At 42.9% G+C, this 144179-nt stretch overlaps 4 protein-coding genes and 1 pseudogene across 4 annotated transcripts in view; 3 read left to right on the top strand and 2 right to left on the bottom strand.

Moving 5' to 3' along the window:
* The first annotated feature begins 2530 nt into the window (after nt 1-2530).
* ITGAM (integrin subunit alpha M) lies at nt 2531-68988 on the top strand. Its single transcript, XM_028514240.2, has 30 exons — nt 2531-2638; nt 3742-3847; nt 26720-26823; nt 27136-27206; nt 27352-27469; nt 32908-33038; nt 33481-33626; nt 34380-34533; nt 35553-35703; nt 38195-38268; nt 40610-40739; nt 41015-41157; nt 56969-57109; nt 57205-57414; nt 59841-59971; nt 60065-60228; nt 62028-62182; nt 62278-62409; nt 62541-62614; nt 62847-62988; nt 63084-63206; nt 63998-64077; nt 64974-65057; nt 65350-65425; nt 66269-66376; nt 66556-66639; nt 66799-66912; nt 66999-67100; nt 67343-67453; nt 67912-68988. Exons 1-30 carry the CDS (start codon nt 2554-2556, stop codon nt 67981-67983), a joined length of 3516 nt encoding a protein of 1171 aa, XP_028370041.2. The 5' UTR covers nt 2531-2553; the 3' UTR covers nt 67984-68988.
* A 25828-nt stretch (nt 68989-94816) lies between these two features.
* On the top strand, nt 94817-124107 carry ITGAX (integrin subunit alpha X). Its single transcript, XM_036020097.1, is given in 31 exon segments — nt 94817-94878; nt 106285-106352; nt 106355-106388; nt 107166-107269; nt 107575-107645; nt 107800-107914; nt 109537-109667; nt 109784-109929; nt 110162-110315; nt 110616-110766; nt 110973-111046; nt 111205-111334; nt 111444-111586; nt 111746-111886; nt 111992-112201; nt 115190-115320; nt 115453-115610; nt 115742-115896; nt 116626-116757; nt 116845-116918; nt 117135-117276; nt 119449-119565; nt 119657-119736; nt 119838-119921; nt 121806-121884; nt 122017-122124; nt 122237-122320; nt 122522-122635; nt 122782-122883; nt 123144-123254; nt 123731-124107. Coding segments are annotated over 31 exon segments (3504 nt in total). The 3' UTR covers nt 123830-124107.
* LOC114513662 lies at nt 108809-108939 on the top strand (annotated as a pseudogene).
* Nucleotides 124108-124800: 693 nt separating the features above from the next.
* On the bottom strand, nt 124801-125382 carry LOC114507340 (cytochrome c oxidase subunit 6A2, mitochondrial). The gene is made up of 3 exons (XM_028525215.2): nt 125279-125382; nt 125022-125158; nt 124801-124930 (listed from the first exon to the last, which is right to left on the bottom strand). Exons 1-3 carry the CDS (start codon nt 125349-125351, stop codon nt 124847-124849), a joined length of 294 nt encoding a protein of 97 aa, XP_028381016.1. The 5' UTR covers nt 125352-125382; the 3' UTR covers nt 124801-124846.
* An 18750-nt stretch (nt 125383-144132) lies between these two features.
* Nucleotides 144133-144179, bottom strand: part of LOC114511559 (tripartite motif-containing protein 72-like) — a 4162-nt gene continuing 4115 nt past the window's right edge. Inside the window, exon 4 of the mRNA XM_028530286.2 lies at nt 144133-144179. This exon is cut by the window's right edge and continues 112 nt beyond it. Within this exon, the coding sequence (XP_028386087.2) occupies nt 144133-144179 (47 nt within the window).

Below are 144179 nucleotides of genomic sequence, written 5' to 3' on the forward strand. Positions count from 1 at the left end.
CAGCTCATTTCTCAAAAGAGGCCTTGCAGGCAAGAAGGGGCTGGAAAGAAGTATTTCAAGTCATGAAAGGCAGGGACCTACATCCAAGATTGCTCTGTATCCAGCAAAGCTTTCATTTAGAATGGAAGGGCAGATAAAGGGCTTCTCAAATAAGGTCAAGGTAAAGGAATCACTAAGCCCTTATTGTATGAAATGTTAAAGGGACTTATCTAAGAAGAAGAAGATAAAAAATATGAACAGTAAAATTACAACAAGCTCACAGTTATTAACAACCACACCTAAAACAAAAACAAAAACAAGCTAAGCAAACAACTAGAACAAGAACAGAATCACAGAAACGGAGATCACATGGAGGGTTATCAGTGGGGGAGTGGGAGGGGGAGAGAGGGGAAAAGGTACAGAGAATAAGTGGCATTAATAGTAGGTAGAAAATAGACAGGGAGGGGTCAAGAATAGTATAGGAAATGTAGGAGCCAAAGGAATTATATACAAGTTCATGACCCATGGACATGAACTGAAGGCAGGGGAATGTGGGTGGGAGGGGGTGTGTAGGGCAGAGGGGAATAAAGGGGAGGAAATGGGACAACTGTGATAGCATAACCAATAAAATATATTAAAAAACCAAATAGACTGAAATTAATTTTGAATACACCCCAGAGCTCCTAAATAATTACATCAGACAAAGTCTGCTCATACAATTACTGTCTAGGTGGGAAGAAGGATTTCTGGTGCTTCCCAATATTCCTGGAATGCTCTCTCTAAATCAGTTATTCATTTTTTTTTTTTTTGTGGGGAGGTCTTTATTATGAATCAGTCTCTGTCCTGTGCACTGGAAATAGGGTGATGAGCAAGAGACAAAACTCTGCTTTCATAGAGATTATATATTCTTAGGGGAATCTGACAATAGAAAAACTATATAAATACATAATATCACTTTTTCAGAGAGCAAACATTTATTTGCTTTTGTTATAAGAAAGTAGACCTAGCTCTGACCTGTGTGGCTCAGGTGGTTGGTTGTCATCCTGCAAAGAGAAAGGTTGCTGGTTTGATTCCCAGTCAGGGAACATGCTTGGGTTTTGGATTTGGTCCTGGTCAGGGCATGTGTATGAAGCAGCTGATTGATATTTCTCTCTCACATTGATGTTTCTCTCCCTTTATTTCTCCATCTTTTCCCCTCTTTCTATAAATAAATAAAATATTAAAAAAAGAAAGTAGAACTAGGGGCAGGAGAAAATGTGTCAGAATGAAAAAATCATTGGCTTGGGTAATTACATTAACAGTCAGATACAAGGTACAGTTTGGTATTCTATATATTTCATGAAAGTATACTTCTGTGTGTTTTTAAAAAAATTATTATTTTTAATTCTCACCTGAGGGGCTATGTTCACTGATTTCAGAGAGAGAGGAAGAGAAGAGTGTGTGTGTGTGTGTGTGTGTGTGTGTGAGAGAGAGAGAGAGAGAGAGAGAGAGAGAGAGAGAGAGAGAGAGATACCGGCTGCCTTCTATATGTGCCCTGACAAGAGATCAAACCCATAATCTAGTTATGTGCCCTGACCTGGAATCGAATCCACAACCTTTTGTTGCACAGTGTGATGCTCCAACCAACTAAACTACCCGGCCAGAACCCTCCTGTGTCTTTAAAACAGATGTAGAAGAGTCTAGATGGAATGTAAGGATGTATCACAGACTGAGACATCATTCAACCATTGCTCTGTTGAATGGTTGGACATTGGTATCTTCTGTTGGATATTTAGGCTGTTATAGTGTTTCACTATTAAGAACAATGCTGAAATGCACAAGCTTATACATCCATCGTTGACTGTACTTTTCAGCTATTTATTTAGGATAAGTTCTTGGAAGTGAAAATTTTTGGGCAAAGGGTTTGATGCTTTTTTTTTTTTTTTAAGATTTTATTTATTTATTTTTAGAGAGGGAAGGGAGAGAAATAGAGAGAGAGAGAGAGAGAAACATCAATGTGCGGTTGCTGGGGGTTCTGGCCTGCAACCCAGGAATGTACCCTGGCTGGGAATTGAACCTGGGACACTTTGGTTCCCAGCCTGCGCTCAATCCACTGAGCTACGCCAGCCAGGGCCTTTGATGCTTTTTTTAAAAAAATAAAATAAAATTCTAAATGCACTAGGTCTCTCTGTATCTGTATTGTCCTTACTGGTGGCTACAAAGGAGCACAAGTCTGGCTGATGGGTATTCCGGTTTCCTTCTACAGAAGGGAAGGACATTTTGCAAAGCATGCTTTCAGAGCGATATAGAGGGCAATCTCCCACACTTTCATGGCCTGCATTAATGTTTAGAACACACATTCCAGGAGACAGGTCCTAAGCCTATTCAGCTTGCTTTTCATAGTGCTTTAGCCAACCCTAGAAAACAACACCTTCGAAATAGTGATCTTTCTGGTTGGGCTAGGAAGCTGTGTAGGGTGGGAGCAGAGGCTCTGTGCAGCCCCAGGAGGAAGGTCAAGCAAGCATGTGTGCTTACTGAGCCCCACCCTCTTCCTCCAATTCTCTAAGAGATTTCTTCCCTACTACTTCTCTTTTCATGCCTTTCCTGGCTTTGGTGGTCCGTGCAGCCACAGGATTCTTGCTGCCTTCAGCCATGGCTCACAGAGTTCTTCTGTTAACAGGTGCGCTAGAACCTGGGGTGGGCAGTGGAGCGGGGAGCTTGTGATGAGGAGGAGGGGAACTTTTGAGTCTGTGAGTAGAGAGGGGTGCAGAATATCTAGGAGTTAGATTGGAGAGAGACAAAGGGCATTTGGAAAAGTGTGAGATTCATGAAGAAGTAGAGTAGAGCTAGGCCCCGATGGGGTAACCATAGAAGCTTGTATGAATGACTAAATTTATAGACTTTGAAAGGGGGTTAGCTGGCCCCTTCATTCACAGATGAGGAAGCTGAGACCTAGAGAGGTGAAATGACATACTAAAGGGTGTACCACTCCCACTTTACCTCCAGTTCTATTTTCCAAGGACCTAGGTATAAATGTTTATTGATTGGCAGATGATCAAATGACTTAACTTTATTTCCTTTTATGCCCATGTTTTGTAGCAAATAAGCCAAAAAAGGGAAAGAAATGCTTGAGTCTCATAGGAAGGAAGTTGCCAACTGAGAGGCTTTAGGAACTTGGTTATTGGGTCAATCAGCAGGGTGAGAACATAGGGTGGGTCTCAAAGAGGAGCTGAAACCACCCCACATTGATGGTCTTAGGGCAGGGGTCAACAAACTATGGCCTATGGGCATAAGGCAAGGGTTCCACCACTGACTTTTGTATAGCGTGTGAACCTTAGGCCACAGATGAACATTTGAAATAGATTCATGATTGGGAACACTAATTTTGAATCCCAATGAAGTGAAATGTTATCTCCTCCAAAGAATTCCATTTGTGTCATTAGCAAATTTGTATTTAAAAAGTATACTCAATTATTATATTTTGAATTTCCAAAAGGAAAAATTTGTGGAAATGCATCTGCTCTCTTGTTATGTTAAGTACCTACGTAATGTACTCTATTTGCTGGTTGGCCCGCAAAACCTCAAATATTTACTATCTGGACCTTTATAGAAAAAGAGTGCTGACCTCTGCCCCAGGTTATCAGAGCTGAATCTTGGAGGCAGACATCTCCATGCTGGTTTAGGGCGAATCTTAGCGGGAAGATGCATGGTGCAGGAGGACAAATTGCTTTTTTAGCTATGTTCTATCTTCTCCTGACACTCACCCCTTTGTTTTCCCTCCAGCCTTAGCCTTATGTCATGGGTTCAACCTGGACACTGAAAATACAGTGATCTTTCGAGAGAATGAAAAGAGCTTCGGGCAGACTGTGGTCCAGCTTGAGGGATCCCGGTAAGGGTCACAAGTGGAGCTCCTTGTCACACATGCTTTCCCTCTAAGACCTTATACTTGAAAAAAAAGTTGCAATTTCCTTTTTTTTTGGTTTTTTAATTTAATTTATTTATTTATATTTAGAGAGGGGAAGAGAAAGGGGAAGAGAAGGAGAGAACCATCAATGTGTAGGTTGCCTCTGGTGAGCTCCCCACTGGGGACCTGGCCTGCAACCCAGGCACGTGCCCTGACTGGGAATCAAGCTGGTGACCCTTTGGTTCTCAGACTGGCACTCAATCCACTGAGCCACATTAGCCAGGGTCTTTTTTCCCCCTTTAAAAATTTTTTTTGTTTTTCTTAATTTATTTTTGAATAGTTAATACAATTACAAGGTTCTAAATTCAAAAGACACCAGAGTGTGATAGTGAAAAATCCTCCACATTTCGTTCCTCAGTGCCCATCCCAGGAGGGTTTTTAAATTAAAATTTTTTGTTATTATCTTTTTTAAAGTATATTTTATGGATTATGCTACTGCAGTTGTCCACTTTTTTCCTCCCCTCAACCCCCTCCACCCTGTACCCCTATCCCTCTAGCATTCCACTCATTAGTTCATGTCCATGTGAACTCCCTTGTAGGTAAATACTACTTTTCTCTTGCTGCTTCAGGAACCTCTTTTTATCTTTAACCTTTAGCATTTTAATTATGATGTGTATTGGAGTGGGCCTCTTTGCATCCACCTTGTTTGAGACTCTCTGTTCTTCCTGGACTTGTATGTCTATTTCCTTCACCAAATTGAGGATGGTTTCTTTCGTTATTTTTTTTCAAATAGATTTTCAATTTCTTGCTCTTTCTCTTCTCCTTCTGGCACCCTTATGATGTGACTGTTGGAAAACTTGAAGTTGTCCCAGAGGCTGCCTACACCTGTTTTTTTTTTTCCCCCTGAAAGATTTTATTTATTTATTTTTAAAGAGGGGAAGGGAGGGAGAAAGAAAGGGAGAGAAACATCAATGTGTGGTTGCCTCTTGCATGCCCTCTACTGGGAACCTGGCCCACAACCCAGGTATGTGCCCTAGAATGGGAATCAAACCAGCAATCTTTTGGTTCACAAGCCAGTGCTCAATCCACTGAGCGACACTGGCCAGGGCATATCCTCAGTTTTGAGTCTTTATCCTTCTTGTTGTTTTGATTGATTGTTTTTTGCTTCCTTATGTTCCAAATCATTGATTTGATTCTCAGCTTCATCTATTCTCCTGCTGTTTGCCTGTAAATTGTTATTTCAATTAATGTATCCTTTTTGTCTGATTGGATCTTTTTTATGCTATTGAAGTCCTCAATATGTTCCTTGAGCATCCTTATAAACAGTGTTTTGAACTCTGCATCTGACAGATTGCTTAGATTCCATTTTTTTAGCTCTTTTTCTGGAGTTTTGATCTGTTCTTTCATTTGGGCCATGCTTCTTTGTTTCCTCATTTTGACAGCCTCCCTGTGTTTTTTTCTATGTATTTGGTAGGGTTGTTATGACTCCCTGTCTTTGTAGCATGGCCTAATATAGTAGGTGTCTTGTGGACTCCAGTGGCACAGCCTCCCCTATCACCAAGCTGGGTAGGAAAGGTGTGCCCTCCATGTGGGCTGAGTACACTCTCCTCTTGTAGTTGAGTGTTGGTTGCTGTTGGCAGGTCAATGGGAGGGATTTACACAGGTCAGTCAGCTGCAAGGATTGGCTGTGGCCACTGACCACCAACCTCTGCCCTCCATGGAGGATGAGCTGTGCAAGGGCTGGGTGGTGGTGCTCTGCTGTGGTCTGTAGCTGCCCACTGGTTGCACAGGCTCTGGGGTTTTCCAGGTGGTGCAGGCCAAGGTCAGCCCCCACCTGTGTTTTGCCAGGGTCACCCTGCCTGAGCTATAAAGCAATCGGAGATGGCTGATATTTGTGCTAAGCTTGGAGATTCTCAGGTAAAATCAAACTGTGAGTCTAGGCTGGGTATTGCTAGTGCTCTGCCTAGGGCCACTTAGGAAGAGGTACTGGGGCTGGGGACTCAATGAGGTTGGCTATTCCTTGTTTGAGAGAATTTAGGAAGTTGTGAAGCATGAGACAAGACCAGCCATTCATATGGAAAAGTCTCCATTAACAACTTGAGTAGGGCCATAATTTGGATGGGATGGAATCTGAGGGGATTTCCAGGGCAGGGCAAACTGTGTCAAGTAGCCAGGTTGATGGAGTCTCAGATATGGCACCCATCTGCCAGCTATGTGGCTCATGTGGGGAGGGTTCAGAAAAGGGATAATGGTATTTCTGCCTGGAGAAAGCTGTCCCCCAGCTCTTACCTTGATACCAGATGTTCACTTCTGCCCTGTATAATAGGTGCCTTTCAAGCTGCTACTGCAGTGCTTGATCTCAGAGGGAGTGGGTTTGAGTAGGTGAGTTTGTGTGCAGGTTCTTTAAGAGGAACTGCTTGGAACTCAAGAAGTTTTTTTCACTATCTGTGTCCCTACTGGTTTTTGCAGCCAAAAGTTTTTGGGGACTTATCTTCTTGTCCCTGGAACCCTGGGCTGGGGGGCCTGGTGTGGGGCTGGGACTCTTGCTCCTAAGATATCCCTCCCTAATTTTTATCCACCACACGTGGGTGTGACCAATCTATTCCACATGTCCGCCACTCCTACCAGTTTGGATGATGTGGTTTCTTTAATTCCACAATTATCAGACTTCATTCAACTTGATTTCTGATGGTTCTGAGTATTTGTTGATTTATAATTTAGTTGTAATTTGATGTGGTTTTGCAAGGAGGGAAGCTGTGGTTTACCTATGCTGCCATCTTGACTGGAAATCTGGCTGGTTTGTCCTGAACCTTGTAAACTTTAAAGGTGATGTATTCATTATCAATGCCCCATCTAAATGCTGGAGTTTCTCATATCTGGGGCATTTGCCCAATAAAAGGCATGTTTACCATCCTTACAGTTTCTGGTATCTCCGGGTCAGCATGAGTGTGCTTCCTATAGGCCTGATAGATCCTCTGTAAAAATTCAGAAGTGTGCTCATGTGGTCTTTGTTGAACAGCCAGTATCATATTCAGACTCTTTTGCTTGGGGACCCTCTTCTTAAGCCCTTCCAGTATACAATTTCTGTAATGTTCCAGGTGGGTTAGGCCCCTACCATTTGAGTTCCAGTCAGGCTGTATCAAGGGAATTGCCAGAGCTGGGTTGGAGATCACATTGAGATTCTCTTGGTGGATATGTTGAGCCTCATCATTAGCCCTATTTATAACCAGCCATCTCTCATCTGCAGTTAACAAGATATTTAGGAGAGCCTGTACACCTGCCCAGTTTGGAAGATGAATGGCAAAAATTTAGGCAATAAGATCTGCCATTTTTTGTGGCTCTTCCCTATGAGGGGGTGGAATTCTCCCAATTTAGTAAATCTGAGGTGGAGAACAGATTATGGGCCCAACTGTAGCTAGTGGGCTGGTCTTCCTGATTTACTACACCTATAGGATATTGCCTCAAGGCAAACTGCCTTGCTTTGGACATGGATGCTTTCTGTCCGAAATGGGTGCCCTGATGGGTCTTTGAGGGGGAGACCAATCCCTTGTCATACAGGGTGGAGCTGTTGGCTCTGTGGTCTTTACTTTAGGGACAGCTCTCAAAGTTGGTGGTGGTGAGGAAGCTCCTCCTGCCACCAACCCTGGGTCCCCTGGGTTCGGAACATTGATGAGGTTTATCTCCTCATTCTCCTTTTCTTCCTGTGTCTTACTCTCAAGAAGAGGTTTTCAGGCCTCCTCCGTTCTCTGTACCATCAAGCGATTCTCTGTCTCTGGCAAAATCGTATCATACAATGACATACATGCATTGACATAATGGATTTCATCCCATCTATCTAACTGTTGGCAATACTGTTTCAATTGAATGATGGCATGGTAACTTAGGGAGCCATACACGAGCCACATTTCCTCATAATATAAAACATACATAGGCCACATAGTACTACAATAATAAATCAGTACCTCCTTGGATATTGTATAATGGCAGTACATGCTCCAGTCTGTCTGCCAAAATCCTACCCAGTGGGTTTCCTCTAGGAGCCACTTATTGGCCTGGGTATACAGGCCAAAAGGTATAACCAGAGAAATCCAAGAAACCTGAGAGCATATAAAGAAAACCAGTATCCATGATGCCATTATTTCAAAGAGTACCTACAAGCAAATCTGCCAACCAGTCTCACAAACCGTGGTCCCCACACAATGGCTTTCCCAAAGGAGTCCTCACCCCAACCTCATTTCATCGCCTTTTCACAGGCCTGTTTTCTTTTTCATCAGCCAGGTGTGTTTGGGTGGCCAATACTTTGAGTGGACATGCAGAAAAATTCCTGGAGACTGGGAAACCCCACAATCCCACTCTCTGGGTTAACCAGCCACAGGCAGCTAGGATCCCAACAGAGTTACCATTGCTGTTACTGAGCAGCAGTGGGGCCCTGCTGCCCATCGCCTCCCTGTGGGCAAAATTCTGGAGGCAAGGTTTCGATAATAAAGGAAAGGAGTCTTTATTCAAAAGCTGCACAATTTTGGAATAACAACTTTCCAAAGTTGTTAGTCACGTAAGCCTTTGACTTGAGGTTAAACTCTGTAACTCTTTAGTTACAGCTTTAATCACTTAAAACTATCAATTAAGACTAAACTATTTAGCAACTGAGTTCTATAATTCCCCCTGTAAGTTTTTAATTATCTTATTTCTATAGGATTAGTTTACAAACTAAAACAACATAAGATACAAAAGCTACCCAGTTTTGGGAGAACTGCAGGCTTCTGTCGCAGAGCCCGTCCCCTCTAGAAGATCCAGAGAAGAATAGCCCTGCCACCCTCTGCCAGGCAAGCCCAATCCTAGGCTGCACCTGGGATTTCTTCTCCCACCCAAAATCCATCCAAAATACCATCATTTGGGAAACACAGGGAACTGTAGCATGATCATCTAAGCATCCTTGAGGAAGAGAGCCTGAGAGCCAGTCTCTGCTCTCTTTTTACTTTAAGCCTTCTGGCCCATAATTTCATGTGCTCTGGAGGCATTCATCTTCTCAGTCTCCTCCTAGACTGTTTACAGTTGACTCCTCTTATAACCCCTCTCTACTCCTCCCCAGAGGTCTGATCAGATCTTTCCTCCGTATCCTCACCCTCCTGCCTGCTCTGTGGCTGTGTCAGGGGAGGGCTCAGAAAAGGGACAATGAATGGTCTCTTCCTGCCTTTCTGTCTGGGAGAAAGCTATCGCCCATCTCTTGCCTTAATGCCAGACTCTTCAGTTCCTCCCTGTATGCCACTGGTGCCTTTCAAACTGCTATCCCTGTGCTAGAACTCAGAGTGAGTGAGTCAAAGTCTGTGTGCGGGTTCTTTAAGAGGAGCTGCTTGAGACTCCAGAATTTTCTTCCATGGACTCAATCTCTGCTGAGTTTTGCAGGCAGAAGTTTTGGGGACTTATCTTGGCACTGGAACCCTGGGCTGGGGGGCCTGGTGTGAAGCTGGGACTCCTCAGTTCCAAGACATCCCTCCCAAATTTTTATCCACCACATGTGGATGTGGGACCAGCCTGTTCTGCATCTTCTCCCCTTCTATCAGTATGAATGTATGTGGTTTCTTTAATTCTGTGGTTGTCAGGCTTCCATTCAACTCGATTTCTGACAGTTCTGAATGATGGTTTGATATTTTAGTTGTAATTTTGATGTGGTTGTTCTGTGTTTACCTATGCTGCTATCTTGACCTGAAGAGACAGATCAAAAGTTTTTATCTTTAAATTACAGTTTACATGTAATATTGTTTTGTATTAGTTTCAGGTGTATAGCAAGTGGGTAGACAATCATATACTTTACGGAATATTCCCCCTGGTATTTCCAGTGCCCACCTAGCACCATACATAGTTATTACCATATTATTGACTATGTCCCTATGCACTTTACATTTCTGTGACTATTCTGTAACTACCAATTTGTAGTTCTTAATCCTTTCGCCTTTTTCTCCCATCCTCTCAGGCAACCGTCAGTTTATTCTCTGTATCTATTATGAGTCTGTTTTAGTTTTGTTTGTTCATTTATTTTGTTCTTTAGATTCCACATGTAAGTGAAATCATATAGTATTTGTCTTTCTTCTTTTTTTTTAATCTTTATTGTACTTTTCCATTACCATTTAGTCCCCTCATACCCCCTTGCCTCCCCCCAGTATTTGTCTTTCTTTGACTGACTTATTGCACTTAGCATAATACCCTCTAGGTCCATACATGCTGTTGCAAATGTTAAGATTTCATTCTTTTTTATGGACAAATAATATTCCATTGTATGGGCACTTGGGCTGCTTTCATATCTTGGCTGTGGTAAGTAAATAATGTTGCAATGAGCATAGAGGTGCATATATTCTCTTGAATTAGCATTTTGGGTTTATTCAAATATATATTCAGAAGTGGAATCCCTGGGTCATAAGCCAATTCCATTTTTAATTTTTTGAGGACCGTCCATACTGTTTTCCATAGCAGCTACACCAATTTACATTCTTACCAATAGTGCATGAGTGTTCCCTTTTCTCCACATCCTCACTAACACTTGTTTGTCAGTTTATTGCATTTCTCTGATGATTAGTGATATTGAGAATCTTTTTTTTAAAGTTTTTCTTTTTTTAAGAAATATTTTATTTATTTATTTTAGAGGGGAAGGGAGGGAGAAAGGGGGAGAGAAACATCAATGTGTGGTTGCCTCTTGCATGTCCCCCACTGGGGACACAGCCTGCAACCCAGGCATGTGCCTTGATTGGGAATTGAACCGGCGAGCCCCTGGTTTGCAGGCCAGCCCTCAATCCACTGAGCCACACCATTCAGGGTGAGAATCTTTTCATATGTCTATTGGTCATCTGTATGTCCTCTTTGGAGGAGTGACTGTTCAGGTCCTCTGCCCACTTTTAAATTGGAATTTTTTTTATTTGAGTTGTATGAGTTCTTTATACATTTTGGATATTAACCCTAGAGATGTACCATTGGAAAATATGTTCTCTCATTAGGTAGGTTGTCTTTTCATTTTGTTGACTTTTTTAAATCCTCACCTGAAGACATTTTTTCATTGTTTTTAGAGAGAGGAAGGGAGAGAGAGAAAAACATCGATGTTAGAGAGAAATGTCAATTGGCTGCCTCCTATATGCACCCAGACTGAGGATCAAACCTGCAACCTGTATGTGACCTGACTGGGAATTGAACCCACAATCTTTTGGTTATAAGGCGATGCTCCAACCAATTGAGCCACACCAGCCAGGGCTTATTGATGGTTTCCTTTGCTGTGCAAAAAAATTTTAATTTGATGTAGTCCCATTTGTTTATATTTTTCTTTTGTTTCTGTTCCCTGAGAACTATATCAGAAAAAATATTGCTAGAAGAAGTGTTCAAGATTTTACTGCTTCTGTTTTCTTCGAGGACTTATGGTCTCGAGTCTAACATTTAAATCTTTAATCCATTTTGAGTTTATTCTTGTGTATGGTGAGAGTTGGTGGTCCAGTTCCAATTTTGCATGTATCTGTCCAATTTTCCCAATGTCATTTATTGAAGAGATTGTCTTTACCCTTTTGTATGTTCTTGCCTCTTTGTCAAATATTAATTGACCATATAGACATGGGTCTCTATTCTGTTCTATTGATGTATATATCTGTTTGTTTTTAAATTTAAATTATTTTATTGTTGTTGAATTACAGTTGTCTGTATTTTCTTCCCACCCTCCCCCCTCCAAACCCACCTTATATATCTGTTTTTACACCAGTATCATACTAGTTTTCTTTTTTGTTCTTGTCAAATGATGTTTCATTGAAATATATATATATGTATTTTGTAGTTCTTAAATAGCTGGGTATTCTACTGCACCACTGTTGATTGCATGAGAGTGGCAGCCCACAGACTGGTCAGTCCCCAGTATCTCTGTAATGGTTCCAGAGAGTTCTCTAGCTAAAGATCAGTGCTGAATCTGTTGGGCAATGTTGGCAATCTCATCAAAAGTGAAATTTCACTATGCTTATTGGTTTTTTTTTTTCTCCTTTCTGTCTCATGGTGGTTCTTTGAGGGCTCTGATGAAGGTATCAGCAAAGAGACTGAAGGTATCACCTCAGCCTGAGCCTGTCTGTTCTGAATGGTCAGTTTCACTGGTAACCCTCAGGCCTATGTAATCATGGGTTGCTTTGGCAATGTCATCACCAATCTTTTTTGGAGACCAACTCAGGGGGCTGATCTTGGGATAGACATGGCACCAACTTCCCCTCCAGTGCATCTCAAGTACATGACTTTGATCTCATTGGAGTTCAACTCCAGTGGCAGAGTGGGGAGGCAGGTGGTGTTGGATGAACCTGGATTTGGGAAACCCAAAGAAAGTTGCACCTAAGTCCCCTCTGAGCCAAAAGTAGTACCATGCTGTTTTTACTATAGCCTTGTAGTATAGTTTGATAATGGGTACCATGATACCTCCAACTTTGTCCTTCTTAATTGGGGTCTTTTGTGCTTCTATATACATTTTTGGATTATTTATTCTAGTTCTGTGAAACATGCCAAGAGTATTTTTATAGGGTTTCTTGTGTGTTCTTCCAGAGACATTCTATGCTGGATATACCTCTACACTTCTGTAATCCACCTCTTGTAACACATAATTTGTGGCACACATTATACTCAAACTATGGTCTGCTGCCAGTTTTTGTAAATACATTTTATTGATCCCCCCTCCCCAACTCATCATTTATTGTTTATGGCTGTTTTGGAGCTACAATGACAGAATAAAGAGGCTATGACATAGATTGTATGGCTTGCAAAACCCAAAATATTTATGTTTACAAAAACCATATTTATGGATGTAGTATTACCTTACCAGTTAGTTTGCTGGCCTCTGCTCTATACCAACCATCTTTTGTATGTTTCTTTTTAAAATCATTTATTTAATCCTTATTGTATTTTTTCCATTACCATTCAATCCCCTTACACCTTCCTCCCCACAGCAATCACCACACTGTTGTCCATGTCCTTTTCAATTTGCTCAGTCTCTCTACCCCCTAACCTCCCCCAACTCCCCCTCTAGATATCATTTGCCCTCTGTCATGAGTCTGTCCCTGTTTTGCTTGTTAGTTCAGTTTATTAGATTCTACATGAGTGAAATCATATGGTATTTGTGTTTCTCTGACTGGCTTATTTCACTCAGCATAATGTTCTCCAGGTCCATCCATACTGTTACAAGGGGTAAATTTTCTTTTTTATGGTCAAGTAGAATTCCAATGTGTAAATGTCCTATAGTTGTTTTATCCACTCATCTGTTAATGGACACTTGGGCTGCTTCCATATCTTGGTGATTGTAAATAATGCTGCAGTGAACATAGGGGTGTTATGTTCTTTCAAATTAGTGTTTTGGGTTTCTTTGGATATATTCCCAGGAGTGGGATCACTGGGTCAAAAAGCAGATCCATTTTTAATTTTTTTGAGGTATCTCCATATTGCTTTCCACAGCGGCTGCACCAGTCTGCCCCCAACAGTGTAAAAGGGTTCTCCTTTCTCCACATCCTCGCCAGCACATGTTGTTTGTTGATTTACTGATGATAGCCATTCTGATAGGCATGAGATGGTATCTGATTGTGGTTTTAATTTGCTCTGATAATTAGTGACGTTGAGCATTTTCACATGTCTATTGGCCATTTGTATGTTCTCTTTGGAGAAGTGTCTATTCAGGTCCTTTGCCCATAGGCAGAGGACCTATTTTAATTGGGTTGTTTCTTTTTTGGTGTTATATTTTGTAAATACTTTATAAATTTTGACAGCCTCTTATCAGATGTATCAGTGAATAAGTTCTCTCATTCTGTGGGTTGTCTTTTTATTTTGTTGTTTTCCTTTGCTGTGAAAAAACCTTTTAGTTTGATGTATTCTCATTTGTTTATTTTTTCTTTTGTTTCCCTTGCCTGTGGAAATATATTTGACAAAAAATTTGTATGAGCAATGTCTGAGATTTTGCTGCCTGTTTTCTTCTAGGATTTTTACAGTTTTTGGTTTAACATTTAAATCTTTGATTCATTTTGAATTTATTCTTTGTGTGTAGTGTAAGAAGGTGGCCTCATTTCATTTTTCTGCACATATCTGTCCAATTTTCCCAACACCATTTATTGAATAAACTGTCTTTAGCTCATTGTATGTGTTTGCCTCCTCTGTTAAATATTAATTAACTATAAAAATGTGGGTTTATTTCTGGGTTCTCTATTCTGTACCATTAATCTATGTGTGTGTTTTTATGCCAATACCAAGCTGTTTTAAATAGTATGGTCTTGTAGTATAGTTTGATACTAGGTAGTGTGATGCCTCAACTTTTTTCTTCTTTCTCAGGATTGCTGTTGCTATGTGGGGCCTTTTGTGGTTCCATATAAATATTTGAAATATTTGTTCTAGTTCTGTGAAATATGTCATTGGAGTCTTGATAAGAAGTGCATTGAATCTATAGATTGCTTTGGGTAGTATGGACATTTTAATGATGTTAATTCTTCCTATCCATGAACATGGAGCTTCCACTTATTTCTATCTTCTTCAATTTCTTTCTTCAGTGTCTTATAATTTTCCAAGTAGAGGTCTTTTACATCCTTGGTTAGGTTTATTCCTCGGTATTTTATTCTTTTTGAAGCAATTTTGAATGGAATTGTTTTTTTTAAGCAAAAATGGATGCCTTTATTTATTTTTTTAAAGCACTTTATTGTTGTTCAATTACAGTTGTCTGAATTTTCTCCCCACCACTCCCCCTGACCCCAGCCAATCCCACCTCCCTCCTTTGCTTCCACCCTCCCTCTGGGTTTTGTCTATGTGTTCTTTATAATAGTTCCTAAAAACCCTTCCCCCCGCTGTCCCCTCCCCCCTCCCCTCTGGCTATTGTTAGATTGTTTTTCATTTCTTTTTTTTATTTTTTATTTATTTATTTTTTATTTTAATCATTGTTCAAGTACAGTTTTCTCCCCCCTACTCCCATTCCAGCCCACCCACCCAACCCTCCCTGCTTCCCCCCCATTACCCCCACCCCTAGTTTTTGTCCATGTGTCCTCCAAATTTGTTCCTGTAAACCCTACCCATTCCCCCCTGAAATTCCCTCTTCTCTCCCCTCTGGCCACTGTCAGACTATCCCCTATTGCAGTGTCTTTGGTTATATTTTGCTAGTTTTTTTTTGTTTTGTTGTTTAGATTCCTGTTAAAGGTGATATCATGTGGTATTTGACTTTCACTGCCTGGCTTGTTTCACTTAGCATAATGCTTTCCAGCTCCATCCATGCTGTTGCAAAGGGTAGGAGCTCCTTCTTTCTTTCTGCTGCACAGAATTCCATTGTGTAAATGTACCATAGTTTTTTGATCCATTCATTTACTGATGGACATCTAGGTTGCTTCCAGCACCTAGCTATTGTAAATTGTGCTGCTATGAACATCGGGGTGCAAAGGTTCTTTTGTATTGGTGTTTTAGTGTTCTTAGGATAGAGTCCCAGCAATGGAATTGCTGGGTCAAAAGGCAGATCCATTTTTAGTTTTCTGAGGAAGTTCCAAACTGCTTTCCATAGTGGTTGTACCAGTCTGCAGTCCCACCAACAGTGCACTAGGGACCCCCTTTCTCCACAGCCTCTCCAACACTTGTTGTTTGTTGCTTTGTTTATGATGGCCATTCTGACTGGTGTGAAGTGGTATCTCATTGTGGTTTTAATCTGCATCTCTCTGATGGCTAGCGATATTGAGCATCGCTTCATGTGTCTTTGCATCTTCTGTATGTCCTCCTTGGAGAAGTGTCTGTTCAAGTCCTTTGCCCATTTTTTAATTGGGTTACTTGTCTTCTTAGAGTGGAGTCGTGTAAGTTCTTTATATATTTTGGAGATTAAACCCTTGTCTGAGGTATCATTGGCAAATATGTTTTCTTATACAGTTGGTTCTCTTTTTATTTTGATACTGTTTTCTTTAGCTGTGCAAAAGCATTTAATTTTGATGAGGTCCCATTTGTTTATTCTTTCCTTTATGTCCCTTGCTCTAGGAGACAAGCCAGTAAAAAAGTTTCTGCGTGAAATATCTGACATTTTCCTACCTATGTTCTCTTCTAGGACTTTAATGGTGTCACACTTTATATTTAAGTCTTTTATCCACCTTGAATCTATTTTTGCGTAAGGTGTAAGTTGGTGCTCGAGTTTCATTTTTTTGCATGTAGCTGTCCAGTTCTCCCAACACCATTTGTTGAAGAGGCTATTTTTATTCCATTTTATGTTGCTGCTTCCTTTGTCAAATATTAATTGACCATAGAGGCTTCGGCTTATTTCTGGGCTCTCTGTTCTGTTCCATTGGTCCATGTGCCTGTTTTTATGCCAGTACCAGGCTGTTTTGATTACAGTGGCCTTGTAGTATAGTTTAGTGTCAGGTATTGTGATCCCTGCTACTTTACTCTTCTTTCTCAAAATTGCAGCAGCTATTTGGGGTCGTTTATGGTTCCATATAAATTGTTGAAGTGTTTGTTCTATGTCTGTGAAATATGCCATTGGTACTTTAATAGATATTGCATTGAATGTGTAAATTGCTTTTGGTAGTATGGACATTTTGATGATATTAATTCTTCCAATCCATGAACACGGTATATGTTTCCATTTGTTTGTGTCTTCCTTGATTTCTCTCCTCAGCGTTATGTAGTTTTCTGAATACAGGTCTTTTACCTCTTTGGTTAGGTTTATTCCTAGGTATTTTATTTTTCTTTTTGCTATTTCAAATGGGATTTTTTTCTTGATTTCTTCTTCTGCTGTTTCATTGTTGGTGTACAGAAATGCCTTTGATTTCTGGATATTGACTTTGTATCCCGCTGTTTTGCCAAATTCATTTATTAGGTCAAGCAGTTTTTTGGTGGAGTCTATAGGGTTTTCTATGTACACTATCATGTCATCTGCAAACAGTGACAGTTTTGTTTCCTCCTTTCCGATTTGGATTCCTTTTATTTCTTTTTCTTGTCTGATTGCTGTGGCTAGAACTTCCAGTACTATATTGAGTAGAAGTGGTGAAAGTGGACATCCTTGTCTTGTTCCTGTTCTTAGTGGAAAGGATTTTAATTTTTGCCCATTGAGTATAATGTTGGCTGTAGGTTTCTCATATATGGCCTTTATTATGTTGAGGAATGCTCCCTCTATTCCCACTTTACTGAGTGTTTTTATCATAAATGGGTGCTGTACCTTATCAAATGCTTTTTCTGCATCTATTGATATGATCATGTGGTTTTTGTCTTTGCTTTTGTTTATGTGATGTATTACATTTACTGATTTGTGAATATTGTACCATCCTTGCATACCTGGAATGAATCTCACTTGGTCATGGTGTATGATCTTCTTAATGTACTGTTGGATGCGGTTTGCCAGTATCTTGTTGAGGATTTTAGCGTCAATGTTCATCAGCAATATTGGCCTGTAGTTTTCTTTCTTTGTTGTGTCTTTATCTGGTTTTGGAATTAAGATGATGTTGGCCTCATAAAAAGAGTTTGGGAGTCATCCATCTTTTTGGATTTTTTGAAATAGTCTGTGAAGGATAGGTGTTAGTTCTTCCTTAAATGCTTTGTAGAATTCTCCTGAGAAACCATCTGGTCCAGGGCTTTCATGTGTTGGGAGTTTCGTGTGTTTTGATTACTGCTTCAATTTCTTTTGCTGTTATTGGTTTGTTCAGGCTTTCTGCTTCCATTTTATTGAGTTTTGGAAGATTATATTTTTCTAGAAATTTGTTCATTTCATCTAGGTTTTCAAATTTCTTGGCATACAGCTGTTTGTAGTAATTTGTTACAATCCTTTGTATTTCTGTGGTATCTGTTGTAATCTCTCCTCTTTCATTTCTGATTGTGTTTATTTGGGTTTTCTCTCCTTTTTTCTTGATGAGTCTGCTTAAAGGCTTGTCGATTTTGTTTATCTTTTCAAAGAACCAACTCTTGGATTCATTGATCTTTAGAATTGTGCTGTTAGTCTCTATGTCATTTAATTCTGCTCTGATCTTGGTTATTTCCTTCCTTCTGCTTGCTCTGGGCTGTCTTTGTTGTTGTTCCTCGAGTTCCTGTAGACATAGGGTTAGGTTGTTTGTTTGAAATGTTTCTAACTTTTTTAGGTGGGCCTGTATCGCTATGAACTTCCCTCTCAGGACTGCCTTGGCTGTGTCCCATAAGTTTTGGGTTGTTGTGAGTTCATTTTCATTTGTTTCCAAAAACCGTTTGATTTCTTCCCTAATATCATTCTTGACCCATTCATTGTTTAATAGCATGTTGTTTAATCTTCATGAATTTGAGTGTTTTGGGTTTTTTTCCTTGGGGTTGGTTTCTAGTTTCAGTCCCTTGTGATCCGAGAAATTGCTTGGTATGATTTCAATTTTTTTGAAATTGTTGAGGCTTGTTTTGTGTCCTATCATGTGGTCAATCTTTGAAGATGTTCCATGTACATTTGAAAAAAATGTGTATTTAGCTTCTTTGGGATGGAGGGTTCTGTAAATATCAGTAAAGCCCATTTCGTCTAGGGTATTGTTCAATGCCACAATATCTTTGTTGATATTTTGTTTGGAAGATCTGTCCATTTTTGATAGTGGGGTGTTAAAATCCCCCACAATAATTGTGTTGCTGTCCATATCTTTCTTGAAGTCCTCTAAGATTTTCTTTATGTATTTGGGTGCTCCTATGTTGGGTACATATATATTTACAATATTTATGTCTTCTTGGTGAATTCTTCCCTTGAGTATTATGAAATGACCTTCTGGGTCTCTCTTTATCGCCCTTCTTTGGAAGGCTATTTTGTCAGATATGAGTATTGCTACCCCGGCTTTTTTTTCCTGTCCATTTGCTTGGAAAATTTGTTTCCAGCCCTTCACTTTCAACCTGTGCAGATCTTTTATCCTGAGGTGGGTCTCTTGTAGACAGCATATGTGTGGGTCGTGTTTTCTTATCCAATCAACTATTCTATGTCTTTTGATTGGAGCGTTTAATCCATTTACGTTTAAGCTTATTATTGATAGGTACTTATTCATTGCCTTTTACGTACGTGTGATCCTCTCTCACTCTCTCTTTTCCTTTCTTTCCTTAAGGCAGTCCCTTTAGCATCTCTTGCAGAGCTGGTTTAGTGGAGGTGTATTCTTTTAGACTTCTTTTGTCTGAGAAGCTTCTTATTTGGCCTTCTATCTTAATTGAGAGCCTTGCTGGGTAAAGTAGTCATGGTTGCAGGCCTCTGGTTCTCATTACGTGGATTATTTCTTGCCATTCTCTTCTGGCTTGGAGTGTTTCCATTGAGAAGTCAGCTGTTAGCCTTATTGGGGCCCCCTTGTATGTTACTTCCTGTTTCTCCCTTGCTGCCTTTAAGATTCTCTCTTTGTCTTGAAATTTTGCCATTTTAATTATGATGTGTCTTGAGGTGGGCCTCTTTGGGTTCCTCTTGATTGGGACTCTCTGTGTTTCCTGGATTTGTGTGACTTTTTGTCTCATCAAATTAGGGAAGTTTTCCATCATCACTTGTTCAACTAGGTTTTCTATCCCTTGTTCTTCTTCTCCTTCTGGTATCCCTATTATACGGATATTATTACGTTTCATATTGTCTTGCATTTCTCTTAATCCCTCTTCATTTTTTCTGAGCCTCTTTTCCTTTTCTTGCTCTTTCTGGGTGTTTTCTTCTACTTTGTCCTCTAGCTCGCTGATCCGATCTTCTGCTTCATCGATCCTGCTTTTCATTCCTCCTACTGTGTTCTTCAGTTCAGAAATTGTATTCTTCATTTCCTCTTGGCCCTTGTTGAGAGTTTCTATTTCCTTTTTTATGCTGATGTAGTTTTCACTGAGTTCATTGTAGCTTCCCTGTAGTTTCTCATAGCTCATTGTGAGCTCATTGAGCTTCCTGACAATCACTGCTTTGAATTCAATATCTGATAGTTGAATTGCCTCTATTTCATTTAGCATTCTTTTTGAGGCTTCCTCCTTTCCTTTCATTTGGGGATTATTTCTTTGTCTTCCCATTGTTTGTGAGACTCTTCTTGTTCGCCTCAGCTTCTTATATTGATCTGTTTTGGCTCCCTGGGTTTATGTTGTGAACTTCTTTAGTAGAATAGCAGTGAGTTTCAGTGGTGCTGTTTCCTTGATCCCCCAAGCTCACTGGTCTTGGGCTGTTGTTTAAGTTGGCTTTGTGTTTGCCTTTGGGTTTAGATTGTTGTTGAGTCTTTCTTTGGTGGTTCCTTCCCACCAGCTGGTTAAATGTGGGTCACTCTGTCCACCACCTTCTGTATTTTGTTGTGCTGGTGAGGGCAGGTTGTGTTGAAGCTGGTTCTTCTGTGTGTACAAGGTTTAAAGAAATCTTGTTCAGTTGTTTGTATTGGGTACTGTCTCTACTGTTTAGTTGTATTTCCAGGTAAGTCCTGGATTGAGGTTTGTGTGGTTACTACTCCCTCCTTCACCTTCTTCTGCTGTTATCTGTTAGTGGTTCCTTTGTTGTTGGGTTTCCTCTTCCAGTGGGTATCCTGGTGTTCACCTCCTCTACCTATTCTTTTTTGTCATCAGTTGGAGGGGGAAGGCAAAATGGTTTAAGACAGCAACAGAGAATTCTATGCTATTTACAGTAGTAGCAAGTAGGGAAGATATAGGAGATCCTTTCACTATGTGTAGTGTTAACCGTGGTCTTTCACCCAGCTAGCTGATTTTTAGAAAGGATGGAAAGAAGATAAGACTCTTGTTGGGGGAGGAAGGATTGTGAGTTGGATCTATAAAGCAGGGAGGTTGTGGGTGGTCAGATTCTGGGGTAAGGTGAGAGTAAAGGATAGTAAATAGGTGTAGTGTGTGAGAGAATAGAGTTAACCACTACAGTAATAGAGTTCAGGAAACTTTGAAATGGGCTAAGATCTGGGGAGGGGGGGGGGTGTGAAGTAATTGCAATTGCATGGAACAGCAGTTATTTACAATAATATTATGGCAACATTCATATGGCAGAGTCTATGAGATCTAGGTAACAAGAATAGGGAGTACAGAACATCGAGTAGTGTGCTGATGGGACACAGGTGAGTTAAAGGACAGTAGATTAGTAATACAGTACAGAAAGAGATATCAGGGGAAAGCTGTCAGGTCATACAATATATCCAGCCTAGCAAAGCAGGCTATACAAAAAGAAGAGGGATATAAAAATACTGTTAAAAAAAGATGTAGGAACACTGGAAATATAATAATGATACAAATATGCAATAACTTGCAGGTTCTCTGTAATAGCAGAGTGACATTTATCTCACTGTCCCAGCTGTTGTGATGCCCCTTCTTTGGGTTCAACTTTGGTCTTTTCACAGATCCAGGATTTTGTCTCACTTGTAGGTATTTAGGAAAAAATTTAAAAAAGTAAAAAATAGAAAAGGCAGATGAAGGAAGGAAGAAGAGATAAAATTGGAGGACAGGAAGGAGGAAGGAATAAAACAAGAAATCAGGTAAGAGAGGAAGAAGAAATCAAAAGAGAATAAAAACAGTAAAAATTAAAAAATTAAAAATTGTTAAAAAATAGAATCAAATTAAAAAGTCTCTTGATTTCAAAGTGGCCGAACCAGTTTTTCTGCTGTTGCTGGTTGAGGCAGGCTGAAGGATGATTTGTTTGGCTTTTCTTCCTTGGCCAGTGGAGTTCGCACTGGCTCCTCAGCTTTGGGCCCTGGGTGTGGGAATCAGGTCTTTCCCCAGGGTTACTGCTGTGGGCTGGGGTGCGGGGATGCTCTCCTTGCAGGCGTGCCCCTGCACTGGTGCTCCCGTGCGCCGGTGTGCCCGTCCGCCGGTGGGCCGGTGGGCTGGTGTGCGGGTGGGCTGGGTGCCTGCGCGCTCACAGCTGGGGAGCAGACAGGCTGGAGCCACTGATCACTTTAGGAGAATTCCCCAAACAGTGTCTGTGTCTATTCACTCCTTCCTCTTGAGAAATTCCTCCCGTTCAAGCCCACTGCTCCCCACAGTGGCCTGGCTTCTCCCACCACCAAAGCTCCAGCCAGACCGGTGACCGTGGGAGTCCGGGTCCGCTGCGTGACTCGGCCCCTCAGGTGTCCACCGCCTCCAAAGCTGCTCACCACCCCCATGTGTTTGCCAGCACCTGGATTCCTCCCAGAGCCGCTCAGACCTTGCTCGGCTGGGGAGGGAGCAGTTGACCTGGCTCTCTCCCAAGAACCCTATGGTAAACCTAGCAGCGGCCCCGGGCCTGGGGCTGCAGCCCCGGGACCACACGCTTGTCCTGGGACCTTACCTTGTTGCAGCACTCCCCTTAGGATCCGTTCTTTGTTCTTTCGGTTCTGCCACAATCCTTGGTCCTCTGTTTTCAAAAATGCTGAAATATGTTGGTTGCTTGCCTTTCTACTCCATAGATCGGTCAGGATATTCTCCCGTGAGCAGAGGAAAGCCGAATCTGCTCCTTCCTACTCCGACGCCATCTTAGATCCCCAGATTGTTCTTCATTTCAATGTCTCTGGTTATATTTTGTTTGCTTTTTTCTTTTGTTGATTGTGTTCCAGTTAAAGGTGAGATCATATGGTATTTGTCCCTCACCGCCTGACTTATTTCACTTAGCATAATGCTCTCCAGTTCCATCCATGTTGTCACAAAGGGTAGAAGGGATTGTTTTCTTAATTTCCCTTTCTGTTAGTTCATTATTGGCATACAAAAATTCACCTGACTTCTGGATATTAATTTTGAATCCTGCTACTTTGCTGAATTCATTTATCAGATCTATTAGTTTCTTGGTGAAATCTTTGGGGTTCCCTATGTACAGTATCATGTCATCTGCAAATAAGGACAGTTTTACTTCTTCCTTTCCAATGTGGATTCCTTTTATTTCTTCTTCTTGTCTGTTTGCTGTGGCTAGGACTTCCAGTACTATGGTGAATAAGAGAAGTGAAAGTGGATATTGCTGTCTTCTTCCCAATACTAAGTGAAATGCCTCTGGTTTTTGCCCATTGAGTATGATGGTGGCAGTGGGTATGTCATATATTGCCTTTATTATGTTTAGGTATGTCCCCTCTGCCTGCTTGGCTGAGAGTTTTATCATAAATGGGTGCTGGATTTTATCAAAAGCTTTTTCTGCATCTATTGATATAATCATGTGGTTTTTTTCCTTCATTTTGTTTATGTGATGAATAACATCTATTGATTTGTGAATGTTGTACCATCCTTGCATTTCCAGAATAAATTGCACTTGATCATGGTGTATGATCTTTCTGATGCATTGCTGTGTTCAGTTTGCTAATATGTGTTGAGGATTTTAGTATCTATGTTCATCAGTGATATTGCCTATGATTTTCTTTCTTTGTAGTGTCTTTATCTGGTTTTGGAATTAGGACAATGCTGGCCTTGTAAAATGAGTTTGGGAGCCTTCCCTCCTCTTGAATTTTGTAACTAGTTTGAGAAGGAGAGGTGTTAGTTTTTCTAGAAATGTTTGGTAAAATTCACCTGTGAAGTGATCTGGTCCAGGGTTTTTGTTTGTTGGGAGTTTTTTGATTACTGCTTCAAATTCATTAGGTATAATCTATCAATTCAGATTCTCTGATTTTTCCTGATTTGTTGTTGGAAGATTATATGTTTCTAGGAATCTATCCATTTTGTCCAGGTTGTCCAGTTTGTGGGCATATAATTGTTTATAACGTTTCCTCTTTTAAAAAGTATACTTTATTAATTATGGTATTACAGTTGTCCCAGCCTGTACTTCCTCCCACCAGCATTCCCCCCACTTAGTTCATGTCCATGGGCCATATATATAAATTCTTTGGCTTCTCCATTCCTATACTATTCTTAACCTTGCCCTGTCTATTTTGTACCTACCAATTATACTTCTTATCCTTTGTACCCTCTCCCCCTGACACGTCCCTCCCTATCCCCACCAATAACCCTACATGTGATCTCCATATCTATGATCGTGTTCTGGTTGTTTGCTTAGTTTGTTCTTTTTTTTTTTTTTTTTTTTAAGGCTCAGTTGTTGATAGCTGTATGTTGCCATTTTACTGTTCATAGTTTTGGTCTTCTTCTTTTTCTTAGATAAGTTCCTTTAACATTTCATATAATAAGGGCTTGGTAATGATGAACTCCTTTAACTTGACCTTATCTGGGAAGCACTTTATCTGCCCTTCCATTCTAAATGATAGCTTTGCTGGATAGAGTAATTTTAGTGTAGGCCATTGCTTTTCATCACTTTGAATACTTCTTGCCAGCCCTTTCTTGCCTGCAAGGGTTTTTTGAGAAATCAGCTGATAGTCTTATAGGAACTCCTTTGTAGGTAACTCTCTCCTCCTTTGTAGGTAACTCTCCTCTTTTCTCCTGCTGCTTTTAAGATTCTCTCCTTATCTTTAATCTTGGATAATTTAATTATAATATGTCTTGGTGTGTTCTTTCTTGGATCCAATTTCTTTGGGACTCTCAGCTTCCTGGACTTGTATGTCTATTTCCTTTGCTAGAACGGGAAAATTTTTCTTCATTATTTTTTCAAATAACTTTTGAATTTCTTGCTCTTCCTCTTCTCTTTCTGGCACCTCTATGATTCCAATGTTGGAATGTTTAAAGTTGTTCCAGAGGTTCCTAAGCCTCTCCTCATCATTTTGACTTCTTGTTTCTTCATTCTGTTCTGATCAAATGTTTATTTCTTCCTATTGTTCTAAATCATTGATTTGAGTACCAGTTTCCTTCCTGTCACTGTTGGTTCCCTGTATATTTTGCTTTATTTCACTTTGTATAGCCTTCACTTCTTCCTTTATTTTGCATCTATACTTAATCATTTCTGTGAGCAATCTGATTATCACTGTTTTGAACTCTGTTTCTGATAGGTTGGCTATCTTCTCATCATTTAGTTCTTTTTCTGAAGTTTTGATCTGTTCTTTTTTAAAATATATTTTATTGATTATGCTATTACAGTTGTCCTATTTCCCCCCCTTCACTTCATGTCCATGTGTCATAAGTTCTTTAGCTTCTACATTTCCCATACTATTCTTGCCCTCCTCCTGTCTATTTTCTACCTACCATCTATGCTACTTAATCTCTGTACCTTTTCCCCCCTTCTCACTCCCCTGTTGCTAACACTCCATGTGATCTCCATTTCTGTGGATATGTTTCTGTTCTAGTTGTTTGCTTAGTTTGCTTTTGTTTTTGTTTTAGGTGTGGTTGTTAATAATTGTGAGTTTTCTGTCATTTTACTATACATGTTTTTTATCTTCTTTTTCTTAGATAAGTCCCTTTAACATTTCATACAATAAGGGCTTGGTGATGATGAACTCCTTTAACTTGACCTTATTTGAGAAGCACTTTGTCTGCCTTTCCATTCTAAATGAAAGCTTTGCTGGATAAAGCAATCTGGGATGTAGGTTCTTGCCTTTCATGACTTGGAATACTTCTTTCCAGCCCCTTCTTGCCTGCAAGGTTTCTTTTGAGAAATCAGCTGACAGTATGATGGGAACTCTTTTGTAGGTGACTAACTCCTTATCTCTTGCTGCTTCTAGGTTTCCCTCCTTCATTTTTACCTAGGCTAATGTAATTATGATGTGCCTTGGTGTGTTCCTCCTTGTGTCCAACTTCTTTGGGACTCTGTGAGCTTCCTGGACTTCTGGGAAGTCTATTTCCTTTGCCAGATTGGGGAAGTTCTCCTTTATATCTGTTCAAATAACTTTTCTACTTGTTGCTCTTCCTCTTCCCCTTCTGGTACCCCTATAATTTGAATGTTGGATTGTTTCAAGATGTCCTGGAGGTTCCTAAGCCTCTCCTCATTTTTCTGGATTCTTATTTCTTCATTCTTTTCTGATTGTTTGTTTTTTTCTTCCTTCTGGTCCACACCATTGATTTGAGTCCCAGTTTCCTTCCTATCACTATTGGTTTCCTGTGCATTTTCCTTCATTTCTCTTATCATAGCCTGCATTTGTTCATCTAATTTGTGACCCAAACCAACCAATTTTGTGAGCATCCTGATCACCAGTGCTTTGAACTGTGCATCTGATAGGTTGACTATCTCTCAGTCGCTTAAAAAAACTGGCTCTGGAGTTTTTAATTCTGTTTGAGCCATCTTCTTTATTTTATTTTTTTTCCTTTGGTCTTGTTGTGCCTGTTATATATGAGGGGCGGAGCCTTAGGTGTTTACCTGGGCTGGGCACCCCAGTCGCTAGATTGTGACACTGTATCTGGGGACGGGTACGGGGGCGGGAGGGAACAATGGTGGTAGTTCTGTTCTCCTGGGATCACAGTCCCTTCTCTGGGATCCTGGGTTGTGCGCTGTGTCCTGGTCCATAATCGCTGCTTCACTGGGTCCACCAGCCGCTGCTTGCGTACTCAGGGTCCACCGCTGCAATCTTGCGCTCCCCAGATGGCTTATGTGCCGAGTTCTCCCCAATTACCGTGTGCTGCTGCGATCCTCGCCCCCCCCTGGCTCCGCCCCTCCTACTGGTCTGGATGAACGGGTGTACTTCAACTTCTTGGCTGTCCGACTGCCATTCAGATAAATTCTCTATCAGTTCTGGGTGTTATTCTGGATCTAAATTGTTGTTGTTCTAATCTTGGTTGTGCGTGGAGGTACAGTGCGTCCACCTATGCCTCCATCTTGCCGGAAGTCATCTGTTATGCAGTGTTTCTTAAACACTGTACCTTCTGCTCTCCCTGCCTCTAATTCCTCCTGTAGGCAGGATTCTGAGGGTGTTCTCCTGTTATCAGGAGATCCATGTTCTGTACTCCATTACATTTTGTGTCCTTGGAGGGACCCTTCCCACTCTAAGATTTTAAAATTTCCCATTTTTGTTTGTTTGTTGAGCTTCCCTCCTGATTCTTAGAGTTGAGGACTCTGTGCGAGGTTCTCCCACTTTCCTTTGGGTAGCTGATATTCTGCAGTCTCCTTTTTTCTCCACATGCCAACTTCCTCTTATTCCTGTGCTAATCTGTTGCCATTTCTCCCCATAGGGTGGTGGTTGGAGCCCCCCAGGAGATAAAGGCTGCCAACCAAACAGGAGGCCTCTATGTCTGTGACTATAGCACAGATACCTGTGGGCCCATTCAACTGCAGGGTGAGTCACTGGCCCTCCCTAACCCAGGGCGAGGTTTCTACTTGTGCGTATACCTGGACTTGCCAGGCATTCCTTTTGTTCTGTGGAGTGAGTGGTGGTGGCTTCAGGGATCCAGCTCCCCAGCCTTTGTGTTGTTGGTAGACTCTACCCCAGACACCCTCAGGTACCCACTTCATATTCTTTTCCTATGATCTAGGTGCCCTCTTGACCTGTTAGACTGCTGTGTCTCCCAGGTTGAGGTGACCCCTGTTCAGCTTTTACATAGGCCTTTTATCTCCCTGAATGTAACTATGCACGTATCTGTCCTCTTAGTACCTCCGGAGGCTGTGAACATGTCCTTGGGTCTGTCTCTGGCATTTGCCGCCAACCCTTTCCGGTTGCTGGTGAGTTACTCCTGGCTCATGGGAGTGTCCTAAGGGGAGGCACGGACACCTGGGACTGTTGGGGCTAGGGTGGAGGATGGAGATGCTGGGGTAAAAAAAGACAAGAAACAGTGACAGTCCCCCCTACCTACATCCTGCCCTCCAGGCCTGCGGTCCCACCCTACACCAAACTTGCAAGGAGAACATTTATGCAAATGGCTTATGCTTCCTGTTTGGATCCAACCTACTGCAGCCACCCCAGAGGTTCCCAAAGGCCCTCAGAGGTAGGTTGTGTTTGGTACAGAGTACAGATGGGCAGCAGGATACCAGAAGGCAACGGCAGGTCTGGGCTGGGGATTGCTCTGGGGTATGATTTAGAGGTCTAGGTACAGAAGGTTCTGATACAGAGAGAGACTTGGGGGAGGTGCTAGGGTCTTGCACTTTAAGAAAAGTCCTCATGTAGCCAATCATCTTTGTGAGATGATGTTCCAACCATTGTCCTTAGAGTAAGTGCCTTAGTCTCCTGACCATAGCCTTTGAAGCTTAAATGATGAGGGCTCTGTCCACCTCTCCAATTTCTCTTCCATCCGTTCTATCTCAGTTGTTGTGCTGTAGCCACTCTGGCTGTCTTTCTCCTCCAAGAACTATATAAAAATGTTTCTGCCTCAGGGTCTTTGCACTTAGTGTCCCTTCAGCCTGGCATGCTTTTCCTCTAGATCTCAGCTGTCAATGCATTATTGTCATTTCAGCTCAAATGTCACATCTTCAAAGAGGCCTTCCCTGAGTGGCCCTTCTAATTATTCCCACCTTCACTCCCTACCACATTGTCCTACTTTACCATTCTTATATCTACATTTCCATATTTTACATGTTTATTGTCTGTCCTTTCTCCTGGAAAGATAGGCTCCATGATAGCAGGAATATTGCCTAGCTTGTTCACTGCTCTATGCTTTTCTACCTATTCCTGCATAACAAACTGCCCCTGAACTTAAGTGCTAAAAACAACAAGATTAATTATCTGGAGGAATCTGAGCATGCCTTAGCTGGGTACCTCTGTCTCAGGGTCTCTCATGAGATAGAAGTTGTCAGACTAGAGCTGTGGTCTCATCTGAAGGCTAGACTGGGGAAAAATCCACTTCCAAACTCACTTACAAGGTAGTTGGACTGAGAACTTTGGTCCTCACTGGCTGTTGGTTAGAGGCTTTTCTAAGTTGTTTGTCACCTGGGCCTCCCCAGAAAGCAGCTCACACCATAGCAACCAGCTTCCCTCAGGATGGGTGAACAAAGAGTGAGAGAGAGGAGAAAGCAGGCACCCAAGACAGAAGTCACAGCCTTTTTATAATCTAATTTCAGAAGTAATAGCTCATTACTTCTGCTTCCTTTAAAGTGAGTCAAAATTCCAGCTAAAACTCAAGAGGAGGGGACTATGCAAGGGTATTATCTTGATGGTTCCCCAAACATTGTTGATTGAAGGAGAATGAGTGAGTTAATGGATCTTTTTTAAAGGTGCTTTCTGCCAGTCATTTCTTTAACAGATTGGCCCTCTTTTTGTTTGTCTCCAAGTTGGAACTGAGGGCAGAAATGTCTTCCTTTTACAGTTTTTTCCCCCTTAAGCTCTTTTCCTTTTTCTTTCATTCTCAACAGATAACTCTACCTCCTTCTTCACAAAGAACACCAAAGTTGCCAGGCATAAATTGTCTCTACTCCCAATGATTCTCTCATCTGGACTTCAGAGGTTCTCTCACAGTTTCAACTCTGGGACTCATATCTTCAATCACTCATTCTCTTCAGGAGCTTAAACTTCTCATACTCCTTTAAAAAAATTATTGTTGTTCAAGTACAGTTGTCTCCATTTTCCCTCCACTGCTGTCGCCTACCCCACACACCCCCATCTCCAACCCTTAATCCGTATCCACTTTGGCTTTATCCATGGGTCCTTTATACATGTTCCCTGATGACCCTTCTCCTTCTTTCCCTCTTGATCCCCTTCCCTCCTCCCCTCTGGTTCCTGTCTATTCTCATACTCCTTTGAATGTAAACTTGATCATGCTACCCACATCAACCACTAAAATTGATACCAACTAAAATAAACTTCTCTTTTCCTGGTCTCTACTTCATCTTCTGCCATTGCTCCTTCCTTTCACCAAAATTCTTGAAAAAGTTCTCTCCTCTTGACTCCATCTCCCACATGTCATGATTCTTTACCCTCTGACATCTAGTTTCTACCGGCCCATTGTACAGACCTTGCTCTTGCAAATGTCATTGTGACCCTGAGTGACAAATACATTTTCTGTCTTCATGTTCACTCACCTTTCAGAGATGACCTACAGATCTTCCTCCTCAAACACCTCAGCCTTAGATATCTATTTCCTTCCCTTCTTCTTCTTTTTTTTAAATCCTCACCTGAAGATATGTGTATTGATTTTAGAGAAAGAGGGAGGGAGGGTACAAGGGGGAGGGGGAGAGAGAGAGAGAGAGAGAGAGAGAGAGAGAGATATTGGTTGCCTCTCATACATGTCTGGAACAGGGATCAAACCCACAACCCAGGTATTTGCCCTGACCAGGTATTGAACCTGCAACCTTTTGCTGTACAGGACAATGCTCCAATCAACTGAGGCACTTGGCCAGGGCCCTTAATTTTTTGTTGCTTCACCCCCTTGCTGAGGGCTTCTGCTAAATGTCACTACCAAGCCATCTTCCTCTGCCTTCCCTGCCTGCCTAGGGGCACCAGGTTATAGCTTCTCTTCCTTCCATGTGTTTTTCCTGCTTGACTGCATCCAGTTCTATAACTTCAACTCCCACCCTCACATTTCTCCCTTAAGTCCTCACTCTCAGGAGTTCAAGACTCTTCTTTTAAAAAAATATTTTCATCATACAGATCATATATTATAGAATTGTATACCTGAAACCTCTGTGATTTTATTAACCAATGTCACCTCAATAAATTCAATAAAAACATTTTTGTTTCTTTTAACCCTTTAAAAAAGTTTTTAATTTATTTTTAGAGAAAGGGGAAGGGAGGGAGAGAAACATCAATGTGTGGTTGCCTCTCTTGTACCCCCATATGGGGACTTGGCCAGCAACCAAGGCATGTGCCCTGAGTGGGAACTGAACTGACAACGCTTTGGTTCAGAGTCCAGCACTCAATCCACTGAGCCACACCAGCCAGGTCTCATTTTTGTTTCTTTTAAGATGCACTTGGTTCAAAATTCAATAGACACTAAGAACAGACTATAAAAATCTCTTCCTCTTGGGTCCCCCAGTCTTCCGTTTCCTTTCTGGGAGTCAGTCACTGTTACCAGTTTCTTATGCCTTCTTCTGGAGATTCTCCATGTGTTACAAACATATACAAATCTATATTCTTTGCTTTGTGCCACATGGTAGCATGCTATACACACTGTACTGTACCTTGATTATTTTATCATATCTTTGAGATTTAAAAACATTTTTTTTGCCTAATCTTTGTATATTTTCCATATAAATCTTAGAGTTTGATTGTTTATTGTTAAAAAGCCAATACTTTTCCGGGTAATTTTATTTTATTTTTTAATGTCATACAGTGAAATTGGCCATTTTTCTTCTTTTTAAATATTTTTTTTAAAAGATTTTATTTATTTATTTATTTTTTAGAGTGGGGAAGGGAGAGAGAGAAACATCAGTGTGTAGCTGTCTCTTGCTCACCTCATACTGGGGACCTGGCCCCTAACCCAGGCATGTGCCAAAGCGTTGCTGAGAATTGAACCAGTGACCCTTTGGTTGACAGTCTGGCACTCAGTCCACTGAACCACACCAGCCAGAGCCATTTTTCTTTCTTTTTTTAAGTTAATTTATTTTTCAGTTACTGTTGGTATAAAATATATTAGTTTCAGGTGTACAACATAGTAATTAGGCATTTATATACCTTATGAAGTGATCACCCCAATAAATCTGTTACCCATTGGACACTATACATATTTATTATAACTGTTCTCTTAGTCAAATTATTGACTATGTTCCTTATCCTGTACATTATACCCCCATAATTGTTTTTTAGTGTACAGTTTCATGAATTTTAAGATATGTATTGATTTGTGTAAGTAACAACATGAATAGGATGCAAAAAAGTTCTATTACCCCTCTGCCTTGGCCAGTTGGCTCAGTTGGTTGGAGCATTGTCCTGTTGCACAAAAAGGTTGCAAATTCAATCCCTAGTCAGGGCACATACCTGAGCTGCAGGTTGATCCCTGGTTGGGGCATGTATAAGAGGTAACCAATTGATGTTTCTTTCTCTCATTCATTCTCTCTCTCCAAATATTAACAAACATGTCCTTGGGTAAGGGTAAGAAAAAGGGGCTCTACTACCCTTCTAAAAAAACACCTTGTACTATGCCTTTATGGTCAGTTGCCTCCTTCCTTTCACCCCTAGCCCCCAGCACTTGCTGATCTGTTCTCCATCACTATATAATTTGTCTTTTCAAGAGTTCTACATAAATGGAATTGTAATCTTTTGAGTTTACATTTGGGATTCATCCATATTGTTATATGTGTCACTAGCTTTTTGTTTTTATTGCTGAGTACTATTCCATTGCATGGCTTTACCATAGTCTCATTCACCGATTCATCCATTCACCCACTGAAGGATGTTTGGGTTATTTGCAGTGTTTCACAATCATGAATAAAGCTTCTAAAAGTCTTCACTGCTATGGAAATCTTTCTAAAATCCAAACAGATCATCTTATTTCCTTTTCTAAGAACCTGCAGTGGCTCCTCACTGCCTAAGGGATTAAGTCAAACTACTTTTTGAGTTAGAGAGGCTCTTTCCAACTGTTCCCTGCTTAATGTCATAGCCTTGTCCCCATCACCATCATATGGATTTACCCTGGTCATTCCAGCATTCTACTAGAATTCTTTTAGGCATATCCCCTTTGTATCAGTCATGGTCTCTACTGGAACAGATAGCACACTCTGGTTAAGATCATTTGAAGAGGTTTTATTTACAAAGCGACTAATTATAAAGGTGTGGTAGGGCCTAAGGGAACTACAGGGGACAGTCCAGGAACCCAGGGGCAGCAACATCAGAGCTGTTACCACCCCTAAGCTGATAAGACAAGGAGAGGAAAAAGTCACCTTCAATCCAGAGTAGAGAAAGTTGTGTGGAGCAGGCCTCCCTGAGACGGGTGGTGATCTTCTGTTGAGGGACACAGCTGTCCTAGAATAACCTCTCAGGTAGGAAGCCAAGAGGAGAATACTCTGATCTCACTTTCTCCAGTTTCCTGTTGAGGCTCCTAATTGGGCAAATCCAACTAGAAGCCAGGGGTGAAAACGCCATGTTGGTGGGGATCATGTGGGCCAACCTCCCAGGCTGCAGAGCAGAGTGGGGAAAGGTAGAAAGTGGATTTTCTGAGGGCAGAAGGGAAAATATCCAGCATACCTTTATATGTGATATTCCTTGTTTTCCCTGTAATTTAGTTCTCTCTTTGTATTCCTGGCAAATTATTTCTCATTCTTTATGAGGTAGGTCTAATATCAATATCTAATATCTGAGTCATTCCCTGACTCTCTTGGACAGAATTAACCAATGTCTTTTTTTTATACCAATTTGTCCACCTTTGTATTTAACTTGAAGCATGGGTTAAATCTGTTTACTTTTTAATTTAATTGTTCAGCAGATAACTAACATGCAAAACATGAACCTGGAGGCTCTAGTACTTAATCAATTCATGCTCTTTTTCTTTTCCCCCAGGTTGCCCTCAGAAGGATAGTGACATTGCCTTTTTGATTGATGGCTCTGGTAGCATCAACTCACGTGACTTTCAGCAGATGAAGCAGTTTGTCTCAACTGTGATGAATCAATTCTCAAAATCCAAAACCTTGGTGAGGGCCAATGGATAGGTTAGGGAATAGCCCATATAAGGCTGTCAAGGACATAGCAACCAGGCTGCCATTTCTCCCTTCTACTTCAGTTACAGACTTTGACAAGTTGCAATGTTGATCATGGTTTTCTTTCATGATTCTCTTTCTTGCTCTGTCTGGATGCAGCCACAGTATTCTTCCAGCTCTCTGTAAATTGGGCAGGTCTGACTGACAGGGGTTGGCATGGGAAATGAAACCCAAATATCATCTCTGAGTTCTAGTACTGAGAGATGAGAGCTGATGACAGATCTTTTCCTGCTGAGGCAGAAGGAGGGAGGGCAGTGTATAATATGGAGGAATTTGAAGATTGGAGTGTTCTAAGACTTCTGTAGGTCTTCCTAGAAGATAGCTAAGGGGAAGGAGAGGCATCTTTCTCAGTATAATGCCAGGTGCCTGTTCCCAGTTCTCTTTGATGCAGTACTCTGAAGACTTCGAGACTCATTTCACATTTAAAGATTTCAAGGATAACCCTAACCCTCAACAACTGGTGACGCCAATAGCACAGCTATACGGGAAGACACACACTGCCACGGGAATCCTTAAAGTTGTGTAAGCTCCTCCCTCTCTGCTTAGGATATAAGAAGGAGGTAATATTTTTAGCTGGGTTTTTGAAGGATGGAGGGAGTTGTTCAGACAGGGATGGAGTAAAGGATATTTCTGGTTGAGGGAACAACATGAGTAAAGGTGTGGAGGAGGGACTATTCGTGACAAAAGATATTCTAAGTACAGGTGGGAATAAAGAGGGTAAGTGAGAAGAAGGCTGGAGGGAAGCTAGAAAGACCAGTTGAAGCCAGGTCACTATAAACACCTGAAAAGCCAGAGGGAATCCACTGAAGGTTTTAAGTAGTAGGGAGATGAAAGCACAACTTGTTTTGGAGTTTACTCCAATTTTTGTGAATGTTTGTGTAAAGGCAAGGGTCAGGGTTGGGATAAAAGTGTAGGAAGATGAACTAGAGAGCTGTTGTATCAAACCAGGAGAGGTCTGATGAGGGCCCAAGTTCAGCTTATTTAAACAATACACATATATACTTTTTAATTTAAAAGGAATAATACTCAGTTAAAAAAACAACCTATGCAAAAGTATATAAGGGCAAAGTGAAGGTGTTTTCCCCCTCCACTCTTCTCCCCTCTCCTGCTGCCTTTCCAAATTTGGGGAACCCAGTATTCATCTCTGGGGAGCCCAAGCCTGTCCCAGACAGTGCCCTGCTGCATCTGCATCTGTGACTGCTGACACTCCCTCCATAGCATTAGGAGTATCTCCATCTGCTCCCACTTGACTTTTCCCTTCTCTTCCCTGGACAGAAGAGAACTGTTTAGTAGCAGCAGTGGAGCCCGGGAGAATGCCCTTAAGATCCTAGTTGTCATCACAGATGGAGAAAAGTATGGTGATCGCTTGCAGTACGAGGATGTCATCCCTGAAGCAGACAGAGAGGGTGTCATTCGCTACGTCATTGGGGTAGGAAATGCGGCTTTCTGGCCTGATGTTTCTGTGAAGGGTTTCTGCTTAGATACACCCTCCCTTCCATTAGCAAATATCAACAAAATCATAGTGGGGTGACAGTGACTTCTAGTCCATTTGTGTGTGTATCAGCTAATTTTTCACAATGATGCAGTGTAACAAACTAACCCAAAATTCAGTGGTTTAAAACAATAAGTTTCTGTAGGTCAGCTGGGGAATTTTTCTGGTCTCAGCTGGGTCCACTTATGCATCTGCAACCAGTGGCAGGTTGGTCGGCAGCCCTGCTGATCCTGATTGGGCTCTCTCCAATTCTGAGGGTTGCCAGCTATATCTGTTGGACAGAAAAACTGGGAGCAGCAGGTATAAGTAACTTTGCTCTTCTGCTCTGTGTCTTCACCATGAGGACATGCCCAGTGGGCTAGCCTGGGCATGTCCTCATGGTGAAGGCAGAGGAAAAAACAAGTAAGTGGAAGCATTGCAAGCACTTTTTCAAGCCTCTGTTTGCATCACATTTAATAACATGAGAAACATGTGGCTGAACCCAGAGACAATGAATGGGGTAGGTTACTCTGCCAAGAATAGGAAGGCACAAAAAAGTTTTGGGGAAATGGCTTGGATACAAGAATGGGTAAAGGGTTGGAATCAGTAATGTAATCAAACTACCACAGTACCTTGTGTGACATATGAAAAGGTGCATTACTTGGCAAGTAGTAAACCCCTTCATATAAAGAAAAGGCTTCCTTTCCTCTGGAGGAAGGTCAGCCTACACCAGGATACATGGCACAGCAAATGGACCAACAGCTGGATTTCAGTCCCCAGTTGCTCTCTTGACAGAATTCCTTGCACAGCATACAACCTGCTCTACTATCATAGGCAGCCCCATCCCAAGGGCCTTCTGGTATACTCCCTTTTGTGACAAATATTGTTTCAGATACTTTTCCTGAAGAATTTTCTTTGCTGGATAAGATTGCTACCCCCAGACAGTGTCTGATTCAGCCTATGTTCTTTGACGACAGGTGGGAGATGCCTTCAACAGCTTAAGATCCCGAGAAGAGCTTAATACCATTGCATCCAAGCCACCTCGTGATCACGTGTTCCGGGTGAATAACTTTGAAGCTCTGAAGACCATTCAGAACCAGCTTCAGGAAAAGATCTTTGCAATTGAGGGTGAGCTAAGGTTCTGTACTTCTGGAACAGCCTCAGGGGCAGCCCCTACCCCCAAAACACATATTCCTCTCTAGAAACTAGAACCTCCTATTCCTTGGCATCCTGACCCTCAGCATCAGCTCTCTCGCTACTTCTGCCAGGTCCCAGCACCTCTGGCTTCACTTGGTCTGTTCCTTGGAATAGAAGGATTTAGGCTTTTCTCTCTAATTTTGCAGCTCTTGACCACAGGCTGAAAAATTGGAGGGTAGGGAAGCCAAATCCCACACAGTATTTTTCTAAAAATTTGGATATGTTGCCAGCATTGTTTTATTCACTGCTGTTTTTCCAGTGCCTAGAATAGTACCTGGTGCATAGAGTATCCTTGATAAAATTTTGTTGAATAAACTCATTTAATAATTGGGGGAAGGTTCATATACAAACTGGATTTATGGCTTCTCTTGAAATGTTGGAAGATTATACACCTTGAGGACCACATTCCTACTGGCAAAAAGTGGTTGGAGCCAAAGCCACTGTCCCTTTAAAAGGGGCATGTGCTTTCTAGTTCAGCGTAGCTCTCACCCCAGCCTTCTCTTGTCTGTCCACCATAACATGTGTGTATGGTTTCTTAAAAGGAATATAAAACTATTTATTGACCACTGCTTACCAGTATTTACAATAAAGTAAACAATATATAGTTGGGTAACATTTTGTTTATTACAAAGTTATTATTTTTCCTGGCTTCTGCTAAACTAGCACCCTAAATGCTGAGATTGAGCCAACAGGTAAAGAATGAGTTGGGAAAGAGAAAACACTCAGGTCAAGAGTTTAGATTACAAAAGTTTGTTCAGCCATTTATTCCAGCAGGTCTTAAATTGCCAATGTCTCTAACCGTCTGATTAGGTTTTCATGAACAAATTCTTACACATTCCATGAATCATGACTTTTTAGTCAACATAGCACAGGGATTTCAAATTCAGGGTCAAAGCCTCTTAGTTTATCAGCAGCATGTCATTTCTTCTTTGATATGCTGTCATCAGATTCACTGTGGATAAAGATTTTCTTTTTGTACCATCTTTTTCTTTACCAGCCTTTTGAGAATTAAGAAGCTGAAATGCTTCAGTTAACTCTGGACAATCTAAATTTTCTTCAGCTTCCTAAGTATTGTCAGCATCTGTGAATCCCTTCCATTACAGGAAATGTTCCATTCACTGTGTCAGTTCAATACTTTTTCCACTACTAATTCTTTAGGCTCTGCCTCTTCAACTTTTTTAACTTTTTCCATTTTTGTTTCTTTCCCATTTTTGCAATGTAGTTTTATTGAAGTCCATTTAAAAAAAATCCTCACCTGAAGACAAGCTTATTGATTTTAGAGAGAAAGGGAGGCAGGGAGAGAGAGAGAAATATCATGTGAGAGAGAAATATGGATTCGTTGCCTCCCATAAATGCCACCACTAGGGTCAAACCACAACCTAGGCATGCACCATGACCAGTGAACCAACAGCACAAACTTTCTGTGTATCAGAGGATGAGCCACGCTGGCCAGGGCTGTGTGGGAGGCCTCTCTGTATGGTGTGGGCCCAGCTCCCACTGGGAGATGCATAGGACCCACGCTCACGGTTAGGTTTTCCCATGGGGAATCAGGCCTGCAATGTACTTAGTTAGGCCCCTGTGAGTCTTGCTTTTTGCTAAAACCGCCTTACCCTGAATTGAGGACATTTACTGCAAAGCAACTTCCTAAAAACCATGCTAAACCTTCCAAGGATGAGTGCAACTGGTCCAACTACTTTTGCCTTTTCATTTGCAAATATCCTTCTTCTGTGATGTGATTACCAGTATCCTCTCCTTTATTTTCTGTATAAGGTAACCACCTAAAGTGAGCCTGTGCATTGTTAATGAGGACCTTCTTGTAACGTGCCCAGTAAGACAATAAAAGCTCATTGGAGCAAGGGCCAAGGCATTTGCTCCCCTTGAGAGAAAAGCCATGCCGTCCTTTTTGCTCCACCGGATTTAGTAATCCGTGTGAATGTCTCAGTTCATCCATAATGATGTGGACCTCACAAGTTGGGGTCCATATCAGGGCTCCAGTGTAGTTTTATTGGAGACCATATTTTTTTCTTTTTATTGATTCTAGGGAGAGGGGGAGGGAGGGGGAAAGAGAGGAAGAGAAACATGGTTGGTTGCTTCTTGCAACCACCTGACCAGGGACTAACTGCACCCATGCATGTGTCACGACTAGAATTGAAGTGGATACCTTTTGGTTTGCTGGATGTTGCCCCTCCAACTGATCCACACCTGTCAGGGCTGGAGGCCATTTATTATTGCACACCTGAAGAGCTACTATTCACCACCTCTAAGTTGCTTCTGTTCGCACCACATCTAGGGGTCTGCACACCTTCAGCTCCAGCCATGTCCAAGGGAGAGGGGGCTGGGGACTGGCCATGATAGCATTTGAATTTCCAGCACCTGTTCTAGGCTCTTCTGCCTTCTTTAATGTAGAATGTTCTCTTCACAGGTACTCAAACAGGAAGTACCAGCTCCTTTGAGTATGAGATGTCTCAGGAAGGCTTCAGCGCTTCCATAATGTCTGTAAGTGGTCCTTGTTAAATTGTGGGGGTGTTAAGAAGAAGGGGGAGAAGAGCCATAGGGTTGGAGGTTCTCTGTGATGAGTGTTTTTGGGAGGCACCTTTTTGGTGGGCATCAGTGGTCCTTTCTAACTTCTTTGTCATTCCTGTTCTTTTTTTTTTTTTTTACTTGAGATATAATGGATGTATGACATATTAACTTCAGGTGTACAACATAATGATCAAATATATATATATATTGATCACCACAGTAAGTCTAGTTAACATCTGTTACCACACATAGTTACAATTTTTTCTTGGGAGGAGAACTTTTAAGATTTATTCTCTTAGCAACTTTCAAGTACACAATAGAATATTATTAACTATATTCACCATGCTGTATATTACATTACCAAGATTTATTTATTTATAACTGGAAGTTTGTACTTTTTGACCACCTTTACCCATTTTGTCCACTTCCCATCCCTTGCCTTTGGCAACCATCAATTTGTTCTCTGTATCTATGAGTTTGTTTGTTTGTTTGTTTGTTTTTTGGTTTTCTGTATAAGTGAGATCATATAGTTTTTGTTTTTCTCTGCCTGATTTATTTCATGAAGTACAATGCCTTCCAAATTCATCCATGTTTTTTGCAAATGACAGGATTTCCTACCTTTTTTATGGCTGAATAATATTCCATCATGTATACCACATTTTCTTTATCTACTCATCCACTGATGGATACTTAGGTTGCTTATGCATCTTGGCTATTGTAAATAGTGCTGCAGTAAACACGGGGTACAGATACCTTTTTTGAGTTAGTATTTTAATTTCCTTCACATAAATACCTAGAAGTGGAATTGCTGGATCATATGGTAATTCTTTTAAAATTTTTTGAAAAACTTGATACGGCCCTGGCTGGCATAGCTCAGTGGATTGAGCACGGGCTGGGAACCAAAGTGTCCCAGGTTTGATTCCCAGCTAGGGTACATTCCTGGGTTGCAGGCCATAACCCCCAGCAACCACACATTGATGTTTCTCTTCTCTCTCTCTCTCTCTCTCTCTCCCCCTTCCCTCCCTAAAAATAAATAAATAAAATCTTTAAAAAAAACCCCAAAAACCTTGATATGGATTTTATAATGGTTACACCAATATATTCACACAACAGTGCACAAGGGTTTTATTTTCTCCACATCCTCACCAATGCTTGTTTTTTTTTTTTTTAAGATTTTATTTATTTATTTTTAGGCAGGGGAATGGAGGGAGACAGAGAAGGAGAGAAACATCAATATGTGGTCCCCACTTCTGGGGACCTGGCCTGCAATCCAGGCACGTGCCCTGACTGGGAATTGAACCAGTGACTCTTTGGTTCACAGGTCGGCGCTCAATCTACTGAGCCACACCAGCCAGGGCTTTTTCTTGGTCTTTTTGATGATAGCTATTCTAACAGGTATGAGGTGATAGCTCATTGTGGTTTTCATTTTGTTGAGTGATGTTGAGTACTTTTTTCATGTACCTCTTGGCCATCTGTATGTTTTTCTTTGGGAAAATGTCTATTCAGATCCTCTGCCTAATTTTTAATCAGGTTGTATTTGTTCTCTTGCTATTGAGTTGTATGAGTTCTTTATGCATTTTGAATATTAACCCATTGTCAGACCTATGATTGAAATATATATTCTCCTATTCTATTGGTTGCCTTTTCATTTTGTTGGTTGTTTCCTTTGTTGTGCACAAGCTTTTTAGTTTGATGTATTTCTAGTTGCTTATTTTTGCTTTTGTTGCCTTTGCTTTTGGTGTCAAATCCAAAAAAATCATTGCCAAGATTGATGTCAAGGTTACTGCTTATATTTTCTTCTTGGAGTTTTGTGATTTTAGGTATTATGTTCAAATATTTAACCCATTTTGAATTGATGTTTGTGTATGGTATAAGATAGTGTTCTAGTTTCTTTCTTTCTCTTTTTTTTGCATGTGGCTATGCAGTTTTCCCAGCACCATTTGTTGAGGAGAGAACCTGTCTTTTTCCCATTGAATATTCTTGGTGTCTTTGTTGTAAAATAGTTGATCCACCTATGCATGGGTTTATTTCTGGGCTCTCTATTCTGTTCTATTTGTCTACATGTCTGTTTTTATGCCAATACCATACTATTTTGATTACTATAGCTTTGCAATATAGTTTGAAATCAGGAGGTGTAATGCCTCTAGCTTTGTTCTTCTTTCTCAGAATTGTTTGTAGTTATTTGAGTTTTTCTGTAGTTCCATACAAATTTTAGGACTGTTTGTTCTATTTCTGTGAAAAATGCCATTGCACTTTTGATAGGGATTGCACTGAAACTGCAGATTGCTCAGTCCTGTTCTATTCTCTTTCCCAGAATGGTCTCTTGCTGGGTGCTGTGGGGAGCTTTGACTGGGCTGGTGGAGCTTTTCTGCAAATGTCAGGAGATAAAATCACCTTCATCAACACAACCAGGGTAGATGCAGACATGAACGATGCTTACTTGGGTAAGTGGTAAGGACAGGGTTACTCTAAAAAAGGGTCAAGATGTGGTATAACTTAACCAGCAAAGATGTCATTGGATCTGTCATTGGCCCTTGGGGTAGCTTTAAAGACAGAAATTTCAAAATTCCATTTTAATTATGTTAACAAACAGGAATATAGTATGAGGTCAAGTTATTCCAACCTACCAACATAGGGCTGTGCCTGCTCAAGGGACAGGTCTGCTAGAGGGGGCAGGATCTGCAAGGAAAAAACACTTCTCTTGTATCACCACCTTTAGGTTATGCTGTTGAAGTCATTTTGCGGAAACAGGTCCAAATCCTGGTTCTGGGAGCACCTCGATATCAGCACACTGGCCTGGTCATAATGTTCAGACAGAAGGCTGGCACCTGGGAGACCAATGCTGTTATCAAGGGCAGCCAGGTGAGTGTAGAGCATGTGGATTATAAATGTTCAAATAGAGGCAACCTGGGGGCTGAGAGACTCCAGGATGGGAATTTTTAGGTTTCAAAGTGGAAAAATTTTATAAAGGAGTCTTCAGAGGGCTTTAAGCTGGAGACTCACAGGTTCAACTTTGCATTTGAGAATATTCTAACAACAGTAAATAATAACACTTGGCCTGTACAAAGCTCTATGAATCATATAATTGGTATTTGACGGTATATAATCAATATGGACATGTTAGTTATTAAAATATTGAAATAATTCCATATCTGTCAATAAATAGCTATTTCCATGAGTTGGCCCCCACCTTGCACACTTGCCTCTTCTCCAGTACTCTGGACTTCCCCAGCAAGTATGAATTCAGGCAGGGCACTCCAGGGGACCTGTAAAACCTATTCCAGCTAAGTCCTTGGTCAGTGCCCAAGCAATCTTAACAGTTCAATGTTTTAAATATCACCCCTGCAAAAAGCAGTGTGGTTGCATCTTATGGGGGCATTTTATGTGGGGTGTGAGGCAAAAATATTTGGTCAAAATCATCCTTGTAAATTCCTGAAATAGGACTGTTCCCATGATATTGTGCCTGCAGTTCTCTGTGTGTTCACTTTATTTTCATCTGTGGTTCTCTCTGGTCTGTAATTAATGAAATGCATCATATATGGATGAAACCAGTTTGCTCTGATACCTGAACAATCTTGTCATAATTCTTTGTTAATAGTCAGATGTTTCATATGCTCTTTAAAGATTTTGCCAAGACATATTGACAATTGATGGTGTCAGTGCCTGGCACATATAAGGTGTGGGATGGGGGAGAATGTGTAGGGGAATTCCAGAAAGTCAAGTGTGGATGTATTGCTACTCCTTTGTTTCATGTGTGACCCAGAATCATATGGGGAAGGCTGGCTGGTAAGCTTCTCTACCACACATAAGTATTAAACATGTAAATTATAATCAAGGATGGTAAATACTTAAACTGGAACAGTCTGAGTGTAATGAGAGCAAATGGGAAGGGTACCTACATAAGAGCATTAGGGAGGGATTCCTGAAGGAAGTGATAGTTAAGGTGGAAGGACTAGAGAAATAGCAAGGAAAGAAAATGGTTAGAAAAAGGGCAAAATGTGGATTCAGGGTGTTTGTGTATGGGAGTGGGGGAGGGTATGGGAGAAAACACTGGGAAGGAGGATAGGAAATAGATTCATCTCAAATTATCCACTCCCTCTATTTCTATTGCCATTAGCCTGGTCCAGAGCATCATCATTGTCTTTTTTGTGGATCTAGCTGTAGCCTTCTTACTGGTCTCCCAAAGTCCCAGGTTGCTGGCGTATAATCCATAGAGGGAAGGTATACATTCTAAATGACAGTTTAAGGCCCTTCGTTAGCTAGCTACAGATCAATATCCAACAAAGATTTTAAAAATCTCAACAAAATACAGTTGATTCTTTAACAATATGGGTTTGAACTGCAAAGGTCCACTATTTTTCCTGCAATAAATACAGGGGTGGGCAAAAGCAGGTTTACAGTTGTGAGTAACTGAAACTAGAATTTATTCTTGTATTATTATTTATTAATTATTATATTATTTTCCATATGAGAAACTGTAAATACTTTTGCCCCATCTTGTATTCTGTAAAATTTTTTGGAGATTTGCAACAGTTTGAAAAAATTCACAGATAAACTGCACAGCCTAGAAACATTGAAAAAAATAAGAAAAAGATGTCATAAATACATATCATATAAAACATATAATGCATGAAATATGTATTGAACAACTGTTTATATTATTGGTAAGGCTCTGGTCATCAGTAGGCTATTAGTAGTTAAGTTTCAGGGGAGTCAAAAGTTATCTGGAGACTTCATTTACATGGGTAGGGGGTAGATTGAAATTCCTGCCTTGTTCAAGAGTCAACTGTATTAACAAATTGAGTCTGACATTCTATAGAAGGATAATAATACATCATGACCAAACATGGTTTATCCTTGGAATGTAGGGCTTGTTCACCAATGTTGCAGAAATGAACAAATTGACTGTAAAGTTCAAATGGAAATGCAAGGGATCCAGAATAGCCAAAATAATCTTGAAAGAGAAGAATGAAATTGGAGGACTTGTAATTGCCAGTTTCAAAACTTAACTACTGTTGACTTAAAAATAATGTCAGCTAGGTGTTTTGTCACCAAAAAGGATTTATTTGGGAAAAAGAAAGGGTTGCAACCCAGCACAGACATGCAGATGTGGCAAGTCCTGTGCTCACTCTGGCCTGTCTGACAAAACAGAGGGGTATTCATAGAAGGGAAAAGAAGTTAAGGGAAAGAGAGATCAAAACCTTTGATCTTTATTATAACCGGAGTTATTCTAGTTAGGTTCTTGTGATTACATAGAGTGGGAGAACTTTCACAAGCCTTAGCTCCTCCCATAGATCCTCCCAACTGATTATGTTTGCTTAAAGTTTCAATTAATCTTTTTTTTAAATTTTAATTGTTGTTCAAGTACAGTTTTCTGTCTTTTACTCCCATCCCAGCTCACATCCCCAGCACTATATCTCTCTCCCATTTCCACCACCCCCCTCCCAGTTTTTGTCCATGTGTCTTTTATACTTGTTTGTAAACCCTTCCCCTTTTCCCCTGAAATTCCCTCCGCTCTCCCCTCTGGTCACTGTCAGCCTGTTCTCTATTTCAGTGTCTTTGGTTATATTTTACTTGTTTGTTTGTTTTGTTGTTTAGGTTCCTGTTAAAGGTGAGATCATATGGTATTTGTCTTTCACTGCTTGGCTTATTTTGCTTGGGATAATGCTTTCCAGTTTCATCCATGCTGTTGTAAAGGGTAAGAGCTCCTTCTGTCTTTCTGCTGCATAGAATTCCATTGTGTAAACGTACCATAGTTTTTGATACATTCATTTACTGATGGCACCTAGGTTGCTTCCAACACTTGGCTATTGTAAATTGTGCTATTATGAACATTGGGGTGCATAGGTTCTTTTGGATTGGTGTTTCAAGGTTCTTAGGATATAATCCTAGCAGTGGAATTGCTGGGTCAAAAGGCAGATCCATTTTTAGTTTTCTTAGAAAATCCCATACTGTTTTCCATAGTTTCAATTCGTCTTAATCACTACAAAGTGACAATAATCAAGACCTGTGGTACTGGCATGAGGATAGACCTATAGATCAATGGAATGAACTGAGAGTACAGAAATATATGCATGTTTCTGACAAATACACCAAGTTAATTCAGTGGGGAGCATAATTTTTTCAACACATGATGCTGGGATAACTGGATATCTCATGGAAAAGAATAAATGTGGACTCCTACTTCACAATATACAAAAATTAACTCAAAATGGATGAGACCTAAATGTAAGAACTAAACTATAAACTCCTTAGAAGGAGTCATAGATTTATTGTATGATAGATCGTCCACTCCTAGGTTTATCATTCTCCCATAATGAAAATACATGTTCAAAGAAAAAGTTATACATGAATTTTTACAGCAGTATTATTCATAGTAATCAAAAGGTAGAAAGAGCTCTGGCTGCTGTGGCCCAGTGTATTGAATACCGGACTGCAAACCAAAGGGTCGCCAGTTCAATTCCCAGTGCCATGGCACATGCCTGGGTTGCGGGCCAGTTTCCCATTAGGGGGCACATGAGAGGCAACCGTACATTGATGTTTCTCTCCTCTTTTTCACTCCCTTCCCTTCTCTGAAAATAAATAAATGAAATCTTTTTTAAAAAAGGTCAAAAGAATTTAAGTGTAAATCAACTCATGAATAAACAAAATGTGGCATATACAATGGAATACTATTTTTAAGTATATTTTATTGATTATGCTATCACAGTTGTCTCATTTTTTCCCCTTTATTTTCCTTCATCCTGTACTCTCCTTCTTTCCAGCATTCCCAGCCCTGCCACTTAGTTCATGTCCATGGGTCATACATATAAGTTCTTTGGCTTCTCCTTTTCCTATGCTATTCCTAACTTCATCTATTTTGTATCTACCAATTATGCTTCTTATTCCTTGTACATTTCCCCCAATTCTTCTCTCCCCCTCTCTGCTGATAACCCTCCATGTAATCTCCATTTCCGTGATTCTGTCATTGTGTTCTAGTTGTTTGCTTAGTTGTTGTTGTTTTTTTTTGTGGCTCAGTTGTTGATAGTTATGAGTTTGTAGTCATTTTACTGTTCATAGGTTTTGATCTTCTTTTTCTTAGATAAGTCCCTTTAACATTTCATATAATAAGGGCTTGGTGATGATGAACTCCTTTAATTTGACTTTATCTGCCTTTCCATTCTAAATGATAGCTTTGCTGGGTAGAGTAATCTTGGATGTAGGTCCTGGCCTTTCATGACTGAATACTTCTTTCCAGCCCCTTCTTGCCTGCAAGGTTTTCTTTGAGAAATCAGCTGATAGCCTTATGGGCACTCCTTTGTAGATAACTCTCTCCTTTTCTCTTACTGCTTTTAAGATTCTCTCCTTATCTTTAATCTTGGGCAATTTAATTATGATGTATCTTGGTGTGTTCCTCCTTGGGTCCAACTTCTTTGGGACTCTCTGAGCTTCCTGGACTTCCTGGAAGTCTATTTCCTTTGCCAGATTGGGGAAGTTTTCTTTCATTATTTGTTCAAATGAGTTTTCAATATCTTGTTCTTCCTCTTCACCTTCTGGTACCCCTATGATTCAAGTGTTGGAACATTTTAAAATTGTCCCAGAGATTCCTAAGCCTGTCCTCATTTTTTAAATCATGTTTCTTCATTCTGTTCTGGTTGAATGTTTATTTCTTCCTATTGTTCCAAATCATTGATTTGAGTCCTGGTTTCCTTCCCTTCACTGTTGGTTCTTTGTATATTTTTCTATATTTCACTTTGTATAGCCTTCACTTCTTCCTTTATTTTGCATCCATGTTAAATCATTTCTGTGAGCATCCTGATTACCATTATTTTGAACTGTGCATCTGATAGGTGGGCTATCTCCTCGTTGCTTAGTTCTTTTTCTGGAGTTTTGATCTGCTCTTTCATTTGGGCCATATTTCTTGTCCCAGTGAACTTGTTGCATTCTAAGGGGAGGAACCTTAGGTATTTGCCAGAGTAGGGCAACCCACTTCTCTGTGTTGTGGCACTCTATGTGGGGGAGGGGTCAGAGAGGGAACAATGCTACTTGCTCAGCTCTTGCCCTGCTTTCAGTCACTTGCCCCGCTATCCACAGGTGAATTGCACCCTTCTGGTGCTGATTCCTGGGTGGGGTGGATTTGTGTACATTCTAGGACCCTGTGGACCCCTCCAAAGAATTCTCCTGTGAGGCTGGCAGTTTCTCCTGCTGCTGCAACCACCACAGGTTTTTACATCCAGAGGTTTTGAGGCTTTATTTTTCAGTGCTGGAACCATGGGTTGTATGGTCTGTCTCCCTTCCCAGTTGTTCCTTCCAGTCTATCCACACGCTAATGTGGGACCACCTGGTCTACTAGCCACAACCTTGCCGTGCATCCTCTCTGCCCTGGCTGCCTGTATCCATCCCTCCTACCAATCCAAATGAATGTTTCTCCTTTAACTCCTTGGTTGTCAAACTTCCATACATTTTGATTTTTCTGGCAGTTCTGGTTGTTTTTGTTTTTAAATTTGTCGTTGTCCTCCTTTTGGTTGTGTGAAGAGGCAAAGTGTATCTACCTATGCCTCCATCTTGGCCGGAAGTCTCTAATCCTTCTGTTTATTGATTTTAGAGAGGACAAGAGAGAAATGAAGAACGAGAGAGAGAGAGAGAGAGAGAGGGAGGAACATTGACATGAGAGAGAAACATCAATTGGTTGCCTCTTGCACACACCCTGACTGGGTTTGAGCCCACTACTTAGGTATATCTCCTGACTCGGAATCAAACCCACTACCTTTTTGTGTATGAGATGGTGCTCCAACCAACTAAGCCACCTGGCCAGGGCTGAAATTTTTCTTGTTTCTTGAAGTAGGCTTGTATTGCTATAAATTTCCCTCTTAGAATTGCTTTGGCTGTGTCTCATAAATATTTTGGTGGTTGTGTCTTCATCTTCATTTGTTTCAAAGTACTTTTTGTTCTTCCTTGATCTCATTATTAACTCATTCATTGTTTAGTAACATGTTATTTAGACTCCATGTGTTTGTGTGTTTTTTAGTTTTCTTTTTGTAATTGATTTCTAGTTTCATGCCATTGTGATTGAAGAAGATGCTTCACATAATTTCAATCTTAAATTTATTGAGAATTGTTTTGTGGCTTAACATGTGTTCTATCCTGAAAAATGTTCCATGTTCACTTGAAAAGAATTTATATTCTTCTGCTTCTGGGTTAAATGTTCTAACATATCTATTAAGCCCATCTAGCTTATTGTGTCATTTAAGGCCATGGTTTCCTTGCTGACTTTCTGCCTGGATGATCCATCCATTGATGTCAGTAGGGTGTTAAAGTCCCTTACAATTACTGTATTACTGTTGATATTTTCCTCTATGTTCATCAGTGTTTGCTTTATATATTTTGGTGCTCATACATTGGGTGCTTAGAGGTTTATGACAGTTATATCATCTCACTGGAATTATCCACTTATCATTATGAAATGTCCCACTTTGTCTATTGCTATAAGCTTTGTTTTCATGTATATTTTGTCTGATATAAGTATTTCTACCCCAGCTTTAAAAAATTTCCATTTTCATGAAGTATCTTTTTCTATACCTTTACTTTGTGTGTCTTTTGATCTGAAGTGGGTCTCTTGTAGGCAGCATATGTATGAGCCTTGTTTTGTTTTTTTTTTTCCTGTCTATTCAGCCATGCTGTGTATTTTGATTGGGACATTTAGTCCATTTACATTTAAAGTAATTACTGATAGGTACATAGTTATTGCCATTTTATTCATTGTTTTCTGATTGTCTTTGTAGTTCTCTGTTCCTTTCCTACTCTCTTGCTTACTTCTTTTGTATGTTGATGAATTTCTATAGTGTCATGTTTGGATTCCTTTCTCTTATTTTTTGTATATTTCTTGTAGATCTTTGGTTTGTGGTTATCATGTGTTTCATTTATACCAAGTTATACTTATAGCAGTCTATTTTAAGTTGATGGTCATTTAAGTTCAAACACATTCTCACATTACTATAATTTTTACTCAACCTTTATGTTTATGTCTTTGATATGATTTTTAATTTCTTGCATTTATCTCTTAATTTATTGTCGTAAATACACATGATCTTCCTACTTTTATCTTTTAACCTTTGTGCTAGTTTAATAGTTTGTAGATCAACTGCTTTTACTAAAAATTTGCCTTTGTCCATGAGAACTTTTTCATACTTTTGATTTTTTCTTAACAAAGTTCCTTTAATATTTCTGGTAATACTTGGTTAGTCATGGTGAACTTTTTAAGCTTTTACTTGTATGGGAAACTCTTTATTTCTCCTTTGATTCTAAATGATAGCTTTGTTGGGTAGAGTAACCTTGGTTGTAGGTCCTTGCTTTTCCTCACCTTAAATATTTTGTGCCACTCCCTTCTGGCCTGCAAAGTTTACTTTTGAGAAATCAGCTGACAGTCTTATGGGAGCTTCCTTGTATGTAACTAACTGCTTTTCTGTTGTTGCTTTTAAGATTCTCTTTTGATCTTTAACTTTTGGCATTTTAATTGTGATGGGTCTTGGTGTGGTCTCCTTTGGGTTTATCTAGTTTGGGATTCTCTGTGCTTCTTGGACTTGTATGTCTATTTCCTTTGTCAGGTTAAGGAAATTTTCAGTAATTATTTCTTCAAACAGGTTTTTAGTCCTTTGCTTTTCCTCTTTTTCTGGTACCCTTATATTGTGAATGTTGGTATGCTTGATGTTTTCCCAGAGGTCCCTTAAACTGTCCTTATTTTAAAATTCTTTTTTTTGCTTTCTGATGTTTAGATTGAGTGTTTTCGGCTACCTTTCTTCCAGACTGCTGATTTGATTCTCTGCTTATCTAATCTGCTCTCGATTCCCTCTAATGTGTTCTTCATTTCAGTTATTATATTCTTCATTTCTGACTGATTCTTTTTTGTTTTCTATCTCCTTATTGAAGTTCTCACTCTATTCATCTCCTAAGTTCATTGAACATACTTATAATCATTTTTAAAATTAATTAATTTATTTTTAGGCAGAGGGGAAAGGAGATAGAAAGAGAGGGAGAGAAACATCAGTGTGTGGTTGCCTCTCATGAGTCCCCTACTAGAGACCTGGCCTGCAACCCAGGCATGTGCTCTGACTGGGAATCAAACCAGCAACCATTTGGTTTACAGGGCGGTGATCAATCCACTGAGTCACAACTGCCAAGGTATATAATCATTATTTTGAACTCTGCATCTGGTAGATTGCTTGTCTCCATTTTGTTTAGTTCTTGTTGTGGAGTTGTGTTCCATTTTTTCATTTGGAACATGTTTTATTAACACCTCATTTTGGCTGACTCCCTATTTGTTGCTGTGTATTAGGTAGAGTTGCTATACTTCCCAGTCTTGAGAGATTGGCCTTGTGTAGGATGTGCCTGTGGGGCTCAGTGGTACAGTCTCCCTGATCACCTTAGGTAGGTGCTCCAGGTGAGTCCCTGTGTGGGTTGTATGTTTCCTCCTGCTATACTTGAACCTTGATTGCTGTTGGCATGTCAGGGGGTGGGGTTGACCCTTAGGTTGTCTGGCTGTCAGGGCTGGGTGTGACTACAATGGGTGAGCTGTTGTGCTGGGGCTTACCCCACAGAGCAGGTGTCTGGTACAAGCTTAGTCTGCCCTTTGGATGTGTTATTTGTGGAATTGGTTGTGTGGTGCTCTGGTGTGGTCTGAAGCTAGCCACTGGGTGTGTTGATTTTGGAGCCTCATGGGATGGAATCTAGTCTAAGCCAAAGTCAGCCATCACTTGTGTGGCCTTGGGGCTACCTGGTAGGAACTATAAAGTAATCTGCTGTTGCTGCCACTTGTGCTGGGCTTGGAAGTGATTGAGAGAGTCTATTCCGTGAACCCAGGCTGGCTGCCACTTGTGTCAGGCTGGGGTCCCTTTGGTGGGTACCAGTATGCAATCTGAGTTGCTCTACCACTTGTGCTGCACTTGTGGCTACTTAGTTGAAACTACATTTCAAGCCAAGACTGATTTTCACTTATGCCAGGCTTGGGCCAGTTATCAAGATGTACAAGGTATGCTGAACCTGCCAATGCTTTTTTTGGATTTGTGTGTCTTTGAGAGAGTTTAGGAAAGTCCATAGCATGATCTCAGATAGGCCACTTGTGTTGAGGAGCTGCTGGAGGGAGCTAGTGCCAAGTAGTTGGATTGGGTGCAGCTGGTTCTCTGGAGTCACCAGGGTTGGGAAGCAGTATTAAGGCAGGTTAATGGAGAGCTCAAATTTGGCACTTACCTGCACTGGGCCCACTGGGTCAGAGAAACCCTCAACAAGGAACAAGGGTGACTACCAGCACTTCTGCCCCTGGAGAGAGTTGCCTTGACACTTGCTCCTCCAGTTCTTACCCTGAAGTTAGTTAATTTAGTTCTTTTTTATGTGTCCTTGGCACTTTTGACCTGCTGCTCCTGTGCTGGAGCTTAGAGGGGGTGGGTTTGTGAGCAAGTGAGTTTATTTATGGGTTGTTTAAGGGTAGCACCTTGGTATCTAGCAGTCCTTTGTCTCTCTCCAACACAATTCTTGATGGTTTTCACAGCCAGATACTGTGGGGGCTTCCTTTCCTGGCACTAGTGCCACAGGCTGGGGAGCCAAGTGTGGGGCTAGAACCCCTTATTCTTCGAGGAGGACCTTCACAGACAAGAAATTCCTCCCAATTCTTAATCACCACACCATGGTTTTGGGACCTACCAATTCTGCATCTTTACCCCCAGTACCAGTTTGTACATGGATGCTTCTTTTTTTTTTAACTATTTTTAAAAAGATTTTATTTATTTATTTTTAGAGAGGGAAGGGAGTGAGATAGAGAGAGAGAGAGAGAGAGAAACATCAATGTGCAGTTGCTGGGGGTCATGGCCTGCAACCCAGGCATGTACCTTGACTGGAATTGAACCTGGGGCACTTTGGTTTGCAGCCCGTGCTCAATCCACTGAGCTATGCCAGCCAGGGCTGGATGCTTCTTTATATCCTTAGTTATAAGATATAACTGGTCTTCAGGTGGTTCTCAATGATGGTTGTTCTATAATTTAGTTGTAATTTTGATGTAATTACAGGAGAAGGTGGGCACAGTTTACCTACTCTGCTATCTTGACCGAAAGCTTTTAGCCAATTGATTTTCAATGAAGGCACAGAGACAATTTAATGGAGAGTTCAATGGTGTTGGAATAACAACATGCATAACAAAAAACAAAATAAAATAAAAGCCCCTACCTATATCTAATACCATATTAGGATTAATTTAAAGTAGATTATGGATCTAAATGTAGAATCTAAAACTACAATACTATAATCAGGATCAGAGTGAAAATAAATGACATAAATACAAAGAAAGGAAAAAACAAATTCTAAAGATCAATGAATCCAGGAGATGGTTCTTTGAAAAGATAAACAAAATTGATGAACCTTTAAAGACTCATCAAGAAAAAGAGAGAGAGGACCCAAATTAACAAAATCAGAAATGAAAGAGGGAAATAACAGCGGATGCCACAGAAAAACAAAGGATTGTAAGAAAATATTATGAACAATTGTATGTGAAGAAATTGGAAAACTTGGATGAAATGGATAAATTTCTAGAATCATCCAATATCCCAAAACTGAATCAGGAAGAAGCAGAACAACTGAATAAGTTTATAACAACTAATGAAACTGAAGCAGTAATAAAAAAATTCACAGCAAACCAAAGTCCTGGATCAGATGGCTTCACAGGTGAATTTTACCAATCACTCAAAGAACTGACACCTATACTTTTCAAACTATTCCAAAAAATTCAAAAAGAGGCGAGGCCTTCCAAGTTCTTTTTATGAAGCCTATGTCATCCTAATTCCAAAACCAGGTAAAGACAAAATAAAGAAATAAAACAATAGGTCAGTATCCCTGATGAACATTGATGATAAAATCCTCAACAAAATACTAGCAAAACAGATCCAGCAATACATTTTAAAAAATTGTAACACCATGATCAAGTGGGACTTACTGTGATGATGCAAGGTTGGTACCATATTCACAAATCAATAAGTGTGAATATATAAACAAAATGCAAGGTAAAAATCATGTGATCATATCAATAAATGTGGGAAAAGCATTAGATAAAACCCAGCACCTATTTATGATAAAAAAAAACTCTAAGCAAAGTGGGAATAGAGGAGTCAAACCTCAACATAATAAAGGACATATACAAAAAACCAACAGCCAACATCATACTCAGTGTGCAAACCTAAAAGCATTTCCTCTAAGATCAGGAATAAGACAGGGATGTCTGTTTTCACCACTCTTGTTCAGCATAGTACTGGAAGTCCTAATAGTGATTAGACCAGAAAAAGTGAAAGGCATTTAAATTGGAAAGGAGGAAGTAAAACTGACATTATTTGTAGATGACATGATATTGTACACTGAAAACCCTGTAGGTTCCACCAAAAAATTACTAGACCTAAGAAATGAACTTAACAAAGTAGCAAGATTCAAAATCAATACTCAGAAATTGATGACATATCTATATATCAATAATGAACTATCAGAAAAAGAAACTAAGAAAACAATCCTATTTACTATTGCAACACAAAAAAATGATGTACCTAGGAATATCTTTAACCAAGGAGGTAAAAGACTTGTATTCAGAAAACTATAGGACACTGAAGAAAGAAGTTGAGGAAGACACAAAAAAAGTTGAAACATATACTGTGTTCATGGACTGGAAGAATTAACATCATTAAAATGTCCATATGACCCAAAGCAATCTATAGATTCAATGCAACTCTTATCAAGGTACCAATGACATATTTCACCGATCTAGAACAAATATTGGCAAAGGACCTAAACAGGCACTTCTCCAAGGAGAACATACAGAGGGCCCATAGACATATGAAAGGATGCTAAGCATCACTAGCCATCAGATAGATGCAAATTAAAACCACAATGAGATACCACTTCACATCAGTCAGAATGGCCATCATAAATAAATCAACAAATAATAAGTGCTGGCAAGGATGTGGAGAACAGGGAACCCTAGTCCACTGTTGGTAGGAATGCATACTGGTGCAGCCACTCTGAAAAATAGTATGGAGTTTCCTCATGAAATTAAAAATGGAACTGCCTTTTGACCCAGCAATTCTACTTCTGGGAATATGCCTCAAAAATCCTGAAACACCAATTCAAAAGAACATATGCACCCCTGTGTTCATAGCAGCATTATTTACAATAGCAAAGATTTGGAAACAGCCTAAGTACCCATCAGTAGATGAGTGGATTAAAAAATTATGGTGCATTTACACAATAGAGTACTATGCAGCAGTAAAAAAGAAAGAATTCTGCCCTTTTTTTCTATTTTTTTATTTTAATCATTGTTCAAGTAAGAATTCTACCTTTTATAATAGCATGGATGGAACTGGAGACTAAATGCTAAGTGAAATAAGCCAGTTAATGAAAGACAAATGCCATATACCCTCACTTATAACTGGAATCTAATGAATGAAATAAATGAACAAGCAAAATAGATCAGAGGTACAGAAACATGGAACAGAATGATGGCTGTAGGAGGGGAGTGGGTTGCTGGGAACTGGTTGAAAGAAGGTGATGGGCCCTGGCTGGCGTAGCTCAGTGGATTGAGCACGGGGTGGGAACCAAAGCATCACAGGTTCAATTCCCAGTCAGGGCACATGCCTGGATTGCAGGCCATGGCCCCCAGCAACCGCACATTGATGTTTCTCTCTCTCTCTCTTTCTCCCTCCCTTCCCTCTCTAAAAATAAATAAATAAATTCTTTAAAAAATACATATTTAAAAATTAAAAAAAGAGCAGAAACTTGCGGTTACTGCAACAATTCTTAAAAAAAAAAGAAGGTGATAGGATTAGGCAAAGGACATATATGCATGTCCCATGAACATGAAAAACAGTGTGGGGATTGACTGTAGGAATGTAGGGGTGGGCTGGGGGAGGGGGACAAAGGGAAAAATTGGGACAACTGTAATAGCATAAACAATTAAAAAGACTAAAAAAAGAGAAATAAACCTTAACTCTCACTTGAAAAAAAATAAAACTACAATACTTGTGGAAGAAAACAGTAGGAAATATTCATGACCTTGTGTTATACAAAGCATTCTTACATATAACACTATAAACATGGTCTATAAAGAGAAAAATTGATAAATAAGACTTCATGAAAATGAAAAGATTTTGCTCTGTGAAAGGTACTATTAAGAGGATGAACAGATAAAGAATATATTTGTAAATTTCCTTCTTTTTATTACATATCTGATAAAGGACCTATCTCGAATATATAAAGGACTCTTAAAATTCAACAATAAGCAATCTAAAAAATAAGCAAAACGCTTGAACAGATACCTCACTGAAAAAGATATATGGATGGCAGAAAATCACATGAACACATGTTCCATGCTATTAATCATTAAGGAGATTCCATTAAAACTGCAGTAAGATACTACTGCACATTTATTAGAATAGTTAACATAAAAAAATAAACTGGCAATATCAAGTACTGCCAAGGACATGTAGGAACTGAAGCTCTCAAACATTGCTTAGAATGGAAAATGGCATGACTATTTTGGAAAACAGTCTGTCAACATCTTATAAAGTTCAATATAGTATGGTATACAGTTACCATACCAGGAATCCTTCTCTTAGGTATTTATTATTTACCTAGGAGAAATAAGAACAAATGTTTACATGAAAACCTGTGTGTGAGTGTTTCTAGTGGCTCTATTCATAATCACCTAAAACTAGAAGCAACTCCAGTGTCACTCAATTGGGGAATGGCTGAACAAACTGTGGTAAATAACAATGGAATACTAACCAGAAATAAAAAGGAATAGATTACTGATACATACCACACCATGGATGAATTATTTTGAAAATAATTTTAAAAATGATTTTATTTATTTATTTTTAGACAGAGGAGAAGGGAGGGAGAAAGAGAAGGAGAGAAACAACAATGTGAGAGAGAAACATTAATCGGCTCCCTCCTGCATACTCCCCGACCTGGGGCCAAATCTGCAACCCAGGGCTATGCCCTGACCAAGAATCAAACTGGCAGCCTTTTGCTGAATGAAGCCCAAACAACTGAACCACACTAGTCAGGGCACCATGTATGATTCTTAAATGCATTATTCTAGTGAAACAAGCCAGACCCAAAAGGCTACATATTCTATAATTCTGTTTATATAACATAATGGAAAAGACAAAACTCTAGGGATGGGAAATAGATCAGTGGTTTCCATGGGCTGGTGATTGAAGGAAGAGGTTGATTACAGTGAAGCATGAGAGAATATTTTTGGGTGATGAAATTATTCTATATCTTGGCCATGGTGGTGGTTACATGACTATGTGTTTTGTCAAAACTCATAAAACTACACTAAGAATACTAAATTTTAAAAAATATTTTATATATTTATTTATTTTTAGACAGAGGGGAAGAGAGGGAGAAAGAGAGGGAAAGAAGCATCAATGTGTGTTTGCCTCTCACATGCCCCTCACTGGGGACCTGGCCTGCAACCCAGGCCTGTGCCCTGACTGGGAATCGAACTGGCAACCCCTTGGTTCTCAGGGCAGCACTCAATCCATTGAGCCATACCAACCAGGGCAGAATACTGAATTTTATTGTTAAGTAAATTATACTCCAATAAACCTGACCTAAAAACAAAAATATCCTATTGACTTTGGGATGATGCTTAAACACTCTTGTTGGCCTGTCAGTGAGGCCTCTTTCAATGCTGTGTGGGGCAGAAGTCAGACTGCAGTGAGCCATGTCTTGACATCCCCTGCAGTTTTCATTCCTAGATCTTGCCCCAGTTTGAATTTGCTGTAAACATACATCCCCCTGTTTATCTGTAACTATTCCCTCTGCTCTACCCTGCTGCACCGAACACCTGGAAGGCTCTGTCTCCAAGTCCTTGTATGTTGAATGAATGAATGAATGAATGACTAAATTCATGAATCCTGTGGGCAAATTCTACATATTGACATTGAACATAGTTTTGTTTTTTGACACATATTTGAAGTTCTTTTAAAAGGTAGACATTATTTTTCAATATCACACAATAATATTTCTGTAGTAATAGTTATTTTTAATCCAAGTCAGTTGATTCCTTATTAGCCAGACTGCCAACTTTGATTTTTTACCCGCCCCCTCACCCAAAGGCTTCCAATGTATTGAAAAGATACCCTGTCTGCTCTTGCAAGGCTTTTCTGTCTGTAGTTTCCAATCCAACTTCTTCTTTGCTATCTTTTTTTAAGGTTTTATTTATTTATTTGTAAAGAGGGGAAGGGAGGGAGAAAGAGAGGGAGAGAAACATCAACTTGCGGTTGCCTCTCATGCGCCCCCTACTGGGGACCTGGTCTGCAACCCAGGCATGTGCGCTAACTGGGAATTGAATCAGTGACCCTTTGGTTCACAGCCCGCACTCAATCCACAGAGCTACACCAGCCAGGCTCTTCTTTGCTATCATAATAATCTTCCTGCAACACCATTTGGGGTAAAATCCTCACTCACTGCCCGTCAGATCTATAATATGCTCCTCTCTCTGTCAGCACATTCAAATGAGATTTTATCATGAATCATATAGAGGATCACATCTGCTACAAAGGGCCTTCCCCAGCAGGCATCATTTTCTTCACAGGGAGAAAACTCCCACACTCTGTTTTAGTTGGGAAGAGGTATGTGATCCTGGCCTCATCTCTTTCAGATTGGCTCCTACTTTGGGGCCTCCCTGTGCTCCGTGGATGTGGACAGAGATGGCAGCTCAGACCTGGTCCTCATTGGGGCTCCCCATTACTATGAGCCGACCCGGGGGGGCCAGGTGTCTGTGTGCCCCTTACCCCGGGGGGTGAGTGGCTGATGACCAGACCTGGGCTGGGTGGGGCTGGGTGTGGGGTGGAGGGGTTTCCCAGGTTGAGGGGTTGCCTTGGTTTTGTTCTGCAGAGAGCTAGGTGGCAGTGTGAGGGCATTCTCCGTGGGGAGCAGGGCCACCCCTGGGGTCGCTTCGGGACAGCCCTGACTGTGCTGGGGGACGTGAATGGGGACAAGCTGGCAGATGTGGCCATCGGGGCCCCGGGAGAACAGGAGAACCAGGGTGCAGTCTATCTGTTTCATGGGACTTCAGGACTGGGCATCAGCTCCTCCTACAGCCAGGTAAGACCCCGTTACTGTCCCTGTCATGACAGTAACCTCTTTACCCATCTGCCCCTTTCTAATTCAATGTTCCCATGGCTGCCAGATTCGTTCTCCCATTGCTCCTTTCAGAACCTTCAAAATAATAACACACTTCACATAAACCTTTCAGAACCTTCAAAATAATAATACACTTCACATAAACCTCAAAAACTCCTCAAATCTAGATTAATTCTTACCACAACTGCAGGAGATGCGTAGGGGCACCAATATCTGCAGTATACAGATGAGGAGATTAGGCGTAGGGGTGATAAATGGCAAGCTAGAAGTGTAGGGATTTGGCATTTCTTTTTTTCTGAATCTTAGTCTTGGTAAGGTAACCAATAGTCCTGGTTTGCCTACATCTGTCCTGGTTTTAGACTGAAAGTCCCCCATCTCAGGAAACCCTTATAGGTGGTCACCCTACAAGGACTGCATACTTCATGGGGTTGTGACTTGTGCAGTCACACAGGGCTCCTCTCTCAGGGAATTTAGAAAACTTTCAAATTTACAAGCAAAGTTGAAAGAATTGAACAGCAAACATCCATATATTTACAACCTAGAATCTACAGTGAACATTTTCCTAGATTTATTTGATCACATATCCATTCTTTTTATACAGTCCATCTTATTTTTAATGCATTTCAAAGTAAGTTGCAACATCAGTCCACTTCATCTGCAAATATTTCAGCATGTACACAGTTAACTGGAATTCAGTATTTGCTTAGTGTTATTTTTAAGATAAAATTTATGAACAGGAAATGCACAAATCTTTAGCCATTCAATGATTTTTGACAAATGCATACACCTGTAGCAACTCACTCTCCTATCAAGATACAGAACATCGTTATCACTTCAGAAAGTTCCCTCTTGCCCCTTCCCATATTTTGACCCACTTCATTCCAGAAGAAACTATTATCCTGATTATTTTCTACCACAGATTAGATTTGCCTGTGCTAGAACTAGGTAGGCCCCAGTAATTTTTACAGGCTTGTTAGTTGTAGTCAAGGCTAAGCAACTGCCTTACCTATGGAGCCTCTTTTCACAATTGTATATTATAATTATGCCTCTTTTCTTTGGTGTCTGTTGCTTTTCTGTGTAAATGGAGTTTGAAGGCTCTGGTTTTACTTTATTTTTATTACAAAAGCTTTACATGTGTAAATTTATAAATCTAGAGTGAACAGTGAAAGCCCCACTTCCCCTTATCTGTACCATAACTTACCCTACAAAGGAAAACAAGGTTAGGAGGAAGATAGTTTATGTGTCTGAATGCACACACACACATGCACACATCCCTTGCAGACTTTAGAATTAAAAACAAATGCAGAAAGGATTCACATTATCCTGTTGTTCTATTGTTTGCATTTTTCACTTTTTCCCCCCCTGTGATTGGTGCTGGAAGGGGGTGCTCAGTGTTTGGACAAGCAAATAGACTGTGGCTTTCCCAATTTCCACATTATACATAATTTCAAAACAAAACTTCATGCCAACAGAATACAATAATTTTTTTCTCAAAAAAATTTGAGTTATGATGTACCTGCTGTAAACACACAAATCTTAAGTGATGAGCTTTTACATATCTGTGACCCCAAATAAGCACCACTTAAAATTAAGATATAGTGAATTTCCAGTATCCCATGCTTCCTTTTAATTGACAAGATCACTTTAAAAATCATGGTAAAATATATATGATATACAATTCACCATCTTAACTATTTTAAAGTATGTAGTTCAGTGGCATTAAGTACATGACAAAAATACCAAATTTCTTTTTATTTTGCTGTTATTCTTTCAGTGTTACTCTTACACATAGACTAGAGAGTCAAAATTGTTCTTAAAGGCTGATTATGGAAAACAATGATTTCCATACCTACACTATGTTTTCGTCTTTATTTCCTCTTATCTTGAGGAAGCCACTTTCAATGATTCTCCATGCTTGACATGATTTTTTGTTGCTTTTTAATTTTTGTTTTAGCATTGACTTCTCTCCATGGGAGGTGAGGACTGAGTCCTTTCAGAGCCCTTTGACACATGTTCACATGCCTTCCCCCCTTCCCCCTATTCCTAATATTTAAGTGATAATTTTGGGTTAGATCAATATTCAGTGTTTGCACTATCCTGACCATATAAATGAGATTCAGCTGAGTCAAACTGCATGCTTATGCTATGCTACTTCTTTTCTGTAGACTATTTGTTTTCCCTCAAAAACCCAGGTAATTAATGGAAACTTTGGCTATCTCAAGACTGTGGCCTAATGCTGAACACTTGCCCTAATCCCTTGAGAAACTGTAGGAAATGAGACTTGACTGGAGCCCAGACAGTCTCTCCTTGAGTCACCCTGGGCAACTGAGTTATACATTTCCCTTTCTTTCCCATTCCCTTTCTCCCCTCCTCTTTTCTACTCCCAGAGAATTATAGGCTCCCAGCTGTCCCCCATGCTCCAGTATTTTGGTCAGTCACTGAGTGGGGGCCAGGACCTCACAATGGATGGATTGGTAGACCTGGCTGTAGGGGCCCAGGGACATGCACTGCTGCTCAGGTGAGAATCTCTCTGGGCATACTAGGTTATCTTCCCTTTAAGGAGCAGCTTCACTGTCTGAAGACCCCTGATGGCCCTTTGGTGTCTCTATAGGTCCCAACCTGTGCTGAAAGTTGATGTGGCCATGGTCTTCACACCCAGGGAACTGGTGAGGAATGTGTTTGAGTGTCAGGAACATGTGGTGAGAGGCCAGAATGCTGGGGAGGTCAGAGTCTGCCTCCATGTCCTCAAGAGCACACAGGACCGGTTGAGACAAGGTGAGCCTGGTGGGTAAATCTCAACAGGTTAAATGACTGGGGAAATTAATAGGTAGCCCAGCTTTCTCAGCATTTTTGGTAGCTCAGAACAAAGTGCTCACTGGCTCTAACAGCCTTCTCGAAGCTTGGCTGGAGTAAGCAGCTGATTCCCCTCCTAGGTGGGGAGGCCCAGCAAACCCCATTGAACAAGTAAGCATGTGACACTTCCTTATTCTCTTCAGTTCTCCAGATCACCAATGGCCCCATACCTATGAATTAATTGGGGCCTTTTTTTAAACTGAGAACTCATTTAAAGGGGAGTTGGCATTGATGAAGTTAACACAAATTCACAAAGCATTCAGACATGCATTTTATCACAATGAACTTGCCTTCTTCCTTTGTTTCTACTTTTAAGGAGTGACATTGTTCTTGGGGTAGAGGAATAGCACTGGTGCTACTAGAGAGAAATAGGAGAAGGTCATAAAAGTAGGTTTCTAGTAGTAATTTTACTGGGCTGAGGAGACAGTAGCCAGAATTTGGGGCAGCCAGCCTGAATAGAGATTGAGAGCAAAGTCTGCTGTGTAGAGGATTGCTGAGAAAGAACTCCCAGATTTACATAGAAATTCCTTTCAAGGCATTGGCTGACTCCTAAGCTATACATATGCAAGCCAATCTCTAAGGAACAGTTGAAGATGGCAACTGTAGAGCTAAAGAGTTGAGCAGAAATTCAGCAGCTGCCTATTGTTGGGGAAACAGAGATTTGGGAGGGGCCTTTGTCGGCAACTTAGCCTTTCTATTGGGACAATGTCCAATGAGTTCAGCAACCAGGAGAAACAATAGACAATAAAAAAAAAAGACTCACAGGTGCTTCATAAATTAGAGTTATCAAGTAGGAATTTTATAAATAACTCCAATTAATGTCTTTAAGAAAAAGGGGGTAGGGGTGAGCTGGGATGGGGGTAAAAGGCAGAAAATTGTACTCGAACAACAATTAAAATTAAAAAAAGGAAAAAAGGAAATGATGGAGAAATTCAGAAAAGACTTGAAATTCATAAAATAGAGTCAAATGGAGACTCTGGCACTGAAAAACACACTAAAAAATTAAGATTTCAATAAACTGATATAGTAGTAGATTAGAAGTGGAACAGAGAATGAGTGAACTGGAAGGTAAAGCAATTGAAAACATCCAGATTAATATACAGAGAGCAAAAGATGAAAGCAATAGAAAGGAACCATTAGAGGCGTATGGGACATGGTGAAAGATCTAATAAACTTGTTAGTGGAATTTCCAAAGGAAGAGAGAGAGAGGGAGAGAATAAGAAAGAAGCAACAGTTAAAAAAATAATGGTGAACAATTTTCTAAAACTGATGGAAGACATCAAGATTCTCTACCATATCAAAGCAGGATAAATATACAGGAAACCATACCATGGTATATTACACTGGTGTACACACATTCTACATTGTACTACACCAAAGTACAAACTGCTGAAGACCAAAGACAAAGAAAAAAAGTTAAAAGCAGCCAGAATAATTATTTATTTTTTCTGGGACTTAATTTTCCAATATGGAACAGAATAGCTACCATTTATTGAGCACTTACTATGTGGCAGTGTGCTAAGTGCTTCATAGATACCATTCTCATTTTGTTTTCACCACTGTGAAAGTACAGTTATTGCCCCCAATTCAAAAATTGAGACTCAGAGAGGTCTTAGCTGCCCAAAGTTCTGCAACTGTGGGCAGATGAGCTGGGCTTCAAACTCCTGCCTGCCTGACTCCAAAGCCAAGCTTCTCACCACTGTGATGCCCTGCCCCTTCAGGAGAGATCCAGAGCACTGTCACATATGACCTGGCTCTGGACCCAAGTCGCCAACATCCTCGGGCCATTTTTGATGAGACAAAGAACAGCACACGCAGAAAGACGTGGGACTTGAGGCTGGGTCAGAAATGTGAGACACTGAAGCTACAGTTACCGGTGAGCGGGGAGTAGCCACACTCCTGGGTTCTCCAAGTATGGGGTGTGTTTGGGAGCTGAGAAGGTAGACCCCGCAAAACACTACTATCTCTCAGGAATGTGTAGAGGACTCAGTGACCCCCATTATCCTGCGCCTCAACTTCTCTCTGGTGGGGCAGCCCTTGTCCTCTTTCGGGAACCTCCGGCCAGTTCTGGCTGTGGATGCCCAGAGACTCTTCACAGCCTTGGTGAGTCTTGCAGGGGCATGGATGGGACCAGAGGCCAAAACTGTTGAAACTCATTTTAATTTTATTGTTTCATTTCACATCATTTTATTATCTCTTTTCATTAACATTTTATCATATTCTATTTTTTGCAGTTTCCCTTTGAGAAGAATTGTGGCAATGACAGTGTCTGTCAGGATGACCTCAGCATCACCTTCAGTTTAAAGAAGTGAGTGTCTTTTCCTCATTGCTACCTCCACACCTACACCAAGACCCGGTGCCCTGGTATTCTCCTGGCCCCTGAAGGATCCCGGCATGGCACAGAGCAGCTGTTTTGGAGACATTTGTGTGTCTGCTCCATCCACTGTCTTCTCTCTCTAAGTGTCTATGCCTCCTTCCCGCCAGAGCAGACTTCTCACAAGGAAGTTCTCACCTCATATCCTGGCTTGTTCTCCCCACAGCCTGGACACCCTGATGGTGGGTGGTTCCCAGGACTTCACTGTGATGCTGACTGTGAGAAACCAAGGCGAGGACTCCTATAGGACTGAGGTCTCCTTCTTCTACCCACCTGGCTTGTCCTATCGGACAGTGTCAGGGATCCAGGTAGCTAAATTCTTCTCAGGCTCCATCTGACTTTGCTTTCTTGGTCTCCATGGCTGGTGGTCGACATCCTCACCTTTGGCTCCCTTGCCTTCCAGAACCAGCACTCATGGCGATCCTGGCGTGTGACCTGCGAGTCTTCCCACTCCACCAAAGGGCCTGAGACCTTGCATAGCAGCACCTGCAGCATAAACCACCCCCTCTTCCCAGGCAACTCAGAGGTCAGACTGAGGATTCCTCCTCACCTTTTCTCCTTTGTCTTCTGAGTTCTTCTCTTCTTTTAAGTAGAGTTTCCTTTCTTAAAAAATATTTTATTGATTCACTTTTAGACAGAGGGGAAGGGAGGGAGAAAGAGAGGGAGAGAAACATCAATGTGTGGTGGCCTCTCATGCGCTCCCTACTGGGGACCTAGCCAGCAACCCAGGCATGTGCCCTGACTGGGAATTGAACTGGTGACCCTTTGGTTTACAGGGCAGTGCTCAATCCACTGAGCCACACCAGCCAGGGCAGAGTTTCCTTTTTTTTTTTTTTTTTTGAGAAAGAGCTTTATTGAAATATAATTCACATACTACATAGCCCACCCATTTAAAGTATACAAATTCAGTGGTTCTTAGGTTGTTCACAGAGTTGTACATCCATTACCATGATCAATTTTAGAATATTTTCTTACCCCAAGAAGTGATCCTGCTCCCCTTTGCTATTAGCCACAGTCCTCCTATTTCTCCCAGCTCTAGGCAACCACAAACCTATTTTCTGTCTCTAGAGTCACCTATTCTGAATATTTCACATGAATAGAATCATATTTATGTGTGTGGTTCTTTGTGTTGGGCTTTTCATTCTGCATCCTGTTTTCAAGGTTCATCCATATTGTAGAACTTCATTCCTTTTTACTGCTGAGTAATATTCTGTTTTATGGATACACCACATTTTATTTATTCATTCTTCAGTCAATGAATATTTGGGTTGTTTCTTCTCTCCTATTCTTGTTAGTCTCTCTTTTCTCCAACCCCAGGTCACTTTTAATATCACATTGGATGTGGACTCTCATGCTTCTCTTGGACACAGACTACTTCTCAAGGCCAATGTTAGCAGGTACGCTGTGCTTGGCCTCCCACAGGTATCCTCCACTTTGCAGTCACAACCCTTTGCCCAGGGTGAACAACTGCACTCTCCCCACTGGTTCTTCCTTTGGCTCATTAATTCAATGAACACTGAATGAACACTCACATGTGCCAGGCATTGTGCCCAGTGCTTGTGGGACATGGATGGACAAGACAGCCATGGTTACTGCCCTCACAGAGGTTATAATTTTGTGGCAGAAAGACAGGAAAGCTGGCAATTACAATGCAGCATGAAACAAACTATGTACTGATTTTTGAGATCTTGGTGTTCAGAGAAGATTCCCAAAGAAGATATGTTTAGCCTGCAGGTTATCCAAATAAAGGCATACATTGAAGGTAGGCATGAAGACAGAGTGAAAGAAGAGTGAGTGGACCAATCAAAGCATGGAGACTGGAAAGATCAGACTGTGTTTAAGTGTGGCCTGAGCACATGATGTAGGATTTAAGGAGTTGGTGAGATATTGTCAGTGTCATAAACTGACTGATGGGTCCTATTAGGAAATTTGCAGTTTAAAAAAATTTTTAACTGTTGTTCAAGTACAGTTTTCTGTCTTTTACTCCCAGCCCAGCCCACCTCCCTGCCCCCCTGGGAGATTTGCAGTTTAACCGGGGAGTAACATGATCACATTTGCATGGTAGAAAGATCACTTTCCCGGAGTGCTGGGGTTTGGGGTGGGGGCAGTTTTCAGAGACCAGTGAGAAAAAGGCACCACAGACATCCAGGTGAGTGGGGATGGGCCTGGACTAGGTGGAGGCAGTGAGTAGAAAATAGTGGTAGTTAGGATTCATGAAGAACGAACCTGGTGGTTGATTTGAGGTGGAGGGAGGAGGAGAGGGAGAAGGAAAGAGCTCTCTGTTTCCCTTCAGTGAGAACAACATGCCAAGGACCAACAAAACTGAATTCCAGCTGGAGCTGCCTGTGAAATACACTGTCTACATGGTGGTCACCAGGTGCTGGCTTTTTGGGCTGGACACGGCCCATGGTGTATATGTGTGTGAGTCTGTGCACATGTGTGCCTGTATGTGCCTGAGGGTATATGTGCATGGGTATTTGTGTATGTGTGTTTGTGTGTGGCCTAAACTGGCACACATATTGCCCCCTGCACACCATCCTGCTCACACCCTCTCAGGGCTGCATTACTCATGTGTTTGTTTATTCCCTTATACACTTAGCCTGAGACCCCTCTTCCAGAACACTCCTGATGTTCTGTCATCTCCTGCCCCTTCTTCTTTCTACTTCCAGCCGTGAGGACTCCACCAAATATCTTAACTTCACAGCTTCAGAGAAGACCAGCCATATTATAAAGCATCAGTATCAGGTGGGGAGTTGAGGCCAGGAAGGGAAACTAATGTGCTAGAATGCAGAAATTAATGGGAAGCATGCATCAGATGCCTGTTGTGTGCAAGGTTCTGTTCCAGGCTTACTCTCTATACACACACAAAGCACACAAGCATGTACATACATATGTGCATATAGTCAAACCCTGGTATCCAGGGGGGATTAGTTCCAGGACTCTCCCCTTATTACCAAAATCTGTGAATGCTCAAGTCCCTGAGATACAATGGTGTTATACAATATTTATATATTACCCATGCACATCTGCCTATATACTTTAAACCATCTCCAGGTTACTTATAATACCCAATACAATGTAAATGCTATGTAAATAGCTGTTATACTGTCTTGCTTAGGAAATAATGACAAGAAAAAAGTCTGCACATGCTAGGCAACCATTATAGGCCAAACTACATAGTACATGTCAGCAACAATGTAACATTTTTTCCTGAACATCTTCCATCAACACTTGGTTGAATCTGAGGATGCAAAACATGTGTGTTCACTCATTTTATCTTCATAATGACTCTGTGGCAGAGGCACTGTCATGATCCCATTTACAGATAAAGAAATGGGCTCAGAGATGTTAAAACACATGCCAACAGTTACCAACAGTAAGTGGATGAGCCAACACTTAGGACCAGCCTATCTGGCTCTTGAATGTGTGTTTAATTGCTACATTTGACTGCCTCCCAGAAAGCATCAAGTGGCAGGGACCTGGGTCTGTGAGGCCTTATTCAGGTGTCCTGGGTTTTCAGGAGTGGGAGGCTGATTGTAGCTACAGAAAGGCCAGAGCCCTGATACCCAGCCCCCCAACACCTTGCAGTTCAACAACCTGGGGCGGAGGAGCCTCCCCATCAGTGTGGTCTTCTGGATCCCCATCCAGCTGAACAAGATGACCGTGTGGAATCAGCCGCAGTTCATCTTCTCCCAGGTAAGCCCAGGTGGGCCTGAGGATTAGGCTCAACTCTTCCCTCCACAGGTCTTTTCTAAAATCTGTTGGAATTTGGAGCCATTTCTGACCCTCTTCTAGACCCAGGACTCCTCATCTTCCTTTAGGGTGGGCCCAGGAGATTTCATTTCACTCTCTTCATAGTGTCTCTCTTTCCTCAGAACCTATCCAGTGCCTGCCACACTGAAGTGAGGGTTCCCCCTCACTCCGACTTCTTGGCTGAGCTTAAGAAGACCCCAGTGCTGGTAAGAATAAGTGTAACTGCAGCTTCAGGGCTACATGCAGACTCAGCATTGTGCCCTTGTTGGTGCCCAATACTGTCTCTCAACTGAGTGGGGGGAGTGCATAGAGTGTTTTCTCATTCAGCTTTCTTAGTCATCATTCCTCTCTCCTCCCTTCCCCAGAGCTGCTCCATTGCTGTCTGTCAGAGAATCCAGTGTGACATCCAGTCCTTTAGCAGCCAGGAAGAATTCAATGTCACCCTCAAAGGCAACCTCTCGTTTGACTGGTATATCAAAGTATGTGGGGCCCTGAAGCTCAGCCAGTCTAGACGCGATACTGCAGGGGGTACATGGCTCTAGCTCCCATCTTCTCTTCCCCACAGACTTCACATAACTACCTCCAGGTTGTGAGCACAGCAGAGATCTTGTTTAATGACTCCACATATGCCCTGCTTCCAGGACAGGAGGCATTTGTGAGAGCCCAGGTATCTGTCTTGGGCACAGAGGGACTACTGAAAGGAGGAGGGGAGGCTGGGATTGTGCAGATGTCTGTGTTAAGAGAGAAAGATTGAAAGAGGTGAGGGGGGGCGGGGATGAGGGCTAAGGTAGGGCATAAAGAGGGGTTAATTATTGGGTTCAGAGTGTGTACAAAGTCTGGCTGGGGAAGCCCCAGAAATCCAGAGTCTGTCTCTCCTGATGCACCTCTCTTCTCCTCTCCCTGCCCCAGACACAGACCAAAGTGGAGCCATATGAAGTACATAACCCTGTACCACTTATTGTGGGCAGCTCTGTGGGGGGGCTGGTGCTCCTTGCCCTCATCACCGTTGGACTGTACAAGGTATTCACTTGAGGCTCTCTTCCTGCTTGCTCCTGTCCCCCTTGCCACTTCTCACTCAGCAGCTTTATTGTTGGAGTTGACTCCCAGCAGTGCTGCCAGCTTTTTGACCTGTGGCAAGTTACAGAGGCTTAGTTTCTTCAGCTGTAAAATGAGAACATAAATAGCCATTTTATGAAGGCAATTGAGTTAATATATGCAGCGCACTTAAAGTGTTCCCTGGTACAGAATGACCACTATATGAGGATGAGTTCTCCTTCTTATATTTTATATTTCTTTCTTTCCTGGCCTCAAAATTGATGCCATCTCCCTCCCTGCTCCAGTTTCTCCAGGTCCCTTCTACACTCTGCAATATTATTCTTTGTATCTCTTGGTCTCTCTTTCTCCCCTCCTAGCTTGCATTGCCCTCATTTGCTCCCCTGGCTTCAGTGGTCTTTACCCGTCTGTCCCTGCTCCCACAGCTCGGCTTCTTCAAACGGCAGTACAAGGACATGATAAATGAAGCTGCTCCAGAAGCTGCTCCACCCCAATAACAGTTCTCCTCCACGAGTGGCCTCTCCTGAAGCAAGCAGGACCTTGGTTAGACCAACATGCAGGCTGCTAGACAGACACGTCTGTCCAGTAGGAGGCTGGGATGGTGATGTTTCACTCAGGAAAGACCTGCTTAGTTTTTCATTTCCATTCATGTGTGTATGCAAGTGTGCACGTGAGTGTGTGTGGGTTGTGTGTGTGACTCAGATGTCTCTTGCATGGGGGGCAGGTGGCTTCAGCAAATGCTCTCAGGCACAGGGAATTGCTTGGACTTGATTGTGTGTGGGTGAAGGTGCCATTCAGCCTTCCTCCAGGACAGAGGTTATGGCAGCTCTTGTGGTGAATTTAAAGGGAAAGCAACAGAACCCCTCCCTGCTGAAGGATGTGAGAACTGCCTTTGTGGGTGAGCACACAGACCTGCAGAAACCTGTAGAGCCTGGACCAAGACCATGTGGAGAAGCCATGCTGGAACCAGGATCTGGTCAGACAACAGGAGCCCATCCAAACCCATTTCACACTAGAGCTAAATATGTCCATTAAGCAATGATACACTTCCCTTTGCCTATTCATTTATTATCTTAATGTTACTTTCACTTTTTGAATTGATAAACCTATTCATAGTACAAAAATCAAAAGATGTGAAAGGCTCTGTGGTGAAAAGTCTCCCATCCTGGTCACCCCAGTCATTTGTCACTTCTAAAGGGCAGTCAAGTCTATGTGTTTTCAGGCCTCCTTCACAAAGACTCTAGGCATATGCAAACACATACACACCACATGCCTTTTACACAAATGATAGCACACATTTTTATACTGTTCTGCATCTTCCTTTTTTCATTACTATAGCTCAGACATTTTTTCATAAGGTGTACATTTTCATTCTTTTATGCAACTCAATAGCATTTCATTGTGTGGATGAATCATAATGCATTCAGTCAGTCTCCTTTTGAGATATTATTTCCAATCTCTTGTGATTAAAACAATGGTGAATTAATAAATTGAATATAAGTATTTTTTTTGCATATATGTAAAGATAATTTATAGGGTATATTCCCAGATATTTGGATTCTCCCTCAAGCAAACCCAAAATAAAAATTTAAGTGAAAGTTTTTTTTTTTCAGTTGCATCAGGAAATACCAATAAACAATAGAAATCTTATAACTAAGGATTTACAGAAACTACATCAAGGCTGGTAGGAAGGGCAGAGACACAGAAAGTGCTGGACCCACTCCAACAGGGGGCAGCTGAGATTCTGGAGGGATATCTCTGGTACAAAGGTTCTTCCTGAGGAGCATGAGTTCTCAACCTCACACTGAACTCCCCAGCCCAGAGCACCAGAGCACCAGAGCCAGAAAGAGGCACCTACATAACATGTGGCTGTGAAAATCAGTGTGGATTCTGTCTGCCAAGGAGAGAGATGAGTCTCCTAGAAACACAGGTACCCTCTTCAAGGGCCGAAGCACAAAATCTTTTTGACAGCCACTCACTCTGGGCTCTCGCAGAGGGAGAGTGAAGCAGACTGGAGTTGTCTAAGGAGAGAGTGGGGTTTGTGGCTCTGGGGAGGGAGTTGAGGGGACAGCTGCCAGAACTCCTGTGCTGAGTCCCTCTCCCACACTACAGATGCTACCTTTGTTGGGTGAAGCCCTCTCCTTCTTATAGCATCAACTTGGGGGAAAGCAATAGGCCATTATCTGGACTTCCTGTCACCCCACCCTACAGAGCTCATGCCCTGCTGAGGAGTCAGCTGCCTGGGCTGAGGTATAGAGGTCTGGGAAGACTCAAGGGGTGTCAGTGACTGAGTGTAACTTTGTGGTAAGAGCCATTCCCCCCACTTTCCAGTGAACCTGACTTGCACCTCCCCCTCACAAAAGATCCTCTAGTCCCACCTGCCAGGCTCCAGGTGGCCTCACCCTCTCAACTCCTGGTGGCCCTGCTCTGCTGTGGTGTAGGCAGAATCTTGGACAGACTGAGTTGTGTGGCTCTAGGACAGGGTTCATTTTTCCCTTGCACACCTGACCAGTGCAGAGCCCTCCCTTCACATGGCTAAGTCTTGGTCTGTTTGGACCTGATAAATTCTGCTGGCCTCACCCTGATGACTTCCTGAGGTCCTACCCCACCACAAAGGTCTGTAGGCACATGGCAGGGAGTATCTAGACTTGGTATACCCCGGGACATTTGCTGAGGGGCCTCAGACCAAGCATTGACACTGAGTTTGAACCTGTGTCAATCTGGTGAACACCACTTGCTCCTATCTGGTGACTCACTGAGAACCTACCTCATGCAACTTGAGTACCACCAGAGGCTCTTTCAATGACTGAATTTATCAGGCAGACAGCAGGTCTAGTGAGGTCTTGGTGCATTGGGACTTTTGCTGACCTGCTTCTGGGCCTGGTGCTGGTCTGTCACAGGCAGCAGCTGACATTGGCCTGCATCAGAGTCCCTCCCAAGAGGCCCCAGAATCAACACAAAGTGGCCAGCTTTGGCAACATCAGAGCAGGATCCAATTAGCTTCACAAACAGCATATCCAAAGGGAGATCTTGGCAGGCACTAGATCCTGCTGACATGAATTCCACTTCATTTCATCAGCACCTGCACAGCAACTTGTACACTGTGAATGGGGTCAATCCTCACCATCAGAAAGCCTGAGGGTTGACCCACCCCCCATACTAACAGGCCAATAGCAATCAAGATTCAATTACAGCCCTGGCTGGTGTAGCTCAGTGGATGAATGTGAACCAAAGTGTTGCCAGTTTGATTCCCAGTCAGGACACATGCCTGGGTTGTGGGCCAGGTCCCCAGTAGGGGGCATGTGAGAGACAATCCCACATTGATGTTTCACTCCCTCTCTTTCTCCTTTCCTGACCTCTCTCTAAAAATAAATAAATCTTAAAAAAAAGAGACTCAATTACAACAGGAGGGCCCACATAACCCATGCGAGGGATATTCCTGGAGTGCCCAGCTCTGGTAATCAAGGAGACTGTACCACTGGGCCCCATGGGAAACTTACTACATACGGCCACCCTACCAAGACTGGGAGACATAGCAGATCTATGTAATACATAGAAACAAAATACAAAGATGCAGTCAAAATTGCAGAGACAAAGAAACATGCCCCAAATGAAAGAACAGGAGAAATCTCCAGAAAAAGAGCTAAATGAAATGGAGGCAAGTAATTTACCAGATAGAGTTCAAAAGAATGGTTATAAGGATTCTCAAAGAACTTAGTGAGAACTTGAACAAACAGATAGGAAGCATAAAAGAGGACATAGAAACCATAAAAAAAAAACAGTCAGAATGAAGAATACAATATCTGAAATGAGGAATACACTAGAAAGAATAAACAGTAGGTTGGATGAAGCAGAGGATCAAACCAGCAATTTGGAAGATATCGTAGCAGAAAACACCCAAGCAGAGCAGCAAAAAGAAAAAAATTTTGGACAAAAAAATATGGCCCAAATGAAAGAACAGATCAAAGCTCCAGAAAAAAATACAACTAAGTAATGAAGAGATACCCAACCTGTCAGATGCACAGTTCAAAACACTGGTAATCAAGATACTCACAGAAATGGGTGAGTATGGTCACAAAATAGAGGAAAAAGTGAAGGCAATGAAAAATGAAATGAAGGAAAATGTACAGGGAACCAACAGTGATGGGAAGGAAAATGAGACTCAAATCAGTGGTTTAAAACAAAAGGAAGGAATAATCATTTGATTAGAACAGAATAAAGAAACAAGAATTCAAAAAAAAAAATGAGGAGAGGCTTAGGAAACTATGGGACAACTTTAAGCATTCCAACATCTGAATCATAGGAGTGGCAGAATGAGAAAAGAAAGAGCAAGAAATTGAAAACTCATTTGAACAAATAATGAGAACTTCCCCAATATGGCAAAGGAAATAGATTTCCAGGAAGTCCAGGAAGCTCAGAGAGTCCCAAAGAAGTTGGACCCAAGGAAGCACACACCAAGGCACATCATAATTATATTACCCAAGATTAATGATAAGGAGAGAATCCTAAAAGCAGCAGGAAGAAAGGAGAGAGTTACCTACAAAGGAGTTCCCATAAGGCTATCAGCTGATTTCTCAAAAGAAATCTTGCAGGCAAGAAGGGGCTGGAAAGAAGTATTTGAAGTCATGAAAGGCAAGTACCTATATCCAAGATTACTCTATCCAGCAAAGCTATCATTTAGAATGGAAAGACAGATAAAGTGTGTCCCAGATAAGGTCAAATTAAAGGAGTTCATCATCACCAAGCCCTTATTATATGAAATGTCAAAGGGACTTATCTAAGAAAAAGAAGATAAAAAATATGAACAGTAAAATGACAACAAATTCACAACTATTAACAACTAAAAAAACCCCAAACAAACCCAAAACCAAAGTGAAATAAGCAAACAACTAGAACAGGAACAGAATCACAGAAATGGAGATCACATAGAGGGTTATCAGTGGGGGAGTGGGAGGAGGCTAGAGGGGGGAAAGGCACAGGGAATAAGTAACATAGATGGTAGGTAGAAAATAGACAGGGGGAGGGTAAGAATAGTGTGGGAAATGCAGAAGCCAAGGGACTTGTATGTATGACCCAAGGACATCAACTAAAGGGGGGAGAATGTGGGTGGGAGAGGGTGTCCAGGGCAGAGGGGAATAAAGCAGGGAAAATGGGACAACTGCAATAGCATAATCAATAAAATATGTTAAAATTAATTAATTAATTAAAATATTAAAAAACAGATGGTAAGGAGGTTTTATAAGTGGACAGGGAAAATTCCTGGACATGGTGCCAGTAGCCATAGTGCCAGCAGCCACAGCACCTGCAGCCTCAGTGCCTATATGAAAGCCTGGTCAGAGATAGCAGCTTAGCAGCTCCCTACCCTCCCAGGGCTGGAATCCCCAGACCTGGGCTGAGAGTAACTTGGTTATACAAAGTCATCAGGGAGATTCAGGCTACACACACACACAGCTAGTGGTACCCCATAGCTGCTGCAGCAAGAGCCATCTGGCCGAGTACCAGAGAGTGGGAGAAGTATATCTGCACCTGGATCTGGTGGAGTAGCTAGCCGTGACTGTGACAGACTCTTGGCTTTTTGGAGAGGTGATATGTACGGAAAACTGGACAGTGACTCAGTGCTGCAGTGGGAGTACTAAGAGAGATTTTTTTTTTTAAAGGAGAGCTGAGGCATGCTAGGCAGGGACCCTGTGCATGCAGCTGCCCTGACAACAAGGAAAAAGGATTGAGGGCGTGATTTGCTCCTGTAATGGGGTATAGGCTGGGAGGCCCCAGGGCCCCCCAAAGGGGAGATTTAAAATGGGGTCCAGAACTTGGGGTGTCTGGGAATATAGGATATCCTCCCTACCCCCACACAAGTCTAGCTGGGGGAAAGGAGACATGGAGCAGGGCCATTGAGAGTTATTTTACATATTAATGACAGCAGGATAGCTTCATACCCATATGAAAAATGGTTCTTTTGCATATCAACAGCAGGCTAGCTAGGGAGATGGGCATTATGTAGCTGGGAGGCAGCTCCCCCTGGTTACAGTGCCTGTGTGAGAGCTTGGAGATGGTTTGCTTCATGCCACAGGGCCACACATGCCAGGACTAACTATGGCAGCTAAGAAAGGCTGAAAATGTGGGAGTGTTGGGAGGTGTAGCTGATTGTAGGAGGAGTTGGAAATGGGGTTACAGAGTTGGTTCCAGTCTGGGATTTAAACTAAAGGCAGCCGCAATGAGGGAGAGAGACAATGTAGGACTAGGGATGAGGAGAAGACAATGCAGGACTATTTGAAGGGACAACCCGAGACCATGAGGGAAGGAAAAGGGTGAAAAGATTCTTACCTGCTGGCCATGGGGAAATGACACATGGTTTTGGATTAAGAACTGGAGATCAAGATAATGCTACAGGGTGCAGCCAAGAGGGGCGTCCCCAAAAAGGGAGTTGGAATGGGGTCCAGAACTCAATGTGTCCAGGAAATATTAGGATGTCCTCACCCTTCCCCTGCACAGGTGTGGGTTGGGGGAAGGGACACATGGAGCAGGGCCATTGAGAGCTGTTTTGCATAGCAACAGCTTTGCAGCTAACCTGGCATGGTCATTTAACATATCTATAACCTTTAACTGGTTACATAGATATGTTAAATAGCTGTGGCCATGCTCTGAGTCAGGGGAATGGAAGTAACTTCCCCACCAAGACATAACTGGGGGGCAGGTCCCGCGAGTTACAGTGCCTGAGCGGGCGCTTGGAGAAGATTGGCTCCATGACATGGGGCCACACCTTCCCAGACTCACGATGGAAGCCCAGTAAAGCTGGAAGGATATGAAAGTGCTGGCAAGTGTAGCCAATGGTGGGAGGAGTTGGAAATGGGGCTGCAGAGGAAGATTGGTGCAGGGATTTAAACCCAGACGCAGCAGCCATTGGAGGGAGAACCACTCAGTCTTTGGCAGAGTGGAGACTCCCACAGCCATTGTGCAGAGAAGACCATGCAGCTGTGGCAGTGCAGAGAGAGGACCACTTGGCTGTGGCACTGCAGAGAACCATGTGGCTGTGGCAATAGAAAGGAGAACCATGCGGTTTTGCCAGAGTGGGGACCCCTGTGGCATTCATAGGGGGAACTACCACCCGACTTTAGCAGAGATCTCGGTGACACAGCTGATGGTGCTGGGAACCAAGGGAGGCCTACCAGCCGAGATGGATTACTGGGAAGAACTGGTGGCTGCCTGAGCCACCGACTTCTTTTTCCTGAGATACGGTACCCCAGACTGGGCAAAGGGGGAAGGAAGGACTGTGTGTGTTTTGGGGTGTTTTAAGGGACTTTGGGATTTTGATGAAGACATTATTAGGTCACTACTTTAAGTCTGTACAGCATAAATAAACATTTCCTTTCCTTTTCATGAATCTCTGGCATTGAGAGATGTCTTTCCTATAAGGCGGCAGACATAACGAACCTGGGGGGTTCCTTTTGGTAATAGTATATCGCCCTTGCCGTGTTCCCCTCCCCCGCCCTCCTGTGTTTTGTAACAACAACACAGCTGGTGGTGCTGGGGACTGTGGGAGACCTGTCCACCTGAACACAGATTACTGGGAGGAACTGGAAGTCTAGCCAAGCTAGGGACTTCCATTTCTTTTCCTGAGATACAGTATCCCTGACTGGCCTGGTTGGACAAAGGAGGGCAGGCAGGGCTGTGTGTGTGTGCTTGTGGGTGTTTTAAAGGGACTTTGGGATTTTTAATGGTGACATCCCACTATTACTCTAAGCATATATAACTTTTGAATAAATAGTTCCTTTCCTTTTTACCAAACTGTGGCATTGATAGCCAGTTCCTATCTGGTGGTGGGGAAAACAAACCTAGTATAGAAAGACCTCAGGAAAGGGGGCTTGTTTTGGTAACAGTGTCTGCACTCCCCGCCTCCCCTACCATGGGTTCCTTTTGGTAACATTCCTACTCAGTACAGCTGATCAAATAAATAAAAAATGTGCAAAGTGAGGTGACTCCTTGTTCCCAGCTCTGCACAGCTATGCAGAATGCAGGTCTCTGTATGTTGTGAGGGCAGTGGGCTGGGAATTGTGCACGTGAGATTATTTAAAGCCAGACTGAGCCCCCTTCCTTGGTAGAACTTCTGAGAAGGGAAGGTTGCACCCAACCCCTACCTTCTGCAGGGGAATGATGGGGGTGGGGGAGGTCTGTAAAACTGGCTGGGCAGGCTTAACCACTCTTCAGGGGGCATTTCCAAAAGAGAAAAACAGCAGGAAGAATATCTAGAAGGAGCCATTTTGTACTCCTCACTGGGAGACAAAGTACATTGGATCCTAGGGTCCTATTGTTGCGGAAAATCACTCACTCGCGGAGAGATGACGAAGCACAAACTTTATTACCCAGGGGCTCAGAGGGGAGTTAACCATCCAAATCCTCTGAGCAAAGAGTCCAAGCTGGAGTTTCCTTTAAATACTTGTTACAAGGCAAAAAGGAGGAGGGGGTGAGTCATCTGCTAAAGCAAGCATACAGAAGCAGAAGCGGAGTGAAGGTCAGTGTTTTGACCTTGAGATAACTGTTACCTTGGTGATGGCTGCTAGTCAGCTCCTCGTCATATTAAAAACAAAGGCACTGTGACATTTGCAAGTGTTACAGAGAGCACTGCTTATCAAAGAAGCTATAGAGCACAGAAACTTTTTCATGGGGTTTTCTTTTCCTGCCACACTATTTCACTAAGGCCTTCAAAGCAGGGAGTTCAGAAAGTGGTGTAGCAATGGGGATTCAGGCTCCACGCAGCTTTGACTCATACACAGAGCTGTCATCTACACCAAGTAGGAGAGAGCTGAAACTCTTACACAGATTGTCTGACCTTCCCCCACCCCATGAAATGAACAGCTATTCAATCAGAAACTATATATTATTACAGATAAGCTGGGACAGACTAAGACTGGAGGTATAGGGGCGGGGGAACATAGGAGTGAACAGTGCCTCCCAAGGGAGGCACAGAAACCCCACCCTCTCAATTGCAACAGAAGTTCCCTCTAGAGGCAGGTGAAAGGAGTTATAGGCAGTGTTGCCAGAAGTTGGACGACACCACCCTGGGGCCTTGAGCTGATAAAAAAACAGACAGATCGAGAAAGAGGTCAGAAGGCAAAAAGCCAACAGCTGAGATGAATTTCACCTCGCACTTCCTCAGAACTTACATGTTTTCTTTCTTTCTTTTCTTTTACATAGCCCTTTAATATTTTTCTTTTGCTTCAATCATATTCCAACTAACTCACTATTCTTGGTCTTCTATTTTTTATTCAGATTATATATATCTTTAATATTGTTGTTATTTCAGATGCCACATAGCACCCTTCCCTTGTCTTACTCCATTCTTCTTTCTTCCTGACCTTTCTTATTGTTGTAAACTGTATTTTCTCCCGTGCTACGCCATGCTCTTATTCCTTACTCTGTTTCTCCTCCATCTATCTTCACAAAAGCATTCTTCTTTTGTTAAGTCTGCTCACATTCTTTTTTGCCTTTTATAACTTTCTTATTTCCTTTCCACCCTTATAAATTGTGGCTAGTTGGGTGAGGATATCATGGTTATTGCTGTTCTTCTCCAATGGTATTCCTATTTATTCACTATTTGTTTGTACTTCAAATGCTATAGGATACTCACCCCACATCTTACTTCATTTTGCTTTCCCTGTGCTCTTGATGAGTTTAGTTAGGGATTTTATTTTAATTTATTTTCCATTTCTTAGCTTGGGTTCTATTCATTACTCTTATTAGTTTTCCTTCCCCATATTCTCAAAATAATTTTTCTTTATTATAGACATCTCATTCACTTTTCTCTTTTGTATAATATTCTCATTACACTTCCACATTTATTAATCTTTGCGCAGCTGTCGTTCCTAATGACTCTGCTGTGATTTTTCTGCTAGTTTGTTCCCATTGGTTCAATACCTTTTTAATTTTACTGCAAACTTCATAGTGTATCTTCCCTTTTCTTACTCCATTTTTGCCATCATCCTTCCCTGTTTTAAGTAAAAAATTATTCATTTAAAATTTTATTCTCTCCCTTTCTTCACCTCATTTCTATTCCCTACTCTTATTATCTTTCCTCCCTCTTCCCACACAAAATCATTTTCCCTCATTAGTCATCTCATATTCCCTTTTTCTTATCTTATAATGTTCTTAACCTCTCTCCCCCTTTACTAGTCTTTGCTCAATTGCTATTGCATTGCTGATGTAGTAGGGTTTTGTTTTTGTTTTTTTGCTGGAATGGGTCCAGTTTTCTGGTAATATTGCTTTGTTAACCAATACCTGCACAACAGTATACAAGACATGGCAAGAATTGTGACTACCAGTCAGTCATCTGGAGGAAAGAACTCACCAAAGAATGAGCCACCAACAAGCAAAGCCCAAGTACAACAAGAGAGTTCACACAAACTGGATAAAGGGCAAGCCTAGAGCACCCAGATCAGGAGATCAAAGGGATTGCACCACTGACTCTCACAGAACTCCTACCACAGAAGTCCACCCCACAAAGACAGTCAGGAAAAGCAGAGCATTCTAAGATGCAGAAATAAACAAAAAGAGTCACCCGAAATGGGGAGACAAAGAAAGAACCTCCAATCAAAAGGAATGTAGGAATCCCCAGAAAAAAAGCTAAATGAAATGGAGGCAAGCAATATATCAGAATAGAATTTTTAAAATTGTTATAAGGATGCTCAAGGAACTCAGTGACAGCTACAAGGAAATGAGTGGAAATGACAGCAGTATGAAAAAATAAATATAAATTATAAACAAGAACCAGGAAGAAATGAAGAATACAATATTTGAAGTGAAAAATACACTAGAAGGAATTAAAAACAGGCTGGGTGAAGCAGTGGACCAAATCAGTGAGATGAAAGACAAGCTAGAAATAAATACCCAGGCAGAGAAACAAAATGAAAAGACTCAGAAATAATGAGGATTGTTTAAGAGAACTTCAGGACAACATGAATGTAATGACATTTGCATTATAGGAATATCAGTAGGAGAAGAAAAGGAAAAAAGGATAGAAAACCTGCTTGAAAAAATAATGAAAGAAAATTTCTCTAACTCGGTGAGGTGAAAAGCCACACAAGTTCAGAAAGCACAAAGGGTCCAAATCAAGATGAACCCAAAGAGTCCTACTCCAAGACACATTATAATTAAAATGCCAAATGTTAAAGACAAAAAGAGAATCTTAAAGGCACCAAGGGAGAAACAGCAAATAACATATAAGAGAGCTCTAATAAGGCTATCAGTTTATTTCTCAATAGAAACATTACAAGCCAGAAGTGATTGACATAAAATATTCCAGATAATAAAAAAAACAAAGACCTACAACCAAGACTACTCTATCCAGCAAGGCTCTCAATTAAAATGGATAGTGAAATAAAGAGCTTCCTAGACAAAATAAGACTAAAAGAGTATGTCTCCACCAAGTCACCATTGCAAGAGATGTTAAAGGGACTGCTACAAAAAAAAAAAAAAGAAAAGAGGAAGAAGAAGAAGAAGAAGAAGAAGAAGAAGAAGAAGGAGAAGAAGGAGAAGAAGAAGAAGGAGAAGACAGGAGAGAGTGAGAGAGAGAGAGGAGAGAAAGAAACACAGGTATGGAAAAACTGGCAATGAATAAGTACCTATCAATAATAACCCTAAATGTAAGTGGATTAAATGCTCCAATCAAAAGACATAGGGTAGCTGAATGGATAAGAAAACAGGACCCACATATATGCTGTCTACAAGAGACCCACCACAGAACAACAGATCTACACAGACTGAAAGTGAAGGGATGGAAGAAAATGTTCCAAGAAAATGGACACACAAAAAGAGCTGAGGTAGCAATACTGATATTAGACAAAATAGATTTCAGAACAAAGGCCATAAAAAGAGACAAAGAAGGACACTTCATAATTATTAAGGGAAGCATCCATCAAGAAGGTATAACCCTTGTAAACATATATGCACCAAACAAAGGAGCACCCAAATATATAATGAAAATCTTGGGGGACTTCAAAAAAGATAAGAACAGCAACACACTTATAGTAGGGGATTTCAACATTCCACTGTCAACAATGGATAGCTCTTCCAAACAAAGAATGAACAAGGATATGAGGCACTGAACAACACTCTAGATCAAATGGACTTAGTTGACATATACAGAACTTTTCACTCCAAAGAAACAATATATGCATTTTTTTTCAAATGCACATGGGACATTTTCAAAGATAGATTATATGGTAGAACACAAAACAAGCCTCAACAAATTCAAGAAAATTGAAATCATATCAAGCATCTTTTTGGATGATAATGCCTTGAAACAAGAAACCAAAAAGGAAAAAAACTCAAAATATACAAATTGATTGAGATTGAATACCATACTATCATACAATGCATAGGTTAATAATGAAATCAATGGAAAAAAATAAAAAAGCTTATTGAAACAAATGAAAATGAACACACAATAGTCTAAAACCTATGGGACACAGCAAAGGCAGTCCTGAGAGGGAAGTTTCTAGCAATAGAGGCCTGCCTAAAAAAGATAGAGTGAAATAAGCCAGGCAGTGAAAGGCAAATACCATAGGATCTCACCTGTAAGTGGAACCTAATCAACAAAACAAACAAGCAAAATAAATATAACCAGAGACACTGAAGTAAAGAACATACTGACAGTAACCAGAGGGGAGGGGGAAGAAAGATAATGGGGGAAAATAGGGGAAGGGCCATCAAAACACATGTTTAAAGGACACATGGACAAAGCCAAAAGGGGTAGGTTAAAGGGTGGGAGGTAGGGATGGATGGGGTGGGGGGGCATGGTGGAGTGAAAATGGAGACAACTGTACTTGAACAATGATTAAAAAAAAAATAGAAAAATTTCAAATAAATAACCTAACCTGGCATCTACAAGAACTGGATGAACAACAGCAAACAAAGCCCAGAACAAGTAGAAGGAAGGAAATAATCAAGATCAGAGCAGAATTAAATGGCGTAGAGACTAAAAGAACAAGTCAAAGGATCAGTAAATCCAGGAGCTGTTTCGCTGAACAAGATAAACAAAATTGACAAACTTAACCAAACTCCCTAAGAAAAAGAGACAGGGCCCAAATAAATAAAATCAGAACTGAAAGAGGAGAAATTACAGTGGATACTAAAGAAATACAAAGGGTTGTCAGAAATACTACAAACAACTATATGCCAAGAAATTTGATGACCTTGGCAAATGGACAAGTTTCTGGAAACATAATTTTCCAAAACTGAATCAAGAAGAAGAAGAAAGCATGAATAGACTGATAACAGCTACTGAAATTGAAACAGTAATCAAAAAACTCTGAGCACACAAAAGCCCTGGACTAGACAGCTAATTTTATCATACATTATGGGAGACCTAACTCCTATCCTTTTCAAACTATTCCAAAAAAATGCAAGAGGGAAGATTCCAAGCTCATTTTATGATGCCAGTAGTATCCCAAATTCAAAACCAGGTAAAGACACAACAAAGAAAGAAAATTACAGGCCAATATCCCAAATTAACCTAGATGCTAATATCCTCAACAACATATTGACAAATCAGATCCAGCAATACATTAAAAAGATCATACACCATGATCAAGTGGGATTCATCCCAGGGTTACAAGGATGGTACAATAGTCACAAATCAGTAAACATAATACACCACATAAACAAAATGAAAGACAAAAATCATATGATCATATCAATAGAGGCTGAAAAAGCATTTGATAAAGTATAGTACCCATTCCTGATAAAAACTCTGAGCAAAGTGGGATTAGGGGGAGCATACCTTAACATAATAAAGGACATAAATGAGAGACCTACAGCCAACATCATACTCAATGGGCAAAAAATAAAACTTTCCTTCTAAGATCAGGAACAAGACAAGGGTGTCTGCTTTTACCACTTACGAAGTCAATATTCAGAATCAAAGGCATTGTTGTACATCAACAATGAAATATCAAAAACAGAAACTAGGAAAAAATTCCATTTACTCTAGCAACAATAAAATAAAGTATTTAGGAATAAACTTAACCAATGAGGTAAAAACCTATACTTAGAAAACTACAAAATACTGAGGAAAGAAATTAAGAAAGACACATATAAATGAAAGCAGGAGTTCTGGCCATGATGGAGGAATAGGCAGGACTGCTTCACTTACTCAACAACCAAAGGAACAATAACAACCAATTAAAAAACAAAGAACAAGAAGAATTGCCAGAAAATCATTTGCTTGGAAGTCCAACAACCAAGAAGTTAAAGAAATATTCACCCAGACAGGAAGGAGGGGCCAAGATGAGCAGCCAGGGCAGAGATGACCCCAGGCAAGGCAAGGTGGCAGAATCTGTGGGTGATCCCACATTCACATGCAGACAAGCTGGGAGGAGCAACAGGGGAGTGAGACAGACCATGCAACTCAGGGTTTTAGCCCAGGGAAACTAAGGACTCAAAATCCCTGGCTTTAAAAAATCTGTGGGGGTTGTGGTGGCAAGAGACACTCCAAGCCTTACAGGAGAGTTCACAATCCACTTGTGGGAAGTGAGGCAAGTGACAGAAAGTGGGAAGAAAATGGAATAAATTGCATTGTTCCCTCTTTGAACACTCCCCCACAAACAACACAACAACCCAGCAAAGAGGGTTGCCCTGCTATGGCAAATACCTAAGGCTCCACCCCATATCACATAACAGGTGTGCTGAGACAAAGAAATATGGCCCAAATGAAAGAACAGATCAAAACTCCAGAAAAAGAGCTAAGCAACAAGGAGACAGCCAACCTATCTGATGCAGAATTCAACACACTAGGAATTAGGATATTCACAGAACTGACAGCTCAGTTGCAAAATGAAGGAGGAAGTGAAGACTACAGAAAGTGAAATAAAGAAAAATACACAGGGAACCAACAGTGAAGGGAAGGAAACTGGGACTCAAATCAATGATTTGTAACAGAAGGAAGAAATAAGCATCCACCCGGGACAGAATGAGGAAAGAAGAATGCAAAAAAGGGAGGAGAGGCTTAGCAACCTATGGGAAAACTTGAAGCATCACAATATCTGAATCATAGGTGTGCCACAAGGAGAAGAGAAAGAGCAAGATATTGAAAACTTATTTGAACAAACAATGAAGGAAAACATCCCCAATCTGGTGAAGGAAATAGACTTCCAGGAAGTCCAGGAAGCTCAGAGAATCCCAAAGAAACTGGGTCTAAGAAGAAGCACACCAAGACACATCATAATTAAGTTACCCAAGATTAAAGATAAGGAGAGAATTTAAAAGCAGCAAGAGGAAAGGAGAGAGTTACCTACAAACAAGTGCCCATAAGACTATTAGCTGATTTCTCAAAAGAAATCTTACAGGCAAGAAAGGGCTGGAAAGAAATATTCAAAGTCATGAAAGGCAAGGACCTACATCCAAGATTATTCTATCCAGCAAGGCTACCATTTAGAATGGAAGGGCAGATAAAGTTCTTCCCAGATAAGGTCAAGTTAAAGGAGTTCATCATCACCAAGCCCTTACTATATGGAATGTTAAAGGGACTGGTCTAAGAAAAAGAAGATCAAAAACTACGAACAGTAAAATGACAACTGACAATTATCAACAACTAAATCTAAAAAATAAAAACAAAAACTCAGCAAACAACTAGAACAGGAACAGAATCAGAGAAATGGAGATCACATGCAGGGTTATCAGTGGGGAGGAGGGAGGAGGAGACTGGGGGAGAAAAGGTACAGGGACTAAGAAGCATAACTGGTAAGCACAAAATAGATGGGGGGGGGGTTAAGAATAGTATAGGAAATGGAGAAGCCAAAGAAGTTATATGTACAACCCATGGACATGTACTAAGGGAGGGAGGAATGTTGAAGGGTGGGGGGATGGTGAAGGGAGAAGAGGGATAAAAGGGACAAAAAGTTTGAGACAATTGTAATAGCATAATCATAAAATATACTTAAAAATAAATTGAGTCACATACCATGTTCATGGATTGGAAGAATTAATATCATTAAAATGTTCATACTACCTAAAGCAATATATAGATTCAATGCAATCCCTATCAAAATACCAATGGCATATTTCACACATATTGAACATATATTTCAAAAATTTACATGGAATCATAAATGACAGGAAATAGCCTCAGCAATGTTGAAAAAGAAGAACAAATTAGAGAGGAATACAATACCTGATATCAAATTATACTACAAGGTCACTGTAATCAAAACAGTCTGGTACTGGCATAAGAACAGACACATAGATCAATGAAACAGAATAGAGAGACCAGAAAAATAACCATGTCCCAATGGTCAATTAATATTTGACAATGGGGGCAGGAGCATAAAATGGAATAAAAAATAGTCTCTTCAATAAATAGTTTTGGGACACCTGTACAAATACGTGCAAAAAACAAATGAAACTAGACTACCAACTTACACCATACACCTGAAGAAACTTGAGATATAAGTTTAAATAAGTCTTAAATATAAGTCTTTCTTGAAACCATAAAAGTCCTTACAGAACACATAGGTTGTAAAATGTCAGATATCCCATACAACAATATCTTCACCAATAAATCTACTAGGGCAAGGGATATAAAGAAAAGAATAAACAAATGGGACTACATCAAATTAAAAAGCTTCTGCACAGCTGAAGAAAACATCAGCAAAATGAAAAGGGAACCAACTGTATGGGAAAACATATTTATCAACAATGAGTCAGACAAGGGTTTGATCTCCAAAATATATAAAGAACTCACATGACTCTATTCCAAGAATACAAACAACCCAATAAAAAATTGGCAAAGGACCTGAACAGACACTTCTCCAAGGGGGACATACAGAGGGCCCATAGGCATATGAAACAATGCTCAACATCACTAGCCATCAGAGAGATGCAAATTAAAACCACTATGAGATACCACTTCACACCAGTCAGAATGGCCATCACTAACAAATCAACAAATGACAAGTGCTGGAAAGGATGTGTGGAAAAGGTAACCCTGGTGCACTGTTGGTGGGAATGCAGATTGGTACAGCTACTGTGGAAAACAGCATGGAATTTCCTAAAAAAAAATGATGGAACAGCTTTTTAATTCAGTGATACCACTGCTGAGATTATACCCTAAGAATCCTGAAACACCAATTCAAAAGAACCTATGCACCCCACCCAATGTTCATAGTAGCATTACTTATAATAGCCAAGTGCTTTGAACAGTCTAAGTGCCCATCAGTAAATGAGTGGATCAAAAAAACTGATACATTTAAACAATGGAATACTAATCAGTAGAAAAAACAAGGAACTTCTACCATTTGCGACAGCATGGATGGAACTGGAGAGTATATGCTAAGTGAAGTAAGTTAGGCAGTGAAAGACAAATACCATATGATCTCACCTATAAGTGGAACCTATGAATAAAACAAACAAATGAGCAAAAGAGAACCAGAGACATGAAAATAAGGAGCCAACTGGCAGTGACCAGAGGTGAAAGGGGAGGAGAATAATGGGATATAGAAGAGGTGGGATTTAGTCAAGGAACATATATAAAGGACCATGGTAATGTACAATGGTGTGGGGATTAACTGAGTGAATGGGAAGTGGGCGGGGCAGGGTAAAGAAATGGTAGAAAAGTGGGACAACTATAATGGACAAAAAAAAAAAAAAGAAAGAAAGAAAAAGAGAGGACCCAAATAAATAAAATCATATGTGAAGAGAAGTAACAACTACCTACACAGAAATACAAGGGATTATAAGAAATTATGAACTATATGCTAAGAAATTGGACAATCTGGATGCAATAGATAAATTCCTAGAAACATACAATCTTCCAAAATTGAATCAGAAACAATAAGAAAATAGGAATAGACTATTTCAACAGATAAAATTAAAGCAGTAATCAAAATACTCCCAACATTAGGTTGAATAGTTTTTTGGTGGAGTCTATAGGATTTTCTACATAGACCATCATGTCATCTGTAAACAATGACAGTTTTGCATCCTCCTTTCCAGTTTGGATGCCTTTTATTTCTTTTTCTTGTCTGATCGCTGTGGCTAGGACTTCTAATACTATGTTGAACAGAAGTAGTGAAAATGGATATCCTTGTCTTGTTCCTGATCTTAGTGGGTAAGATTTTAGTTTTTTTGTCCATTGAGTATGATGTTGGCTATAGATTTCTCATATATGGCCTTTATTATGTTGAGGTATGCTCCCTCTACTCACACTTTGCTGAGTGTCTTGTCATAAATGGGTGCTGTACCTTATCAAATGCTTTTTCTGCATCTATTGATATGATCATGTGATTTTTGTCTTTCATTTTGTTAATGTACTGTATTACATTTATTAATTTGTAAATATTGTACTATGCTTGCATCCCTGGGATGAATCCCACTTGATCATAGTGTATGATCTTTTTAATCTATTGCTGGATGTGGACTGCCAATATTTTGTTGAGGATTTCAGCATTTATGTTCATCAGTGATATTGGCCTGTAGTTTTCTTTCTTTGTTGTGTCTTTATTTGTTTTGGGGATTAGGATGATGCTGGATTCATAAAAAAAGTGTCTAGGAGTCTTTCCTCTTCTTGGATTTTTTGGAATAGTCTCAGAAGGACAAGAGTTAGCTCTTCTATAAGTGTTTTTGTAAAATTATCCTGTGAAACCATTAGGTCCAGGGCCAGGGATATAAAGAAAGAAAATGGGATTTCATCAAAATAAAAAGCTTCTGCATGGCTAAAGAAAACATCAGCAAAATGAAAATCCCACTGTATGGGAAAATATACTTGCCAATGATACCTCGGACAAGGGTTTGGTCTCCAAAATACATAAAGAACTCACATGACTCCACTCTAGGAATACAAACAACCCAATTAAGAAATCGGCAAAAGACCTGAACAGACACTTCTCCAAGGAGGACATACAGAGGGTTCAGAGATATACAAAAGGATGCTCAGCATAACTAGTCATCAGAGAGATGCAAATTAAAACCACAATGAGATACCACTTTACACTGGTCAGAATGGCCATCATAAACAAATCAACAAACAAGTACTGGTGAAGTTGTGGAGAAAAGGGAACCCTAGTCCACTCTTGGTGGGACTGCAGACTGATGTAGCCACTGTGGAAAACAGTATGGAATTTCCTCAGAAAACTGAAAATGGAACTGCCTTTTGACCTGGCAATTCCACTGCTAGGATTATACCCAAAGAACCCTGAAACACCAATTCAAAAGAACCTGTGCACCCCAGTATTCACAGCAGCACAATTTATAACAGCCAAGTGTTGGAATCAACCTAAATGCTCACTTGTAAATGAGTGGATCAAAAAATTGCGGTACACTTACACAATTGAATACTGCACAGCAGAAAGAAAGGAGATCCTACCCTTTGCAACAGCATGGATGGAACTAGAGAGCATTATGCTAAGTGAAATAAGCTGGGTGGTGAAAGACAAATACCATATGATCTCACCTATAAGCAGGACCTAATCAACAAAACAAACAAGCAAGCAAAATATGAACAGAGACAGTAGAATAAAGAACAGACTGACAGTAATCATTGGAGAAAGAATGGGAAGAGTCATCAAGGAACATGTATGAAGGACTCATGGACAAAACCAAAGGGGGGTAGGATTGAGGGTGGTAGGTAGAGGTGGGTGAGGTGTGAAGGAAGGGATGGGGGAAAATGTAGACAATTGTATTTGAACAACAATAAAAGAAACTTTATGAAACCATGGGCAATATGTGAAAAAAAAAAAAAGAATGTGACTGTGTTCCAATAAAACTTTATGGACTGAAAAATAATCCCAAATGTACATATTAAAAATTTTGATAAAATTCCTCCCCACCCCCCCAAAAGTACTCCTAACAAACCAAAGTCCTGGACCAGATGGCTTCACACATGAATTTTACAGAATATTTAAGAAGAAAGAGAGAACTAACACCTCTTTTGAAATTATTCCAAAAAATCAATAGGAGACAAGACTCCCAAGCCAGCACTATCCTAATTCCAAAAGAAATAAGGACAAAGAAAATTATAGCCAATATCCTTGATGAACACAGATGCTAATATTCTCAACAAAATATTAGCAAACTGAATCCAGCAATACATTAAAAAGTTCGTACACTATGATAAAGTGGGCTTTATTCCAGTGATGCAAGCTTGGTACAATATCCATTAATCAGTAAATGTGATACACAGCATAAACAAAATGAAGGATAAAAATCACATGATTATATTAATAAATGCAGAAAAAGCATTGGATAAAACCCTTTTATGACAAAACTCTCAGCAAATTGGAAATAGAAGAAACATAAAGGCCATATATGACAAACCCACAGCCAACATCATACTCAATGGGCAAAAAAGGGACAAATACCATATAATCTCACCTTTAACTGGAACATAATCAACAAAAGAAAAAAGCAAACAAAATATAACCAGAGTCATTGAAATTAAGAACAATCTAACAATAGCCAGAGGGGAGGGGGGAAGGGGACAGTGGGGAGACAGGTTTTCAGGAACTACTGTAAAGGACACATGGGCAAAACCAAGGGGGAGGGTGGAAGCAAGGGAGGGAGGTGGGATTGGAGGGAGTTGCAGGGAGGAGTGGGGAGAAAATACAGACAACTGTAATTGCAAAACAATAAAATAATTTAAAAAAGAGATTGTGAACAAGACAGGAATGTCCTCTTCATCATTCTTATTTAGCAGTAGTATTGGAAGTTTTAGCCTCAGCAATCAGACAAGAAGATGAAATAAAAGGCATCCAAGTTGGAAAGAAAGACAAAAACTCTCATTATTTGTCACCAGATGACATAAAACTATACATGGAGAACCCCAAAGATTTCACCAAAAAACTACCGGAACTGATAAATGAATTAAGTAAAGGAGCAGGATTCAAATTAAATACCCAGTGACTTCTGGCCAAGATGGAAGCATAGGTAGATACATTTGCCTCCTCTCACAAACAAAAGGACAACAACTTTAAAAACAAAAGATAACCAGAACTGCCAGAAAATGGAACTGTATGGAAGTCTGACAACTGAGGAGTTAAAGAAGAAACATTCATCCAGACCATTAGGAGGGGTGAAGACGGGCAGCCAGGGTGAAGAGGACTTGCAGCAAGGCAGCATCTGGAGGACTGGGGTGGGCAAGGTGGTGGCTGGCAGAGCAGGTGGTCCCAGATTTGCACATGGGTAAACCAGGAGGAACTGGGGAGTGAAAGAGACCACACAACCCAGAATTTCAGCATGGGGAAACAAAGTCGCAAAAGCTCTGAATGAAAAAAACCTGTGGGGGTTGAGGTGGCAAGAGAAACTCCCAGGCTCACAGGATATTTAATTGGAGAGACCCACAGGGCCCTAGAACATACACAAAATCCCCACCTGGGAATCAGCACCAGAAGGGCCCAATTTGCTTATGGGTAGCAGAGGAAGTGACTGAAAGTTGGCCAATAGCTGAGAAAGCGGGATTGTTCCCTCTCAGACCCCTGCCCCACATACAGTGCCAAAATGCAGTGATGTGGTTTGCCCCACCCTGGCAAATACCTAAGGCCCCTTATTACATAACAGGCACACCGAGACAAAAAAAAAATGTGGCCTAAATGAAAGTAAAAGCTTCAGAAAAAACACAACTAAGTGATGAAGAGATACCCAACCTATCAGATGCACAGTTCAAAACACTGGTTATCAGGATGCTCACAGAAATGGTTAAGTATGGGCACAAAATAGAGGAAAGAATGAAGGCTATGAAAAGTGAAATAAAGGAAAATGTATAAGGAACCAACAGTGAAGGGAAGGAAACTGGGACTCAAATCAATGGTATAGAATAAAAGGAAGCCATAAACATTCAACCAGAACAGAATGAAGAAACAAGAATTCAGAAAAATGAGGAGAGGCTTAGGAACCTATGGGACAACTTTAAGTTTTCCAACATTAGAATCACAGGGGTGCCAGAAGGAGAAGAGGAAGAGCAAGAAATTGAAAACTCATTTGAAAAAATAATGAAGGAGAACTTCCCTAATTTGGCAAAAGAAATAGACTTCCAGGAAGTCCAGGAAGCTCAGAGAGTCCCAAAGAAGTTGGACCCAAGGAAGCACACACCAAGGCACATCATAATTACATTAGCCAAGATTAAAGATAAGGAGAGAACCTTTTTAAAAAATATTTTACTTATTTATTTTTAGAGACTGGAAGGGAGGGAGAAAGAGAGAAACATCAATGTATGGTTGCCTCTCATGTGGCCCCCACTGGGGCCCTGGCCCGAAACCCAGGCATGTGCCCTTACTGGGAATCAAACCTACGATGTTTTGGTTCGCAGCCCATGCTCAATCCACTGAACTATGCCAGCCAGGGTGTAGGAGAGAATCTTAAAAGCAGCAAGAAGAAAGGAGAGAGTTACCTACAAAGGAGTGCCCATAAGACTATCAGCTGATTTCTCAAAAGAAACCTTGCAGGCAAGAAGGGGCTGGGAAGAAGTATTTGAAGTCCTGAAAAGCAAAGATCTACATCCAAGATTACTCTATCTAGTAAAGCTATCATTTAGAATGGAAGGGCAGATAAAGTGTTTCCCAGATAAGGTCAAGTTAAAGGAGTTCATCATTACCAAGCTTTACTATATTAAATGTTAAAGGGACTTATCTAAGAAAAAGAAGGCCAAAACCTACCAACAATAAAACGACAACAAACTCACAACTATCAACAACCGAACCTAAAAAAAATAAAAACAAAAACAAAAATTAACTAAGCAATCAACTGGAACAGGAACATATTCACAGAAATAGAGATTATGTGGAGGGTTATCAGCAGGGAGGGGAGGGGGAACATGGGGGAAAAGATACAGGGAATAAGAAGCATAAATGGTAGGTTTCAAAATAGACAGAGGGAGGTTAAGAATAGTATGGGAAATGGAGAAGCCAGAGAACTTCTATGCATGACTCATGGACATGAACTAAGGTGGAGGAATGATGGCTGGAGGTAAGGTACAGGGGTGAGGAGAATAAAAGAGAGAAAAAAATGGGACAACTGTAATAGTATAATCAATAAAATGTATTTAAAAAGATGGAGGTATAGGTAGACACATGTTTCCTTCTTGTGCAACCACGAAAAGAATTACAACTAAAATCTCATTACAAATAGCATCCAGAAATGTCAGAAAATTGAACTGCATGGAAGCCTGACAACCAGGGTTTAAAGTATCCACAATCATTCAGATGGGTAGGAGGTATGGACATGAGGGGACATGGTGGAGAGGAGCGATGTGGTGTGGGGCTGAGAGGCAGTAGGAGCAGTGGAAGGGTATGGGTGGTCTCACATTCATGTGTAGTGGATAAAAATTGGGAGGGATTCCTTGGGAGAGAGCCATCCCAGCCCCAGGCCAGACCACACAGCCCAGCGTTCCAGCACTAGGAAGATAAATCCCCAAAACCTCTGCTGTAAGAACCAGTGGGGGTTGGGGCAGCAGAAGACACTGCCAAATTTTCAGGAAACTTCACTTAAAGAGCCTGCACTTTCTTAAAGCATGCAAACCCATGAACTCTGTGATTTGACACCAGGGGAACAGCTGGAAAGGTACCAGTCACATACAGGGAGTGGGTGAAGTGATTGGAAATGGGGTGAGTGCTGGGCAAACCCCCAGAAGCCAGGTACAGGCACAGTCCCCTCTCCAAGCTCTTCCCCCACACAGAGCCACAAAGCAGTGAAGCAGTTTGCCCCACTCTGGTGATTACTTAAGACTCCATCCCACTCTATTTATAGTTACCTTTTACAGGGTATCAAAACAGTTCCACCTAATACACAGAAACAAACACAGGGAGGCTGCCAAATTGAGGAGACAAAGAAATATGGCCCAAATGAAAGAACAGAATAACCCTCAGAAAAAAGAACTAAGTGAAATGGAGATAGTCAACCAACCAGATGCAGAATACAAAACACTGTTGATCAAGATGCTCAAAGGACTCATTGAGTATGGAAACAACATAAAGGAAGAAATGAAGGTTAGACTAAATAAAATAAAGAAAAACCTACAGGGAACCAACAGTGAAGTGTAGGAAGCTGGGATTCAAATCAAAGATTGGAACATAAGGAAGAAATAAACATTCAACTTGAACAGCAAGAAGAAAAAATAATTTTAAAAAATGAAGATTAGGCTTCTGGCCAAGATGGAGGCATAGGTAGACATATTGTGCCTCCTTGCACAACCAAAAGAAGGACAACAACAATTCAGAAATAAAAAACAACCAGTACTGACAGAAAATTGAACTGTATGGAAGTCCGACAACCAAGGAGTTTAAAGAAACATTCATCCAGACCAGTAGGAGGGGCAGAGATGGGCAGCTGGGCAGAGAGGATTCACAGCAAGGCAGTGGCTGGAGGACCCAGCTAGGCAGTGGATTGTGGAGCAGAGCAGGCAAGGCTGCAGCTGGTGGACCAGGTGGGCAGTGTGGCAGCAGCTGGTGGAGCTGGCAGTCCCACATTTGCATGCAGATAAACCAGGAGAGACAATTGAGGAGCAAAACAGACCACTCAGCCCAGGGCTCCAGTGCGGAGAAGTGAAGCCGCATACCACTGATTGAAAACACCTGTGGGAGTTGAAGTGGCAGCGGGAGAAACTCCCAGCCTCACAGGAGAGTTTGTTGGAGAGACCCACAGTGTCCTAGAACATACAGAAGCCTGCCCACCGGAATCAGCATCAGAAGGGCCCAATATGCATGTGGGTAGCAGGGGAAGTGACTGAGGTCCGGCAGAAAGCAGAGCAAGTGCCATTGTTCCCTCTCAGACCCCTTGCCCACATACAGTGTTACAACACAGCGAACTGGGTTACCTCACCCCAGTGAATACCTAAGTCTCTGCCCCTCATATATAACAGGCACATTGGGACAAAAAAAAAATGGCCCAAATGAAAGAACAGATCAAAGCTTCAGAAAAAATTCAACTAAGCAATGAACAGATACCCAACCTATCAGATGCGCAGTTCAAAACACTGGTAATCAGGATGCTCACAGAAATGGTTGAATTCGGTTGCAAATTAGAGGAAAAAATGAGGGCTATGCTAAGTGAAATAAAGGAAAGTGTAGAGGGAACCAATAGTGATGGGAAGGAAACTGGGACTCAAATCAGTAGTGTGGACCAGAAGGAAGAAAGAAACATCCAACCAGAAAAGAATGAAGAAACAAGAATTCAAAAAAAAATGGGGGGAGGCCTAGGAACCTCCAGCACATCTTTACATGTTCCAACATCTGAATTATAGGGGTTGCCAGAAGGAAAAAAGGTAGAGCAACAAACTGAAATCTTATTTGAACAAATAATGAAGGGGAACTTCTCCAATCTGGCAAAGGAAATAGACTACCAGGAAGTCCAGGAAGCTCACAGAGTCCTAGAGAAGCTGGAGTCAAGGAGGAACTCACAAAGGCACATCATAATTACATTACCCAAGATTAAAAAGAAGGAGGAGAATCCTAGAAACAGCAAGAGAAAGGAGACAGTTACCTACAAAGGAGTTCCCATCAGGCTTGTCAGCTGATTTCTCAAAGGAAACCTTTCAGGCAAGAAGGGGCTGGAAATATTCAAAGTCATGAAAGTATTCAAAGTCATGAAAGGCAAGGACCTACATCCCAGATTGCTCTATCCAGAAAAGTTTTCATTTAGAATGGAAGGACAGATAAAGTGCTTCTAAGATAAGATCAAGTTAAAGGAGTTCATTGTCACCAAGCCTTTATTATGTGAAATGTTAAAGGGACTTATCTAAGAAAAAGAAGATAAAAAATATGAAGAGTAAAATGACAGCAAATTCACAGTTATTAACAACTACACCTATAACAAAACAAAGCAACTAAGCAAACAACTAGAACAAGAACAGAACCGCAGAAATGGAGATCACATGGAGGGTTATCAGCAGAGAGGGATGAGGGGAGAATGGGGGGAAAAGGTACAGGGAATAAAAAGCATAAATGGTAGATAGAAAATAGACAGGAAAAGGTTAAGAATAGTATAGGAAGTGGAGAAGCCAAAGAATTTATATGTATGACCCATAGACATGAACATTCCCCCACCTTAGTGGGGGAATGATGGTGGGAGGAGGTGTGCAGGGCAGAGGGGAATAAGGGGAGAAAAAAAATGGGACAACTGTAATAGCATAATCAATAAAATATATTAAAAATAAAAAATCTAACAAACTGCAATTGCTGCTTTAGTAATAAAAAGTAATATCTTGTTAGGCATAAAAATGGAACTGCCTTATGACCCAGTGATTCCAATCCTATGAATATAGAACTAACTAGAAAGAATAAATGTACCCTATGTTCATTGTAGTGTTATTTACTATAGCCAAGATTTGGAAGCAGCCCGAGTGCCTGTCGGTAGATGAGTGGACAAAACAGCTGTGGTATATTTACACAATGGAATACTACTGGTTATCAGATGGGTGGGGTGGTTGGGGGCTGGGTGAAAAGGTGAAGGGATTTTGAAAAAAAAAATCTCATAGCCTTGGCTGGTGTAGTTCAGTGGCTTGAGAGTGGGCTGTGAGCCAAAGAGTCGCTGGTTCGATTCCCAGTCAGGGCACATGCCTGGGTTGTGGGCCAGATCTCCAATGGGGCCATGTGGAGGCAACCACACATTGATGTTTCTCTCCCTCTCTTCCTCCACTCTTCTCTCTCTAAAAAAAAATAAAATAAAATCTTAAAAAATCTCATAGACACAGATAATAGTATGATTACTAGAGGGATGGGGGTGGGGGCAGTAGAAGAGGGTAAAGGGAAAATACATGGTAATGAAAGGAAACCGGAGTTTGGGTGGTGAACACACAATACAACATACAGATAATGTATTATAGAATTGTACACCTAAAGCCTATATAATTTTATTAACTAGTGTCACATCAACAAATTCAAAACAATGAAATACCAATATGGAAGGGACATGAACTTGGGAAGAGAAGGCAGCTGGTAAAGGGTGTGTGGTGAAAAGAAGCACCGCTTGAGTCCCTGCAGTGGACCCACTGGGGAGTTCTGGGAAAGAGACTAGAACATATACCTCTGCCATTTCCCACCTGAGGAGAGAAGGGATTAAGGTATATATATAACATTTAGAGCCCTGGCTGGCATAGCTCAGTGGATTGAGCACGGGCTGCGAACCAAAGTGTCGCAGGTTCGATTCCCAGCCAGGGTACATGCCTGGTTGCAGGCTATAACCCCCAGGAACCGCACATTGATGTTTCTCTCCCTCTTTCTATTTCCCTCCCTTCCCTCTCTAAAATAAATAAATAAAATCTTTAAAAAAGTTATATATATAACATTTCCACATAATTATTGGCTGAGAGCTGCTCTGGGGGGAGGGGTTGGGCATTGATTCCCTGGTCTGCCCTGAATGTGGGAAGAATGGATTCTGGTGGTCAAAAATACAGGTGTTTCCAGTGGGAAGTCTGACAGGTGAGTATATCCCTTGGTAAGGCTCACAGGGATCTAAGCAGGGCACCTACAGCACATGCTGCCAAGGGTGGTTTCACATCAAGTTTAGAGAGCTGTTTTATTTAGGCCTCTCTCCTCGGGGAGTACCTCCATTGCCCATTTCCCATATTTTTTTCAGTGCAGTAACCGTGACTCTGGGCTGAGTGTGCATCCAGTCTAATTCTCACACCAGTCCTGCTAAGTCACCTCCACTTGCTATTTAATAGCATCTGAATTCCACTTATGAGGAACTGAGGCTTAGAGGTCCTACAAATTGACTGAGGTCATACAGATGAAAAGAAAATGATGCTTTGATTCAAACCTGACTCTGTCTGGCTCCAAAGTCTTTCCTTCTACTTCCCCTGACGGTCTCAGGGGAATAGCCCTGCAGCAGGCACAAGGGAAGGTGTGGGGAGAGTGGCTGTTATTTAGCTGTGATATTAGGTGAACCGTATGAAATTGCTGGCATGTTTGTTGACAAAAAAGGCAATTTCCTGTGGTTCACTGAAACAAGAAAACCATGGCTTAATTGAACATTAGTTCCAACTGTGATAGGAAGGAGGGGCGGGATACCTGGCTCAAGTCAGAGAGCAGCACAAGTTAGGCCAGGAGAATAGGCAGGAGTTTGGGCATATGTGGCTTTGTAAGCCAGAGTGAGGAATTTTACTTATATTCAAAGTCCTATAAAATGTCATCCATCAGAGGGTAACTATGAAACTTTGAGTTGCAACAGCACAGGTCACCTTTCAATAGTTCTACACAGTTTCCTCTCCTGACTTAAAATCCATTTAAATATTTTTTTAGCCCTGGCTGGTGTGGCTCAGTGGATTGAGCACCTGCCTGCGAAGCACAGGGCCGCTAGTTTGTTTCCCAGTTGGTGCACAGGCCTGGGTTGCAGGCCAGGTTCCCAGTAGGGGGTTCATGAGAGGCAACCACCCACTGATGTTTCTCTCCCTTTCTTTCTCCCTCCTTTCCCCTCCTTCTAAAAATATATAAATAAAACCTTTTAAAAAATAAAATGTTTTTTCTTCTGTTTTAAGTTGAAAGATAAAAGAACTCAATATCCCCAGAAGTCTTTTGTTTAAAAATATATTTTATTGATTATGCTGTTATGGTTGTCCCATTTTTTTAAAATATATTTTATTGATTATGCTATTACAGTTGTCCCATTTCCCCCCTTCTCTCCCCTCCACCCTGTACCCCCTCCGACCCACATTTCCCCCTTTAGTTCATGTCCATGTGTCATACTTATGAGTTCTTTAGTTTCTACATTTCCCGTACTATTCTTGCCCTCCCCCTATCTATTTTCACCCTACATTCTATGCTACTTATTCTCTATACCTTTTCCCCCTCTCTTCTCCTCCCACCCCCCTGCTGCTAACCCTCCATGTGTCCTCCATTTCTGTGGTTCTGTTCCTGTTCTCATTGTTTACTTAGTTTCTTTTGGTTTTGCTTTAGGTGTGGTTGTTGATATTTGTGAGTTTGCTGTCCTTTTACTATACATGTCTTTTCTTTATCTTCTTTTCTTAGATAAGTCCCTTTAGCATTTCATAAAATAAGGGCTGGTGATGATGAACTCCTTTAACTTGACCTTATCTGAGAAGCGCTTTATCTGCCCTTCCATTCTAAATGAGAGCTTTGCTGGATAGAGCAATCTGGGATGTAGGTCCTTGTCTTTCATGACTTGGAATATTTCTTTCCAGCCCCTTCTTGCCTGTAAGGTCTCTTTGGAGAAATCAGCTGACAGTCTGATGGGAACTCCTTTGTAGGTGACTGTCCCCTTATCTCTTGCTGCTTCTAGGATTCTCTCCTTCGTTTTTACCTTGGCTAATGTAATTATGATGTGCCTTGGTGTGTTTCTTCTTGGGTCCAACTTCTTTGGGGCTCTCTGAGCTTCTTGGATTCTTGGAAGACTGTTCCCTTTGCCAGATTGGGGAAGTTCTCCTTTATTATTTGTTCAAATACGTGCTCAATCTGTTGCTTTTCCCCTTCCAATTCTGGTACCCCTATAATTCGGATATTGGAACGTTTAAAGGTGTCTTGGATGCTCTTAATCTTTTCCTCAATTTTTTGAATTCTTATTTCATCATGCTTTCCTGCTTGGTTGATTCTATCTTCCTTCTGGTCCACTGTATTGTTTTGAGACTCATATTCCTTCCTTTCACTATTGGCTCTCCTCCGAGTGTCTTCCTGCATCTGTTTTATGGTAATCTGCATTCTTTCATCTAAATTTTGTCCAAAATCAACCAGTTCCGTGAGCTTTCCGATCACCAGTGTTTTGAACTGTGCATCTGATAGATTGGCTAATTCTTGGTCGCTCAATAGGATGAGTCCTGGGGGACTGATCTGCTCTGTTGAAAACATATTTTTTTCCCCCTGTCTCTCCTTTTTTTTTTTCCCCTGGTCTGGTTGCTCTTGTTACGGTGGGGGGTGGAGCCTTAGGTGCTCACCGGGGCTGGGCACCACAGTCGCTAGATTGTGACGTTATATGTGGGGGTGGGGCGGGGGCGGGAGCAGGAGCGGGACGGGAGAAAACAATGGCGGTAGTTCTGTTCCCCTGGACTCAGACCCTTGTCTGGGCTTCTGGGCCGCGAGTTCTGCCCTGGTCCACAATCGCTGCCCCTCTGGGTCTGCCAGCCGCAGCTTGCGTACTCAGGGATCACCGCTGCCTTCTTGCGCCCCCGGATGGCTTTTGCGCCGATTTCATGCCAAACCTTCCCCCGACCTCCGCGCGCCGCCGGCCCGAGCCAGCCCCGCACCTGCCGGCTCGTCTTCTCCTACCAGTCCGGACGAACGCGTCTACTTCAACTTCTTGGCTGCCCAACTTCCATTCAGATAAATCCTCTGCTGGATCTGGGTGTTATTCTGATAGTAAATTATTGTTGTAAATTATTGGTTTTCTAATCTTGGCTGTACGAGGAGGTACGGTACGTCCACCTATTCCTCCATCTTGCCGGAAGTTTGTCCCATTTTTTTCCCTGCTTTATCCCCCTTCACCCTGCAACTCCCCACCCTCCTGCATGCCCCTCCCACTTAGTTCATGTCCATGGGTCGTACATATAAGTTCTTTGGCTTCTCCATTTCCTATACTATTCTTAACTTTCCCCTGTCTATTTTGTGCCTACCAATTATGCTTCTTAGTCCCTGTACCTTTTCTCCCCCAGTCTCCTCCTCCCTCCTCCCCACTGATAACCCTCCATGTCATCTCCATTTCTCTGGTTCTGTTTCTGTTCTAGTTGTTTGCTGAGTTTTTGTTTTTATTTTTTAGATTTAGTGTTGATAATTGTCAGTTGTCATTTTACTGTTCATAGTTTTTATCTTTTCTTAGACCAGTCCCTTTAACATTCCATATAGTAACGGTTTGGTGATGATGAACTCCTTTAACTTGACCTTATCTTAGAAGCACTTTATCTGCCCTTCCATTCTAAATGGTAGCCTTGCTGGATAGAATAAACTTGGATGTAAGTCCTTGCCTTTCATGACTTTGAATATTTCTTTCCAGCCCCTTCTTGCCTGTAAGGTTTCTTTTGAGAAATCAGCTAATAGTCTTATGGGCATTTCTTTGTAGGTAACTCTCTCCTTTCCTCTTGTTGCTTTTAAATTCTCTCCTTATCTTTAATCTTAGGTAACTTAATTATGTTGTGTCTTGGTGTGCTTCTTCTTGGATCCAATTTCTTTGGGACTCTCTGAGCTTCCTGGACTTCCTGGAAGTCTATTCCTTCATCAGATTAGGGATGTTTTCCTTCATTGTTTGTTCAAATAAGTTTTCAATATCTTGCTCTTTCTCTTCTCCTTCTGGCATTCCTATGATTTGGATATTGGAATGATTAAAGTTGTCCCAGAGGCTCCTCAGCTACTCCAGATTTTTTTTGAATTGTTGTTTCTTCATTCTGTTTCGGTTGGATATTTATTTCTTCTTTTTGTTCCAAATTGTTGATTTGAATCCCAATTTCCTTCCCTTCACTGTTGGTTCCCTGTAGTTATAATTTTTTTTTCACTTTGTATAGCCTTCATTTCCTCCTTCCTTTTGTGACCAAGTTTAATCAATTCTGTGAGCATCCTGAAAACCAGTGTTGTGAACTTGTATCAGATGGGTTGTCTATCTCCCTGTTGCTTCATTCTTTTTCTGTAGTTTTGATCTCTTCTTTCATTTGAACCATATATATTTGTCTTGGTGCACCTGTTATGTTTTCAGGGGCAGAGCCTTAGGTATTCACCAGAACGAGGCTACCTTCTTTGCTGCATTATGGTGATGTATGTGGGGGAGGGGTCAGAGAGGGAACAATGCCATTTGCTCCATTCTCTTCCCACTTTCTGTCACTTCTCTTTCTTTCCACAGGTGGAATGTACCCTTTCAGGTTCTGATTTCTAGGTGGGTGGGTTTGTGTATGTTCTAGGACCCTGTGGGCGTCTCCAGTGAATTCTCCTGTGAGACTGGGAGTTTCTCCTGCTACCACAACCCCACAAGTTTTATAGCCAGAGGTTTTTAGGCTTTAGTTTTCCACACTGAAACCCTGGGTTTCATGGTCTGTCTTGCTCCCCAGTTGTTCCTCCTGGCTTATCTGTGTGTGAATGTGGGACTACCTGGTCAGCCAGCCCCCGCCTTGCCCACATGGTCTGCCTCCTTACCACACATCCTCTCTGTCCCAGCTGCCCAGGTAGGAGTCACCTCTCCTACCAGTCTGTATGAATGTTTCTTTAATTCCTTGCTTGTTGTACTTCGGCACTGTTTGGTTCTCTGGCAGTTCTGGTTGTTCTTTAGTTATTAAATTGGTTGTTATCCTTCTTTTGGTTGTTAAAGGAAGCAAAGCATTTCTACCTATGCCTCCATCTTGGCCAGATCTTCTCCAGAAGTCCTTAATTGACCCAGGAAAGGAGAAGGCCTCTGAATCTGCAGGCACCTGTTCTTGGATAGGCAGTTAAGGTTCTGGGGGCTCAGAGTCCACATGGGCATCTTTGAATTGGAGGCTTGTTTTGAGTTCATCCAGATAGGAGCTTTATAATAGGTTAGAAAGGAAATCACTTTTAGTGACAAATTAACCTAGATGAGTATACAGTTACTAACAAGGCCACAAATCTCTGCTGATAAGCAGCCAAACCCAGGAAAGTCTGCCCTGGCTTTTACTTTTTGAGGTCCCTTGCTTCAGAACAAGTAAATCCCCTCAGTCTCCAGTCTCTTTATCTTACTTAGAAATAGGTTCTTATCTGGGTCACCATGGTAGATTGTTATAATTATGATCATCAATGAATTGTGTCTCCCTCCATCCTGCTCCTTTGCAATGTGACATTACTACTCCTTCCACCAAGTGCTGGGGCCTGCTCCCTACCTGCTTGAATCAGGGCCAGTCTCATGGCTTGCTTTGACCAGTGGAATGTGGTAGGAGGGTCAGAAGGCCCACAGCTTCTGCTCTTGCCCTCTCACAACCCTGTGATAACCAGGCTGAGACCCATCTAGCCCAGTGATTTTCAATCTTTTTTATCTCATGGCACACATCAACTAATTACTAAAATTCTGTGGCACACCAAAAATTTATATTTTTTGTCAATCTGACAAAAAATTTATATTTTTTTGCCAATCTGACAAAAAAGTAACTATAATTTTGATTCATTTACACCAGATGGCTACTGTTGTGTTGGCTGTTGCTATTTTTTTTATTTGACAATCTAAGGGAAAAGAGCCCAGTGTCTCTAACTAAATAGTCAGGTATTGCATGTTTTAAAAATTCTTGCCACATACCTGTTGAGAATCGCTGCTCTAGCCCGTTGGTGAATGTGCAGCCACACGAGGAGATGATTGAGGCCTCCTGCTGACAGCCAGCAGAACTGCATGCATGAGGTCATCAAGGACCTTCCAGCCCAGACAGACCCCAAAAAAGAACTGCTCAGATCATCACCTCACAGAACTGTGAGAAATAATAAATTGTTTCCATTCAATGATTTGTTATGCTGCAATAGATAACATACAGCCAACCAGTCAAAGAGGACATTTCCATTTGCTTTGCACCTGGATAGTCATATAGCTGGGTTCTGGCTTATAGGATGTGAGTAGAGTCAGTGAAAAACTTTAGAGTTGGGTCCTCTGAGAGAAGGAGTGTCCTCCTTTTCTCCTCTTTGCACCAGCTTGAGCATAGTTGTCATGGTGCACCATTTAGGACTTTGCAGACAGGTGAGAGCAACATCCGAGAAGGCCAGGGTAAGACAGGAGGAGCCTGGGTTCTAACTCTGTAGAGCCACTCCATGTTCATACATAAGTAGGGGAAGGAATGGGCACTGATCTCATTTAAGACATTGGTATTCCAAGCTTCTGATACAGCAGCTGTCCCTGTATTGCAACTAATACCACTGTCTTCCCAAAGGTTCTGTTTGCCTACTTGTGCCAGAAACTAAACTTGTGGTAAAGCCTGAAGGCTTCTTGGTGTTGCTACCCCAGCTCCTAGCAGTTCAATCCCCTTTTTCTTATCACAAGTCATGATATAGCTGGCACCCAAAATTGGGGGGCCAGGAGTGTTTCTCTCCATCCATCTTTGGGATAGTTACAGGATTTAGGTATGCTTTCTTCATCTGTAGGACCTTCCTGATGAGTCCACTTGGCTTACTCTTCAAGGATTTATCCTTAACCTCTGAGAGCATAATAGGGAGGGTCCTATCTCTCTATTCCTTCCCTCCTGGGAGCAAAGTGACCTGACAGTGAAATTTGGGAGTGAGGTGGGGAATTGTCCTTTAAAGACAGAGAAGTGGGATAGATTGCATGTAGCAAGAGGAGGGGCAGAAACTTTCTGGAAGATATGTCCAGGCCCTCTGGTGGGGTGGGTCTGGGGTGGATATGGATTGAGAAATCCAAGGGCTGCTGCACATCAGATTTCTGTTCTCATCTTCTCATGGGGAAAACCCCCCCAAAAGACAGACCCTAAATTTTTCATTTCCTTTTAGCTCTGGCAATTCAGACCTGAATCAAATCAACTTCTGTTCTAGTTTCTTCACCCACCTACCTTTCCCTGAAATATGTGGCAGATCAGATGCAGCCCCTCCAGCCCCATCACCCTGCTGGATTCTTGTTCAGTCAGCACCTCTGGGCAGAAACTTATTAAGTCAGGAATGCCAGCAGTGGTAAAGGCTGGCTGTTCTCCAAACATCCCCAGATCTGTCTTGGGCCTTTGACCTTTTGCCACAGGCTCAGTCTGGCTCTGAACACTCTGTGGGTACCAGAAAAACAGAGCTGGATGTGACTGACTCATGAACCCACTCGGCTGAGGAGATGGGTAACTTGGGTATCTACCCCTTCCTTGCTTATATCATTCTCCCTCAGCTGCCATCCCTTTTCTGGAAATGTCATTCACGATTCACTGAAATGGGGTTATAAGTTGTACACACTCTATGATCCTGGCTGGATCTGCAGTGCCCTCATCTGTAAAATGGGTGGGTTGAATTAAGGATACATCCTGTTCTACACTATTATGATCCAAGTTATCCTTTCCAAAGGTGAGGTGTCTTACCTTGGTTTTTCTCTGAAGTATCATGAAAGTATCTTGAGCACTTGAGAGAAGAGATGACATCTTATTTGTCCAATGTTCTTGCCTTGTCCACCTTCACCCACCAAATGTGGAACCCCAGTCTGAGGAAAAGGACTAATGACAAGGCCAGAATTCAAGGCACTTTCAAAACCTGAGGCCACTGGTACCCACACTGTCCATTAGACAAGCCCTGAGTCTCCCAGACTTCTGTGAGACTTTGTGATGGGGTGCAGAATCAGGGGGGTCTCTGAAAATAGAGACCCAGCAAATTCCCCCCAGTCCATGGTTGGGGGATAGGGGAAGTGAATGATACAGTGATTAAGATAACTTGCATTATAATAACTAGTTGATACCTGTGCTGACACCCCAGACAAAAGGTTTACATAGCTTTCAGAGCATGCAGTGACTTGTGACATAGTCAGTGGTGGTGGTCCATTGAGATGTCTCCTGGGTCACAGGAGACTCTGGCCTGCCTATAGATGGCATCTGAAAGAAGGTAAAAGATATAGGGGAACTGACAAAAGTAGCTAATTGTAGGAAGGCCACTTCCTATGTGACCAGATATGAGGTGACATAGAAGTTCTGGGTCAGCATTTAAAACAAGGACAGGCAGACATGAAGTAGCAGCCATGCGGTTTGAAAAGGCGGGTAGAAGGGCCACCCGAGTGGACATGGTCAATAGTGAATGGCAGCCATAAGGAAGGAGCCTTGGGAGCCATGGGAACCATGGGAGCCACGGAGTAGGGGGATTTGGCCATGACATCTGGTGTGTAAGGAGAGGCCACGCAGTTTTGGATGAAGAGCTGGAGTAAGAAAGAGGAGACCCACTGGGAAAAACTTCCTGGAGAACACAGAAGCAGAGCTGATGCAGCTGGGAATTGTGGGGACCTGCCTAACCCAGCACATATTAGTGGGAGATGCCTGGAATGGTGAACTGTGACCAGGAATGCTGAGTTGTGGACTTCCATTTTTCTGAAAGATGGTACCTCTGATTCTGAAACTGGCCTGGGTTGGCAAAGAGGGGCAGGATTATTTGCTTGGGGAATATTTTAAAGGGAGTGGGATTTAATGGCAGAAATTCACCTTTATTCTGAATCTGTATAACCTGTAAATAAACAACCCTTTCCTTTTTCACCAAACTCTTGCATTGGGAGTCATGCTTCTTGTTGGTGGGCGATCAAACCCTACAACTGTTCCAAAACAGCACAGGTAGGGTTCTGTAACAGCTTGAGTCATTTCTGCTTTATTGTTTATCCTCTCCAGAATCTGAGCCACTTCTTCTTTGTCTTATTGGGTTCTTCTGTCACCATTTCCTTCTTAGAATTTACCACAGCCCCACCTCACCTTTCTTTCTCTTTCAAAGTTTTTTCACCTCTAAGTATTTCAAGGACTTTCTCAGCCACATGGTGTCTGGGGTCTTCAGGGCTGCTTGTCTCTAGGTGATAGTGCTGCCCACCTCCCCATGCCAGGACCTTAAGCCTCCAACTCCAACCATGCTGGCACAGCAAGGGCTACCAACAGCCTCTGTTGCCAGATTTAGGGACTTTCTTATTTATGACTTCACTTGATGTCTGGTGACCTGTGACACTGCTCCCACTTCTCTCTCTAGGATGCCCTTCCAAGATGCCCTTCTGGCTCCTGGGCTTCTCTCTGTTCGCAGACTCGTTTCTTAATTTCCATAGATGCCTGCTCTGCTACCAACATTGGCATTTCCCTGGGACTCACTGAGACAATTCTTTCTCCTCCTTCTTCACACTCCCACCAGGATCTCACCCAGCACTTTTGCTGATGGTTCCAAAACTCATCTGCAACCCAGACTTTTCTCCTGAGATCCAGCCCCACGTACCCAGTTGCCTCCCAGAGCCCTTCAGGCTCCTCTTACCTAATGCAAAACTCATCACAACACTGCAATGATAACAGCCAGGAATTAAAGCTCTTATACACTCTTTTAAATATTTCACACATTGACTCAACCTTCCCAGCAATAATAGAAGGTGCACACTTTTATTATCACCCCGGTTTTACAGATAATCAAACTGAGGCATAAAGAGGTTGAAAGAATCTATGCTCTTAAACACTACATTTTAGTTTTCTCAAAACCAAAGTTGGTGTAACCCACCTCCCCTCCCCTTCTCTGGTGCTCTGTAGCTCAGGGACTGGCACTACTGTCCTCCCTTCAGTGACCAGTCACCTTCTGGTCCATCACCATGGCCACTAGCTCACTCCACAGGTCCCCATCATCTTCCTCCTCATCAGCCCCTCTTTCTAGCTTCCTAAAGTATAAATCTGAAGGACAATGCTTCCTTCTGTCCTCTGAATAAAATCGCATGCCTTAAAAACGGTTTCTGGGCCTAGGGCCAGCTTCCCTTTCTTTTCCTCCCCCATGACACTGACCTCATTTCTTGCTACTTCCCACCTCCCACTCTCTGGTTTCCATCTCAGATTTTCCCAAAGTTCCTCCTGTCTCATGCCTCTTCCACATTTGCCCATTCCTTCTGAGATATGCTCCCCTGTAGGGGAGCCCTGTAGTCAGGTGCCTTCAAGATTTAGCTCAAGTGTGACCTCCTCAAGGATGCCTTGCCTAAACCACCCCTCTCAGCCTGGGTAATGTTCTCTGTGGCCAATGTGTTTCTACTCATAGCAAAAGTCATGCTGTTTACACATTGCCTTCTCCACTGACCCCACAGCTGGGCCTTGTGGTTTGTGTTTCCTCTGCAGAGAGAGGGTGTGCAAAATTGGCCTGACATTAGTCTTGTTGAATAAATGATGAATACATGAGTGAATACCCATCCTGTGCTCCTCCAAGGGCCCAGATGCTTGAAGACCCCTTGGCCTAGAGGTTTCCAGGCTAGAAGTGGAGGGTTCCCATCAGAGTCTCCATTAGGACCCTTAGCCCACCCTGACTTCTCCCCTTCCTTCTCTTGAGGTCAAGGGAACCTTCAGGCAGTACAACAAGGAAAATTGGGAGAGGTGGGTCAGGACAAGGACTGGCATCCACACAAGTCTAGGTTGGTGAGGCAAAAGGGGCAAGTCAAGTCATCTCTGGTCAGAAAGACTCCTGGATGGGAGTGTGGCTGCCTCAGCCCCTTTCTCTGCATATTTTAGTCATATTCTCCACCCTCTACTTCTGAGTCATTCTGACAACTTCCCTGTCTAACAACAGCCTCTTGACCACGTCTCTGCTTACTTGTTCCCTTGGCATCTTGGAACATCTAGCCTTCCCCCAAAGCTCAGGGGCTTTGGAAGGCCATGTCTGACCTTCCAGTCATGACCAGGACCAGGACATCCCTTCTTCTGTTGATGGGTAAGCCAGGGGCCCCGATGAAGGGGAATGAAGGGATTAGAATCCAGGTGGGGAGAGAGCTGAGAATGCACATGTTTTGGACTCAGACATTAGGAAGGAATCTAGAGTTTGAGATCTGGAGTTTGTGGAGAGAGAGGAGGTTGAGGAATGAATTTGAAGGGAGTTTACGAGATTCTGGGAGAGAGGCCAGTTTCCTGGACAATCTAGAGATTTCTCAAGTAGGCAAAACAAGTTAACTTTGTGCTCTGTCCACAGTGCCCCCTTGGCCCCAAATTTTTGTGGATTCTCCCTCTTAGGAGCCCCAGGGTAAGGGTGGGATAGGGGCTTTAGAGCTGGGGTGTTGCTTGGCAGAAATGGAGAATTGAAACTTGCCCGTAGGCCATTGGGTGGAGAACTGTCTCTGGGCCATCTGAAAGAGAGAAACAAAGCTGAAGGATGGTCCAAGCCTGGGAGTCCAGAAGACCTGGGAACATTGTGACACTGGCCTGCAGGGGAGACTAGGGGTTGAGCCCAGGGAGATGGAAGAGAAGGAAAACCCTTTTCCAAAGCTTCTCTCCTCACCCTCTTCTCCAGCCTGGCTTCCTCTCTCTGCTTCAACTTGGACACAGACAAGCCAACAACCTTCCTCATGGACAGTGCTGGGTTGGACACAGTGTGGTCCAGTATGCCAACTCCTGGTGAGGACCAAGTGGTGACTGACCTTTGGCTCTTATCAACTCTCTCCCTACAGAGGGTTCTGTTCTCCTGTTATTCACAAGATTTTTCTTTCTGTCTGATAGGGCAATTCCCCCAAGGTTATGAAGAGTTGAACTGAAAGCAAAAACTGTCTTACCATCTCAACTATCACAGCTAACATTTATTGAGCATTTACTAGGTGCCACACACTGTGTCATATTTTATGTGGATACTGATTTAGTTCTCAATGCAACAATTATTGAGTACTTACTGCATGTCTCAATATAGCCAGGCATATTCCAGAGAATAAAACAGACAAAAATCCCTCCCATGCAGAACTTAAGTTGTTATTAATCTCCACTTGACAGATGAGGAAACTGAGGCAGAGAGATGAAGCAAATTTGCTGGAATGGCAGTCTGGCTATAGTGTCCACAGCATAGTGTTTCGACAATTATATAATTTACGAAGTAATCCCCTTGATAATTCTAGTACCCACTTGGCAACTTACAATATTATTGACTATATTCCCTATGCTGTACTTTACATCCCTATGATTATTCTATAACTGCCAATTTGTACTTCTAAATCCCTTCACCTTTTTCAGCCAGCTCCCTCATCCCCCTCTCATCTGGCAATCCTCTGTTCATTGTATCTATGAGTCTGTTTCTGTTTTGTTTGTTTGTTTTGTTCATTAGATTCCATATATAAGTGAAATCATATGGTATTTGTCTTTGTAGTGTCTGCACTCTTAACTGCAGTGTTCTTTGTCTCTCCCCAGGGTGGTAGTTGGAGCCCCCCAGGAAATAAAGGCTCTCAACCAAACAGGAGGCCTCTACCAGTGTGCCTATAGCACAGCCACCTGTCAGCCCATTGACCTGCAGGGTGAGTCACTGTTCCTCCCTGAGACCAAGATCCAGACTCCCATGCTCTACGGAGTCTGTGGGTGGGTACAAGGGACTAATTTTCTAGCTTCAGCTCTGTCTGTAGATCCTTACCCTTAGACAGGCTTCCTGACCCCTGCAGGCCTCCCCACCCATTGTACCCTTGTTCTACCAGTAAATCCATCAAGACATGGAAGCCCCTTCGTGTGCCAGACCTCCTTGTCTCCTAAGGATGAGCTAAACTCTGCCCAGATACACACATCCTCCTCTGTCCTAAGGTGACCATGCACATATATGTCCCTTTAGTCCCCCCAGAAGCTGTGAACATGTCCCTGGGCCTATCCCTGACAGCTGCCACCAACCCCTCTCAGCTGCTGGTGAGTTGCCCTGGGCCACAAGAGCATCCCAGGGGAAGAAGTGGGGACCTGGGACTGCTGGAGCTGGGGCTCCTGTGGAAGGTGGAGGTGCTGGAATGGGGTGGGTGGGACAGAGGCAGGGGCATCCCCTCCCACTAATGCCCTCTGTCCCCAGGCCTGTGGCCCCACTGTGCACCATGCATGCAAGGAGAACATGTACTTGACCGGGTTCTGCTTTCTGTTGGCCTCCCCTTCCTGGAAGGCCCAGAGGCTCCCAGCTGCCCTGCAGGGTGAGTGTTTGGGCTATTGGGTCTTTAGAGGAGTCCACACACACCTGGCTGGGAATACAGTGGGGCCAGAGACACTCTTGCCAGAGCAGATAAGAAAGAGGAAAAAATTTTTACTGGGTTATGGAGTGGTTCAAACACAGGTTGGGGAGTCATAGCTGCTTTACTGTCTCACTGTAGGACATTTCCTCTGACCTTACCCTCCTGAGCCTCAGTTCCTTAACATCGTCAGATGGATATGATCAATACATCCAACACCGAGAGTAACATAGATGTTCCATGGCCAGGGGTTAGCACAATGCCTGGCATGTGGTGAGGGCTCAGTTAATGCCAACTGCTATTATTTTAGAGAGAAGGGAATTTATTTTCACCCAGTATTTTCACCCTGTATGTTGGATGAAAATTGGTGTGTACAGCAGCCTGGGAAAGGGTGATGAGGGTAGGCAGTGTGAATGTGTATGTTTCACACATACACACACATGCAGGTTGAGTCACAGGGCCTGGCTTCCCCAGTGCTCATGGGAATGTGAGATGAAGTAGTGGAACAGTGAGTTCTTCAGACCCAGCCCACGGCGACTGAGGCCCCCTCCCTGGTTTCATATTCACTCAGGGCCCTTGGGGAAATGACATCTGGCCACTGAATGAAAGTGCCCCTTTTAAACACCTTCAAGGTTGTATAACTTTACCCACATGCACCTGGGCTTTCTTGAGAATATCACTCTCTCTGCTGGGAGGCCTCTGGGGGCAGAAAGGGAGATGAGAGCTGGGGAAAGCTTGTCTTCTGAAGACATATTCTGCATTCACCTAGGAGGGGAGTGGGATCCTATATTTAAGCTGAGAACAAAATGGGACCAGTGTGTGGCTATTGTGAGGAGTAATATTAAAATTACTTAACAAAGTTTTGAACAGGGGCAGTACCATAGCCCATGAAGTTTATCCAAGGCTCAATTATTGCTAATTGAAAACTTTTCCCAATACCTCACCATGACAACTTGACATGTAGTTAGCATGGACAATTAAAATTTTAAGGCTTTTTTATATTTATTTTTAGAGAGAGGGGAGTGAGAAAGAGAGGGAAAGAAATGTCAATTTAACATGCCCCCAACTGGGGACTTGACCAGCAACCCAGGCATGAGCCCTGAATAGGGATTTGAACCAGTGACCTTTTGGTTTGTAAGCCAGCATTCATCCACTGAGCCAACACTAGCCAGGGCAACATTAGCAATTTTTGACAGTCCTATGGAGATGAATAAAAAAAAATTAACAAAAGTTCAGTTAAGCACTAACCAATGAGGAGAGACCCCAGCCAAGGGCTGAAGCAGAGTGGAGATGTTGTGGAAAGAAGAGTGGGGGCCCATGGGGAGAGGTACAGACCACTGAGGTAGAAGTGGGGAAGCAGCTTCTTACCATCTGGATTGGAGGAGCTTTCACTGTTTTTTATCAACCAGGCTGCTGTGCAGGTGTCAACAGGTGAATCACAGATGTAGCCTCTTCAGAGACTTTAGGAAACTTAGGAGCCCTGGTTTGGGCAGGGGTTAGGAAAGGGTGAGTTCTTGTCACCAGGAGGCTGAGATCCTGGGCTCTGGGAGTGTTCCTCAGAGGACTGGTGCTACCTCCTTCTGCAGAGTGCCCAAGGCAGGAGCAGGACATCGTCTTTCTGATTGATGGCTCTGGCAGCATTTCTTCTACAAATTTTGTCAAGATGCTGAGCTTCGTGGAGGCTGTGATGAGACAGTTCCAGAGACCCAGCACCCAGGTGTGCCCTCGAAGCAGGGAAGGGGAGTGTGCAGGACCCTCTGGGAAGGCTTGCAGGAGGTACACTTGGGGTCCTAGTGGAGTGGCCTTGGTGCCAGCCCCACCTGCTTCTCCTAGTTCTCCCTGACGCAGTTCTCCAGCAACTTCTGGGATCACTTCACTTTCAAAGACTTCATGTACACCTCAGACCCACTAAGCCTGCTGAAGTCTGTGCATCAGCTGGGAGGGTTCACGCACACAGCCACAGCCATCAGGAGGGTCATGTGAGTGCTGACTTCTTCCAGGTCCTTCCCTACAGTGTCTGCTTTTCCTCTGGGTTTTATCTGTCTCCATGAAAAAGGGACAGATGGGACTGAGTTTCCACCTGTGGTCTCCTCACCAAGCTGGGAGCCTCTTAGTAGGATGAGGGCTTTCCAGCTCTTCATGCTCGCGAAGGCATCAGGGGCTGGCAGCACCTCTGTTCAATGGCCACTGGACCCTCTTCTCCCCTGACAGAAATAGACAATTCAGTGCCCAAAGTGGGGCCCGAAAGGATGCCTCCAAGATCCTCATTGTCATCACTGATGGAGAGAAAAAAGGAGACCCCCTGGGTTATCAGGATGTCATCCCTATGGCTGAGGCAGCAGGCATCATTCGCTATGCAATTGGGGTAGGATGTGGCAATGCCCTCCCACAGCTTCCTCTTAAAGCAACTTCCTTTTCAATGACAGAAACCCCCAGCCCATCCCGCTCTCTTAGCTTCTACTACATTCAAGATGAAAACTGTGCTAGCCTGGGGACCCTGATTCCTTTCCCTAAACTTCTTGTTTTCTGAGCTCCTTTTTCTCTCCTGTGCACTGAGTCTAATAATATTGACCTTGCAGTGTTATTGGAGGACATCAGTACTCACAAAGTGGTAGGAACTTTAGATTTGTGATTATTTTCATTGAATGGGTTTTGTTGGGGACAGGTTGGATCCGCGTTTCAAAAGAAACATTCCTGGAAAGAATTAAATGACATTGCATCAAGGCCCTCCAGTGAATATATATTTAAAGTGGAGAACTTTGATGCTTTGAGAGACATCCAAAACAAACTAAAAGAGAAGATCTTTGCCATTGAGGGTAAGTCAGAGATGGGACTACTCACTTCAGAAATCCTCTTTCGATAAGTGCCTTTTCTTCTTGAATCTTGGACCTCCAGGTCATGGGCACTGACCCTTCCCTTTGGGTATTAGTCTATAACGTTAGATCCTCTTAAAGCTAAGGTGTCTAAGACCTGGCAAACCCTGTCTTTCCCCATGTAACCCAAGTGTCATGGCTTCCCCTAGGAACACAGACAATAAGCAGTAGGACCTTCGAATTGGAGATGTCCCAGGAGGGCTTCAGTGCTGTGTTTACACCCGTGAGTGTGGTCCTTTCAAGGCCACTGATGAGGGAGCAGGGGGGAGGGAAGGTGCAGGTAGATGTCATATGAGTGAGTACAGTTGGTGGCAGGGATTGCTTTGGAATTGCTATCTCTCCTCGCTTCCCCTGCTCAGCCCCAGAATCCTTTCTCCACAGGATGGACCAGTTCTGGGGGCTGTGGGGAGCTTCAGCTGGTCTGGAGGTGCCTTTGTGTACCCCCCGAATGTGAGCCCCACATTCATCAACATGTCTCAGGAGAATGTGGACATGAGGGACTCTTACCTGGGTGAGAAAAGGCTTTGGTTGTGAGGACAGGTGGGACATGAGCTGCCTGGGAGGGGCAGCTTGGGGGGCAGGAGCATGCAAGCCTTTGTGCTGAGGTCTGGCCCCCTCAGGTTACTCCATTGAGCTGGCCCTTTGGAAGGGGGTGCAGAGCTTGGTCCTGGGGGCTCCCCGACATCAGCACACCGGGAAGGTTGTCATCTTTACCCAGATGTCCAGGAAATGGAGGCCAATGGCTGAAGTCACAGGGACCCAGGTTGGGTGTGGAGGAACGTGAGGGTGGCAGGGTCTCCAGGGCTGGAGAGGGAGGAGATGAAGGGGTTTGGGGCTTGTGCCTGGGGAGAGGTGGAACTTGGCCCAGAAGGGTGCCCCTCTGGTGGGGGCAGACAGGGTGACTTCAGTCTCTACCTTCCAGATTGGCTCTTACTTTGGGGCCTCCCTGTGCTCCGTGGACATGGACAGAGATGGCAGCTCTGACCTGGTCCTCATTGGGGCTCCCCATTACTACGAGCCGACCCGGGGGGGCCAGGTGTCTGTGTGCTCCTTGCCTCGGGGGGTGAGTGGCTGATGACCAGACCTGGGCTGGGTGGGGCTGGGTGGGGCTGGGTGTGGGGTGGAGGGGTTTCCCAGGTTGAGGGGTTGCATTGGTTTTGTTCTGCAGAGAGCTAGGTGGCAGTGTGAGGGCATTCTCCGTGGGGAGCAGGGCCACCCCTGGGGTCGCTTCGGGACAGCTCTGACTGTGCTGGGGGACGTGAATGGGGACAAGCTGGCAGATGTGGCCATCGGGGCCCCGGGAGAACAGGAGAACCAGGGAGCTGTCTACCTGTTTCATGGGACCTCAGGACTGGGCATCAGCCCCTCCCACAGCCAGGTGAGGCCCTGTTGCAGATCCCATCACTACCAACACCTTCTCCTTGCTTCTCCTGGTCTTCCATGCTGCCACCTAGAAATTCTCTGTTATCACATCTTACCTCCTTGCCCACTGCTGAGCATCTTATAGGCAGCAAACAAAATCTATGGGATTCTAGAAATGCAAGTATGGACTGGTACATTCTCTGCTTTGTATAGAGACTTGATACTTGAGTAGGTTCTCCACCCAGGGCTTTTAATCCCCCAGCAGCTTTACAAGGTACATAGGCCAGGCATTAGCAAACACATTTTGGGGATGAAATCTGGGGCCTAGAGAAGATAAGTGCCTTGACTTGTCCAAGGTTTGTAGTGGGTCAGGAATGGTGATGAGAGGCTCCGTTCTTCTGACTTCTAACCCACTGGCCAAGACTCTTGGTGGCTCCCTGTTGCCTATCAATTTAGGTCTGGTTGCTCAGCCTGCCTGTCCACTCACCCCTGCATCTCCCTGGATGCTGCATGATTTCATTTCCTGCTGCCATCAGTAACCCTGCCAAATGCCCATCTAGGCAGGAGCCTTCACCCAGTGGGGCAGGGTTCCCTGAGAAGAGAGTGCTGCTTCCCTTGGCAGAAGTCAAGGAAGCCCCAATTCAAACACAGACAAAGGATCTGAGTAGACATTTCTCCAAAGACGATCTACAAAGGACCAATATGCACATGAAAAGATGTGGAACATCATTAGTCGTCAGTCATCAGCAAATTGAAAACACACTGAGAAGCTGCTTCACACCCACTAGGATGGTTAGAATACCAAAGACAGATAACAACAAGGGGAAGATGTGGAGCATCTGGAGCCCTCATGTACCACTAGTGGGAAGGTGAAATGGCCCAGCTGCTTTGGAAAACAGTCCTCTAAAGGTTAAATGTTGGAGTTACTGTGTGACCCAGCAATTCTACCCCAGGGAACTGAAAACATATGCTCACAAAAGGTTACAAAACAAAAGGTTACACACCAAATGTTCTAATAGCGCTATTCATAAACAGTGAAAGGTGGAAACAACCCAAATGTCTATCTACTAATGAACAGACAGATAAAACGTGGTACAGCCACACAATGGAATGTTCTCCAACATAAAAAGAGATGAGGAACTGACACATGCTACAATACAGGTAAAACTTGAAAACATTATGCTGAGTGAAAGAAGCCAGGCGTGAAAGAACACTTATTGTAAGATTCCACTTATACTAGATCTGCAGGATAGGCCAATCCATAGAGACAGGAAGTAGATCAGTGGTTGTCAGAGGTTGGGGGTGGAGGGGAATGAGGGGCAAAGGCGTGAGTGCTAAAGGGAAGAAGGTTCCTTTTCTGGGGTGCTGGAAATGTTCTAAAATTGCTTTGTCGATGGTTGTACGACCCTGTGAAATCCTGAACAACAGTGAGGTGTATACTTTAAATGGGTAAATCGTACAGTATGTGAATTATATCTCAAAAAGTTGTTAGAAAAAAAGGCACAGGAGATCCCTGAGTTCTGTCACTTGCCAGCTATGTGATCTTGGTCATTACTCAGCTGTCTGTGCTGAGTTTCCACACTGGTGCAATGGTGGTGGAAATAAACCTTATCAGGCTGCTTCTGGGAGGATTAAACGAGTTAGTACATATACGTACATATAGTGCCTACATAGCACACATGTACATATGTGCCTGGCCATAAGAGCTGTTACATCATAATCAATTACTGTTGATACTGTTTAACACCTGAATGGGGTTTTCAAGAACTTGGAACGATAGGAAGAGGGCGAAAGGCTTTGTTGAGAGTCATGAGAATCAGCCAGTTGCCATGAAACTCCATTCAGTGCACAGCAACTTCTTTAACTTCCCCTTGCTGCACTGGCTAAGAGGCACATCTCCATAGACCCTTGATTGCTAATAGTTCCTGGGTTATACCCACGAGTCCTGATTCCAAGAGGAGGCCTTTCCTGATCCATGGCCAATCATGGTCTTCCTTCTGCACTACAAGCCATGTGACACCACACACTTGACTGGGAAAGTCTTGCCTTGTTCCCCAGGCTCCCATGCACCAGCGTGAGGATATGGGGGTGAAATTAGTTTTCCTGAGGGCAAAGCCATTTGACTGTGTCCGTGCTGTTTCTATAGCCCTTTTCCTCTCTATATTCCTTGGGAATGGATAACTTCCTGTTTTATTTTATTACTACTGCTCTTAATGCCTGCCAGTCCCAACAATGCCCAAAGATTTATAGGGCACATCCTCCAAGGGAGCACTCCTCATTACAGGAGCGATGGAAATAAAAGGGACCCCAGGGGAGGCAGGGGCCTGGAGCACAGAGTCTGTGTGAGGGATCCCTATTGATCCCTCCTTGTCTTCTAAAGACACAGGGACCAGACAGAGGCCTTGGGCATGGGGTTGGAGGATCAGATTTCAGGTCTGCAGTTGGTCCTTTAAAGGCTGTGTGGCCTTGGCATTGTCTGAGAAGAGGAAAGTGGGACTGGATGGGCTCTGAGGTCCCTTTCAGCCCTGAGACTCATCATCATCAGTACTGAACTGTGACCACGTTGCAGGTGCTGTTCTAAGAACTATAGGAATTCATTCATTTGCTACTAACAGCTGAAGTCTGAGGTATTATTATCCTCATGTGAAAGGTGAGGAGAATGAGGCCCAGAAAGATTGAATCCGGGCCCATGGCCTCACTCATGGCTTGTAAGTGGAAGAGCCAGAATTGGAACCTGACACTAGATGAGTGAAGAAATGAAATTCAGGTCACCAGGTCAGTCTTTCCATCACCACCGCTTCTATCATGTCTTAGGAATCTCTTTTTCTCCAGTCCTCATTGCCCCACCCCACCTCCTCATTGTCAGGCACTTTTCTTGGTGATCTCTTTTCACTACTCACCCCTTCAGTCTCCCACGTTCCTACTTCCCCATTCCTCTTGTTGCTGACTTCCAACTTGTTCCTCTCGCCCCCCCAAACTGGCTTGCCTTTCCCTGTCTGTCCAGAGGATCACGGGATCCCAGTTCTCCCCCAGACTCCAGCATTTTGGACAGTCACTGAGTGGCGGTCAAGATCTCACCCTAGATGGACTTGTGGACCTGGCCGTGGGGGCCCAGGGGCGTGCACTGCTGCTCAGGTGAGAACCCCCTTGCCCAGACGCTCTCCACATGGTCCTGAGCTCTACCTAGGGCACCGGTCTCCACACTCCCACCCCAGGTTGCCCTCCTGAGACCAAGGGCTTGTCCTCAGCTCTTCATTCTGCCCACAGGACCAGACCTGTGCTGAGGGTGTGGGTCAATGTCTACATAACACCTGCAGAGATTGCTAGGTCTGTGTATGAGTGTCAGGAGCACACGTCCTCTGTCCAGGAACTGGGTGATGCCAATGTCTGCCTTCACATTTATGAACGTCCCAAGAACCAGCTGGGTGAGTCCTCTCTGGCTCAGGACTACCTGATCCCTGGTGTCCTCCAGCTCAGAACTCCTTAACATGCCCTTCTGCCCACCTGGGAGCTCCTGGTTCTTTCAGCCCTCCGCATTCCCTACTTTCCCCTATAGGTGACCTCCAAAGCACCGTGACCCTTCACTTGACCCTGGACCCTGGTCATGTGAATCCCCGTGCCATTTTCAAGGAGACAAGAAATCGGAGTCTCACTCATGTCAGAGTTCTTGGGCTGGGACAGCATTGTGAGGATGTGAAGTTGCTCCTTCTGGTGAGGGGGTCTGGGAGTCCTGGGGATGGAGGTGATTCTGAGGCTGGCAGTGGGCTGGGCAGGGAAAGGACAGGCATGTTCTGGTTCTCGTGCTGGCTCAGCACGAACAACGCACCTTGTGTGCAGGAGGGGCTTAACATTTGTTAGCCAAATGAGTGAGTGGATTAGCAGGTGGGTGAATGAAGGGATGAACGGGTTGGCTGCAACTGCTGGAAATCACACAGCTGCGTTTCAAGAAACAGTATGGCTGCTTCAGAGAACTACCTGGCAATGGGCTGGGATTCTTGTATGGACTTGTTCCTTTGAGACAGACCCTGTCCTAGGTGCCAGGGACACAGCAGATGACAAAACAGTGCATGCTGGCTGGGGGAGAGCTGGAGAAATGGCAAAAGCAATCAATTTTCTAGATAAGAGGTATCAAGTAGTGATGAATGCTGGGAAGAAAGACAAAGCCAAGGAGAGAGGAGAGGAGTGTCCAGAGGCCTCTGGGAGCAGGTGAAGTTTGAGCAGACCCTGAACAGAGTGAGCCTGTGGGAGGCTGGGGAAGGGGGAGCCGAGGCAGAGCACAACCACAGCAGAGGTTCTCATGGCAGGCTCAGCGATGAGTGTTTAACGAACGCAGGTAGGTGTCATTGTGACCCCATTTTACAGGTGAGGAGACAGGACACAGCTAGTGATTGTGAGGCTGTCTTCTTTAGCCACCTGCTCTCTTCACTGTCTGTCTTCTAGGCTTGTGTGGAAGACTCAGTGACCCCCATCAGCTTGGGTCTCAATTTCTCCCTGGTGGGCAACCCCATCTCTTCCTTTGGAGACCTCCAGCCTATGCTGGCTACGGATGTCCCCAGATACTACACGGCCTCTGTGAGTCCTGGGGTCGGGCTCTGCAGGAGGGAGTGGAGGTGTGGACTCCAGACCTTGGAGAAAACTCCACTTTGCCTTCCCTCTCAGCTCCCCTTTGAGAAGAACTGCGGAGCTGACCACGTCTGCCAAGATGACCTGGGCATCTCTTTTGGTTTCTCAGGGTGAGCTTCCACCTCGGTAGGCCTGCCCTGGTCTCCCAGCCCCACCTCCTGGAATCTAAAGCTCCTGCTTGGCTATCCCTAACACGTCTATCCTGTGCTCAGAAACCAGACACCCTACCCCCCATGTTTCCCCACCTCCCCACTCTGTGTTTTATCCCCAGACCATTTCTAGCCCCAGTCACAGAGTCCTCTCCTGCCCTCTACCCCAACACCTAGCTTGAAGACCCTGGTGGTGGGGAGTAACCTAGAGCTGAACATGGAAGTGAAAGTGTGGAATGAAGGGGAGGACTCCTATGGAACCACAGTCACCTTCTCCTACCCAGCGGGGCTGTCTTTTCGACGTGTGGCAGAGAGCCAGGTATTGTTGCCTCTGGGGAAGGCAGTAGCTTATGACTGGAGATCAGCAGAGACTCCTGTGCTGGGTTAAAGCTCTGGCTGGGGCTGCCATTGCTTAGCAGCCTCTCATAAAGCAGGAGGTCTGGGCTGATCTGGTTGGACAGACAGGGTTGTGCTATCCAGGGCTTGCTTCAGCTCACGTTGTGTTCAGTTCTGGGCATCGCATCTTTAAGGAATCAGGACCATGAGGAATGAGTTCCCAGGAAGCTGCTGATGTGGACAGGGAGGGGACCCTGCCTTAAATTTCTTTGTATTCCACATCATATCAATATTCTACTTTTAAAGGAAAACATCTCTTGGCCTTCAATTATTTTAAAACACTGTCCCGTTAAGTTTATCAGTTACTCTAGCAGGGGCGTTCAACCTTTTCACACGCATCTCTGTGCCACACTGGAAGAAGAGTTGTCTTGGGCCACACGTTAAATACATTGCAACACATAGTCACAAAAAATCTCATAATGTTTTAAATAAATTAATGATTTTGTGTTGGGCCACATTCATCTCCATTCTGGCCTGCGTGGGGCCTGCAGGTCACAGCTTGGACACCCCCATGAGTCTAGATCATGTCTTGGCATACCTTTTCTATTATGGGCTAGAATACAAATCTTTCGGCTTTGTGGGCCACACACTGTCTTTCACATCCACTGAGCTCTGCTGCTGCAGAGGGAAAGCTGCCATTGACCATTTGTAAATGAATGAGCATGGCTGCATTCCAATGAAAGTGTACCTGTAAAAACTGGTGGTGGCTATCATTTAGCGATCCCTGTTCTAGAAGACAGGACTAGGACCATGGCAGTCAAAAGAAACAGATTTTTAACAAAAATTTTATGAAAAATGTTAAACATTTTCAAAAGTAGAGAGTACATCAACACACCTCTCCAAAACCTATCTCCCAGATTCATCAGTTATCAACGTTTTGCTATGTATATTTCATCTGGCTTTTCCCCCTCTTGGCTGAAGTACTCTGACACAAACCCCAGACATCACGTCAGTCCTCCCTATTTCACCCCATGGTTCTGGACAGTCCCCACATCCTACATGGCCCAGTGCCAATATCACACCCAATGAAATGAATGAGTCCTTGGTATTTAGACCAGAATAAAGTTTCTGTAATGGACTCAAAAGTATCTTTTACACCTGATTTCTTTGAACCAGCATATAAACTAGGCCTACACATTGCATTGGTCTGGTTGGCCTCTTACGTCTCTCTTTGACTAGTACTGCCAAAGGGATCATAATTTGATTAACCTTTGAAGGAATGCACTAGAAGTGGCAAGGCCTAGCTGCATGAGGGGTGAGTGCCCTATCACTGAAAGTACTTCTAGACATATCAGCCTAGACAAATGCATATGTGCGGCTTTGTTGGATATTTACTTCACAAATGAGCTGTAAAGTAACACTTTTGGAGCCAAAGTACGGAAGACTGAGCATGACCTGGATATTAGCTGATGTTAAGGAGTTATTGCTAATTTTGCTGCGTGTGATCTGTTGAGTCTTGTGGTTATGCCAAAAATGCCCTTATCTGTTGGTGGTATACATGGAAGTATTTCTGAATGCAACGGTGCAATATTCAAAATGTGCTTTAAGTTGTCCAGAAAAAAAAGTGGAGAGCAGCTGAATAAAACAAAAGTAGAGCCCTGACCAGTGTGGCTCAGTGGGTTGGGTGTTGTCCTGCAAAGCAAGGGGTCACTGGTTTGATTCCTGGCCAGTGAACATGCCTGGGTTGTGGGTTTGGTCTCCAGTCAGGGTGGGTATGAGAGGCATCCACCTGACATTTCTGTCTCATGTCGATGTTTCTCTCCCCCAAAGGATGAATTAAAACACAAGTAGAAAATGTTGGTAATTTAAGCTGAGTGATAGGTACATGGGGGTTGATTTATCTAGCCTCTCTACTTCTTAGTATGTTTGAACATTTCCACAATAGCAAGCCTTTAAAACATAACAATAAATAAAAAGGGGGAAACTTTAATAAATCTGAAATTCTACATTAGGAAGAAGTTTGACCAGATAGTGTCTAAGTTCTAAGGATTTTTTGAAAATATGACCTCAGGGCAGATTCCAGGAAACTGTCACTACTTTATGGAGTCTCTTTGGAACACTGGCAAATGCTCACCTGCCTAATTTCACCTGCCTTTGCCAGCTGCAGTCACGCTCCCTGCACCTGACCTGTGACAGCGCCCCAGCCAGAGGCCAGGACAGCTGGAGCACCCACTGCAGCATCAAACACCTTATCTTCCGTGAGGGGGCTCAGGTCAGCTTTATGTCCCACTTCCCTGCCCCCTCCCAGTGTCACTGCTTGGTGACCTCCACACTTCCAACGCCCCTGCCTGCCTCTTCCTCAGATCAACTTCATAGCCACCTTTGACGTCTCCCCCAAGGCCATGCTGGGAGACCGCCTGCTTCTAATGGCCAATGTGAGCAGGTGAGCAGGGCCAGGTGAGCAGGCCCAGGCTCGGGCCACAGCCCCTGGAGCCCAGCCTCCTCTTCAGGAGCACTTGGCAATGGTTCCTCCTCTTTCTCCAGTGAGAATAACACCCCCAGGACCAGCAAGACCACCTTCCAGCAGGAGCTCCCAGTGAAGTATGCTGTCTACACCGTGATCAGCAGGTGCCACTCCAAGACCTGAAAAGGGTCTTCTCCATCATTCTGATGATGGGGAGATTCTCCATCCCTGCAGCCCCTGAATGTCTGGGACATTTAGGTCTTATCACTACCCTTTCAATCGTTAGGTGATAACTGTAGTAGCACTTACTAATCAATCATCGAGAGTTATTGTGGGCTAGCTGTGACAATAATCAGAGTGATATTATCATGACACTCTACAGTTAATAGAGGTTACAATTCTTCTTAGAATCCTTTCTCCAAAGCCCCAAGATTGTGCTGGATTCCAGAAGAGATATGAGAGATGTCTCTGTCTTCAAGGTTTTTACAGCCTTAGTGGGGAGCAAGGTTGTTCTGCAGCCTGAGGTGGTTAAGGCCTCCTGTCAGAAGAGGCCTCAGCTAAACATTGAAGGGTTCTGTGGCTTTGGACTTGGCCTTAGGCATTTGGGTGGGACAGTTCTTCATCGCAAAGAGCAGATTTACAACTTGCAGGGTTTTAGAGCTACTCCTCCTCCCCTTCCCAGTCCCCTTCGTGAGGATAGGAAGAAATAACATGCCTGCTTCAGAGGTGGGGTGTCAGGAAGAGCTTAAATGCTGCCAGGAAAGGTGGATGAGAGGTAGCTGAGGTGTTTGAAACTGGGAGTCAAGAGTGTGCGCAGACGCCTTCCTCGTATTTGTATGTTTCAGGCACAGTGCTGTGGTTGCTTTCCATGAATGTATTTGACGTTAACAAAGACTTACTGAGCCTTCATCTATTATGTGTAATCTAAACCAGACATAAACCCCTGCCCTTGTGGGATGTGTGCACTCCCGATATGTAATAGGCCCACGTGACAGCCCGGGTATATTCCCCCGCTACTCGCACACCTGTGCCTCTTTGGATATCCTCCTGCCCAGAGCTTCACACTGTCGTCACCTGCACATTGGGGTCTCTTGGCAGTCCAGTCGAGAGAGTCTGTTTCCTGGAGCTCTTAGTCTGTTTCCTGGAGCTTGCACTGGGGTTAGCACAGCTTGCAGGGCACTCCCAGGGAGAGCACACCATGTCTAGGCATGTGTGGCCCTACAGCTCAGCTGTCCTTTGCAGGCGTGACTCTATAGGAAGGGGCATTCAGAGGGGCTCCCAGGACAAGACTGGGCATCTTGGGGGAGCCCTTGGCAGAGCCAGATGCGACTTCAGAGTAGGAGTGGTAGCCTAGACTTTGGACTGCCAGGCAAAGGACAGGGGCCCAGGGAACAGGGAGGGGCAGAGGTGGAATCAGCCACCCATGTAAGGGGCCATGTTGGCCACTGGGTCTCCAGGCACGGGCCTCGGCCAGCCTGAGGAGACGTTGTTACACTGAGACACAGTAAAGAGCCTGCTGTGGGCTCTCCCTCCCTCACCTCTAAGCCCCAGGTACAGAAAAGCCAAGGAAACAGCAGAGAAGGGCCCCAAGGAAGGCCCCTGGGAGACCAGACAGGTGCAGTGACCGGCAGACATTTGTCAACAGTGTCAGCCTGAGTCTCCCCAAACCTGTGCTATGTCCCACACGCCCAGCCACACCCTCCATGCCCATGAAGGCCTGGAAGGAAAGCAGGCACAGAGAGGGAGGGCAGGCCCTGGCTGCCACTGCCCCAGTGAGTCAGTGGCATAAGCCTCAGTCCCTTTCATGCACCCCCTGCCCAACCCCACCTGGCAGTTTCCTCTGAGGGCAGCTTCTGCAAGCACCTCGTACCCAGCTTGAAGCTCAGCCCCGCTCCCTAAATCTTCCCAGTACCCCAAGTCAGACACAGACCTCATTCCAGGGCACCCCAAGGCCCCAGTGACCACCTGTCCTGTCATGCTGTCAGTCAGAGCCTCCCTCAGGAGGCCCCTATAGGCTTCAAACCCACTCATGTGTCTTCTCTCCCCAGCCATGAGGAGTCCACCAAGTACCTCAACTTCTCTGCCTCTGAGGAGCAGGGAAGCAGCCTGGCCCAGCACAGATACCAGGCAAGTAAGAGCATGGTGTCTCAAGAGAGATGACAACTCAAGAGCATGGGCTGGGGCCCTGGCCCAGAAGCCCGAGACGGGGGAGGGATGTGGCATTTGGCATGGCCTTCACCCTCACTGCCCTCTGTGCAGGTGAACAACCTGGGACAGAGGGACCTGCCTGTCAGCATCAGCTTCTTGGTGCCTGTGGAGCTGAACCAGGTGACTGTGTGGACAGGGCTGAAGATCCTCCACCCCCAGGTACTCAAGGACTGTTCATGGCTCCTTCCCTAAAGCCCTTTACCTGGATTTCTTGTGACCCTCATGAATCTCTGATGTCCCCACTGAGATGCTTCTCTCTGTGTCTTCCTAGAACCCATCTATTCAGTGTTCTGCAGAGAGAACGGTGCCCACGGAGTCCAACTTCCTCACCCACATTCAGAAGAATCATGTGCTGGTGAGAAGGCTCTGGCTGTCCCCCACTTTAAACCACACATCAGAGGAATCTAACTCAGCAGTCCATGCCACATTCAGATGGATGTCTGCTGAACAGCTGTCCTGCATTCAGATGTGGCTGCTCCCCTAAATCAGACAGTTTAATGCTACCCTCTGCCTTCAAACCCATCTCTCTGGCCTGATACCATTTCCTGGTCCCTAGGACTGCTCCATTGCTGAGTGTCTGAGGTTCCGCTGTGACATCCCCTCCTTCGGCATCCAGGAGGAGCTTGACTTCATCCTGAAGGGCAACCTCAGCTTCAGCTGGGTCAGCCAGGTGTGTAGGCCCAAAGCACAGTCCCACCCCCCAGACGCAGGTGGTACCTGTGATGTCTGTGCCCATCCCCCATCAAGCTAGGACATTTCTCTGACTCTGAGCTTCCCCCAGAGCTAGTTCCCCAGCTCTCCTGCTCTCTTTTGCAGACATTGCAGAAGAAGGTATCGGTCGTGAGTGTGGCTGAAATCACGTTCAGCAGATCTGTGTATTCCCAGCTTCCAGGACAGGAGGCGTTTCTGAGAGCCCAGGTAGTGACTGTGGTAGACAGTAGCCTGGTTGGTGAGAGGGCTTCTGATGTTAAATCTGTGTTGCTGGTTTGGGGGCTCAGAAGCCCAGAGAGAGGAAGGGTGAATGTCCCTAGGTGGGACACTTGTATTTAAACTTGAGTGCTTCTGTATCTCACCTATTGGTATTTGGCCTGGGGAAGCAGGGGAGAAAGTTAGAAGTTGGAGAACCTGATTAGAGTCTGGGACAGCAGAAATCTGATACTTTCTGATCCCTAAATCAGATGGAGATGGTGCTAGAGGAGTATGAAGTTTATGATCCCATCCCCCTCATTGTGGGCAGCTCTGTGGGAGGACTGCTGCTGCTGGCTCTCATCACAGCAACACTCTACAAGGTGAGTGTTTTCATCCCACACTTCACAGCATGCAGCCCAAGCCCTCCCACAGACAGGATTGTATGTATAGCAGGAAAAACCCAGACAATGGAGTCAGGCAGGCCTGCGTGCACATTTTGGCTCTGTCTTACTGTTTAATGTTAAGTAAGTTGCTCAACCTCTCTGGGGTTTTTTTCCCATTTTTGAAATCATAATAATGCTTACCTCACAGAGTGCCTGAAGCAAGACAGAAATGAGGCCACAGTCTGTATGCAGTCCTACCTGACTTCAGAATCTATGCTGTTCTCTGGATTCTGTGTATAAGCACTATTCTTTGAACACAGTGGACTCTAAACATGACAGCTATTGTACACATCAGTGTTCTGGCACACAAATACAAGTCGGCCAAGTTCCCCTCTTCTCTCTCAGCTTCTTCCTTACCCCAACTTTCTTCCCTGCCCTCTTACCCAGATTTTCTGACTAACTTCCCTTCATAGCTTGGATTCTTCAAACGTCAGTACAAAGAAATGCTGGATGACAAGCCTGAAGACACTGCCACATTCAGCGGGGACACCCCAAATTTGCCTTTGTCCTAATAATCTACTTCCCTGTTTATCTCTAACCCTGTGGGCTGGTCTTGCCTTAGGCTATGTATATACTTCTGTGGGAATAACTTCTGCACAGATCTGGACTGGCCCGAGCAACTTACAAGGTGCTACATTACCTTCCCAGGGCCTTCAAAGACTTTTGTGTTTTTACATATCTGCCAAACTTCTTCAGTGACAACCCACTTTTTACTGGAGCAGGCATGATGCCAGCATAAATTTTCTTATGTATGAGAATTGTCACATTAAACAAGGATATTTATGGTATATTTTCCTTGTATGGAATGGCTCTAATCCAGGGTCTGAATGCCGTTGTAGGAAGGGCTGGGTAAACCTATTTGTGGGTATCAAGAATGTTCTCGCTCTTTCTCAGGTGACTAAGGCCTGTGATCGTCTTCTCTCAGTGGTGCTGTGAGTAGTGTCAGGGAAGGAGACCAATAGAAGTTTTTTATGTGTGTCGGTAATGGGTTTCAGCCCAGGCTTCACCCTCCTCAGCAATCAGTGAGCAGACTGTCTTAGAAGGTGAATGAAATGTCCAGAGCCAGTTGAACCAATGTCCCCCTTCAGTTGGGTCCCCAGAATCTAGGAGAGCCAGGCTTCCAGAAAGGAGCATCTGATTTCCCAAACGAACACAGGAGATCCATGAAAGGTGGTCATGAAGAACGACCCAACCGAAATATCCCACACTTGTAATTATGTCGTGAAGCCTCACAATATAGGGCTGCAGATCCTATGTTTGAAATCAGGGTGGTTTCCAGTTAGTCGGAGTTTACACATTCATTGTGAAAGCTGTTTACAGCCCTGAGCCCTACTTGCTAATAGGCCAGCAAGAAGGAGCCATGTTCCCTCAGCCCCTAGCAAACCAGGCCCTGGGGGGCGCAGGGCACACAGGCATCAGAGTCACCTGGGGCTTCCCGACGCCGGCTCAGCTCCGGCCCCCAAGGTCCTCACCGAGCCCTTGGACACAACTTCCACATCTTTATTGAGCCTGGGGCCTCCGCCCAGGCCTCAGGGCCGTTCATAGCCCGTGGGCAGAGGGTTGACATGGGGATTGTGGAAAAGAGTGTGGTTTCCGTCTCCCCAGGAGTAGGGCTGTGGAGAAAAGAACCGAGAGCGAGTGGTCAGCCCCGGGCCTCTGAACCCCCGCCTGCTCCCACCCAGTGCCAAAGTTTCGCCCGCATACCTTGGTGCGGATACGGAGATGGTGGTAGGGGATGAATTCGGGGCGCTCGTGGTGGCCCGCGTGGAGCCAGCAGTTGACAGTGCACAGCGCCACACTCGGGAGGGCCAGCACGAAGGTCAGGAAGCGCCAGGTGCCGGCTGCAAGGGGCACAGGCAGGGGTGAGAGAGACGCGGGGAGGGCCTCAAGAGGACTGGGGGTGGGGAATTAGCCGGTGGGGGGGGGGGGGTCGCAAGGTCAAGAAGCCTGTCCCCACTCACCTCCTGCCCCTCCGTGGTCTCCCTTGGCTGCACTCGCCAAACCCCGACTCAAGATCTTCAGAGGCAGAGCCATCGCGGTGACAGAAGCTAGGAACAACAGCACTGTCCTTTCACTCTCCTTCACTGAGGCCTAAGTTCTCGCCCCTTCTTTTAGGGACCAATCACCTGTTGAGACAGGGCAGCTATTTTTAGGAGTTTTCTATATTTAAAATGAAGCCTGATTGGCTGAGGTCCTTCTCTCCAGACAGCTGCTGTACTGTGCCTTTTACTTTGGTAAGGGGACATTTAAAATACAATATGCCATTCTTTTTATAGTCGCAGGGAACTATTTTGTTCAATACTGTAGTCCCAGTGGCTGGCACAGATTAGGCCTTTAAATCTCAGTTTTTTAAATCTGTAAAATGTATAATAATGTGTACTTTAAGTTTATGAAGTCTGCAAAAACATAGGATAGCCCTGACCTGTGTGGCTTGGTGGGTTGAGTGTTGTAGTCCTGCAGACCAAAGGGTTACGTGCTCCATTCCAGGTCAGAGCACATGCCTGGGTTGCAGGCCAGGTCCCCAGCTGGGGGTCTATGAGAGGCAACCAATTTGATCGATGTTTCTCTCCCTTTCTCCCTCCTTTCCCCTCTCTCTGTAAATAAATAAAATCTTAAACAAATATATAAATAAATAAAGTAACATAGAATATACCAGCTTAGAGTCTAGCACATAACAGTAGCTCAATATATGTGTTAGTCACAGTTCTTTGCAAAGAATAGAACTCACTCTAACTAGTCTTTAAAAGAGAAGCAATTGAGAATCTTAGGTAGCTCACAGTATCTCTGGTATGGCCAGAGAGGCCTACAATATGCACAGTCAGACACAACTGTTCCGTGTGCTGGCTGCAGCGAGACACCACCACATTTCACACTACTGGACACTGGGTGCCAAAAACGTTGTCAGTGCTCCCCGGACAGCCGGATTCTTCCCCCTCTTGAAAATGGAATCTTTGTGAAGCGTGGCTCCTTGATCTGCTGTCTTCTGAATCAGAGAGTCATGTGGGCCCCAACTGGCAACACCTAGGCCACCACATATGCTCCAGTTTCAAGAAAGTCTATATAATTGAGTTTGGGTTTCTGCCTCAGGAAGGCAGGAATCATATCTTGGAGAAAATCCCCAAATATAAGAGTGCCTAAAAGGTGCTGGGCACTCACAAATTTGACAAGTGTCTACTGCAAGTATATTATTTCAATCTGAAAAATCTGACTTCTTGAAAGAAAAAGAAGAAATCTGAGGCAGGCCTGAATGAACCCTGTCTCTAAGTAGGTCACTAGAAAGCGGCAGGACAGGGCTGGGCTCACGTCTGCCTTGGTCTCTGCCCTGTCCTCAGCACCAGCAGCTGGCGTGACGCAGGTGTTCCACAAATCTGTATTCAATTAATGCTTGAACCACGTTACTTTCATTAACCATGTAGAAATGCCTTTTCAGAACTACAGTCCAACAGGGTGCTTCCAGCTTCAAGCAAGACCTGATGTACCTAATATGAATGTATAAAAGAAAAAGGAATTGTATATACCTAATCTAAACATATAGAAGAAAAACGAGGAAGGTATATTTCCAAAGTAAATTTAAATGGAACTTAGCTCTAGTTAATGTTCTTAGGCTTTTTTCTTTTTTAGTAACTTTGTGGTGCAGTCAAATGATATACAGTGTTAAATTACTCCTGACTCCTCACTCAGCTATAATGGAATTCTTCCTACAATTCCTTTCTCCCAGTCGGACTTGGAATTGCTGCTGAGACGATGGGGGCCAAACTTCAGTTAGTTACTTGGCATTTCTCTCCACAGACAGTCCCCTCAAAGCCCTCTCCAGTTGTGATGTGGCTTGTGGAGAAAATAGAAACGTAGAGTGGTGTTTTTACCTGAAGAGGTTCTAGGCTCCCCTCTCTCCACTCAGAGCTGTTGGTCATTGCCACACAATTCCCTGGGGATTCACTCCCCTTTGCCTCAGCTTGGAAGTTCCTACTGAGAGCTTTGCTTGCTGGTACTTAGGGAATGCCCTGAGGTCTGGCACCACCTTCTGCTGCTGTCACCCTCCCGTGGTACCTGCCTAAGCACCCAGAGGCTTCTACTTAGATAGTCTGTGCTTTCCTGGGGTGGTCATGGTTTTGTCTTAACTGCCTGTGTGTAGAGAGAAGGCAGAGCTGACTCCTGCATTCTTTGTACTCACCATTGTTTCTTTTCTTCTTTCTTCCCCCCTCACCTGAGGACAGTTTTTCATTGATTTTAAAGATTTTATTTATTTATTTTAGAGAGAAGAGAAGGTAGGGAGAAAGAGAGAGAGAGAAATATTGACATGTGAGAGAAACATCAGTTGGTTGCCTCTCACACGTGCCCCAACTGGGGACCAGGCCTGCAACCCAGGCGTGTGCCTTGACCAGGAATCAAACTAGCAACATTTGGCTTCGCGATGCTTAATCCATTGAGCCATGCCAGCCAGCACCACTTTTTTTATTGTTTTAGAGAGAAGAAGAGAAAGAGAGAGAAACATCAATGTGAGAGAGAAACATTGATCAGTTGCCTTCTAGTATGTGCCCTGACCAGGTATTGCACCTGTGACCTCTCAGTCTATCAGGAGGATGCTCCAACCAACTGAGCCATACTGGCCAGGGCTCACCATTGTTTCTTAAGTTGTCTCCCACATAATTTATTAATTGGGCTGCTGCCAAAGCTTCTGGTTACTAGAGGTTTAGGTTTTTCTTTGCTTCAGGTAGAGGGAAGAGCAAGCTGACTAGTTGTTAAGTAAACCTGGTGGGTAGCATCTCAGCCCCTTTCAAACATTCCTGAGTTCTGGTGGTGAAGAGTGTGGAGGGATGCCTCCATGTCACTTTCTCTTGTGCTTCTTTCCTGAGATGCTACATATCAGCAACATATTTTCCAAAGCAGAGAGAAATCCAACATGTAATCTACTAAATATAAATTGTGTTTGTGGGGGCTCTAGGACAGAAGATTTGAATTGGAATTGTCCCAGAAAGGCAACTGAATGATGATACAGAACATGGGTTAGCTAGAATGAATGGTGAAGGGAGTTGGAGACAACTCCAGAATCAGGGTAGAGGCCACCAGGGAACTAATGGCAATAGGATCATAGGGTCTAAAAGGAGGCTGTTAGCTCCCTCTGCCCTTGGAAGGGGATGGAAGTGTCATCTGCCCAATACATCTATGCATTCTTCTCATAATAACACACTGGATTTTCTTTGTGAAATCACCCCACCCCCTCTCATTTTCAGTTCACAGTTCAGATGGGGTTGACTCCCTCCTCCAGTTCCAAGAAGGTCCACATGATCCAGGCCTAGCCAATCAGAACATTCTGTTCTCCTGGCCATAGTGATTTGTTTGGGAAGGGCATAGGTCCAAGGCTCTCAATATGGGGACTTCGTTCTTGGACTGAGACACAGTAGTACTTCAGCCAGACTTAGAGTTGCAGGAGCCTCAGAGCATACCTGAAAGATGGAGAGAAGTCTAGCCTTATTAATATTATTTGAACCCCCTGGATCAAGATGTGCCAGAACTGAGAAAGATCTTAGATTTTTCAGTTACATGAAATAACAAAAGCCAGTTTGGTGTGGGGTTTTAAGTCTTCATTAATTGCTGAACATTTTTTGTGAAACTATAGTGTGTCTCTAAACTTTTGCCAGCAAATTTCCAATTTCTGTTCCCCTGTACTGAGATCCATGTTGAAATGTTTTTTGAAACCCTTTTTGCCTTGCTTTGCGGATATAATAGCTATTAATGTCCTTAATAAACATTGTGTAGTATGTGTGGCTTTAATGTATTAAACAGGATAGATACTTGAAGTGAAGGGATCTACTATTTATTAAAATGAAGTTAGTCAAATAAATTACACATTGAGATATATGAGTATTCAAACTTGATAAAGGTTAAATGGTTGACTGTATTTTTATTTTCTTCTTGCATTTCATAACAGTGTATTGTTATGTATCAAAATAAATCTATGTGCTGTGACCTGATGTCTCTAAAATATGTACCTAATGCTGGGGACACTGAACACTTTAGGTAGGTGCACTTGCTCACAGTTGGCCTCATCTCCTATAACTGAAGCCAAGGCTGAAGTTTTACCACGGGCCAGAGTCTGAAGTTGCTGCTCCCACATGAGACCTTCACTTCACATCCTATGTGCTGTGCTCATTAGGCCAGCTGGTATATAAAGAGGTCCTAAAATGGTGACTTATTAATCTCAGATTTTTCCTAAACCAGTATTTTGCCACCACAAATGCTGATTATTGAAAATACCCTTGAAGGCCTTTCTGTACTCTCACTGATGCTGCTGAAAATTTAATGAGACCATCCTGGCAATTTGTGGTAATCTCATTACTACAAACAAATGTGGGGTTGAAATTCACTGGACACAAATAAACAGCATTGTTTTCAGTTACTTTTCTCTTTTATTACTATAGAAATAACCATTGAATCATTGAATGGCAGGCAAAGTGACCAGGAAGACAAAGCACTTCCGTTAACTTTCCAAGTACATCCACATTGTATCTTAGGAGGACAATAAGGATAAAATAAACCAGAATCAGCATAAAAAAAAACTTGAGCAACTGGAAGTGGTTCCTTGGTTCAGCTAGTATTTATTAAGTGCCTTCTGTGAGTCAGGCACTGTGCCAAAGTCCCTGCTGTCATGGCACTCAGTCGGCTGGGGGAGACAGACTTGTGACCAGACATTCACAATGGCTCACAGTACTACTACTGCAGTCACCACGTCAAGTAGGATATGAGAGTTTGGGAAAGCTTTCAGTGGAGCTGGGGCTCACATGATAATTTGGACAAATGTGGGTGACAGAAAACAGGGAGAGCACTCTGGGCAGCTGAGAGAAATAAAACCAGTGCAAAGGCACAGAGGTGTGAAAGGCCGTGACTGGTGAAGCTGCAGTGGTAGGGCAAAGCTAAACTGAGAAGTTATGCAGGCTGTGCTGAAGCACTTGAACTCTATCCTGTAGGCTATGTTGGGGAGTGGAGTGGGTGGCAGGCATGGCTGCTTTAAAGCAGGGAAATGATACCAGATTTAGTATTGGAGTTGAGATTTAAGGAAGGAATCTAACTAGTGGATTACATGGATGACGAACCAGAATACATAGACTGGAGGGGAGGGTGATTGAGAGTTCTTTGCAATAATCCAGGTAAGTGATGACAAGGATTTGCACTTAAGGCAGTAGCACTGGCAACAGAGAGGAATGCTGGGGTGGTGTGGGGTAGGTGGAGGAGGAAGGAGGGAGGGCTGATGAATACTGGAAAGAAAAAATTGATGCATAAGAGAATATGATGGGATAGGGTGAGGTGAGAAATCTGGGGAGAGGTGGGCATGATCAGAGGTCAGACCTGATTAGGGTGGGATGCAGAATCCATAAAACCTTCTTGTTTCCATAGCATGCCAAAACCACGTGCTCTCCAAAAGCCTAGTAGCTGTCAGTATAAATGTTTGCTGTCAGGTCTTTAGCTAGATCACAGGCCCAAGTTAACACAATTAATACATCCTGTTGTGCTGATTTTATTCCTGGCAGATAAAAACTTCCATTACATCAACTAAAGAGGTAATGGCATACCCAGAATGATAATTTCCCTGTTTGTCCTTTAAATAGAATACATCTGTAAACCAAATTAGGACTGTATTATCAATAGGTGTCTCCCTTCAATCATCACTAAGAGTCAGAAGACAATCAAGTAAGGGAACACACAGTCACGGTCATCTTTGTTCTGTGGGGAAGGAAACAAAGCACCAAGGTTAAGACTATTACATGGAGCTAAAGGAACACGAGCACAGAAAGCAACAGTACTTCACATGAGGCTAATCTGCTGATTGACTAATGATGAATATGGTGAGAGTTTCAGAGAGTCTCAAGTGAATGTGGGGCATAGATAGTTAAGGGGGCTCCCATGACAATTTCTTCAGTAGTCTTGCATAATGGACGGAGTCACTATAGACAGCTCTCATCCTTGGGGACAGTCCTTTGGCTAGTGAATCTACTTGTTGACTATACTACCCTATAGGCCAATGGTGATCACACTGTTTGGGGGTAATTGTTTCTAAAGTGTTTCCTTTATCCTTACATATAAAAAGAAAAAATGGCAAATGATAGTTAGGGTGTCCAAAAGCTGGGGCTTGAGTTGAGTTGGTTTTTGAAGTACTTACAGCGTTTTAACCTTCTGGAGTCCATTCATTAGGGTCAGGTGATCCAATCTGAGTAGAGCACGTAAGGTTGAGCAGTAAGTAAAAAATTTGGTACTTAATTGCTGCAATAAACTGTTAGTCATAAAAATCCTCATTTGATTTTGGAAGAGAGAAAGCTAAAGCTCCTTTGATTTGTTCAGGATTAATTAACAGTCCATCCTTTTATATTAATTGTTCATTACTGAGCTAGGCAAAATGAAGTTTGTCTTTAGAAACCTTATGCCCCCTTGAGGCCAATTGTTGCAATAAGGAAAAAGTATCTTGAGAGTCTAACGGCTTCAGAACGTAGAAGCAGATCAACTACATGTTGAATCAATGTAAAATTTCTTAGAAATTTAAGGTCATCTAAGTTCGTTTTTAATATGTGAGAAAAATAAATGGGACTTTCAGCATATCCCTGGGTCATAAAACAATCCACATATATTGGTGTTCTTCCAAAGTGAAGGCAAAAAGATATTGTCTGTCTTTGCTGACTGGAATGCTGGAGAAATGCACTACATAAGTCTACTAACAAGAAATAATTACTATTTATTGGGATGGCAGAAAGTAAGACATATGGATTAGGGACTACTGGTTGTAGAGGAACTACTATATTATTTATAACCCTTAAACCTTGTACAAATCTCCAGCCTTTCCAGTTTGGCTTTTTTACAGGTAGAGGAGGCATATTACAAAGAATTATTAATTCTTTCTTAAGGTAGTTCTGGATAATGGCTCTAATTCCAGTTAATACTTCTGGTATTAACAGGTATTGTGTATATTCATCAAAGGTTTGATCATATTAATAGTTACTTTGATAGGAGCGGTTGATTTGATTTTTCTTATTCTGAAATAGAGAGGACCCATAATTTGTCAGGCACACTTTGTAATATTTGTTCATTTTCCAACCTTTTTCTTTTTCATTGGTTTGTTTCATAATTACTATCCTTTCATTTGTCTGATCATAGTTTGAGTCTGAACTCTCTAATTGTAAGAACATTTCATCTTCTTGTTTAAAAAAATATGAGCACTGGCTGGTGTGACTCAGTGGACTGAGCGCCGACCTGCAAACCAAAAGGTCATTGGTTCGATTCCCAGTCAGGGCACATGCCTGGTTTGTGGGCCAGGTCCCCATTTGGGGGTGTGCAAGAGGCAACTGATGACTGTAGCTCTCACACACTGATGTTTCCCTCCCTCTCTTCTTCCTCCTTTCCCCCTCTCTAAAAGTAAATAAATAAAAAATTAAAAAATTTTGGGCATCATGAGTTTCTAAAAAGTCTTGGCCTAGTAAATGTACCAGAATACTTTCAACTATGAGAAACACATGTTTTCTTGTTAGATTTCCTAATTGAAAGTAATAGGCTTTGATTTAAAAACTGACATGGGCAAATTTGAAACCCCTACCATTTGTACTGTATTTTTACTCCAAGGGCCAGGGCAACAAAGGAGGTAGGGTTAAAGACAGATAGTGTGGCTCTGGTGTTGATGAAAGCCATAGTAGTTTCCCCTCTTTTAGTTATTTCTATCTCTCCCAAGGTATCAGTAAGGAGGAGGAGAAATGCCCCTCTCTATTCCTCAGAGCAGCCCTCATCTTGTTTTATTTCTTTTTTCTCTCAAGATCCCATTTTAGTTTCTGGCAATCCTTGAGGTGGCCAGGCTTGTTACAATAAAAAGAGACTCCTCTCTTTTTTGCAAGCATAGGCTTTCTTCTTAGCTTTGTTTGATTACTTATTATAATTGTAAATGCATAATTTTTGTGGCTTCAGCTTTTTCCTTCTTCTGAATGGTTTTAAATAGCTGATTGGCTACATCTACTAATTCGTTAGAATGTACTGTGGCCCAGCTGAAGTTGTATCATTTTATTAAAGGGACAAGTTCTTCATTCATTTAAAAATGTTGAACTGATTAGAGTCATTTTGGTGATTCTGGAGGATAGTGGGTGTCATTCCTAAATATTGTTTAAAGATTTTTTTTAACCTTTCACAGAAATCAAGTACGATTTCATCCGACCACTTTTTGCATTGTCGAACTTCAGGTGGTGTGGGTGGGCTCACTCTGGATCTGCCTCACTACCCCAAGTAAATGTCAAAAAAAAGAACCTGAATCTTTGAAAATAATAAAAAGATTTTTATTAAGGCCTTGCTGAGGGCTATAGCCTGAGGAGCAGAGCTTCAGGAAGCCTTGAAATAGTGTTCCACTTTCAGAAAAGGGGGTGGGGTGGGTGCTTATATACAGGCAGAGGAGTAAGCTAAAAATGCATCTGCTGCATTACAAGTTTCAACTAGGGTACATACAGTTCAATGATTATCAGTTTTACATGAAATGGAAGGAATGCATAGAAAAGATAAGGTTGAGTTATCTTGAGAGAAATTTTAATTAGGGCCTGGAAACAATTAAATTAGTTTGAAACTCTTTGAGATGATTTTTATCAGGATGTTAAGAACAGGCATTGCTATTAGCATTTAGTGTTAAGACTATAAGTCCTGTCTGTATGTGATCATCCCCCATGATCTGTGCCTTACTAAGAAATTTTAGGAAAACTCGTTATTTTCTCTTGGTTACTGATGTGGACCCTGAGATAGAAGATGCCTACTGAGGAGGGCTCCTGATGGATAACTGGGCTCAAATGTAAAAACAGAGCCTACCAACTAGTTCTAAACAGGGGCCTCTCATGCAAACCACACTGCAGAAGCCTGCACTAAACTGCCTGCCTCCCTAACTGAACTACCTGTCTGTACTGTTCCCGACACCTGAGCCAACACTTACTTATAAAGGAGTGTCTAGAATTGTATTTCAACAAATAGGACTGGGGCTTTCCCTGACATTGGGACTGTGCAACTATGTCCACATTAGCATCTTCACCAACTAGTCAGAGCAACTCCATTTTGACTAGTCAGGACAGTGCTTTCTGGACCAATCAAACTGCAAGGATTTCAAGTTTTTCATTTATGTGAGAGTAGACCAGTTTGGGTCCACTAGGTGTCGGAGGCTAGGGGCCTTCTAGTAGACCAGGTGCCGGGGGGACTTCTATCTATATAAGTCAGCTCCCCTCTGGCTTGGAGAACTATACTTCCCTTTCTCCTGAATGTTGTGTTTTTCTGGCTAGAGTTGAACCACCAAGGACGTGGACCTCTCAGCAGGGCAGAGTAGAGCCCAAAGAGAGCAGAGCAGAACAGAGCTATCTTATCCCAGGGCCACCTCACTCGCTTCACAGCTGTGCTATAACATTATTGAGCTGTCTCACGGCTGTGCTGTTCTCACAACAGAGCTATACTACAACTGAGCTGTTTGCACTGAATAAAGTTTCCCTCTTCACCACACCCAAAACTGGGGATTCCTGTTGGTTTTGAGTTGGCACCAATGACCATCTACTGATACTGATGAAGTTAGAGAAGCTGAAGCAGATTCATTTCTCAGTGGAAAGCTGAGAGGGACAATGGAAATGTTTGTCCATTCCCTTCCACCTTTGATAACACCAGTATGCTGGGGTAGGGGGAGTATTATGGAGGGTATACCACCAAAGGGGCAAAAAGGGCTGGGTGGAAGCAAATGTTCTGGCGCTGCTCTTGGCTAGCTTTGACCCAGTGAGATCCCCAGCTCACATGTCTTTTGCATGACACCTGGGGGAGCACCCCCACTCTCCACAAGGGCCATCGGGTGGCATTGCAGAGGCTCCCAACCCAGAGAAGGGCCACCCTCAGGGGAACATACTGGCTCAGAGGCCATGTCCTTGTGGCTGGGAGCTGTGTTCATGGATGCTGCTCAGGCCTCTCGGCTGGCAGCCTCCATGCACTTGCTGGGAAATGTAGTTTAATCCCATTGGTGGAACACTACTATGATCCCCTGGAGCATGAGGCTGTAGCTTCCTGGTGAAGCAAACAGACTCATGCTCCTCAGTTTACTAAGCTCAATATCTAATTCCCTTTGCTCTCTTTTTAAGTAATAATTAGCCAACTATCTATGATAACACTAGGAGTGGGAGGTGCCTTGACCCCTGCCCCCAAAACCATACATATGGGCATCCCCAGTGCCCTCCAGACTGGGATACCAAAGGTCCCAGTCATCCTCACCCCTCAGCAAAGGGCTGCTCCATTCCCAGTCTGCCCTGTTTGTTTGTTACTTCCCAAATGCATGCTGCCACCTGTATGCGGACCTTCCCAAGAAGTGAGCAAAATGGTCAGAGCAGTGAGCACACCACAAAGAGCCATGTAGGAACTGCCATCCCATCCTCCAACAAGAATGTGAAAGGAAATGGCTAGAGGCAATCTTTCCTCTGGGGAAAGGTTTCAGGGCCCAGCACACCCATGAGGCCAAAGTCCCCTCCATCAGGGGTCTCCACCCCTGAGCACACTCCTCCCCTTCCAGACACATCTCACCTGGGAATGGAGAGTAATGACATGAGGTGCTGTGGCAGGATGACAGCGTTCTCTAGTGGCAGAAGGCAGTGGTGAGAATCCATGGCTGGAAAGCCCTGGTGGTTTAAGATGGTGAGGTTGAGAGACCCCCCGGGTGCAGGGCTGGGATTAAAGTGAAGTGAGTGAGCCCCTGGCCTCTAGCACGGAATTTAAGGTGGTGCCCCAAAACTTAGTAATCAAGGTAAATGACATTTGAATGCAATATTTTTAAAAAATTAATGTGAAAAATCCATGGTGAACAAAATATAAAATTTTAAAATAAAAAGCAGCATTCAACCTCATATTTTTAAAACTGGAAAAGTTGGTATCTGTGCTTCCTGCCACTACCAGAACCAATAAGCAGAGACAAAGATTGAATCTTTATGTGTGCCTTATTTAGATACTGGCGATCTGGGAAGATGGAGGGTTGTGTACTCTAAAAATCGGCTTCACATGTCATCCCAAGCCAACCTTTTTATAAGGAGGGGAAAAGGGTAGGTAAGGCATTTGGAAAAAAGGTAGGTTAATTAGACAAGAATCACAGTCCAGCAGCAATTTTCCTAGTATTTCTTTATCTGCTGATCAACAGTTCCTCATCTACTTCATGGATATTGCCTTCCTGGAACACCATGGCTCACATATTATCATGCAGACCCCCTGAGGCACAGAGGTTGAATTGCTTGTCAACCTCCTAGAGTCACACAGTTCATGTATTCCAGTTCCTGAAACAACAGCTTCCTGCATGCATTAATCATGTAAGCTTGTCAACTATAACTACAGCTAAAATCTTTAACTTGTGACTTCCCCTAGTATTCCCCATGGTTAATTTCTAATTACCTCACTTCTATGAGATTAGTTTCATATGGAAGTAATAATTTTACAGTTGAATAAACAGTCCTTCTACATATTAGAAACCACCCTGCAGGTAATTTGACACCATGACTAAAGACATAAGCTGCATTAGTGGTGGTGTTGCAATTAATCTAAAACAGTGTTTACCACACATTACACAAGTCACACACTCTCCAGCTGGGGCTACACTGGTGACTTTAAAGGAAAACATTTTCCTGTCCTTTAGAGTTACCACAGGTCCCCAGTTATAAATATCAGAGTAGGTCATTTTCTTATTGATATGCTTAAACACAGTATAATTTCAAAGGCTTTCCAGGGGAGTACAAACACCTATAAGACATGTAGTGAAAGTTTGTTCAACATAAGTTCCTCCTGAAAGATAAAATTCAGAGTTGTTCAGAACATTTTTGCTAAATATACCCATATATTTTCATCTCATTGAAAGGAACAAACTCTCCATTACATGGGGTTAAACAAAAAGTAATGAAAATAATACAAGTTATTGTTTTTGAAAGATGACTTCCAGGTCTTCTTGAGGTCCAGTGGTCCATCATTCCTCCAGTGCTTTCCTTACTCTGGTGATGAATCCAAGGTTTTATATCTGCTAGCTTCAAGATGGTGGGGGTTGGTAAGGAGTACATCCCAAGGTTCAGTCCATTTTTCCTCTAGTTGGCTTTCTGGAGATGCTGTCATCCAAGTCTTGAGTAGCACCTTATCTCCAGGCTCAAAGGAGTGTAGCAATCTGTAGGGGAGAGTATCACAAGCAAGGTCACTGATCACAGTTAAGGTCTAACTTAAAAGTTGTACATTTTCTTTACCTTTTCTTCTTGATCTATGTACATATCTCCCACCATAATCATAGCCTGAAATGGTCACCTATACACAATTTCATAAGGACTCAATTGAATCCCACTTTGATGAGCCACCCTTATCCTGAATAGGACAATAGGTAAAATATGATCCTAATAGAAATGAGTTTCTTGGCACAGCTTGACTATATTTTTCTTCAAGGTGTGATTCATTGTTTCTACTTTCCAAGAAGTGTGAGGTCTCCATGCCATGTGGAGTCTCCACATGATTCCTAAAAATTAACTAACCTTCTGTGTAATTTCTGAAACAAAAGCAGGTCCATTATTGCTCTGGATGCTGCTGGGTAGGCCAAAGCAAGGAATCATGCTGAGGCAGAAGACAGCAATAGGAAGAACTGTGAGACTGTGCTGCTGTTATGGGCCAGCATCTAGCACCCTGGTTGTCAGGAAACACCTTTTACCACTTAGGTCAAATAAATAGTAAACCGAGGCAAGGAGGAGGAAGGAGACATGTCTCACATGCTAACTCAGCAGTCCTGAGTCTGGTCTGATAATATTGCCAGGTGTTCCAACATCACAAGAAACACTGTGTTAGCAAGAAAGAAGGGAAATCCTTGAATTCTGTGTAGCATTTCCACTATCTGGGAAAGAAAGCCTTGAAACGGTGCTTTCATCCCAGGGCCTGAATGTGGGAGAGGGTCCCCAGTGCCCAAAGAAGAAGCCCATAAAACAACTTTGGTGAATTGTTTACCTCTGGTCACTATCTGTTTTAGGAGGGAGTCCCTGATGCTTACAGAAAGAGCTCTTAAATAACTTTGGGTAACTGCCCCAACTTTAATAACTGCCTCCTGTCACGTACTTGTTTTACAAGAAGATGAACAAATGGGGTCTGAAGCAAGAAAAGGACTCAGGCTAACAGACCCCCACACAACCCTAAGTTTGGGTAGTCACATTCCCCCAGGAAAGCTGGCGCCACATTTACCCATTAATCAATATGTAACTTTTTTTCTCCTATTCCACCCACTATCTAAGTCCTCAGAACAAAGGACTCAGTCTCTCTTGGGGGGTTAGGGTGCTCTTGGCTCCTGGGTCACTGGGCCTCTGGCCACCCAGCATCAGGCCACTCGGGGGGCTTGCCACCCCAGTCTTCAGCTGCTCTTACTTTTGCTGCTCTGCTTTGCTCTGAAAGTTTGCCTTTCACCCCCCACTCTATCTAGTCCTGTTCTCTTCCATGGAAACGGGTCACTAATAAACTGATTACATGCTAATAGATTTGCTGATCTATAATTCTTTACATGTGTCAGCAAGAAGAACCAGGCCTCTCCTGTCAACAATGCCCTTCAGTAAGTCTGTCACTACCTCGAGGCTTTCTCCATTTTAGTAGGATAGGCTTCCACCCATCCTGAAAAGATGTAAATAAAAACTAGCAAATATTTCTGCCCTCGGACCCTTGGCATCTGGGTAAAGTCTATTTGCCATTCCTCAAGTGGGCTCTGTCCCTGTGTAACCAGAAAAGACACAAGCATTCAGGCTGCCTGTCACTACCAAATCCAATAAGAAATGACAGTATTTGAATCTTTTATGGGCACTTTATTGAGATGGCCAGAGATCTGAGAAGATGGTGGGTTCATACCCTAAAAGACCATCTTGTCTTTTCTTTCCAGGCCAGACCTTTTATAAGGTGGTCGGTGGATACACAAGGTGCAGTGAGGGCTTTGAAATTCAGGGAGTTTTAGGTGAGCGAAGCTGCAGCATACCTGTTCTGGGCAGTTAGCTATTCCCAGGAATGGCAGTCATCTGTATCTTCCTAGAGCACAAAAGGTCTGGATGTCCCCAGGCAGTAATCTTCTATCAGTGCCCCAGGAGGCTGGCTGTTTTCCCGGGAGCCAGGATGGGCCTTATCTGTAGTTTCTGAAACAAAAGCTTTAACATACACATTACTTGCTAGATTTATAACTTTTTACCTTAAGCTAAAAATTTCCAAGTCTTGAGTCCCCTATCACCTGGTATTGTTTCCCTTCTTTCTTTTGATGGGACTCTGGCTTGGGGTTGCTCTTCTGGCATATAACACATCTAGCAATTATTTTTCATATGACTTTAGAAATTTCAGGACCTGTGAGCCACAGTTTAATATATGCAGTTAATGAGTCCTATACATAGTGAGTGGCCTCATGCAAATGCTTCATGGCTGGCTCTACTAAATGTTCAGGAAGCAGTATAACACTTGTCTTATTCTTTCTCCATCCACTCTCAGCACCTTCTTCATCAAAACCCCAGCTGTCAGCTTTCTCTAAGTCTGCACTCGAATATCCAGGGTTAAATTGTGACAAGTCTAGAACAGGTACCAAAAGTTTTATAAATGTTCCTTTAGCAGCCTCTTTTGCTGCTCAATCAGCCAGATTGTTTCCTCTAACCACTTCAGGGTCCTCTTTTCTTTTCTTTTTTTTTTTTTATTAAATATATATTTTATTGATTATGCTATTACAGTTGTCCCATTTCCCCCCTTCTCTCCCCTCCACCCTGTACCCCCCTCCCACCCACATTTCCCCCTTTAGTTCATGTCCATGTGTCATACTTAAGAGTTCTTTAGTTTCTACATTTCCCGTACTATTCTTGCCCTCCCCCTATCTATTTTCAACCTACATTCTATGCTACTTATTCTCTATACCTTTTCCCCCTCTCTCCTCCTCCCACCCTCCTGCTGCTAACCCTCCATGTGCCCTCCATTTCTGTGGTTCTGTTCCTGTTTTAATTGTTTACTTAGTTTCTTTTGGTTTTGCTGTAGGTGTGGTTGTTAATATTTGTGAGTTTGCTGTCCTTTTACTATACATGTCTTTTCTTTATTGTCTTTTCTTAGATAAGTCCCTTTAACATTTCATAAAATAAGGGCTTGGTGATGATGAACTCCTTTAACTTGACCTTATCTGAGAAGCACTTTATCTGCCCTTCCATTCTAAATGAGAGCTTTGCTGGATAGAGCAATCTGGGATGTAGGTCCTTGTCTTTCATGACTTGGAATATTTCTTTCCAGCCCCTTCTTGCCTGTAAGGTCTCTTTGGAGAAATCAGCTGACAGTCTGATGGGAACTCCTTTGTAGGTGACTGTCCCCTTATCTCTTGCTGCTTCTAGGATTCTCTCCTTCGTTTTTACCTTGGCTAATGTAATTATGTTGTGCCTTGGTGTGTTTCTTCCTGGGTCCAACTTCTTTGGGGCTCTCTGAGCTTCTTGGATTTCTTGGAAGACTGTTCCCTTTGCCAGATTGGGGAAGTTCTCCTTTATTATTTGTTCAAATACGTGCTCAATCTGTTGCTTTTCCCCCTCCGATTCTGGTACCCCTATAATTCGGATATTGGAACGTTTAAAGGTGTCTTGGATGCTCTTAATCTTTTCCTCAATTTTTTGAATTCTTATTTCATCATGCTTTCCTGCTTGGTTGATTCTATCTTCCTTCTGGTCCACTGTATTGTTTTGAGACTCAGATTCCTTCCTTTCACTATTGGCTCTCCTCCGAGTGTCTTCCTGCATCTGTTTTATGGTAATCTGCATTCTTTCATCTAAATTTCGTCCAAAATCAACCAGTTCCGTGAGCTTTCTGATCACCAGTGTTTTGAACTGCACATCTGATAGATTGGCTAATTCTTGGTCGCTCAAAAGGATGAGTCCTGGGGGACTGATCTGCTCTGTTGAAAACATATTTTTTTCCCCCCTGTCTCTCCTTTTTTTTTTTTCCCTGGTCTGGTTGCTCTTGTTACGGTGGGGGGCGGAGCCTTAGGTGCTCACCGGGGCTGGGCACCCCGGTCGCTAGATTGTGACGTTATATGTGGGGTGGGGCATGAGCAGGAGCGGGGCGGGAGAAAACAATGGCGGTAGTTCTGTTCCCCTGGACTCAGGCCCTTGTCTGGGCTTCTGGGCCGTGAGTTCTGCCCTGGTCCACAATCACTACCCCTCTGGGTCTGCCAGCCGCAGCTTGCGTACTCCGGGATCACCGCTGCCTTCTTGTGCCCCCAGATGGCTTTTACGCCGATTTTGCGCCAAACCTTCCCCTGACCTCTGCGCCGCCGACCTGAGCCAGCCCCGTGCCCGCCCGGCTGGTCTTCTCCTACCAGTCCGGATGAACGCGTCTACTTCAACTTCTTGGCTGCCCGACTTCCATTCAGATAAATCCTCTGCCGGATCGTTACTATCGGTTGTCTGATAGTAAATTATTGTTGTAAATTATTGGTTTTCTAATCTTGGTTGTACGAGGAGGTACGGTACGTCCACCTATTCCTCCATCTTGCCGGAAGTCGCAGAGCCTAGATCCAGGGTCCTCTTTTCAATGCCCTGGGCGTGCATAACTGCCACCTGTAAAGGTACTTGAACAGCCTCTAATAATTTAAATTTTCTGTTGCATGCTTAATTTCCTTTTTATTGGAGGTTAATGGTCTTCTTTCCTTTCAGATACACATTCCTTCTTTTTTATTTTAATCAATTCTGGTAGAATAAACTTCATCAATTATTTCAGCACAGTCATGCATTAACACAGCTGAGTCAGGCTCTGGGAGAAGGGAGGCAGGAATTAACTTACTTACAGTTTTGAATTTCTTGGTACATGCTTATTCTCCTAGCAGTGAGCCACAAATTTCCTTTCTGCTCTAGCAAGCTCAGTACTTGGTGGGCTGCATAAATGGTGACTGGCTGTCCCAAGGAAAACTTTTCAGCTTCCTATAGGAGTTCACAGGTGGCTACCACAGCTCTCAAGCCAGCTGACCACCCTGGAAAGTGTGATCTAGTTTCTTTGACAAGTAAATAAGACTCCTTTTGCAGGTTCATGTGGAAACCCAAGAAACCTTACAGCTTGTTGGCAAATCTGGGTCTTCTGTGCTGATACGTTATAGCCACAAGATGCCAAATGGTTCCAGGTGGCTATAGTATTAGTTAAATGATATATCTACATATTGTTAACAGTTCCTTTTTCTAGTTTTACATCTTTTAAATCCTGACAAAGCATTGCCCCAAAAATCATTGGGAGTTTTTGAACCCTTGTGGTAAGACTGTCCAGCAACCCTGACTGGTGGAGCTCAGTGGATTGAGTGCCTGCCTGCAAACCAAAGGGTCATAGGTTCAATTACCAGTGAGGGCACATGCCTGGGTTGCAAGCCACGCCCCCAACAAGGGGCACATGAGAGGTGACCACACATTGGTGTTTCTCTCCCTCTCTTTCTCCCTCCCTTCCCCTCTCTAAAATAAATATATAAAATCTTTTAAAAAATAAAATTACACAAGGTTTAAATTTAAAAAAAGAAAGAAGACTGTCTAGCAATACTGAGGCTTGACCCAAGATTCCTGGTCCTGCCATTCAAAGGTAGAAGCAACCACACAGGCCCTGGTCAGTGTGGCTCAGTTGTGGGCATCATCCTGCAAAGTGCAGAGGTTGCAGTTCAATTCCTGGTCAGGGCACATGCCGAGGTTACTGTGTGTGGGTTCGCTCCTGTCGGGGTGCATGTGAGAGGTAACCAATTGACGTTTCTCTCCCTCTCTTTCACCCTCCCTTCCCCTCTCTCTAAAAGTACATAACATTTTTTTAAAGTCTTTTTTGGGGGGATAAGGTCCAAGCCTCTCCACTCTTCACAGTTTGTCACCACCTGCCACAGCAACTTCATCTTCTGTCCTCCCTCTTACCCATCTTTGCACTTGGTGTTCCCTCTGCCTGAAATGCTTTCCCCCAACTCTTTACCTAGCTAACTCCAGTTCCTCCCTCAGCGTCCAACTCAAATGTACACTCCTCTGGAAAGCCTGCCCTGGCCACCCACTTCCCTCCAGGCAGCACTGAGTACACCGTGATGCCTATGTCCCTGCCCACACCTGTCTGGGGGGTTCCTGAGGAGAAGGAGCAGGTCAGGTTCGTTTCTATGTTCAACACAAAGTGCAGGAAATTGCAGTGGACTAAATGGGAGTAGGCAGGCATACTGTGAATAGGAGGTGAGCCAGCCAGGGTCCCTGAACGCCAGAGCAAGTTGGGAAAAGGGAAAGGACAGGATGATCTCACCTGCTGGTCGCTAGACAGTGTTTCTGGAGAGAGAGAAAGAAAACAGAGGTGAGGCAGGCAGGAAGGACACTGGAGACTTCTCAGGATGGGGTGGATCAAGAATGCTAAGTATGGGGTCAGGAAGAACCAGAAAAGCAAAGAAACCCAGAATTCAAGGCCAACTGTAGCCCTTTAGCTCTGTGTGAATTAGAAAAAGGTACCCCTTCCTCAAGAAACTAATTCCACGTGATAGACGATTGCCCTAAGAAATATACAAACCTACATCGTCTATGATATGAATGGTACCCACTTAGATACAGTGCCCTTGTGCAATGGCTAACCTCAACAACCATAATGGCAGTCCTGGGGCCCACCCCTCCTCCATGTGTGACCCTGGCTTGTCCCTGCCCTCCCTGGATCTCAGGGTCCCTGTCTGATCATGGGATGAGGTCTCTGGGGCCTGAACCCTGGCTGAGGGGCAGAGAGAGAAGATCGTCCAGTGCTCACCACGAGGAACTCAGTCTGAGGCTTGTCCACCACCTCATCCAGCACCTTCTCCATCTGCCGCAACTGCTCCAGGTTAAGAGTTCAGGCTCCCCAGCTCCCGCCGCAAGGCAACCCCAGCCT

Source organism: Phyllostomus discolor, chromosome 3 (genome assembly GCF_004126475.2).
Source record: "Phyllostomus discolor isolate MPI-MPIP mPhyDis1 chromosome 3, mPhyDis1.pri.v3, whole genome shotgun sequence".
NCBI lineage: Eukaryota > Metazoa > Chordata > Mammalia > Chiroptera > Phyllostomidae > Phyllostomus > Phyllostomus discolor.

Coding starts and splice junctions, on each gene's coding strand:
- LOC114507340 (XM_028525215.2), bottom strand. CDS start 125,351: ATGGCTCTGCCTCTGAAGATCTTGAGTCGGGGTTTGGCGAGTGCAGCC. Junction 125,159..125,278: donor AGACCACGGAGGGGCAGGAG/GTGAGTGGGGAC, acceptor TGCCCCTTGCAG/CCGGCACCTGGCGCTTCCTG. Junction 124,931..125,021: donor ATCTCCGTATCCGCACCAAG/GTATGCGGGCGA, acceptor TTTTCTCCACAG/CCCTACTCCTGGGGAGACGG.
- ITGAM (XM_028514240.2), top strand. CDS start 2,554: ATGCCTTTCCTGGCTTTGGTGGTCCGTGCAGCCACAGGATTCTTGCTG. Junction 57,110..57,204: donor TGTGCCCCTTACCCCGGGGG/GTGAGTGGCTGA, acceptor TTTGTTCTGCAG/AGAGCTAGGTGGCAGTGTGA. Junction 65,058..65,349: donor GTCTACATGGTGGTCACCAG/GTGCTGGCTTTT, acceptor TTCTACTTCCAG/CCGTGAGGACTCCACCAAAT.